Raw genomic sequence first — 144,179 nt, 5'->3', positions numbered from 1 at the left:
ACAGTGTCTGATTGTCTGTTTAGTTACCGTCTGTGTCAGTTTGCTTTGTCAAAATATTTCACCAAAAAAATGCAGACATATGGACAATCAGCAATTAACCACAAACAACCATGTACAAGCATGTTACCTGGTTCTTTGCATCGTTGCTATGGTAGCACTGGTGTTGTATGTATGCAGCTCCCAGAATTTGCAGGGTCGTGTCTGATTCAGACAGATATCTGACAGCTGTTGCCATGTCCAGACTTTGTATCCTACAAACACACACACACACACACACATACACACAATAATAGCGTCACATTCTATCAACACAATGACACACATTAATTAATTTATAAATCATCTGACTGAGCTACAAATGAAACCAGGCCAGTTGTCTTAGCTGTGTTAATGAATGGACAACATGTCTCACTCTGCCAGGGGGTCGTTGCTGTGTATTGATACTCCATCCAAGACATCCACTCCTTTCCCAACGCTCCTCACACTGTGGACCGAGGCAGTCCGTTTCAGGGGGGCTTGGTACTGCCCTGCACCCGTCACATGGTTGGTCCGGGACACATGCTGCTGCCACTGTGTTCCCCAGCCGTCCCCTGCCATGGGGACTCCCCTGCCAGACCCCAACCAGCCCTCCCTCTCAAAGGCATAGCCCTGCTGCTGGTTGTGCTGCTGCCGGTTAGTGATGCGGCTGATGGTGCGGTGGGAGGGGCCTTTGTAGGAGGACTGATGCGGCGGCTCCTCCGGCCAGTGGCGCCTTTCTTGGGCTAATATTCTACTGAGGCTTTGGCTGTGTGGGGGATCCACAGAGACTGGGAAAAAGGCAGTCTCTGGAGGAACCACCACAGTGAGAGGTACCCTCTCCTGGTCAGCCTGACACATTGACTTGGACTGCATGCTTCTGTTGTGTGCCTGCACAGTCTGGAAGTTGCTCTGTACCATGCTGCTTCCTCTGTGGCTCAACCTGGAACTCGTCTCCATAGCAGAGCGAGAAGATAAACCAGAGGAGGGAAGGGGACCTGTGGGAACCTGCAGGGTGGGGGTGTGGGGAGATATACAAGGTTAGCAGACACACTGCAGCAGAACAAGATAACTATTATTTTGTCAGAATTTTTGATATTAAAAAGATCATTTTCAAATGTATCAGTTTAGTAAAAGTTGTATAGTTATACAGAAGCTCTAACAGTACGGACAAGGAGAAAAAAATCAATAGTGTCTTGTTTTTTTGTAAGATACTGTGCTTGAGGTGAGTAAAGCTGTTCAGGGCAGCATATGTAGGCGTAAGATTTTCCGAAATCAGCAGCTCTTCCTGCTCTCATTAATTCAAGCCGCTTTACTGTAAACTGCAGGAAGCTCACTGATGCCTTTGTATTGTTAGACTGGAGAGTTAAACGCAGCAGGAGCAGGGAAATGTCCTGTTTACATTTTTGTCCGGTCACTACATTGTTCTGAATTTGGTCAGCTTCTGTTTTCCTTCCTTTGTGTGTGTGTGTAATTTTGCAATAAATTTAAACAAACTATTACTTAACAGTTAAATTCAATTATAAAAAGAAATTCAGTTTATTTAACAATAAATTAAGCTCAAACTCGAGATCCTGGTGAGGAACCTAATCTCCGTATTGTACAATGTTAATATTTCTCTAAGAAATACTGGCCCAAACTATGATGATAAGACAGAAATGTAGTAAACCAGAATAATGATTTTCACATCAATGATGAAATTTATTACTTATTCAATTGCCTGCTACAGTCCATCACAGCCGAACATTGACTGTTTGGATAGCAACCATCTCCAAACCAGATTGCCGGTGTACTATAGACTATATATTAAGATTGACGAAACGTTTTCATGTCCTGCCACTGAACGAAAATGAAGCCAAAATATCCTGGATATTGCTAATGTCAGCTTGTATTGATGACATAATTTGGAGCAAGAGTCTGAGCAGTACTGATTGTGGGATGGTGGGATAATTGAGGTCGGAACCAATACACATGCTTGACCAATCGCTAATCAGTATTCACCTTGTTTTCATTGCATGAAATGACTATTAAAAACCAAACTTTTCACAAATACAAACACTTGGACACACATCAGTTCAATAAAAATGACTTTAAATGACAAAAAAACATCTTTATTTGATGTGCACTTTGGCTTTCTTAATTTGGTCCCATTCAATAACATGGAGCAAGCAGGGCTCATGAACAACAAGATAGCCATCCACTAGGGGATTATCAGAATATTTGGGCTTCATTTTTGAGATTTGTCACGTCGTCCATGTTTCTGTATAATCTATGGTACTGTATCTTTGGACTGCAAGATAAAACTCAATTTAAGATAATCACATTAAACTTGTACTTTTCCTCCGCACAGAGCCCTGCTACATACACTCAGTATAAAACATATACTAAACAAACCAACAATTTTGCATTGGATAATGTTTAAGTTGTTGTACTCACCCTCCTTCATGTTTCTGAACTAAGCTTTAATAAACTTGTCCGAAACCTACAAAATATTTGCACCTATCTGAGACACACTGTTCTTTAAAAGGTTTTCCAGCCTGTATTATGGTGTAACATAAGCTGCTTTCAGACATGAACTGAACTCTGGAGATCCTCCAGACTTTCTCTGGAGGGGCTGTGTGTGTGAACTTAAATGTCGGACTGAGAGCCTCCCGACATACTGCAGACCTTCTCTGGCCAGTGTGCTAGTATAAAGTCAGCAGAAGGCCCAGAGGAGACGATGTGAGAAAATAGCAGGATTCACCGCGAGTGATGGGATGTTGATGGTGTTTGTAACAAGCGACAGACGCAAAAAAATGCAAAAAACAAAAGCAAAGTAAATATCCCAGAATGAAAAAGCTGTGCCATACACAAAGAGGACACCCGCGAATATTTCAAGATGGTGATTAGGACCATCGCTCCTGTTGATGTGCAACCAAGAACATGTGACCCCTTAACAGAATTCATATGTTCACTGTCTCAGATGCTGCGCGTACCCTTACATTACACTCTAGGAATTTCAGCTGTGATGTGAACGCGGCTGAGTGAGGATTTCCCGTTGTGTTGTTAAAGAGACAGACGACCTCCACAGAAATTCTCCGAAGTTCCTCCGTAGGTCATGTCTGAAAACGGCTATATGGGTGCATATTGGAGATTTTATGTTTTGGGCTTCTCACAAACATACATCTCCTTTCACATACATACATTTTCACTTGCATATGTTTTTCCCTTAAAGGTGTAAAGTATATATACATGTGAGAGTGACAATATGTGTCCTGTAAGGCTCCTAGCGGTGGTACTCACGGCCATGATGCGGCTGGGTGTGTGTGTCATGGATCTGGAGCTGAAACCAAGGGCATGTGCTAAGCTCTTTGTCTCAGGAAAGCTGTAATCTAGACAAAAAGAGAAGAAAGATAAAATATTAGTGTTTTGATCATTACAGGGTTTAAAGAAGACAGAGGCAGACTCATTGACTTCAACAGGAACAAACTGTCAGCAGCTGGTGTTAAGCTGACACAGTCTAAGAAAGATTCATATATCAGAGTCCTGCACTGAGAACTGTTCTGGTGGATCAGCTTGTTGACCCCGATGAATGAGTTTCTCCAATGAGTCTTTATTCTCTATCACTCGCTCTCTCACACATCTCCACTTTTCTTATGAATTTTGTGATTTATCAACCAGCTGTGGGCGGTGTGTGTGCCTTGTATCTACAGTTTTAGGTCATTGAGTTTCTGAAACAAGGTGTGAAAGTTTTATGAGGAAGTTATTACTGTGGGCATGTTCATTACCCTCTACCCCCAGTAGGACTCTGATCTCACCCTCACCCATCAAACACCCTGGATCTAACCTTCACACGTGGCCGCCATCAGGTCTCACTGTGCAACAATGAGACCTGATCTCACTGTGATCGCATCCCATTTCTTCACACAGTGGAAAAAAACAGTTACATCGCTCAGCTTAGGCCCCAGGACATCATGCTGTATCATACACAATGTGACCACTGCAGCTTGGAGGAAACTCACTGGCAGCCCTCGTCATTTCTCAGCCATTGTCTGAGCCCCAGGCAGTCCATCCTTTACCAATCAGCCTCTTTCAATTCATCAAAATCAATCAATCAATCAACTAGTCAACCAACCAATCAATAAACTAGTCAACCAATCCATCAATCAACCAGTTAATCAATGATTGATCAATCAATCACTCAATTAAGGAAGGGAAAACTACAATCACAGTGAATCACAGCAGCAGCAGAGGGAGGAGGACAGACACTGACTCATGCCCGTTCTCCCTTGACTTCATTTTATAACTATTTTATTGGCAGCATGTCATTTTTTTATAGTGAAACATTAGGATTTAATAGAGATCTCCCTGCTGTGGAAATTGATGCCTTGCTTCTAGAAACTGTATCAGTTGTCATGTAAGAACTTCCTGTCTTAGGAATACAATCTGATGTATTGGAAATTATTTTACTTCCTCTGATGTTTGCTTTATCTTATCATTAAGGCAGTTTCTCCTTTGTGTGAAACTAAGTGATGGTTCATTCTTAATTTCTAATTAACCTCCTCCAAAATTGTGTTTTTGCTTTGTCTGTCTATTTTAGAAGTGGGCCATTCTAGGCTCACATCCATTTTGTCAGGGCCACAAGAAGGCCAGAAGTGCTGCAGCATTGTGTGAAGTGGCCCACATCCATATGCTATCTGGGAATCTACTGCACATGTAGGGAAGGCATCTTCAGCACGGACTGCAGAGTATGATACCAACAATTTAAGCCTGTAGTGTCCACAGCTGTAAGCATTCGAATCAGCAGTGGTTTGTAACTGAGGCCAAGTGGTGACACCCAAGTGAGAGAAGGGCTCTAGAATGGGTGTGTTTACTGTGGAGCTGCAGCAGGCGTGCAGGCGGGGGCCACAGCCCTGAGCGACTGTACAACAGCAAGAGTGATGTTAGAGTGATATATGTGAAAGAGGACGTGTAAACAGCCATCAGGTAGAACTGTTGTGCATATTCACTTCAGCCTGCAGATGGACATGATGAATGGAGGTGAGCTGTTATCAGTTGAACAGAAAGAGGAATGGGGTGGGAGTGGGGTTGGGGGGGAGCCCACTCAGTCCGGCCGCACGGAAGGAAGGAGGGAGGAGATGCTGCAGGGAGGGGAGCTGTGCTGCGCTGCATGCCTCAACAGAACAATCACCAGGTCAGAGCAGAGGTCAGGGAAGGTATGCTCACACACCACCACCACAAAAAGGAAAACACATAGTATAAAACTGTATATTAGCAACAATATATTAAAGATCACTGCTGTCTCTTACCACACAACAACAGAACCAAAGAGATCATTACATGAGAGGTTTCTATTTAATAATGTAAAGTTTTAGTATTTAAAGAAAGTCTCAAAAACTACAACAGCTCTTTGCACTGCCACCTGACCTGGGGGTCAAACCCAGACCATAAAGATGCAGCACTTCTTATCTAACACCCCATTCAAGTCAGAGCAGGAACAGGCTCAGCTACGGGCCGTGTGGGGACGGACTGAAACCATCACACATCACTATGAACACTAATCAAACAATAAGGTCATGTGTGCAGACATTTGGGGTAGAAACTAGGATTTACTGTCCATGTTCATCTATTCATATAAATGTGTATATCTACTTCTATACTAGACATCTTCTATTCTGTTAGAATTCAACAACCATTTAGCCTGCTACTGTCATGCAAATTTCTGCAGGTTTGTAATGTTACAGGATTTTCTGTTGGAGCACCTGAAGTCTGGATGTGCTTGACACATTGCTGAGTAATCAAAAATGTTCACTTGTATCAGCTGTGGAAGAGCACTACATCTCTTAAGAAACACAGGGATAATAATCATCCATCAGGGAGTTCAACATTTTGATGAGTGTGCAATGGAAAGCTACATTTTGAGATGATAATTTGTAGAGATGCCTGATTCTGGGTCAGGTGTTGGAAATTCAATAATTTTTGTGTAGAGCTAAGTGAAGAGCCAATGTTTGAACTTCTCTCTCTAGTTCTTTTTCCCCCAAAACTAATTGTGACTTTGTGATAATCCAGGGCAACCAAATATATGCCTGTAATAAGAGACTGTGAACCATTCAGCATTTACATATTGAATCTTTCATTATCGATGATCGTCAGTGTTTTTTCAGTCCTGCTTTCAAATGTGGCCATTGGAAAAATAATAAACACTTCTGATTTCTGACAGGATATCAGAGGAAAAGCTTTTTACAGAAACTGTCTGATCAAGCACCACATGTTCTTTACTGTATATGTTTCTGAACTGGATGCAGGTGGATCTGTTAGTATTCCTAATATCCAGACCTCTCTATCAGGGTGTAGTCTCCATTGTACCCGCCTTACAATATGTGTATGTCTCCTCGCCGTCTCAGGGTCTGTGACTCACATATCTAGTGTATGACAGAAACACAACTGAGAAACAGAATAAATGTTATCCTGGTTGAATAAGGATTTAAGAAATACAGCTGATCACTGATAGAATATTACAATCTTATCCAACACAGTTTGACCTTGAAGAGACATTTGGACCCAAGTAGTAGACTTACACAACAAAAACCACAGAATTCCAGAATATGGGAGTGCTGCTATGCGAAGAATAAGTATGTTACCACTCTGTCACAGTTTTATGACTGTCATTAAGCCCATCTTCCAACTTGATGCTGTTTTCTCTTTGGCTTCGGCAAAAAAAGAAGCCTCACCATGATTTACGTGCAGCTCCTCTCTTTCACCATGCTCCATTATTGGGTTGTGATATCCAGCCAAGCTTTTCTCAACACTATGTTTTCTCAAGACTTTGCATTGTTGTCATAAACCCATCTTCTCATTGCTGCAGTCCTTCTCACATTATGTCCAACAAAGCAACCGCTGCTCCAACACTATCATTTCATACCCAATATCCAGAAGTCTAAAGACACTCTGCATGTTAATTACACCACACTATACAAACATGTTGGATAGAAAAAACAATATAATCTCAACACTTGAGGTTAAAATGTCTACGTATTTCCAAATTCACATGACAATCTAAAACAGCAAAAGCCACAAACCTGCTCCTCTACAGCTCATGTTTGTTAAATCCAGACAGAAGAAGACGTAGTATTATATACCTGACTCATTTTTGTTGCTACTGGTGTCTTGTTACGTTACTGGGACAATACTATGAAATCAGTGGAGACTCCAGGAGACAGACAGCCGGAGGATTATTTTACTTTTAAGTGGAGCCAGGCTTGTCATTCACCTCTGTATCCATTCTTCATGTTAATCTTAGTTAATTAGCTCTTGGTGCTTTATAATTAGTGTAAGACGAGAGTATGTTATAATCCTACTCATCTAACAGTGGGTTACAAAGTGAATACGCACTTGTCCCAAAATGTCAAACTGTTGCTTTTAGTCTTCTGACCTGCGTTGTTGAAGAAAGATTATGTCCAGAACTGAAAGAGTCCATCCTCTGGGAAGCCTGAAAACAACTCATGACAATCAACCAAACTCGTGATCTGGGTCTGCAACAAAGTTATGGGGTCCTCCCCTGAATTATATGGTATGTCCAATAACCACATAAATTTGTGGTAATCTGTTAAGTGGTTTTTGCATAAACTTGCTGACCAACAAACCAGCCAACAAATAAACGGACAGGGGTGAAAATGTAATCTTCTTGGTTGAGATCATGAAACAAAGCACTGAATCTTGCCTTTATGTAGGATTGAAAGTTTATTATTCCTGGTAGGGATGGTTGCATTCCTTGCTTGTGTCCTTATGCCCTTTGCTTCTGCTCTCTCTTAAAACTGAACATTGTTTTTTGCCACAACAGTTGTGGATCAAATGGATCTGAACATTTCAAATTTATTGCCTCAGGTGGTGGAATAAAACTTGATTTTATGTTTTTCCATAGTCACTTGGTTCCAAGAAAAAAATCAAGGGTTTGGACTTTTGAGCTATATTTTACGTCATGGGACAATAACATGTACAAATGTGGAGGGTCAGACATTCTGTAGCTGATGGGAAAGGTTGTATTGTTTGTGTAATGTATTCAGATCAAATTATCACAATTCTTAAAACCAATTGAGAACCATCAGACAGAGCCGGCCTTGCCCTACTGTCTGAAGAGCACAGCAGGCTAAAATAGTCTCTGACAGCATGTTGTGAAGAGGAGATTGGAAAGGAATGTTCTACACACAAGGTGCCCACTGCGCCCAGGGGAGGGGTCTTTAAGCACACGTCAGCTAACTCTCATTCCTCTTCCCACATGTTTTTTACATTACCATTCAAAGACTGCTGGGGACACCCCTGTTAATTCACGCCCGTCCACGCACGCATCTCCTGTGACTGTTCTCATTTCCGTCAAAGTTTGCACTGTTTTGCTTTGCTCACCCTCTCCATCTGTTTCCTTTGCTTTCATTATAATTGTGACTGCACTGAACCATGATTAGTTTGGATTTAGACAACAATGTGTGAACTTCATGCAATCATTCCTTTCCACCCAATGTCAAATGTCACACAAAAATAATTCTGCACTTATTTCACTAAATGTTATACGCCCTTTTCTCAGCAGACACTTTGACATCTCATACTAGGTGTTACTGACAACATTAGCGATGGCTCTGTTCAGTTCAAGTGTTCCAGTAACACATAAGCATGTGACAGTGAGCCATGAATACAGACACCCTAACTGAAGCAGCTAAATGGAATTCAGCCATCAATCATTTAATTATTTAGACCAGTACTGTGATTCATCAAAAATAAATATGAACTGACTTTGATGTCAGGATCGAAATTTGACTTACTTAGGCTAAAAAGAGATAAAAGCCATGCCACCATAAGCTTAACTGAAATCCTAAACTAACTTTGTCATATCAGTAGTATTCATGTGTTGGCTAATTTACAGTAAATGTCTGTTAATGTAGCATTTGAAATCACATTGAAGTATAAGGAAAAGGTTAGGTAGCATATTTTTCATCTTTTTCTTAGCAGTTTTTAGACACATTTGAGGAAGCAGCATCTCAACCTTGAACCTCAGTCTGCAGATTTCCACTAGTAGCTGTTGACTTAAGACTGAGGGCTGGCTTCACTGTAAGATGTGCTGTTAACTTCCATGAAGGGTACTAACCGGAGAACACACACTATCTAGCATTTAAATATTAATAAAGGCCCTCTTCGCCCCATGACATTAATAAAAAAATGTATTGCATAGGTGATCCGGAACACTCTACCTCCTGAGCCACAGCTGCTCAAGGGTGAAGGCACATGGTGTTATGTGTCATTGCTGCGAAGCATCATGCTGATGTCAAGAAAAGAAAGTACAAGCAGAATCTGGCACATCCAGAGAGAAGTGAAAGACAAATCACTGTGTGCTTCGATAAAGTTAATACTCTTCATGGAGTTTGGGCAGGTTGCTACAGGTACTTCATACACACACATTAAGACAAAGCTTTTGGCAGTATTAGAGGGCTTCTGACCATGGTCTTGTTGCAGTCGTCAAAACTGATGCAGAGTTTGATATGAGGGAGTAATTACTTTCTTTGCAAGCCATGTATGGCTCCACTAAAAATGGGGATTTATTTGAGCTGCTTTGAGTTGTTTGGCTAAACCAACTGTGAGTATTGTTGACATCATCATCATCGTCATCACTACCATCCGACAGCAGGTGCCTCACACCAAAGTGAGGCAGTTCCACTCATCCCATTAGAAGGTGTGATATGTGCAGTTAAAGGATGAAACAGACAATGACTGGAAAAGACTTCCCTCCCCTGGTGTAATGGAAATTGTATGATCAGTGAACAAAAATAGGAGATTAAGTCTAATGAAAAGTGATTTGTTTCGACTTGGATATGTGCAGTTAATGATCAAATTAATGTAAGAGGATTTCACACAAGCCTACGTGCATAGTGTATTCAATATCCTGACAACCTCTTCTGGGTCACACTGATCTATTGTCTTATCAGGCAGAGGCAAGGGCAGCAGTGGTAAGGGGGAGGGACTGATCCTTCCTCTCCCATACTTTCCTCTTAAAGGGATAGTTCCCCCAAAAATGAAAATCCACTCATTCTAGTGTCCATATGCCCGACATTCAAATTCGACTAAATGTCTACTGTTAACCTCCTCACGTGTGGATCACAGCGGGGCTTACACACACTTGACACCACAGGAGCAGTGTGGAGTTATTAGAGTAGATTCGGTAAATATGTTTTTTTACCCCTGAGACTCCAGAAGTGTTTTATGGACTCAAAAACTTCACCCACCTCTCCATCGGCATAGTGCTGAGTAGACAATGAGGGAATTTTCATTGTTGGCCGAACCATCCATTTAAAAAGACAGATGTGTAAGATCTGACCTTTGTAGGTTGACCAGCTACAATCATAAGCCTGCACGTCGACCATGAGGCTTTCCATGTGTCCTTGATTGTCACTTTTTAAAGAATGAATCGAAAAACTGTTTGTGTTCAAGATGTGAACACTTCTTCCCCAAAACCATCCTGACTGGAACCTGTGATGTCATGGATTACATTTTCCATAGTGAGGGGAAAACCCAGGAAGTGACCAGGAAATACCACACTTGCAGGTTCCCATGGCACCCACTTTCTTGCACTTTTGACATGTCTAAATTTGTCATTTCCGATATCAAAAACTGTAAAATGGTCATAATAAATAGTTTAACTAAGACAGCTAATGTAAGACGGAATAGAGTGACTTTCAAACATTCAGGAGAAATGACTTCATGCTGTGGCCACTGGAGTCCTGTTATATCAGCCCTCTGATCACGGAGCACATTAACAAGCAGCCGCCCATGAGAATGATGTTAATACAGCGATGCTACAGCTCTTTTATAGTGTGTTTCAGCTCTTATCAGAGCCTAAAGTTCGTTGATGACTGAGCATGATTTTCTTAAAAAAGTAGCAATGTGCTGGAATTTTTATATTCCGCATCGGTTTCCTGCACGCTGTCTGTGGAGCAGATTTCCCAAAGCCGTCCCATCTGCTGTTGTTTTGGGTTTAGAGAGCTACTCTTTGAAAAAAAGGTTGCAGTGGAATGTGCTTTCATATCAGCTTGACAATTGAATTGGTATGCAACTTACATTTGGTACACCCGAATGTAATTTTGGTTGAATTTGCTTAATTCTTTATGCTTAGGTCATATGAGCAATCAGGAGCAGAAATCAATGCAGCAGAAAGCATTTCCAATAACTACAGTGGATGGCATCTTTAGTACCTTTACCACTGGTATTAAAACCCACTAAAACCCACTAACATCTGTAACAGACATCTGCAATATCAATGGATACAATCAGCCTTCACTCCTAGGTCAAACGACTGCAGTATGTTTTTATCGGCTCATGCTCCTTTCAGCACTGATGAAAACATGACTTCTGAGTGAACGTGTTCCATTTTTCTTCTCTTCTCCTCCGTATTTTGGCGGTCTAGGCGCTGACATTGCATCTTCTCTGCGCTCAATATGATGCGGATTGAACTTTCAGGCATTGGAGCGTAAATAGCCATGAACGTTTGTGTGCTCATTTTTTTACGCCTTGGGAACAACATGCAGCCAAACTGGCAAGACAGTGAGGTGAGACAGCTCCACAGCTTCCAGCACCTATGTGATGTTGAACATGACTCACCAGGGAAAAAACTGAAACTCCTCTACTGGCAATCAACTTTTTAGCAGGTTTACCCGTATTTATAAAAAACGGTGTATACCTGCTAATTTTGGTGTGAAATAGACCCTCCATGGTTCCTAAATGCCCACCACTGTCAAACTTTGTTTTGGTCTGGGACACAGGATATCTGTTAAAAATTGTCCAGGCTGGGCTGAGATAACCCCTGGTGACATCATCATTAGTGTTTGTGTAACCCGCTCTTTAATGACCACACAACAACATTTCACTGAAGCTTTTACTGAAAAAAATCTTTGATAGCATAATTTTCCAAGTAAATGAGAAAAACATGTTGATGCAGACTTTGTGTCCCATGATAAGATAAATAAATACCATTAGGAGTTTCTCAACATTTTGCTGACAGGAATAACTTGAGGGGTTTCAGATGTGTTTTCAGCCGCTCTGCCTCTACCTCCCTGTGTTCAAACTGCCGTTCACATGAGGAAAGTGGAGTAAGACTGCAACAAACAGGAATCTGCTTCAGTCAGATAATTGTTTTCAGATTAAGAAAAACGCCTACACAGCTGAACAGGATATCTGCCTGTTGCATATTATATTTTGACTAAAGTCGCATTAACAGGATGACTTAATCGGAGTTTAATGTTTAATCAGGTGCTTGGTGAAAATATGTTTCATCCGCTTTATAAAACTCTCTCCGAGGTTTCAACATTTATTCCCCTCTTAATAGTTTTGTTTAGTAGTTTTTCCTTACTCTTGTTGAGGGTAAAGGACAAAGGATGTTGCACCTTGATAAGCCCTATGAGACAAATTGTGATTTGTGAATAAGGGCTATACAATTAAGATTTGATTGATTGATTGATTTATGAAAAACAAATCAACTTTACAACATAGGTCCAGTAAGAATGCAAACAAGAAAATAATGTAATGATATAAACTATAGAGTATGATAACACTAGAATGTACAACACTGTAAATCCTTTATTGAGCACAAAGACACTGAAGAACCAGAACTACATCTATCACTAATTGCACAAACGTCTTTCTGAAATGTGTCTCTTGCTTATTAAGCTTCAGAAATAGCCTACGTACAATGTATGAAAACATGACACCAGCTCAATAAATCATTCAAACTTATGTATAAACCACACACATGAATAATAATAAAGCAAATTAAGTTTAATTTTATTTACTATAAAATCTGTGGAAAGAACCATAATTCAATTATTATATTTCTGCAGTTCACTTCTACAGTTGCAGAAGGAAAGCTGCCACCAGCATTAACACAGGCCTAAGAGACGGACCATGGGCACTGAATTATTATTCGATTGACAGAAAATGTATGAAGTCTGATGATAGTTTCAGTCTAGCACAATATGTAACTTTTCTGCAGTAAAATGTTAAAAATGAGCCAAGAGAAATCTGTAATATTATTCAAGCTTTTTCCTTTGTTGGCCAGTCAATTTCATATCCTGTTGTGGTCAACTAATTGAATCCAGCTTTTAAATTTTCAAAACACTTGTCAGATCTTTGTGGTTTTTAACAATATATATTAACCAGATGAAAGATTTCAGTTGTCTGAAGTCTGGGGGGTTGAGTTATCAGAGAAACTGAGCAAAGGTTGGCAGCTCGGATCACAGCTCCTCAGAGACGCCATGTTAGATCTGCACAGCGTCAGAGAAACACAGATTTTTAACAAGAAACTGCATTTTTCAGGGTTTTAATCAGTGGGCCTGTTTGTTTCGGAGGAGAAGACCTATGTGGCTGAATCAGCTTCCAGTGAAAACCTCCTGAACTACTCACACTTAGGAATCCTAACTGGGAGAAGCTGAATGCAAAGATGGGGGGATGTTGGAGACAACGACTCCCATGATCCTACACTCCTTCACCATGTCACTAAACTGTCTCTGGTTGTTTTGCCTGAGCTCCGCTGGCTGAAAGTGACATATTGTGTGTTGGAATGTACAGATCTGATGGGAGTTCTGTGCAGTTGTTAGATATTACACAGATTTAATGCGGAGTCCTTGGTGCCTTTGTCTTTGGGTAAGTTTTGTTTCTCTTTGTAAAAATGAATGTCCCTCTAAAGCTGCAGTAACCCATTTTTTAACAAGTCAAGCGACTGTGTGAAATGTCCAAAAATATCTCCATAGTGATTAACCCACCAAGAATTCTCACCAAACTTCAACAAAACTATTTAACATTTCAATGTTTTCACAACAACTGCCCGTCCAGCACAAAACAGCCAGGTTTACAAGAAGCTGGTGAACAGAGCGGAGCGCTATCAGCTGAGAGGTGAGAGAGTCTCCTCAGCAGTCGGTGTGAGCTGCATGACACTGAATTTCTAACTTTAGCCATTCATCACATGGCCCATCCCAAACAGCCACCCCATTCAAATCAGTATGTGTAGACTGGAAACCATAACCACTACCTACATCCTCTAAACATCAGCACCTCAATAAAACCTCCACATTACAATCTCGTTAAAACCTTATTATGGGATTTATTGAATGAGAGTGGCATTCGTTTTAAACCAATGTATCTAATGAAGTAACTGAGTGCATACTGTATATACAGTAGTTTCACACAGCATTGCATTCTTATTTTTTTTAGGTTTTTGCTCTTCAATAAACTCAATAACTCATATAGATATATTTATTATTATTTGATATGATTAGACAATAGACTGCCACATTTGTATGTTCATCTCTCGTTTTCTTATTATCTTGTCTGCTTTCTTGTAACTGTGATGTTCAGAAACATATATAACGACAGATAAACTCAGATGTGAGCAGGGAGGTTCTAAATAGTTTACAGATAAACAGTGACACAGCAACAGGTCAGTCACCTGGCTGTAGTTTGGACTGATCCATGCAAATGCTCCTGGGTCAGATAAGAACCGTGCTGTGACTCTCACCTGTTGATGCGGCCAGAGAGTCGTCCAGTCTGGTCATGGAGGAGGACCTCTTCTCGGCCAGTCTCATCCGGACCTGCTCCTGGACCCTCCGAGCCTTGGCCACCGGGTCCGGGCACGGTCCGTCCGAGGGAATCATGTAAGCGGTGCAGGAGGAGTTGGGCTGCAGGGCGGACATAAAGCAGCCCTCCGCCACCGCGACACTCATCCTCACAAGTCAACTTCTGCACCCAGGAGAGAGGGGAAAGAAGCTCCTGCAGCGGGAGACGTTCGTCCAGCAACAGGCTCTGGTGTGTGTTCGTGTGTGTCCGCTGTGAAATGGCAGCAGCCCCGCAGTCTGGAGGCAGGAGGCAGGAGGCGGGACCTGCTGGACTGAGGAGCAGCCAGAGGCCAGCAGCTGTCTGTCAGTCTGATCACTTCATGTTACTGCTCATTAAACAGCTACCACCCCGAGGCTGGAACCACCAGTGACACAGGTCAATATATTGTTTGTGTGCAGAGCTTGTGATGAGGGAAGTTGGAGACTTTGTGTTCATCCTACCTGGTTTATCTGCAATGAAGAAAGACAACGTTTTTTAGTAAAATGATGTATAAATACGTATGAATAATTTACTGAACTGGTGTTATTTTTGTATGCATTACATTTTGGCTAGTCAGAGGTCTGTTAAACAGTCTACACAAGTTCAAAACTTTTCAAAATAACGGTCTGTAATTCAGCTCGATATATTCTGCTGAGGATCAAGGGCAGAGGATGTCGTAACTTGTTAAGCCCTATTAGACAAATTGTGATTTCGTCACATGATCTATACAAATATAACTTGTGTGATTGATTGATTTATGAAAACAAATAGTCATTACAACATAGGTCCAGTAAGAATGTTAACAAGAATAGAATGTTATGATATAAACTATAACGTATGATAACACTAGAATGCTGTAAATCACTGTAAATCCATTATAGAGCAACATAAGGGGAATGTCATACTTTTCCTGTGAAGAAAAAAATTGCCTAATAGGAAGTGATTCTTTGAATGTCGTTGCCATGATGGTGAAATCAAATGATCAAATGATCAAATGATCAAAGTGATCTGTAACTTTAATGGCGCTTTGACCCAGAAGGCACGGACTGAAGGCACACTGCCCCGCCCCCACTGACTGTTACACAATGTTGTATATTTTATCAGTATTGAACGTATCACACGTCCAAATCCAACCAATTTTGACACTACTCTTCCCTGGGGCACCAACAGTACAAATACCAAGAGTGAAGCTGATCAGATGATCGGTTCATGACATATGCGTTCCACTCTCTTTGTACTGACCAGAACAGTGTCTGATGTTCATAGGTCTACTGTTATCATTTCTCTGCTGTTATTTCAGCTGCGTGCCTTCACCTCTTGCTGTTAAATGGTAATTTGGCTCAAACAATCATTTTGTGGCATTTACTTGAACAGTGTAAAGTCAGTTGTTTGCAATATAGCCTTTTGCTAATCTGTGTTTTCTATTTTACATATATCAGTGGCAGCATGGTGATGAAGTGGATAGTGGTTCCAGCAATAAGGTTACTGGTTCAAATCCCGGGTTGACTCTTTCCTCGTGGAGTTTAAGTTCTGTCCTCGTGTTGGCGTGGGTTTTCTCTAGTTACACCAACTACATCACACATCCTGAAGACTTTCAGAATGGAATTAGGTTTATTGGAGAATCTAAATAGTTAAAGGTACCATGGTATAGATATTTAATGGATTTACATCACTAGTTTGACAGGTTATCGATTTGCCCATGATGCTGTGGTACACAAAGCCTTTTTTTCGTTCAGCACATGACAGAGCTAATTTCATGTAGTCTATCTTAGCCTAGTTCCGGCTCCTGGTTCGCTGACACTGTTTCCAGCTGCCAGTCTACCACTGTTACAGCATAACTTGTCATTTTCTTCAATTATCCTGATGACCCCTCCAGATTCCAGTTTATGCACTTATCTGAAGAAGAGGAATAGCTGCAGGAGTTGAGGCAGCAGACTCACAGATGAAACTGATGTGTAAATGACAAGGTGAACCATGGCTCACTATCACATGGTTTTGTCTGTAGCAATCGAATACAAAACAGCCATTCTTAATGTCATTAATAACATCTATTGTCTATGAGAAATAAACATGTATCTGCTGTGAAAACACATTTTGGCTTATGAGGCAGTTTAAGTAGGTCATTCAAAGTCACTAGTCCATATGAACCAACAGATATAAAAGCCATTAAAGTGTAATCAAATGAAGTAACCATCTGCTCTCATTGAACTTCATGAATATCTTTCCTGAATTGTTCAGTTCTGCTGTGGACTCAGGTGACACTGGGGCTGCCATGACACCCTGAAAGAGCACAGCATACAAATATGTGCTGTAACTGTTAAAGTAAGAGTGAATTTCACTATACACACTATTTATTATATGTATCCCACAACTAATTCAAATATAAAGTAAAATATGTGCCACCTCAATAGATGAAAATGGATGATTGTAAAACATTTAAGAAAATAAATAAAAGAGCTCATTCCTAACTCTCCCCCACACCGAGCCTGCCGGGTCAAATGCAGAATCAGAGAACCATATGACGGAGGGTTCTGTCTGATGTGGACAGTTACTTAGACTCAGATTGGATCAGTGAGCTCTGCCGTGGACACTCCCCCCCACCCCCGTCATGGTTCACAACGTATATAGAAGTAAGTAGGAGAAGGTAATTAGTACTGTTATGATGCACCTAGTCATTACTAGACTGAACGTATATAGTGACTTGTATTATTTTATGCACATGTCTGATGTCTTTTAATCAAAAGATAAATATGAGCATCTTTTCATTAGAAGACTTAATATTTGATTCTCAACAGATACTTTATGTGACAAACTTTGTTTGTTGAGCTGGGGTTAACAAGGGCCACAAAACTCATCTTTGCCCTGGGGCCACCTGGAAAGTTAAGCTGGTCCCCAACTCCATGAGTCCAATGGGCTCATGGTGAAAGCCAGGTGCTTGTGATGTGGGGGAAATTCCTTTTATTGCAGGAAATTGTCAAATGATACTTTGCTCAATAGATGAATGTTGTGTTGACTGTACTTGTGAAGACACATTCTAACATGAGTGTGTATTGTATGATGTGCCCGTGCGCCTGCAAACCATGACAACAACACAGGAAGGAGATTCTCTGCACGTCAGACAGAGGGTGCACGTAGGCTGTGAGCCTACAGACAATGTCCATGCTACAGAGACAACTAGGTCGGACAAACATGATTTAGGTAACGGTCTGTGCAGGCCTAATGCACAGCTACTGAACTCACCTGTTGAGTTCCATCACGTTTTACTGACTCACAGCTTCACTCTAGGACTCCAGTTCATTTTTATTATCCTTTTAATTTAAATTCTTGTTGCATTCAGGTGTGAAAATTACATTCAGGCCAAAATTTCAGCCAAACCTCATCAAAACTGTCGAGCCTGCCCCTATGGAGGTATGTTCTCTTGAATTCATTATGCATTTATCGTCATCGATATTAAAACACAGTGTAGGAGAACAAATAAAGCAGGAGGAAACAGATATCTCTGACCTAGCTACTAAATGCATTTGTTGTAGTAATATACTGACAAGACTGTGAAACAGAGTTTGATTGTTTGCCAACTCAAATAGAGGAAGAGATATGGAACTTTCCATTTATATGTGCTTTGAATGAATAAAGAATTTCAACAAGCTCAAGAGTTTTTGACAATACATGAAGCTGTGGATCACAGATATTCAGTAGCCATCAAACGTTACTCTCACTCAGACTGTTTACATGTTTGTTTTGACGGTGTAAATATCAATCTTCCTGAAACGCTTGTCATAGCGAATCTATCACATTTTCATTTGCTACAAGATTAAAATAAGATATTCTGCGTGATTTAAAAAAATCATGGTAATTTTAAAAGATGTCATACTTACATTGTTGTGTTCATTGTTAGCAAATCTATCTTTTGTTAAATTTCACAATCATGTCTCTATATTGTGCAAGATTTTAGAAATAATCATTCTCATGCAAAGTTAATGATGAGTGGTGCAAACAGGAAGAATTGGGAGGACAGGGTGGATGTAGAGTCAGAGGGTTCACAAGTTCAGCTCAGCTAAAAAAATGTGACGTCAACTCCAAACCTTCCCAAAGTTCACTGAGCTGAGTCCCAAGGTGAACACGAGCTAATGAGAAGAAGTGATACATGTTTCCGTGTTTACACAAATATGATAAGTGAAGTTGTGTATTGTGGGTTTTCTCCTCTGGCTCCATATCAGACTTTTCAAATGACAACAAATGATAGTAATGAGAGGATGTGGAATAAGCAGAGTTCTGTCAATGGGTTGGTTGTTTAATGGCCCAGGAATGTGGAAATTATCTCTTCACCCAAAGCTAACATGAGAATTCTTTGGGGAGGTCTGGGAAACTAATTCTGAGTGTGAGGAGTCGTAATATAAGGGAGGCTCAGGGCTCAGGGAGGGATCTTTGCAGACTAACTCAGAAACAAGAGCAGGAGGCTTTCACTGCAACATACAGAGAAACCGACTCAGTGTGGGTTTGGGTGCAATGACTGCAACTGGTCGTTTGAGTAACAACACACACACACACACAAATGTAATTTTAACTTCATACACCCAGGAATGTGTGCATCTGTACATCTGTGGTGTGAAACTGACTTTATTTTGTTTTCTTTTATTACTGAGTGTAAATCCTTATGTTTCCCTTGCTGTTTTTTAATTCAAACTTCATTTGAAACTTTGTGGAAAAGTGTTATTTCAATAAAGTGTATTATTATATTGTAAACTGTATTAATATAACAAATATAAATGTGCAAAGCAATTTTGGCTGAATCTTAAAGTCATTATCTTTACTTCTTGAGTTAATTACAGGCTATTTGAGTAGTATTTTAAAAACCAGTAGCCCACAAATTACAACTTATGTTGTTTCAGTTTTGTGAGCCCAACAAGATGTTCTGAGCAAACAGTTTAAACCATCAACCAAATGCAGTGATTTGTTTTATCTATTCTGGGTCCTCTCTGTTAGCGTTAGTAAATAAATACATAAATAAATGTGTGACAGCCAAACTGGATTAACCCTTGTTCTGATTATAGAATACAAGGTTATTTCATTATTTTTGTCTTTTTACATCCTGAAAATCTCTATTTTGCAAATTTCCTGTTTAGTTGACTTTAGTTGATGAAACTGAAACAAAAAATAAAAATGAAAAGTTATTTTCAATTTAATTATCATTGTGCTGTTTAGCAGTATATATCAGTAAGGTTTTTATTTTGCAACCAAGTTGTTTTTATTATAAATAAATAAAAAACGAGTTTATAAAATGTTGATGCTAGTTTGTCATAAATGTGAGAATAAAATATTCTTGTTTAGAAACAGGCAGTTACGGACTTCCAAAAAATTGTACTTCAACACTAGAGAGCTGAAAGTGATAGATTTAAATCTTCATTATCGGGCCACTCAGTCGATACAAATTCTTCAGGTCGAGCATCTGTTTGTTGTCAGCATTTTACGTCTGGAGCAGTAGTTGCAGAGTGAGTTGTCCATGTTGTAAAGTGAGACAGGTCAGACAGCCTGGGACCTCAATCCAGGGACACATTCCAATCTGTTGGAAGTGGCGTTAGCATCGTAGCTCTGAGGGATAACAACATTCAGAAACGTGGTTCAATGAAGAGTTACTTGAGTAAAAGGATCATTTAAATTTTTATACTGGATAGTTTTATAGTTATCTCTAACTTAGATACCTGTCGGCTCTGTGGGCCTCAGATCGACCTCCTCTCCTTCCTTTTTACTATTGGCTGATGAAACTGAGGAGATGGAGCAAATCACAGTCCATCAGGGGAATTTTAAGAGGCTCCACCTCTCTACCTCTTGGACACTTCAGCTGCCTGCTTACTCCCACTGTGCTTTGGTCTGGTGCTTTAGTCCACAGCTGTATTGTATGGTAAATGGTGGATGGACTTTAATACAGCACTTTTCTGGGCTTGTAGACCACTCAAAGCAATTCACATCACAAGCCGAATTCATCCTTTTACACAGTGCTACTATATGCTGCACTTTGTATATCACTCACCATTAGCAGGGGAAATCTGGGGTTTGGTATCTCGCCCAAGGACACTTCAGAGTGCAGAGAGGAGGAGCTGAGGATCGAATCACCGATTCCAGATCCTCTGGGTAGTGGACGACCCACTTTACCTCTTGAGCTACCGCTCCCCAGTAGGTTGATATGAAAAGTTACTGTTTCACATATTTCTTTGACTTATTGACAGGAAGCCCCACAGAAGAGAGGAACCTTTTTCACTTACACCCATTTGTTTTGTTTTTTATGCATCGATAGTGAATTTGGTTTCGGAAAGTAACTTTTCTTTTGATAGTTTACTTAACTGTCAAAAGTTGGTTTGTACTTTGACCAGAGCTCTCCATGAAGTTACATATAAGTTATAATACCTATAAGACTGTAATAATGAACACTGACTCCTCAATCATCTTGTATTTTTATGTTTCCCCTGGACACCAGCCTGAAGTCATAACAGTATATATGAGCTGGTGCAGACTGCTTTAAATTACCGATCCCCTGTCAGCCACAGCCTTGACAGGTGACGTGAACTCTGTTAGGTGAAAGCACTTGACTTGACATTTTTTTTAAGGACATCCAACATTTCTTTGAGTTATTTTTAAAACAAAAACCTCGTTTTCTTGTTTTTCTGCAGATAGAGTAGATATGGTTTACATTAGGGTAGAGGGCGGGCGTTGGAATTCAGAGCAGCCAGTACTAATTCTGTCAGCTATTAATCACACAAACTGGCACTGAGAAGTAATGTGCAGAGATAATGGGGCAGAGAATGGGGGAGGGAGAGTGTGTATCGTTGCTAACACAGGCCTTTCCAAAGAAAGGAAAATTTGTGATAAGTCATATTACTTACAACAACTCAAAGACCAAAACAATGAGCTGAAAGACATTAAAAACTGAAGTTCATGTGATGATTCTCACTATAAGTGACTCCCCTCACTTTAAAGAAAAGAATTTGATCAGTTGTTCACAAGGAAATATTGATCAGTGCAGCTTTAAATTATCAGTTTGTAACGTTTAGTTGAAAGGGATCTATTGGTAGAAATTGAATTAGAATAATATTTGTGTTTTTTTTCACCAGTGTGTTTCATCTAATTTGTACTAATTGTTGTTTTCTTTACTCTAGAATGGGCCCTTAATATCTAAATGTTTGGCATGGGAGGGTGAAGTGAGGGGTATTCGGCTTCAACATAACACTTCACCACTAGATGCCACTGAATTGTGCACACTGAACCTTTAATGCAGAAAAGTTTATTTTCTAAAGACTCTGGCCACCTTGAGCCATTTAATGGTCACACTGTACGTTACAGTGATATCAATCTATTCATTCAAATGGATATTTTTTGTTTTTAATATTTTCTATTAAAGTTTTAATTTGATATTTTCTACTTGTTTGCTTTTAAGTTATCTTCCTTATTTTTGTCTTGCCTTGTTTTGTTATGTGTTTTTTTACTGCCATGTATTTTGTAAAGGACTTTGCAACCGTGTGTAGGTGATTGCTATAGAAATAAAGTTATTGTTGTTGTTATTATTATTATTATTATTATTATTATTATTACTATTATTAAATATTACTGTATGATGCAGTATATGTTTCTGTAGAGATTTGCTCACAGTATATGATTTGCTCTTGGATAAAATGTTAAGAGTAATTAGGGTTCACTAAGTACAGTTTCTATGTCCCTGTCCACACTGCTTCATAACAGTAATTAAAGTACACTTCTCATTGGTTATTTTTAGGGCTGGGCAAGTTAACTCGTTTTAATCGAGTTAACTCAAGTGATGAGTTAACTCGATTAATTATTTTATCTCGCATTAACTCAGGTTTGATTATTTATTGTTTTATTGTGAAAGTCAGGTTTTTATTTTGTGAAAGTCTGTTGCTGACTGCTGCGGAACAGGAAAAAAGAAAATAATTGGCGAATAAACAACTATGGATAAGGGTACGGAGCTTTTACATGGCCATTTTCATTTTAAAGTTCTTCCAGACGGCGGAGTCGACAGAACCAAAGTAATTTGTAGCCACTGCCAAGGTGAATTTTCTTTCACCGGAGTACTTGCACTCTAAAATATCACCTAAATGCAAAACACACAGTTGATATCAGCAAATCACTCAACGAAACAGCGAGCGGAGCGAAGCTTCGGCAGACTACGTTAGACGCAGGGAGGAGTATACATTTTTCATAACGAAGAGGATAACATTAATGCCCTGGCAGTGGCATTGAGCTTTAATTTTGTATTTGCTTTGATAACATTGTTAAGTTAAGATTTACGCTGAATATTTTATTTAACTGCTACTGTATTAAATGCTGATGTTAAAAGTGTTTGCACAACAAATGTTATGGCACTTTCGTTCATATGGAAAACATTGAAAATAAAATTGCGCTATACACTACTTTTTAATTCATTATTGGATTTTGCGTATACAAATGCGATTAATCGTGATTAATCAGGGAAATCATGCGATTAATCGCGATTAAAACTTTTAATCGTTGCCCAGCCCTAGTTATTTTGCATCACACTCTTCTGCTCATGTATCTAAAGTCTTACCTCTGTTGAATAAAGCCTGAAGTCTGTTTGTGAGCTGAAACTTTCCATTCTGTGTTTACACAACCACACTGTAGAGGAGAGACAACAGGAGGTCACAATATGTCCGTCTTAAATCTACATTATAACTTCACACTCTGTCATGTTCAAGTGGCAGCAGCAGAAGGCAACCGTTCCCAAATCTGGAATTTTAAAGGCTCTGTGAGTCAGATTTAATGGCATCTCACAGTGAGGCTTCAGATTCCAACCAAATGAAAACCCTCCATCTCAGCCTCCCTTTCCAAGTGTGTGACCTTCAGGTAACACGCTGCTTTCAGACATGCACTGTACTCAGAAAATGGTAAATGGTAAATGGTCTATATTTATTATGGTGCTTTTCTAGTCTTGATGACCACTCTAAGCGATTTAGGATCCAGGATCCAATTCTTCAGACTTTCCCCAGAATTAATTACTGAAAGTCTCTAAACATATTTGTGTCTTGAGTCAGTGTTTGGTTTGGACCTGCTCTTCATGAAGATATAAAGGTCTCGTTATGAGGCAATGTAAACACAAAGAGTCTTATTTTCAGGTGATAATACACTGATGAAAACATGAATGAAATCATGAATGAATAGTATTATTCACTCAATTTCTGCATAAGGTTGCCTATAAAATAACAACTGGACCTTAACAACCTTGAAATTCTGTTGTAGAAAATATAATGAAAACAAATAAATAAATCAAAAGGTCAATAGAAAAGTCTGAAATATCTTATTCATTATTTGAAACCATAGTGTATATGGTTAGCACCAAGGAGGTCAAATATAGGCCTGTTTGTCTGATGTTCCTGTTGTTCTATGGAACTCCGATATAGAGATTTTTATGGATTTCCTGTTTCCTAATAAAGAGTAGGAGTCCTGCTTCAGTGCTGCTGTTTAGCAGCCAGTTCATGTAAGAAGAGAGAGATCAAACCGAAAAACTGCCCGATTTCCAATGACTAAACCATTGTTCATCCCTCCTGGTGTGGGAACATGGTTTCCCTTTCACTTTTGTTAGATTTTTTTTTATCCACAACATTTTAAATAGATGCATTCATTCATCTATTATCTTTACTGGGTCTTGGGGGAGCTGGAGCCAGTCCCAGATGACACTAAGTCAAAGGGGGTCATCCTGGACAGGTCACCACAGGACCAACATACAGAGACCAACAACCAGTCACACTCACATTTACACCTACTGTCAATTTAGAGTTTCAAAACTAACCTGATCCTGCTTAATAGATTTGAAATATATATTTAAATATGTATCTGTATAATTAGTATTCTCATATACTGTAATAGCTGACAAGGCAACAGTTCTCTGAGCAGAGTGTTAAGAACTGGGCTGACTTGTCCAAATGAGAGGGGAACTTTATCAAATGCAGATGCTTCCACTCAGGCCATGAGAGGTCAGTGGTTTGGTTTAAATGATGTGAATCATATGCATCTTAGTGTCACCAGAACTGTCACCGTCATCCAAACATCACATGAAGGAATCTCATATCTGCTGTTTGTCCCTCCAGTACAGTGACACACTTCCGGCATAACTGAAGCTGGTTTACAAGACTCATGGAGGAGCACATTTTACCAACACTATGAACTATTTTGATCTTGCACCCCCTGGTGACACTGTCCAGAATTTATTGAGCTGCTGGCTGTTGAGAGCACCAACTCCAGTTTTCTTTGATTTTCTCACATTGTGTGTGAAAACTCATCAGTGACCAGACAGGGAGCTAAACTTGGGTTAACAGAATAACTCTGTCCCACCTTAATTATTTGGAAACACTATCAAAATGAATATAAATTATATTTAAAATATTAAATCATTTACATCTTTGACAGCAGTCACCAGAGGCAGTGTAACCAACACTGAGACTGGGAATAGACAAAGTTAGTTCTTTTGTTTTTTCTCTGGTATGATCATATGAAATGATAGATTATAAGATATACAACATTATGGATCAAGCTTGCTTGTGATAGGTTGTGAAAGGGTCTCCTCTGTTGTGTTTCTTCTTATTTGTAAACAGATTGTGGAGAATCTGTTTCCTCAAGTGTCTTCTTCTATTAATACTAATGAATGACAGTTATTTTTCAGAATCAAGAAATCAGTTTAAAGTCAGTGGATGTGACAAAGACCTGATTTATTGACAGTTAGGTACTGAGACAAAGCAGTTTATGATGCTCCAAGTGACTGAAGCTGCTCAGTATGCATGTGAGGTTTGGTTTAAAGTGCCTCTAGAATCCATTTGAACCCTCCACCCGAGGACATCCACACTTTTTATCAAGGGCGACTGAACAGCACGGCAAGCTCCTGTGTGAGATGAAGCAGCAGCTTGGTGGGCACAGTGTTTTGTTGTTTTACTAATAGTAATGAAAAATGATATCCCGATGAAAAAAATATGACCAATAAAAGGATTTGAGCACAGGGGGGGAAGCAAATATTAGACATACTGGATAATAAACCTGGCGTTAACTCTTCATCTCAAATATACAAACAGTAGACTCCAACACATAGAATTACACTGACAAGTCTACACAAAATCATGAAATTCTATTGAAAGGTATATTGTGTCTGTAACACCCACAAGATGTGTGTAAAATGTATTAAATGCTGCAGTCACAGTACCGTGTCCATATCTAAAACCAGATTGATACACTTTTAAAATAGAGTGTTGAGATAAAAATGTTGTTACATGATCATTAACCAGCCTCTCTAACACTTGAGCTAAACAAGATAGTTTCGAGATTGGACGATAGTTATTGAGCTCATTGGGCCGACCCCCTTAAAGTAAGCTTATGGGGTCAAGCTTTTTTTTACAAATACCAACAATTTTCTTTCAGATTCCTTATTTAATTGTTGCACATTAAAAACACAATATTTATCAGTTATACTGTATTGTTTGAAAACCTGACATTTTTTCAAGTGTCTATATTGTTAAGGTACATACTGTACATCCTTTATGGTCAACTGAAAGATGGAAGACACCTCTCCACTACCTCCCACTATACAGAAATGATATGTTTGAGTCCACAAAACTTTTGGAGTTTCAGTAGTTAACAGCCTTGCAGCCATATCCAATACAATGGAAGTCATCGGTGACCAATTCTTTAAATGTATAAAACAGAAAAAAAAACTTCAGTCCGTAAGCCCTGACATTCATATTAGACTCAAAACAAGGTCATTTACACTGTGTTTTTTAGCCTAGTGTCTGTGCTCCCATTTTTCTGTGAACTATTCCTTTAAGGTGCGGTTTGCAGCTAGCAACCAGAGGGCAATTGAGACACTTTGGGAGCTGAATAATTCTATGCTCTGTGAACAACCAAAACCTTAAGAAGGCCTAAGAGATTTTGACTGACATTTTCAGTCTTCTAGTCACCTTATCATTATCCTGTGGCATAGCATTTCATTCATCATCCACTTTTCATGTTATGAGTGCCAAAAAAAAAAAACAAGACCAATTCAAATTTATTTGTAAAATACATTTAATCCCTTTATATTTGGGCAAACCAAAGTCTTCAAGAGTAGAGAGGGTTGAGATTTAAGTGGCAGTGAGGCCTGAGTGTGTTACCAGGTTCAAAATGCAGCAACATGGACAGACTCTGTCTTTTTTTGCTCATGATGTATTGAAGGTTTGATTTCCTCCCAGTCAGCACTGCCACTCAATCTTCCACCCTCTGTACTGACTCCTTTGACGACGTACCGGACAAAGATATCACAATACAAAGAGAGAGAAAAGGCATATATTGTCTTTTTACAGCCTTCATTATTTTCATTAGTACAATACCTCAGAGCTGTAAATATTACAAGACACTTTTTACTGCTTCTCAGTTTAAGTATGAAATGTTAACAAGACAAGTTTTTAGTTGGCAGACAAATGCTGTGATAATATGGAGGGTTACACGGGATAACAAGATGGTTCGATGTACGTGTTTATGACACATTGCGCCGCTGGGCAGTTATGCCCAAATGACAGTGGCAGATGGATCTAGAAGGAACAGACCTCAGCACCACGTATTTTTAAGCCCATGTGGTGAAAGAACACCCCATTACACTAAATAGTGTGCATGTTCAGTTGCCAGGTGGAGGCAACACTGTAGTGTTAATGTGCCTGCACTGTCTTCTACTACTACACACATCAGCACTGCTATTAGCCTGAGACTATTCAAAAAAAACACAAGAGCATAAACACTTGCAATATCAAATTTTACACAACAGCCCTGAAAAACACTGTTAATTTGTGAAACAGACAAATGTATTGACACGGGCGATGAATATGACTTGGTTACGTATTAATGATGAATTATAGTTAAGGGGAGGGATATGATGGAACTACAGCTGGGCCAGGTGAGAGTTTTTACTGGTCGACTCCAGAAGTCTCTGCACCTGGAAAAACACTTCCAGAGCACATTCTCTCTTCCCTCCAACCTTCATGCTAAACTAATCTAGTCACCCACTGGCTCTAGCTTTCAAATTTTAACCCCAAGACACGAGAGTGGTATGGACCCTCTCATCTTACATCTGATGTGGATTTGAGTCAAGACAGTGATCTGTGGGATGGGGGGAGTGCGTTTGTGTTACGTTCACTCCACATGGTGTGGTGAGGCCGATGCTAGTGGCGGACTAATAAACCATCATCTGGTTCAGTCTGGGGCAAGCTGAATTAGCAGAGTGCAGGAAGAATACAGGAGAAGAATTTACTGTAATATCCATGCTCATGCAGTCATAAAGCACTGTTAATATATATATTTATATACAGTTTATACATAACAGTGAAAAAAAAAACATCTATAAAACCAAGAATATAAGAGCATGTTCATAGGCAAGGAGGCAGTAAACAACTAACGAATCCCTAAAGGATTAAAGCACCAGGACTGGTAAGAGAAATTTATGTGTGACAGTGTGATATAATACGAATCTACTTATCAGATTAGGAGAGAACTGGTCAAATATGCAGAACAGCATCTGTGACTAACAAAACATTCGTCGACAGTGTCATGAAAATGCTCAATGGAGGGTGGTTTTTAAGTTGTCTTCTCAACCAGCTGACTAAATCCAGCAAGCAATATATATGTGAGGTTTCCTGCTTATAAAAGAAAAGATTGAATGAGACAGCGACTGCAACATCGACCTTCCTTCATTTGCACGTCTGCTGGCAGCCCCCCTGTAGCTTTAGTACACCGGGCTGTTGCGGATCCCGCAGCACAACACCATGCTGAAGATCATCTCAAAGATCTGAGAGGAGGAACATACACAGAGGTGATGGTTAAATATCCACTACAGAAAATCTACAATTTTCAGTTCCATCAAAGCAATATTCAAGTCTAAATAAGCACTACAGCAATCCAAATAAAACGTACAGCAATGGTTTGACATTCTGAGAAATATGTTTGGGTTTTTTTTTTGTATCAAAAAGACGATACTAATTATTTTTAGACTGGACTCATATGTACTGTTTATGTTGGGTCAATGCTTGACTGTGGGCGTGCCCAGCATTCCATGCCAGCACTTTTGTCATGCAACATAGCCGGCTTTCAAGCTACCGGGCCTTGTTAACCGTTAATACATACTCTAGAGGCCTAGAGGGTAATGGTTTTAGGGGAACTTACATCATGAAACGATTTATTGACAAACAACAAGACTCAAGGTCTTAGCCCTGCCCAACTGTTTGCTAAGAGACACTTGAACCACACAATTCCTTATAAAAGGAGTTGACTCTTTCACACATTCACAGGTAAAGAAAACACTCACCAAAGAGCCTAATGTATATTCATGTGCCATTGAAACCATTTACTCTTGTTTGACACTGAAATAAAACTTTTATGTCCAGGAACTAACAGCCTTCTAAAAATATGAAACTATATATCAGTGACCCCTTGAGTATGGAACCAGTTGGCCTGGGGTTAGTGACACTGACAACAGTCAAGTCAGAAAGTATTGTGGGAACTGATGGGTTTCTCTATAAACTTAAGGGTTGACTTTATTATGTTATGATTCGGCTATTAAACTGGACTGACCAAAATATATTTTATTTAGGGCTGTCAATTTTTACGCATGCCCAGAATGACCCGCTCCATGTGCCCATACACTCAGTTGCTCAGAGCGACACATACAGTGAGTTAATGTATATATCCGCCTTCTGTCATTTATCTTTCTGTTCCCACAACAATATACAGAGAAAATGGAGATTCTTCGGGCATTTAGCCATTTTTTTATCAGATTAATCACAGCTACTCTGTGATTTATCTGATTAAAAATTGTAATCGTTTGACAGCCCTAGTTTTATTACAACCAAATGTTAATTTTGCCATTGACCTTTGTTTGAAGCACTTTGTAACCTTGTTAAGATAAGGGCTATACAAATAAAGTTATTAATAATATTGAGCGACAAACGCACAGTGCCAAGGTTGATCATGTGTTCTCCAATACTTCATGTAGGGGAATATGACCATGTCAAATGTTGGAAACAAAGGCATCTGTGCCCAGGGAAGTAGATCATTACTGGCGCAGGCAGGAAATCTGTCTGTTAGTTGCTCTGGTTTACTGACATGATTTTATTTTCTGTTTAAGCGTTGGTAACATTATTTCCCAGTTTTGTGGCCATATGAAAGAACTGTTACTGTTGAAGTTAGTGTCAGTCACTGTATTGGTGTTTTAGGCTACTAATGCAGCTGAACCAGCATCAATTTTGAATGAGCTTTTTTATACATTGTACTTATAATAATTTATTCATTGCATTAATCAATGTGCAGCGTTGGCCCACACAACACTCATGTCCATGACTACGCGTCACCATGTGGTGGAGGTTAAATAAAACACGCTTAAGGTTTGACATCAGTGACGTGCTGCTTCATGTCCTCACCATAATAACTGCCACCACCAGAGCGGCGATACCGATCAGGTAAACCTTATCTGAGAACAGCTCATGGATCCTTTTGTGGCAACTCTGCAGAGGAAAAACATCAAAACATGAATTTCTGATTCAAACAACACTAAACCTTGCCTGCTCTGATTGAGGATAAAGACAAAAATAAGATCCATGTTTTAGTATTTAGGCATTATTCTACAGTCATAACTCTTTTTCAGTCAAGGCTGTAATCAGTGTATTATGCACATAAGCAGGAGTTAATAAGATAATTATTGATATCTTTTAAAACCTGTTTACAAAGACCTGCCTTATGAGATACAGTTGCTTGTTGAGATTTATGTTCTCACAAAGGACATGCGTAGTTTAACAGTGATGATGGAGGCAGATCAGTGTTTCTTTTCAGGCCCCTGACTCCGCAGACAGGTGAAACTGATCACATTTAAGTAACAGTTTGACATTGTGGGAAATATATTTATTCCCTTTCTTACCTAGAGAAGGATGAGAAGATTGAGACCATGCATGTAATGTAATGGAGCTCAGAACAGAGCAGATGAATTCAGCAGCACCGTACTCACGCTAATGAAATATTATATCTCGCTTTGATCCATACAAAACCATCAAAGTAGAACAAGTTTTGGTTTTCACAGGGAGCCATGAGCTGTAGCTGTTTCTTACTGAGACCAGCCAGGAGCAGTGACTTGACAGAATGCGGTCCAACACGTGACTCCTCCCTTAACCACAAATTGTTGTTTTTAGATTTCTGTTGTGGATGGAAATGTCCACTGAGCAAACACTGAAATTGTTAGAAGTTTGTTCTGTTGTGTATATATTTAACACACGATACGGACACATTTATTTGATTCAGAAGTGTTTACAGACCCAGGCTTCAAAACTTAACACCAAGATATATAGGCTAATAACTTCTCAGCTCCAGCTCTGCACACAACACAGATGTGTGAAAAGAATCAATCCTCTCACCTGACTCTGTTAGAATGTGAATAAGCACATTCTCTGTTGACCTGTTCCTGCATTAATTGTGTATTTTTAAGTATTGTGTTGGTTCCAAACGAATCATGTGCAAATTAATTTCAAACCAATTTAAGTTTTTATAAAGACTCTGTATGTCAGACAAATATTTCATTCCTCTCCCATCTGCAGATCAGATAACTTAAAATGTAAGTTTTGCTTACGTTCCTGCATAGTTGCTGCATGTGGTGATAAAACAGTTGAGCTTGAAGATGACACTTACATCGCTTATTTTACCGGCTGGGCAAATGGCAGTCAGGCCAACCTTGTCTGTGATGGTTGTCAAAATCGACGTCCCCATGCCTTTACCACAGCAGCTCAGCTGGAACACAAAGACAACATAGTAAGGATCCTACAAATGTGTAAAGCTCATTTCTATATGAAAATATGTAATTTTGCCTAATTTTTCATACATACTTTCATTCATGTGAAACAATATGAAAAACTAATAGCCTTATGAGATCCACACATTTTGAATTACAATCCATGGTACAGTATAAGGACATATGTCATACAGGACAACACAATTATGATCTCAGGGATATCCACTACAATCGTGGACCACAACCTCATCAGGTCACAACTGTATATTTCCTCTGATTTTATAACATATATGAGTAATAAGGATGGTATTTTTTTTCTTAGTCTTATGTTTATACTTTCATTTCCACTTGTGCAATAATTATGCATGACTCTGACGCTCAATGCTCTACTGCCATGTATTGTTCTTCAAAGTGTCCCTCTCTCTTGTCTACCTCATTCTGCAACAAGTACAGTTCCAAAGCAGGATCCATTACGTTTTTCGTATCTTATATTTCTCATGAGTTTCACATGTTTAAATTATCAAGTTTTTAGTTTTCAGAACTGTTGACCCAATTTTGGAGAAGCAGCCATAGGTCACTGACAAAAATGTATGTGGAAATGTAAAGCAAACACTTATTAGGAAATAGCAATGAATAGTAGGAGAAGCGTGAAAAGAAGGGCCTTTGGAGCCAGTAGCTTGTTAGAAAAAAAGCTATATCAAAGTCAGTGCACCGCTGTTGTTTAAATGATCGAATGTGTTTGATCATTACATAATATAATAAAATCTTATTAAAGACAAAATGCAGAATTCGAAATGTGACATTGAAACACAAAAACGGTGCTATTGTTGTCCCGATATTGTGTCAGTAGTAAACACAGCTCTGCCTTGTGGCGTGGTTTATGTATTACATTTCATATGTATCTAGGTCAGTTGCACACCTGTTGCTCCACTGAAGGGTTCCAGCCTTCACAGGGGTCTTTACTATTTATTTTTAGTTGTGCTAATTGACCTGACGACCTAAAGGAGATGGTTTTAACAAACATAACATAAATGATAGATTCTATATTTACCGTCTCATGGAACACCTTGAGCACAGAAGCCGTCTGTGAATTCTGTTCAGTGATGCTTTGATCCATGGCCTTGTCATACACAGAGTCATAGAAGTTGATCATCTCCTTCGACACCTGAAACAGAAGCAAGGATATTTTTGTGGGCTCTGACTCAAAAAGTAATAGTGTTGTTACCCGAGTTCAAGCTCAGATGTATAAAAGTCAGATTTAAGTATTAGTAAGAAATTATTTTTGTACTTGTTTGAAAAGGGACAAGATTGACATGCAACACACATCAAGGGCTTTCCAGGAACAGAGCATACATAACTGATAGTAAATCAAAAGTACAAAACGAAAAAAAATGTCATTTCCAGCAACCATCTGTTTGTATTAGGTAATACAGTCACAATGTGGGACATTGGATCTAAAAATCTTCTTCTTTTTTTTTATCCAGATGGTAAAAGGCATCTTTGAGGATTCTGGAAATGAGGTAACAACATGTATGGTAGATTAAGGTATAATTATATATATTCTTACAGGGTAATTTTAAAAAATTGCACTGAAAACCACATTGGACAGCTGAGAGATACTTTAATTTTACATGTATAAGCTCAGAGGTGTCAGTCATTTTAAAATGGGTTAAATTGGCCATTGAACCAAGACCGAGGGGCATTGGTCAGGATGGGGACCAAGAACCAAACCATGTGACTCTAACAGATGTCCTCCGCAGAGATTTAGAGAACCTCCTGGAAGGATAACCACTCTGGTCTGAACAAAAAAATTATTCGACAAAAAAATACTGAGTTAATGCCTTCTGAATACTTTTGTGAAAGAGATTTTTTTGGATTATTTTCATATTTGGATAAATTATTTTCATATTTTCAATTACTTCATTTGCTTATTGAGTGTACATTTCAGGGCAACATTGTACAAATATATTTATTTAAAATCAAATCAAGTGTATGAAAAGAATAAAGGGTCTAAATAATTTGTAAAGCAACTGTTTTTGTTGTTGTTTGGGCCTCAATGTTGAATAGCTATTTCATTTAGCATGTTTGTAGTCTTACAGTGTCTTTGTGCATGAAGCCCCAGATTCCAGCTGCAACTTCACATGCGAACAGGATGACCAGGCAGGCGAAGAACTGCAGGAGAGGACAGAAAAACACAAGATAATTGTGGAGATGTCTTGTAAAGAGTGTGTGTTATTAAGTATAATGCATTGAGCATTCTAAAGGTCTAACAAACATCAAGTGCACTTCTTCCCTGATCAAAAAAAGGAAAGCCGCTTCAGTAAAAGGTTATACATGAGGTATTGATCGCCACTAGATGTCGCACTAGCATCTGAACACAAAACAAATGCTTTGTGGCTACACTTCCCCTCCCTTCCTGTTCCAAACAGGGTGTTCCCTATACAGTCTATGGGTATTGTGAAACCCAGTGAAAACAGCCCCAAAAACACATACAACCGGAAGCACAGCTGAATAACCGCCTAAAAAAGTGTCTGAGCCTCTGTGTGAAAAACTTCCGTTTCTAAATGTGTGTTTTGAAAGTGCAGCGCTCACTCAACAGACCTGCATGATGGCTAGAGCCCAGTGCAGAAATAGGGCTAATATTGGGTGACGTGTTAATGATTTTCAGATCCTTATGAAACCACCATAGCATAATATAGTCCACTACAGTGTCTGCATACTGACACCACACTGCAGACGCAGGGAAAATGCCCCTACTCCTGTATATATTTTTGTAGATAATCTAATTTTAACCCTGTAACACAAGTTTTTAATATGATATAAGACATATAATGAGCATAAAAATCCGTCAACACCATTGCAGAGTATTTCTATCTTCTGTACTGTTTATGATGTTCCAAAAAAACTGTATCAGGGTCTCATATGTCATATTTAATAACGTAATTGCAATAACCTGCAGGGTGGGGTAATGGAAAACCTCTGATAATGCTCATTTCACAGTAGTAGTATTATGAGGGTTATCAGAGAAGTCAGTGAAGCTTAATGTCAGTATGTCAAAGACAGCCAAGGTAACGGGTGATATATTCAATACTCTCCGTTACTCCCTCTAGAATAAATACAGGAAAGTAACTCTATCGTTAAGGGGTTTAAACAATGTTAAGAGAGGAACTTATTATTACGTATTTCAAACTCAGCATTGTTTGCAGCCGTGTTCTAAAGTCAACTTGCAGTCGTCTTCTTCCCTGACTTTGTAGGTACTATCCTGCAAATCTTTATCAGTATAATATGGTAAAACCTTGGTCTGTGTGTTAAATCATCAGTGTGTCGTCATTTGTGCAAGACAAAACACCACCAGGACACACTCATTGGCAAACAATTCCATGAATCTACTAGGAGTGTAATACTCCAGAGGGAACCTTTAAAGGTGATAGATGTGATTGTGACTCACAGTTCCCAAAAGACACTGAGACTCCTGGATGGCGCCATAGCAACCAAGGAAACCGACCACCATCATCACTGCACCGACAGCGATCAGGATGTGGACACCTGGACAGACAGACAGATAGATGGACAGAAAACATTGACTGATTAGTATCCATGGCAACACACATACATGTACAGGTTTTGGAAACCTTCACATTCTGCTACTGAGAGAAGAAGTTATCAGCTATAAAAAGGATGGAAACTGCAAGGGAAGCTGTGCAAAAAAACCCCAATGAGTCATGATCCAGTTCTGCTCACAGAAAGTTGTTCTTGTTTTCTTATTCAAAGTATGCATGCTTTATAATTCAACTTCTTTCTTTTTTGTCCTTCCCTCGTGGTTATACCATCAGATGACTGCAGATTAAGATTGTGTGGCTAATGAAGGGAGTGCAGCATGGAAAGAAAGCCGTGAGAATGTACTGAAATGTCTTCAGAAACAGTCATTAGTCTTAGGTCTGTTCTTCTCAGGAGGTGTGTGGTGTAAATGTTTTCATTTAAAGCAGGATGGAAAGATACAACTGGAGAGGAGATACAAGGTATTATATAATTGCTGTTCTGTGGGTTTTTGATATAAATTCTAAGCACATATAAAATGATCTCATACAAATATTTATTCTTTCTGAATTTGTTCAGAAACCTGTATTGGAAAGCCTGTGAGAGAAAAAAACATCACAGAAAATCACTTCACTTTTCCCCCTTTGTTTTAAGACCAATCGGCTGTTTTAGCAACTTTTACTCATAAATGATGGCTCAAGATTTTCCTACATTTTTAAACAGGTTTGTCCACGCAGCAGTTTATTTTCCATTCATTGCAGTAAACATGAAAAAAACCTTCTACTAACAGAGTAGCAGAGTGCTTAAGTGAGGTCATTTATTACAGTGATTACATCTGGTTTTAATGCTTTTGAACGCGCAGACACATTTGAGAAGTCAAACTCTAATTGGTGGTGCATTCATGTGCTGGTCAAAGGCTCAGAAATGTCAGATATTCGTGTAAGCTGATGATGAGTGTTGCTTCAGCCAACAAAATAAGCAAACACGCCCATGATGAAGAGGAAAATACGAACTTAGGAGCCCTTTCAAATATAATGGCGCTGTACTAATGTAGAGGCAAGAGGCTTCCTTTAACATAACCACAATGACAAAATAAAATCATAATTGAGCTCAAGGTGTTTTCAATAATTTGAGATATTCTTAAACTCAACTAATATTCATGGTGTTTCATAATTTGATTCATGTATTTTTCATATAATTTATACCACTGTGTCTTTTTCTATTTGATTAAGATTGATAACTTTTGGGCTTAAAAAATAACAAATCACCCAACTCAATTCAATCCATCTTTATAATAATAATTTCTGGTGAACAATGAATAGCTGAAGTACTAATGTGGACGTCAGTCAGGTTGTGGATGCAGCTCTCTCTGTCGTCAGTCTCAGCATCATTACTCCTGCTTGTCAGCTCAGACAAAATTCGATTGTAAACCACTAACTGCTCCTGTACCTCGTATACATCATCTCCCATCTCTTTTCTACCCACAGAGCCACTCACATACTCAAGCTAATTTATAAATTGATATCTTGGCGTCTGACCAAGTGCTCCTTGACACAGTTGCCCTGCAAGGCTGTTTGGCGATCTCAGCCTCTCCCTCTCTTGCTACACCAACACCCTTCTATCCTTTCTGTATAATACAGTTGCTCATTCAAAATTATGCTCGCAATAATTCCATTTACTTAAATTTATTCTTCTGTCCGTCTTAATTTAATTTTCTCATGGATCCACCCTTGCTTCTATCCATAAGGACTTCTTTATCTCCCCCCTTTATTCTGAGGAGGAGCTGATTGCCATGAGATGCTGCAAACAAAGACTACATGATGTGCTATCATGGAGGAAGTGAGTAGTGATAAGAAATGGTTCTGAAAACGTTTAGCTATTGAACCTTAATCAGAATGTGCTTTTAATCTGTATAGCTCTATAAGTGTAAGTGTTGTTGAACCTAAGTGCCTCTGGGATGTCTGAAACCCCAAACTCCAACACAATTTTGAGGTTATACTTAATGGAGACAGAGGGATGTGTGTTGAGATGTGCGGTCGTGGGCCTTACATTTCATCTGCGAAAAAGGCTCAACAAAAGCAGCACATTAACTAGCAGACGCTTTAAGGTGCTGTACTGAGCCTAGGTCAAGCGTGCTTTAGAAGTAGCCAGAGCCCACTACACAAACAAACTTGATTATTGAGGAAAACAGACATGGGTAAACTTCATGCCCTGTTCATCTATCCTGAGTGATAAGATCACAGGTGGACAGCTCTAAGTACATTTATGAACATGCAGTGAGGACAAAATAGCGATCTGATCACTCAGACCAAAATTTGACGGTGGTCTGGGACGTATGTAGTCTCATTCTTTGAGATGTTTGAATCAAAATGTGTCCTGGGCAAAATTGAAGGACCAGCTACTCAGCTGACGTCTTCTGACCTGCTACAGTTTCATAATGAACAAAAAGTTTTTTTTATCAGTTCAACTGTCAGAGCAGGGAAGTGAGATCTACCCACAAATGATTACTGGTGACGGATTCTAATGCCCGGTGCGAAGTGAGATACTTGGAGCTGTCTACTTGTGATTGGATCCTCCCTGCAGAGGGCCACAGACTTGTGTGACATAAAAAAATAATAAATCCTGCTGAAAAGCTTTCTGTGTAGACATGCAGTTAGAGGGAAGATTGTGTGCCAACTAAAGTGTGCACTGTTTTGTTTGTGTAATTCATTACACCATCTTCTGGTAGATTACAGGTATTCATGGAGATTCTGAAAGGCTGGAAATGAACTAAACTCTTAAGAGTGTACAGCCATGTTTGCAGCTCTGGGAGGCTGTACTTAGGCACAGTGAGGCTTTCAGCTAAGTATGCTAACATTTACTAAACAGCACTAAACACCAATTACAGCTGAGACCAACAGGAATGTCTATGGGTTTGCAGGTATTCATAAACCAAAGTATCAGAGAACACATTTTGACTTGTTGATGGAACAAAAACAAAAGTCAATACAGGATCAATATCACAGTTTGTTCAATTGTGTAGATGAAACCTTGGCCCCTTAAAGGACAAGAGAAAGCAAACTCATTGGAAGTAATTTTTTCTGGACCATGAATGTCTGACCTCATGGCAATTCATCCAATATTTTGGAAGATATTTCACTCCGACACAAAAAATTTACAGCAACTGAACTAGTGAGTTTCTTTGGCAAAAAAAAGAAAGGCATTATTTCAAAGTCTGCTTTTAGTTCTTTTAAACATTCCACAATTTTTACCAGGGATGGAGTTTGCACTGTCGTCATGGATGAGGCAGGTCACATATGGGAAAGAAATGTATATATTACACAAAAGACTGTGTGCCAATGTATATTTGTATTTTTAGAGATTCATCAAATATTAAAAAGCTGTTTTTGTCCTTTATAACAAGCAAGAAACCACATCCACCGTTGTTTTTTAAGTCAGCCAATACAGTTGGTTTGGATCCATTAGGGAGTTTCCCTAAGGTGATGAAGCTAAAATATCAATGAAAGTCCAAATATTTTCATCCAGATGCAATTAGCTGATTTGCTGAAGTCATCTGACTATTGTTTACTATACAAAGCCTTCCTCTCTGTTGCTTCCTGTTCCCTATTACATTTTGGTAGTATATTATGTATACTGCAGTCCAACCATGTAAAGACGCCCACAATTCTGACTTGGAATTGTGGTGAATATAGCCAAGAAAAGACCTTTACGATGGTATTTTATTGAGGACACTGAAAGACTTCAGCCTGTCAACAGCAAACTCATGAACACATTACATTTACATGGTATTATACTATTTATATTATTATGACCTTCAAGTCCTCATTATGAGGACGTGACATGAGGAAAATCATTAAATAACTTTTGACAATCTCTCTTCAATGTAGGAGGAGGTAAGAGGACACATATTTGTCAGTTGTTTAAATACAGAACTGTAAGCAGAATATCTTGTATTCAAAACAAGTGTTAAATATGTTTGGTCTGACAGAAGTTACACGATTGAGGCTTTCGCATTGGTTTTCATCGCACAACTGAGTCAGGTCTGTTATCTGATTTAAACCGAAACTACCCATGGCCAAGATTAGCCATTCTTGTGACACTCGCTAACTAGGTCACAAACATGTTGGGTTTTTTCAACTGACAAATTTTAAGTTGGGCCTTTTCGGGGAACAGATTTCAGTGATACTCAGCGTAGTCAAAAGTATATGTAGCATAGGTTTAATTCTTCAGAAAAGCAAGAGGTTGGTCGCCATTTACTAATTGTGAGTGGGTAGGGGTGAGAGAAAAGAAAAGGAGATGAAGGAGTTCATATTGAAAAGTTCCTGGCAGCAAGAGACAAAGACAGGGGGAGGGGAAGGGAGGAAAATAAAGGGCCAACACAGTTAAAGGAAGGGAGGGGGAGGGAAGGACTAAAGGAAAAATGAGGAGAAGTGAGACAGCGCGACTGGAACCCTAACCACAACCAGATGGGGAAGTAATGGGCAACGAAAGTGGAAAGAAACCGAGCTGAGTGAAGGAAAGGAAAATTTCAAAAAAGGAGGGAAGAAGAGGGGTGGGGCCGGGGAGGAGGGGGTGGCTTGTGAGGAATTCTTTCCTGCACCAACTGGGCTGTTTCTCCCCTTCTTGGGAATGAGAGGGAGGCTTTATGTAATGGGTAAGATGTGATAACTGAGTCTGTTTCAGAGAAAGTCCCTTAGTTGTTCCCCCCTTTTTCACTGAAAACAGCTATGCAGCCTCAGAGTACGACAAAAACAAAGTTGCAAAACTTCCCTTGGGTCGACTGTTTGAGACGGTCCCGCACCACAGCACCGAACGTCTGCCATCGAGTGAGTCAGTCAGTGAGACAGTGTGTGAGTCACATTGGAGAGTGCTAGGAGTTTCCGCAATTTTTTTCCGTAAAGTGCACCTAGTGACAAATCTACAGTATGTCAGATCACATGTGGCGTTACAATCGTCTCCTGTAATCACTTGTAAACGGATTTCACTTCCTCGCTTTATATGCAAATAAACACAGCATTTCTGTCCCCAAAGACCAAATCATTTTGTTTCTTAGCCCGACTACGGATATTCCCAATATCAATCTGTTTGTGTACAGGCACAGCGGACATCAGCTGACCACAGTTCGAACGCCTCCAAATGTGGTTTGAGGTCTTAAACCTAGAGCTGTCCACTTATTATTGTATCTCCCAGAACAGATGCTCATTCCCGCTCTAAGCAGGTCTATTATGATTAATGTTAAAGAATGCATGCTGGTTAGGAACCTTGTTCAACTTTCGCTGGTGCTGAAGAATGTTCCAATATCACGTGACATTAAAACCTTGTAGGAGCAGGGCAGCTGTAGTTTTCTGAGTCAGGGGCTGTGGTCACTGTCCTCCTGCTGCACAGACTGGGCAGTGGGCACCACCTCTAGGACAACTGAATTTTGTCCTACTTGGCTTAAGGCTTCTCTGACACATATTGTCACATGTAGCTTGTTCTTATCAAGATCCTTGATCTCATATCTTTTCCAAAGGGGATGTCATTTATTTGATCTTCTCCCTTTTGGCAATATTTTGTTTTAGTTCAAAATGTAATGTCCTCATTTCTTTTCATCCTCCTAGTTATATCCCACTATGGTGGCCCTTATTTCTTTGTTGAAGAGTATATGGTTCTCAATAAAACATAAAAAATGAATCTTTCTACCAGTGTAGCTCCAGCAGGTTTTTCATTACCTTTCACTCACACACTTTAATCCTCTGTCCTAGATGTTTTCTAACTTTTATGTATGACCTGAAAATGTCTTCATACTTTTATGTATGACCTGAAAAGGATTTACAACAACATTTAGGGCTGTGGGGGATAAGCCATTGTTTTGAGTTAATCGATTACTACAGGAGGTAGAATGCGTCTGGCTTGACTTCATGTCCAGTCACTTTACCCTGCCAGCTCCTGAACAAAGTCTGTGTAATGTCTGAATGAGCTGATGTGTGAATAGAGCAGGTCATTATCCAGATGATGCACAGCAAGTCAGTGGGTGTGTTACAGAGTATTTCCAGTAATGCAGGACATGTCTCACGCTGAATATCTCTGATTGTGAAAAACAGGAGCTCTGGACAAGATCTAGACCTGATTTGAACACATTCCGAGTTCTATGTGAAAATGGCTGAGAAACCCATTCTGTCACTTGTAAGTTTCTTTCTACGGGATGTTCTTACATGCAAATAAAGCCAATATCTTACCACAGCTGTTGTCCTTAAATTATATGTGTAGCGAGTTTGTCAGGCGATGTGATTATAAAATCAGGATTGTGCACAGCCTGTGCGGAGCAGAAGCTTGGAAGTGACTCCTGTTGTCTTAATGGGTCGCCTCTCAGTCTCTATTTCACACTTGTTCTGTTGTCTGACTGCAGACAGTGAAAAGCATGTTCATTGGATGGGTTTTATTGTGACTTCAGCTGTATTAAATGAGTGTGTAAGTCAGCACAGGGAGTCGTAGAGAGTAGGCCAGATCACAAATGACGCCATGAAACTTCTTGTGAACTTGAGTATTGTGGTTCAACGACCAATTTAACTTCATTGACCAAACAAAGTCCAGCCATAGGATTTGGCCAAGTGTTGTTTCTGTAGCAATAGTACCAGACTTTTACCCTCATTTTGTGTAATAAAACCATCCTGCATTTTCCTTTCTTCTCCCCTTTCACTTGTCTTCTCCCTCAGAAGCAACAGGCGAACAGTAGAGAACTACCTGCTGTTGTTGAAGCCGGTTCTGAGAGTTGAATAGGGAGTTGGTAAGTTTTTTTACAGAGTCATATGATGAGCTGTGTGTCCTCTGTCAGACCCGGTCACAAGTAGCTGGTGATGTGGTTGAGGCGTGGCAGCCCCACATAATCATAATGGTTTTCACACCAGCTTAACAGTCTCGCATCCAGGTTACCAGGGGTCAGCTCTGTAAACCCTGCACTGTACGTGCATCATGAATTTAAGGTTAATGTTTAATGAGTTTATATGTCAGCGGCTGTATCAAATGTTACCAGTTGTTGTAAATGGCTTCAGATCCAAATAAGGAACATGGCTCCACATCCGTTCTGATTAAGATTAAGATACATTTATTTGTCCCAAACACATGCACAGACATGCACAAGCACACTCATGCAAGGAGGGAAATTTAACCTCTGCTTTTAACCCATCTGGTGCAGGACACACAGAGCAGTGAGCAACCATGTACGGCGCCCGGGGAGCAGATGTTAGGGGAGTAAGGTGCCTTGCTCAGGGGCACTAGACAGGGTAGGGAGAATCCTCTTGGATTTTTGGACAGATCAATCCAGGTTCGTCTTTTTGTTGTTTCTCCGTGGAGTCGAACCAGAGACGAACCAGAGACCTTTTCTGCCCATAGTCCAAGTTTCTGCCACTAGTCCACCGCCTCTCCAAAATATATGATTGACAGCCATTAGTCTAATCAGGGTTGAAAGGTGGTGACTTCAACTGCTGTGGAGTGTAAGATAGTGTAGCACCATCATGGGGGAATAGTGTAGGACTCACTGTAAGACTTATTGACAAATTATTTTTGTGTGCAGCACACACCCCACACCAAGCAGATCTGGGCACAGAGAAAAATTAGCTGGAAACTGTTTGTCAAAGCTTTTGCTGGAGCTTAAAATTGGAGAACTTGTTTTCTTCTGATTGGTCGGACAATCACTTGTGTTACTTTAGTAAGGAACAAAGGGCCACACGAACAGCCTTTAATCTGTTACCTTTGGCAGAAGGGAAAGACTATCGGTGAACTTTGCGTTTGGAAACCTAATGCACACTGTGGTCTAACTAATTTATCATTTACTCAATGTTTACTTGGTGTCAGTGTCCAGACCAACTGACATCAGGTCAAATACGTTGTTTGTTTGGCTACATTTAGTTAAAACTCATGACCAAAGAGTCAATCTTTTAATTCATTATATGCATGTATAGAATGTATGTAATTAATTCAAACTAAAGATTTTGTGTACAAAGAGTAAGTTACAACAAAGTAAATCTCTTTTCAAACATACATATAATACTATGACAGCTATTTGAAATATTTAGCAGTTCAAATAAAAAAGACGTTTAATTAATTTATAATGAATATCACAGTGAGGTTTAACAATAGAGTCTTGTAGATGAAGGATATACACTTATGTTCATTAGTTGGTAATGTAGACCTATCATTTTAACTTAAAGGAAGTGATGTACCACTAATGGTTTCAGGATACAGCTGTGTTGTTCCTATGGGAAGTTTCCTTATCGTGTGACTGCATTTCTTTACAACGACGTTCATCAATGAGGCTCCAATGAGTAATATGGTTAACACAACTATAATATAGAAGTGTGGTCTGTTGCATTGATCAGAAAATCTGTCAGGGTTAACATCAACTTTTGTTTTGAAACTTATGTTGGTGTTTTGAACACCCTAATATGAGCATACTGTATAGGCATGTATTTTTTAAATAAATAGAGTAGCCCCTTAAATATACAGCGTTTTAAGAGTTGATGCGAGAAGATAGTTCTTTGTTTTTTAAACCCATAAGGCAGTTTTCCCTCTAGATTAGTTAAATGTATACACTAAAAGCATCATTGAAATAACTAAATAAACTAGGAGAGCATTTCATTTTACTAAATCCACAGAGTAACTATGTTGACTGTGTCTGATTAGTGGACAAAGCAGTGCCTTCATGCGGAAGTAATGCAAATAAACAAAAAGCCAGAAAGACATACTTTGAACTTTGTGAGTGTTTGAGAAGAGATTCTCCATTAGAGAAAGATACAGTGGGGAGACAGACAAAGAGAAGGTATGAATTAGACACATACTGATGTAGAAGGTGCTGGGGGCCTGGGCTCCCTCAAATTTCAGCTCCAGCAGGTTGCTTGTCTTGGGGTCGTGTCTCAACCACAGGGCCACGCCCAGGATTACTCCTCCTGCAAGCTAACACATACAACACAACATGTAATTAAATTATTGTATATTTAATTCAGTTAATTGCACAACATTCTGCTAAACAGAAACATAGTTTTCCATTCTTTCATCACATTAAATACGTGAGGTTCTGTTCATATGGAAGCAAGCCAAACAAGTTGGATGTAAAAGGGATATTGAGTTACTGTTAACTTAGAGTCTGAAAGCAGACACACAACTCTGCTGCTAGATGAAGTCGTTTTGGTGTCTAGTATCCACCAGCCGGATGCACCTCTTAACATGAAGTAGCTTTATAGACAGCATTACTTATTCTCATCAGTGTGATCAAAGAAAATGACAAGAGAGCCCCAGCTCCGCTCATTCTGTGCGTTTTTTCTTCTCACTGGCTTTAGGACACACAAGCAGAGAAGAGGAGGGATAGGGATATTTTGTGACAATACTGTGGGAATTACACTTCTTTCATGGTGTTAGACAGAGCTAGAGCTGGATGGTTTAGCTAACCTGGCTTTCTCTCGTGTTATCAAAGAAAATGCAACACTGCTCAACAACACCTCCCAATTAGGCCGGACATTTATCGAAACTGATATTTATAACTCAAACCAACCTCATTTTGCTCATGTCAGTTAATATGTTAATTCCTTACCCAATGCGAGCATTCATGAACTGTCAGGTTTCCACTTCGTTCCGTGCTGCATCCCCCTGATTCATTTTTGGCAACGTTTGGCAAACCTTCTCAGTTCAGTAAACCTTTATATTTAACTCCTCCTGTCAGTTAAGTATAAGTAATGTAAATCTACACACAGGTTACAATCAAAGCAGTCAACATGAGGAACTCTTTGTTCACTTTTATCCTGACATCACCTACCAAACAGTTTCCTCAGGGAAACCTAGCACATTTTGCAATGTAACTTTGTTACTGAAATGTATTGTTCTTTAGGCCTTCCTGAGCCCATTTGTTTAGCCCAGGACAAAGAAATCCTATATATAACTAGAGTTAGCATTCACCACAACCGGCACAACCATCACTACACACAGCAGCAGTAAAATAAACCACTGTCCAGCACAACACACACCCTTCCGCGCAATATGAGTTTGGACTTTTTTAATATACATCTGATACTTGGATGTTAAATAAGATAATTTGGCCAAATAGAATAACTTAATTTACTAAAACTTTTTTTTAAAACTTTTTAAAAACTTTAAATAGCCAACGCTTGTTTCTGGGAAACGATCTGGGGAAAAAAAACAAAAAACAGGCCGAGTCATCCCGCTCCCTCCTCATACTCCTCCTCTAAGTGACGTCCATTCCAGAGCTAAGGCCAGCAGCTGCCTAGCAACCAGATAACAAAACCATAACTGGCAAGAGCATTAAAATTCAACACATGCAGTCATGCACACACATGCACACTTTAAGTGATCTCCCCACCTACCACATGACTTACCACTGAGATGAGTCACTGACGTACATGAAGGCACATGAAACTAGATTTTTTTGAGAGGTGTAAGTAACAGTATTTTATAAATCCTGACTGGAGGGAGAACCGAGGCAGGACACAACTGAAATTCATTATCTCAACAAATGTAACTAGGCTAAGGGGTAGAGTCTTGGTTCCAATTTAGTTGCAGCTTCAAGGACACCCAGAAGGGAGTGACTCACACAGACACAGATATCAATAGCCAGTAGCTTCTTTAAGAAGGAAATAAACTAGTTAATCACAAATCCATAAGATGGCCTTTGAGACGTAGTCGCGGAATAGGTCGTTTGACATCTTTAACTGTTTTGGTCTGATCTAAGGAGGTTAAATCCCTCAAAATTGAATGGAATTTGCTGGAATTAGTCAGAAGACTCATGACCCATGCTGAAAATACATGCTAACAAGACACTGTCTTTGCTGCTTTTGACTGAGTGGTCTGATAGAGCTGAAGCTGAGTGACACGGTATTTTATTGAACAGTACATTTTGATAAACTACTTGAATTAAATACATTTTTAAAGCAAATATTTCTAAATACCATGGTTACAGCTTCCTAGTCGTAAAAATGTTTAGTCGTTTATGATAATAAACTGACTACCACTGATTTTTAAACAGTAAATCTGAAGATGAATACCTGACTGAAACTAACTAGTTGGTTTCAGCCTATAATCCAATATTGTAATATTGCACAAAAGTGCATTTTGTAGCAACTATTTTTAACTGCAGATATCTTGACATATCACAGCAGGAAAAGCAGATTAAACTCATGTCATTAATAATGGCTACATTCAATTCGGGTCTTTAGCAACAGAGCCCTGGCATTGTGCATGCACTGGCTCAGCTTAGTGGGAATTTTTGTCCGTGTTGTCTGACATGAAAATTGGCTTTTGAAAAGGACTAATCTGTCAAACCTCATTCAGGCTTCATAATATAATTTATCAGATTTGAAATACATTACTCAGCCAACGACAAAGGTGTTCTCACTTATCTCTCCGTTTTTATGCTGTAACCCAAGAAGAGGTACACAACCTGATCTTAACCTCAGAAAAGACCAAATCAACCTGACTGACTGAAAACATCTATGTGTTGCATTAACAAGCTGGGAGATCACTTTTATTGTGAAGGTTGTAAGTTGTTGGTGGGGAATCTCCAGAACTCAGTTGTTCTTCAAAGCCAAAACTGCATACTGTGAACGACTACATTTGCCACATTTTCAAACTAAAACAAGGTCAGCAGCAGTGTTTTCTAACTTCTCTGCTTTAGTGGCTACAATACGCTACACTGGAGTAGTGTGGATGCATCACTATATTGTCACCTGTGCAGACTTCACATAGACCTACATTAATTTCCTAATGTCTTACTCCAAGCAGAACTACTACTTGTCTAGCCAAAAACATTACCCATTACTACACTGAACCGAATGTATGCCTTTTCTTCAATTGAGGACACAGATTTTGTCCCCAATTGACTGGATTGTAATCTGAAATTTGTCCCCAATGCAGATGGTCTGCATTTCCTGGAAGGAGATCTCGGCTAATGTGGGTTTGCAGGTCGACGAGTGTACATAGCTGTGGAGGAAGATCGGGGACAAATTTGCGTGTGGCAAAAAGACTGCCACACACAAAGAAGGCGTCTCTAAGGTCGTCTTTGACAAAAGCGTTACTCCACCTAGTGTTCTGGTGGTGAATTGCGTTGCAACACGTGCAACCTTTGGAGAACCATAAATTAGAACAAGTCCATCGACACAACTGCGTGAAAAGGCGCAGCCGCAGTTGCAGAACCATGCGCCAGCTTTACGGTTAAACCCTTTTAAAAAACAAATGTATAAAAGAATGATTGCCATTTTACTTACGGGACTTTCTAGCGTGAAATATTGCCATAGTGCTGACATTTGAGCTAGTTTCCTGCAAACGCTACACGACCGGAAACCACATCCACGACGCTGTGTTGGATCTGTACACTATCGATTACTCTGCAGTATTGGAGGCATTTTTAATCTGGTACTGGTATCGAAATATCTCTACTAACAAGGTGCAACAGTGAAATGATACTGAAACTATAAAGTTGCTTCTTAAAAAGGCAGGTGGTGTGACATCGGCATGGCCAAAGTTTCCCTGCCAGCTCTCCCTCAAGTGTCTATTTCTGCCTACCAGCCAGAGCACAGGGGTTTGTAGAATGCTGGGCATGCTGGAGGAGGGGAGTGGGGGCTGGGTGTTGTCTGCTGTTCCTATAAAACTCCTATACCACCACACAGAGGCATCCCCCTCCTATCCACCAACCCCCACTTCGACCCCATGTAGCCTCTTAACCCTCTCAGTGTCCAGTGTGATTTATGGAAACAGGAGGTCTCCCATTTAAAGAGGCAGCCTGCACTGCTGGCTGCTCAGTAACGGCACATCGGAGTCAAAGCATCTTTACAGATGGACTTGACGTGTCTGCCCTGACAGATCCTTTCACAGAGCTCTTCAGAGCAGCCAATAAAACTAAAAGCCCTAATGTGTTAAAAAGAAAGACGGACCAAAAGGGATGCTGTAATGCAACACATTAAAGTCACTTTTCGGGTGTATTACTAACACTATATCCGGGTCTATATGTTTAACGCAACAGTAGAAAGTCCATCCCCTCCATGAACCAAGCAATCACATAAACAGATTAATACCCACACTAACTGAACTTGGTGTGATGAGAATATAGCATTTAATTCAATTCAGGGGGCTGATGGCAAACCAAATAGCAAGGTTAAAAACATAGCCTAATGAAATTAAAGAAACCAAATCGCAATACTTTAACTCTAACTAAACAAAGTCAAGAAAACTTAATAAACCTGACAACCTCAGCCCTGCTGGTTGCACAGGAACAAAAGCAGTCAGCATGGCAACAGGCTACAAACCACCCTTATGAAAGGGATGATAACATACAGTGGATGGGTTGTCATACCAGCAGTCAACAAGAAAAAGCTCAAGTTTTTCACCTAGTTTAAAAGTTCCGAACTTTCTTTCATAGTGGCACTTTACTTTGAACAGAGCCGGTGCCAGGTTGTCCCTGAGCCGACTGACTTGTGATGGCGATGCTCTTGGAATGGGCAGACATAATCCGGTACATTTCGTTCGACTCTGGTCAACTCTATTCTACTTGTTTTTCTTCCAGGAGCCAGAAGGAGAGGGCACAGTGTGTGGCCTAACACAAGACTGGATGGACTGTCTGAAGATCTAGAGTCTGCAAATTCCTGTTTGCTTTCACCCTTAACTATCTAGACATGGCAGTCAGTGTTGGTACTGTAGCTTTATTATTAACGCTGTGGTCTCTTACCAGAGGCACGGTCCTGCAATGGGTAATACAGAGCCAATTGGTCATCACAGTCGCTTTTCAACAGCAGCACTTAAACTGCCATTCTTCACTGATTATGGCTGTCAGGGGGGACGCCATCGAAAGTAACAGTATTTCCTGTCAGTCTCAAACATCCTTTAGAGGCTTGTTAGGAATACTACTAATGCTTGAATTAAAAGCATATATATTTAACCAATAAGAACAAAAGTATATAATAACAATTATCCTTGGTTTACAATCAATTATAGTTTAACACAATATGCAATACACTGGGGCGAATTGACCATATAATTTAGCCTACAATAATGACTGTTGTATCTGAATATGATCTAAAACTGGCTGTATTTATATTTTTATTCATATGAAAGCATTTCTATAGACATTTTTATACAATTAGATGTAAGGAAATGTAGTTTTAGCATGTTCATTAATTGTCAAGTAGGGCTATTGAAAATACAAAACAGACAGGGAGAAGAAATTTGAAGTTTAACGAAAAATTGCAAACGATGACGAGTCAATAATAATAACTTGGTTTAGTTTACTAGTGAAGATTACTTAGTTTAGTAAGGAAATATAGCAAAAATATTCTGTGGTTGTAGTTTCTAAGTCGTTGCTGCTTCTGTTGTATATTATGGAGAATTTAATATGTTTGGGTTTTGGATTGTAGCGAACAAAAACAAGACATTTGAACAGGGGACCTTTTGCTCTCAGAACTTAAGAGTTTGTAACTATATTAAAAGAGATCAATAAATAAAAAGATCAGTCAATAATGAAAGAAGTAACTTGTTGCAATGCTAACTAAAGTGTCTACAGCTGTCTGAGTCACAATGACGCAGCAAATGTTATGCATGTGTAACAGGACATCAGGACAATGCAACAGAGATTTACTTTTAATGCACCAGAACACGGGTTGTATACAAAATCTAACATGTGTAACAACATGATGAGTACAGCCCTTTGAGACTCTCCCCACTGGCTTCCTTATTTGTTAATGAGGCTATTTCTAAACTGGGAGACCTGTTTGGAACATGTCAGCCAGTGGCACTTTTAACACTGATGTCTTGTAAAATGCCTCGACCCATTCTGCATACGATTGTCATGAGTGCAGATCAAATTGATCAAGATCGTGTCATGTTTGTGAATTGTTGCAAACAAAACACACAATTAGCTGTCTCACAGTGATGACAGTCAAAGACAGATGGTACAATATGAGCTAGAAGAGAATGAACTTTAACATGGGCAGGAGAGACGATTTTCTGTTTCTTTTCACAATTGTATTGTGGCATAATAACTTGCTCTAGGTACATTTTATGTTTTTTCTATCAACAACTTTGCTCAAGACTGAGTAATTATTTCAATTTAGATATAGGTAATTATTACATGGATCATCATGAGATGTGGTTCAGACATTCATGGCAGCAAGAATCCTACTGACTTTGCATTTGGTTAGATGTAAGAATAAAGGATTTCTATTTTTCTTAACAGCACCATAGGTTTGACTTTAAGCTTTACCTATTGGGTGGCCTGCCATGTAATTAGATACAGACATTCATGTCCCTCTGAAGATGAAGTTATAACTAAGTGAGATTTTCATCCAGAGCCATCAGTAGGTTTATCTTATTATTGGTTCTTTGGTTTATGGCTAAATGCAAAACTTATACTTTTCTGACTTAGCTTTCTTTAAAAGGGTTGAGCCTCATTGCCTCTTCCATTGCTGTCAACCTCAATGCATGTTGACCACTTCTTTTATCACTTGTTCCATTCCTGTTTTTGTCTTCCGGTTAACTCCCGGTTGCTGAATCTGCCAAATCTTTTTAGCAGTTGTGACTTAATATTTTTAAATTGTAAAAAACTGTCATGTGGTCACATGTTCCGTCCCAATGCCAGTGCTTGGAACATGACTGTGCCACATGACACACAAAACTATCACCAACATTAAATGTCCTTCCCTGAGAGTAACAAGAAAAACTAACGGTGAAGCACAGTTAATTACTATTTCTTATTTAATTGGAACTTTTTGTAGTTGTGCACATATAATAGTCAGTTAACTAAAATGAAGCATGTTAATACTGATTTGGTCATTGGTTGCTGTGGCAGTGGCCGAAGCATTAACGTTATGAAGCATTCTGCTCAGCCGTGTTTGTCACACTGGTAAAGTAATGAGTGCTCCCCTGCCTGCCCCTACTGTGAGGTTAACAGGTTGGGGCTGGGTAGGGTAGTTTTCACCGGTCTCTTCTCGGGAGTTAACAAAAAAATAACAAAAGAGAGCCCCACTTTTCTATCAAGGCTCTGACTGCTGAATTTTAAAAAGGAGTGAAAGAGAAGTGAGACGAGCAGTTGTCTGAGAACAAATTGAGCAGCAGCTCTTACATAAGGAGAGTAAAACTAAACACCCACAAACGTTTCCATGATCCATCACCAAGCACAAGGCCTTTACTCACCAAATGAAAACCACCAAGAATCCCCCCCTTTTGCACGCACGCACACACACACGCACTGGGAGGAGGATTTAGTCCAAACAAAGCTCCTCTCCGAACAAACTACCCAATGCGCCAAGAAGATTTAACTATAAACTGTTAAAGCGCGTGTTTATGTTACACACACACACACACACATTATCACACTTGTCTATAGAAATCCGTTTCGTTTAATTCTGATTTATGAACCACTCTACGTGTTGTGTCGTGTTCAGCTCGTTGGAAGCTGGCCAGTTAAAACTCGCCTTTCGGTCACTTATTTGATTTGCCTAATTTCGCCATGTTTCCCCGGAGTGGTGAAACGGGGCTGGAGCACGGGTTTTCGGGTTATGATGAATCACGGCTGTAAACCGTTTGAAGGACCTCATTAGATTCATGCCCAGATTTGTTTTTTGTCTCATCCAACGTCGTCCATTCATCCAGGGCTCGGCCGCCTAAACGAGCCCGGACCGCTGACTACAAAGAGGGGCGGCGCTGCCCTGCCCCGACACACAACGTGTGAAAAGCACCGCACAACAACACAAGAGTCCCCGGGAGCTTACCCAGAAGATGAAGTTGAAGAAGAAGAGCAGGTACTTGATACATTTGGTGCAGCCTTCGACTCCCATGGTTATTTCAGACAGATACACGCGGCACAGAGTTGACCAGACGGAGCAGTGAGGGGTTCAACGACGGGCGCTGGCGAGTCTCAAACGGGGATCCTGAGTCTGACTTCAGCTCCGACACCGAGGCAACACCCAGCTCCGACACCGAGGCAACACCCAGCTCCTCCTCCCGCCCCCACGGCCCCTGCTCCCCGCCATCGTCCAATCAGCGCGGCCGCATCTGACCGACAAGCAGCGGGCCAATCAGAGCCGCGGAGCCGCCCACGCGTCTCTCCTGATTCGCGGAAAGGTTCCTGCTGTGTTCATGTGGTCTGTCCACAGGCTGGATACAGGAGCTGATGTACCACGGATACACCGTTAAGCTCTCCCTGGTCGCAATGTGCCGCAGGACACACAATCTAACATACATGCACCAGATGCATGGACTGCTTATTACCTGAGACTGCCAGGGAAACGGTACATTCACCACACAGTCATGCAATCTGTTTTTATTTGGAACATTACTGGGATAGTTAACAGAAACACGAAAACTCACTTATTACCGACTCACCACTATGTCGAGGGAGGGGTGAGTGAAGTGTTCGAGTCCATAAAACAATTTTTGGAGTCTCAGGGGTAAACAAGGTTACAGCCAAGTCCGATCGAATCAAAGTAGCTTGGGACCACTTCTTCAAATGTAAAAAAAACAACTGAAAAAAAGCCAACTCTAAAAACGCTGTCAATGACACGCAAATACGGCTCTAAAGGGGTTATCTGAGGACATAGAGTCGAATTTGAATGACAGGGCTTTCTACGGGGTAGTGTAGAGGCATGTTATTTGTGACTCCCTTGAACTAAATTTCTTACTTAAACTTTGAACAATATGACTGACTTTGATGGCAGCTACATTATTATTATTTTTTTGTTTGAAGAATTGGTCTAGAAGAACTGCAATAGTATTTGATTTGGTTGCTACCCTGTTTACCCCTGAGACTCCAAAAGTGTTCTGTGGACTCAAACACATCACCCATCCCTCCATCGCCATACTAATGAGTAGATAATTTTTGGGTGAATTATCCCTTTCACCATCCCAACTAAATGCCTAACCTAAAGCTAATTCTAAACCTTTACCAAGGTAAAACTGTTTTTACCTTGTCTTATGCAGACATAAATATAAACATTTTGTTTTGTCATAGGCTGATTTGAGCCCTGAGGAAACTTTGGGCACTTGACTATATGCTTCTGCATCTTTGTGTCATTCTTAACATAGGTCTTTGCACAGTATTTGCAAATGTATACAGCCTTTCCTTCTACATTGGATGGGGTGAAATGTCTCCACACATGAGATAGTGCACGTGGCATTGTTCTGTAGAATAAGATGAGAAAAAAGTTTGTAAAAAAACACTAATGCAATGCCAGAGATATAAATAGTTAGCCAAACAATTGAATCCGTTGATGGATAAATGAATGGAAATAGGCTAGATGAACAGATGAACAATCCTCGATCAGCATGCTAATATATTTTCCCCAGTGATATTATCGAAACTTAGCTGACTAGTCCTGCACACTACAGCAGGCCTCAATAGCCCTGCAGTAGTGTGCAGGATGCTTGGAGTTATCTGTGCATGTGATGGAAGAATGCACAGTGGAGGGTTGAAATTCAACGTGCATCGTGTGCTGCATTCCATACATCTTAAAAATAGAGTTTTGAATTATGCTTTTATTGCTCAGCGTTTAATTTCCGTATTTTTTTTTCCAAAATTCCCAAAATTCCCGAGCTTAACTCCCCATGGAAAGTTTCCGGAAAGTTTCCGGAAATTTACCGGAAACTTTCCGCCCTAATTATCATTAGTAATCTTACACCATTACAATGTTGTAATCCAGCAGGAGATGGTTTCTGTGTCCCTTTTGTTTAGTGTCTCAGTAAAAGTAATTTTTTGAATTATTTAGAGACAGATTGTTAGTCCCCAAGTCTTCCTCAGATAAACTATTCCAAAAGGCTTGGGCCCTGACACCTTCGGTCTTCTGTCTTGACTGAGGAACATCTAACAGGGCCTTATCAGAAGATCTCAGGCTATGGTGATTACTGATTTAGAAGCTCAGCCAAGTAGCTATGTGCCAACTTATGTAGTGCCTTAAAAAACGGTAACTTTAAATTGGTTCTTAAACACACGGGCAAGGAAAGATCCTTGTCAATGTCAACTTTATTTATATATCACAGTTAAAACAACTTGGTTGACCCAAGTGCTTTACAAAGTAAAAGGTACAACAATAAATCATTATTAAAATACTAATGATAATAAAATAAAATTAAATGATTTTAGACCATGGTGTACCCGTACCATCCATTTGCAGTTATACTCACAAATCTGAGGAAGGAACATGTGCCACCTCTTGCCATGTGTTTATGCTCGGCGCAAACCAATGTTCAGTGCTGAGATTTTCTATACTGTCAAACCCACCAATTCTGTCAAATCATCCACTGAAGAGGGCAGAGCCAGACTAACCAGTACATTGTAACAGATTTAAGAAAGAAACAAGAAACCAGAGTTCATCCAGACATTTTTATCACATTATTAGCACTGAAGTCAAACCACCATTACATTTTGTCTTTATCAGCGTGAGCAATTTTGTGTCAATTGAACAATGTTACAACAACTTCATTTTCACACTGATCACTAGTTGGCAGTATGACCCTGAGGAAATATTGATACATAGAGCACTGACAGACAGTAAGGCCCTATTGAAATTGTAAGGATTATTCTTTTTATTTATTTTTTTATTTTAAATTTTAATTTATTTATATATATATATATATATATATATATATATATATATTGGGATTGCAACCCTAGCCCTAACACTTCCCAAATTGTGTTTTTCCCTTCCGAAGGTTGTAGAAGCTCAGGGATGACCTTCCTTTATCCATAACCCTAACCCTAATTGCAACCCTAACCCTAATTGCAACCCTAAGCGTTACCCTAATTGCAACCCTAAGCGTAACCCTAACCCTAATTGCAACCCTAACCCTGACCTTTCACAAATTGGGTTTTTCCCTTCCTGAAGGTCGTAGAAGATCGGGTATGGTACCAATGGATCAGGAGTTCCTGCATTAGTGGGGGTAGCGCCTACGTGCAAGTCTCTACGACCTTCCTTTATAACTAACCCTAAATTGTATTCACTTTACCGGAAAAATAAGTCTGTTAACCACATTTAATAAGGGGAGGGATACATTCTAGAAAAAAAATATGGGATCATTTTTTCAAAAGCTCAAAAGAAATGCAACTAATTTGTTACTAATGACTTATGACTTATGACTATATTATTGAGAAATTATTTTTAAATTAATCAATTTTAAGATAAATGACGGTTGCACCACATGACATTTGTAAGGCCACGGCCAATTCATCTAGATGAAAAAACACTAAAATAGAATAATTTGTATATGATCTTATGTGTACACAACATTCCCAATATCCTAATAATTATAATAAATATTCTTTTGTTTTGTATTTTAAAATTGGCCTGTTGAAAGTCCTGATACGTCATTGACCCAGGCGTCATTCTGTGTGAACGCAGCCGCAGCGTGTCTGGATCCCGTCTACGTCATATCTCGGATCCCTGAGCTGCGGCTCTTCCTCCTCCTCCTTCTCCTCCTCCAAGCTGTGGCAAAACAACTGCGGAACAAGTTACCTCGTATGATCCGAGTGTTTGCCTCACAGGGGAAAGTAACAAGGAGAACATGCCTGCGGTCTCTAAAGGGGACGGGATGCGTGGCCTGGCCGTGTTCATCTCTGACATCAGGAACTGTGAGTTTGTTGATCCCACTCGTAAGCATCTTGGTTCGGCTAGTGACCAGTTAGCTCGCAGCTCTCACCTTATGTAAACCCGGCATGTTGTTCCCACAGCGTGTCGCGGAGTGTGTCTGGTTCTCCTCCTCACAGTTCACGGGGCTTTGCAAAGTGAATTTAGTCGGAACTGCACGAGAGAGGCGCTTAGCTAGCTAGCATGCACTAACGTTACTTAGTTAGCTGTTAGCATCCAGAAGCTATCGTCGAAGGGCGTGGACCGCACCGCCAGACGAAGATAACGACGAACTGGCATTTGTGTTGGTCTGTAGCGTTTCTGCTCCGTGCAGCCACATCCAAGCTTCATAGACTGTCACACCAGAAGTGTGGACTCCACTCTGACACCATTTATAACTTGTGTATGGAGACTTTGTGCGGGATGTGTGAGGGAACGTCTGAAGGACACATCATCAACAGCTCTGTGTGTTGGTCAAGTGTCCCGCTGACCGCCTGTACTAGAGCTGCCTGTCAGTATGATACGATTTATACCTAGCGGTAACACACATATCACACAATTATTGTGTTTATGTATTGATCTGTGTTTATCCATGTTACCCTCTGCCCCATCACCTTGTACGTTCCTTACATGTGAACATATAATTGATCTGATAAAGGTACTGCCTCGATCACAGTCACTGTTTATTAATCATTTTAAAATCACTGACAATAATTGTAATACTATGTAATAACAGTGATTGACATACACATAGCACAATTATGATTTGCAATTACTTGTAGTAATACTATTAATTACATAATTATTATATAAATGTTTTGCTTTTACATGGCATGTGTCTCACAACTATGAGAACACTGACTATCTACACGTAAGACACATTAATCGTTTAAGGAACATGTTTGAACAGTTTTCATAACTTGATAAAACAGACAATACACAGAGAAGATAGTCTGGTTAAGCTGGCTTTTATTTGTAAATATGTCTGAGGTGGCAGTTGGGCTGGGTGATTAAACAATAACAACGATTATAATAATATCACTTAATCATTATCAATATAACAAAAGTCAAATCCATTAATTATTGGCTGAGTCATGGCAGTGGCCTCTTATGAATATATTTTTGGTAAGGGTGAGAATTAGGGTTACCCTAACCACCCTTTCTTTACCAGTGATGCTGCTGCTGCAGATGTGCTTGGCTGCTGTGGATTGGATCAGTGAACAATTCCCCTTTCTGTCATAAACAAAGTGAACATGTAACACAATGCATTGACAAAATGTAGTGGAGAGGAAAGTACAGATATTTTCTGATGTATGTTGTGGAGTAAAAGTGAAAAGATCATCCCACCACTTGTTGTTAATCCAATAGAGCAAGTTTTGGTTGTGTTAGAATGATATAATTGCAGCTTTAGTATGCATCCAACAAATCAGCTGCAATGTGGCACTGTTGTGTCAACACGTTCAACTTGTTAAATCCCTGCTGGGAAGATTTGATGCTGTTCTTGGAGAAGTAATCAGTGATGATGTCCCTAGTTAAGTGTCCAATCTATGTAATAGACATCTGTATAATGGAGCTCAAATGATCTATATAAAAAAACACATAGAGACAGAAACACAAGAGCCATTCTCTTGCACCGAGAAAATGTTTAAATCATGATTAACACAGCTAGTAACATATTTAGAGTACATCAAAAAGGAGCAAATACAGAGCAAACAACTGGATGGTTTGTGACTGACCACATTATTGTAACATGCAATAACATGCAACATGTCTCTATTTATTTGCAGGTAAAAGTAAGGAGGCTGAGATAAAGAGGATAAACAAGGAACTGGCCAATATCCGTTCCAAATTTAAAGGTAGGTGAACAATTCTGAGAAATCAGGCTCAACTTACAGTATTTGCCACAGAGGGCCATGAGTTGCTCTTCTCGTTCTATCCAAAGTCTGACTCATGGCACCTGATTGGAATAAAGACCTTGGCCCTCCATGAAACAAGTTCCCCTGACTCTGTTTACTGCTGCTGATTCACAAACCAATGTTGTGACCCAGTTTTGACTTCGACCCTTTTCAGTTTATTCAGCTTTGTTTAAATAACTGTTGCTACGACTGCACTGTCAACAAGTCCACACACCTCTTTGTGAATATATCTGTTTCAGTGTCCTGTTAGTGTTGTTTCTCCTGCCACCTGTTCCACGCTGCCTATAATTAGTACTCTAGAATGAAGCTCCTCTGCTTGTAGAGCCCAGAAATCTGACCTGTGTAGTTTCTACCATATTACCTATGTGCCCTCCTTCTTCTCCATTATGTCAGAGAAGATTCTCATTGATGATGATCAGTTTTTCTATGTGTTTGACTTTTTAAAATCGTAAAAAAATGTCGCACTCGCATACAATCGAACACAGGAATATATGTTGGGGGAAAGTTTATTGTCAGCAGTCCAACAAGCCCTTTTTTCCGAGCCGTTGTGTTTTAGTTGCATATGAGGAAGCTCAACAGTTCAGTGGAGCAGAACTGTCGGTCACAGTAAAAAAATTATCCCGATTCAGACTCAGTAATGTCACATCTGAGCAGTTACAAGTGGGGTCCATTGTCATCATAAAGCAACATGTTGGTAGCTACAGACATAGCATTTCTCTGGACATCAGGACACAACTATCAAATCAATATAAAACTCTATAAGGAAATAGAATGCAAAATAACAACCATGGCCAAGTCCGTCCAGGATTTAGCCTCAAACTGATCACAAGAAGTAACAGAAATTTGACCGATCTCTGCAGCATTTGTCAGTTCAGTATTCCAGCAATAAAAAAATTAACCAAACACTACTGATTTCCATATGAGAAATGATGAAATCTAGCCTCTTTTTTTCTAGTCAAAGTCAAAACACAGTAGAAAGGAAGCTTTAGTCTCATTCTCTAAATGCAGTGGACTTTAGTTTACTGTGCAGTTTGGTGAACTTTGTATCCTAACAGCTTGTCCACTTTCCTTGCTTACAAGTTTCTGTGTTGCAGGATATATCATTTAGAAAACGGACTCTTGTCTGGAAATAACCCCACTGCCAATCTGTGATGTTTCTGCACCATTGCTCTCAGCTCCAGTCCAGTGTGTTAGCAAAGTCGACTAAACTCCCTTTGAACCAAACCCTGGTTCTACCTCCTCTGCTGCCATACAGTGTGATTGGGCCTTCAGCTGACAGTGCTGTTAGCAGCATGCAAGATGCTGTGTGATATGTTAGGATCTCTCATAACTAAACTATGGCCATACTGCACAGCTTCTTCAAATCTCTTTGACTCTGTCACAGAATCCGGGCGTAGTGCAGCTGCCTTGGCAGCGCATGGTGGTGGCCATGAATAATATATTTCTTTATAGTTTTAAGCATAGTGCATTGAAGGAAAAACGTGTTAAAATCTTGATTATTTATAAAATGTATTTGTTAATCAGACATAGTATCAACCACAAGCAGGAGACAAATTAAAACATGGACATAGCCCCAACTCGGAATATTCTAAATTCTTTCATTCCACCCATGGATTATAAAATAAATCCTCCCAACCCCCACCACCCTCCTTCCTCCGTCACTCTTCTGACTGAATGTATTATTTACCTCCTATTGTATCCAGGGAAATGACAGACCTCTGCATTTGTAAGTTCATAGCCATTCATCGCTATCTTTCTGTGTGTGTTGTGTGTGTGTGTGTGTGTGTGTCTGTGTGTGTACATTTGTGCATGTGTGGATAGGAGACAAGGCTCTAGATGGCTACAGTAAGAAAAAGTACGTCTGCAAGTTGCTTTTCATCTTTCTCCTGGGACATGATATTGACTTCGGACACATGGAGGCCGTCAACCTCCTCAGCTCCAACAAGTACACAGAGAAACAAATTGTAAGTGTCTCCTTAAGTTCATAAAGTGTCGATGTCTGAGAGATCATTAATCAATGATTATGTAAATATGTTTGATTGAAATTCCCATCAGAGTAGTGCTAACGGGTGTGTAAGTAACTTTTACAAACACAGTAGAATTTACTAAAAACTGTTTTCCAAAATACTTCTCCTTTCAGGGTTACCTGTTCATCTCAGTGCTGGTGAATTCTAACAGTGACCTGATCAGTCTCATCAACAATGGCATTAAGAATGACCTGGCCAGCCGCAACCCAACCTTCATGAACCTGGCTCTGCACTGCATCGCTAATGTGGGCAGCAGAGAGATGGCGGAGGCTTTCGCTTCTGAAATTCCCAGGATCTTGGTGGCAGGGTTTGTACATAAACATTAATGCATCTATAGAGGGTTAATGTGACTCTAGGCCATTTTCAGACATTACCTGCATGGCAAATCCAGAGAATTGGCTATGGAGTTCACCTGTAGTTTGCCTTTCACACATACACAACGCAATTGGAGGTTTTCAGCCAGGTGCAGAGGCAGGAAGTAACAATTAAGTCTGTTGCGAAAATCAAGTGATTTTCTTTACAACACACAGATCTGTTGTCGGCTGTTATCACCACAAACTCTCAAGACATCTTCATCTGTGTCTTCTATGTGTATGACACCGCTTTTTCATAAGGGGAGATATTTGTTTTGATTTATTATTTTTTTTGCATCTGTTGCACGTTAGAAGGCTCATCAGCCCCCCCCCCCAGGCAGATACAGTTTGAAGAAACTGCGGAGCCTCTCACTCAGACATGATTCTGCTATAGGGTGCACATCTACGAAGCAGGATCTTGAATTTGGCTTAAGTCTGATACAAAAAGCCTGCTACTGTAGATCGTGGAAAAAACTGGTTTTCAGCAGCTTAATTTCAGACATCTTGCAAACATTGGGTTAGCATCTTACAAAATAAGAAATGTTCTGAATAAAATCAGTTATTTTCTTCAATCTTTAATCCTTAAGATTTTAATTTCGCCTGACCCTATTTCTGTTTACTCTTCATAGTTTTTTCTGCAATTGCTCTTCATTGCATTTAAAGCCTTTAATGTGGGTCTTATATAATAGATTTGAATGCAGTGGGTGCAGTCAGCCATTCCTGCCATTTCAAGATTCACAGAGGGATGTACAGGAAACAGAGCTAGCACATTCAGCATTTCAAAGCGCCTCCCTGTCTATAACAGGATGAGGCTGGGCAGGGTGGTCTGTGCTCCACAGTTTCTCAGGCTGTGCTGTAAACACACATTAATGCTGCTAATATTCTGTTGCATCTCTGACAGAGCAGCCATCCCCAGTGGTTGATGCATGTAAATTCTTGTAAACTCTGGGACCTGTTCTCTTATAATGTACTTCATAAACAAACACAGGTATCTCCAAATTAAACACGACTGAAATCTTAAGGATTATAGTGTGAAACTGTGACAATGACAATTTCACAATTTCAAACTATATTATGTTTGTATTGATAAGTTAATAATCAAGTTGTATTGTGCTTGCTCCTATCAGGGACACCATGGACAGCGTGAAGCAGAGTGCAGCACTGTGTCTGCTGCGACTCAATAGGACGTCTCCTGACCTGGTGCCCATGGGTGAATGGACAGCTCGAGTGGTGCATCTGCTTAATGACCAGCACCTGGTAAGATCCTGCCCATGTCCCAGTTCCACACTACACAGTGGTTCGAGGACGTTTTGAGTTTGTAGTATCAAAATGAAGTACACTCAGAGAAGGAGGCATGCCCACTAAATACTGTCGATGAACACTGTTCTTGCACAATGCATTGCACAAAGGAAATGGAGCTTCTCGCTGATGAAATAAACTTGGTGGTGGTGAAATGGTTTGAAGAATTATTGAGAAACGTAACAAATCTTGGGGAAAACATTTTTTTTTAAGTTCCTTTGTAAAGTGTAAATTTGATTCAGTTTGATTGAAGTTCAACATGTTGTTGAGTTTTTCTTCTACAGTAACAGTTAAAACTGTTTACTGTAATAATTTGTATATAGTATTTATTGTATAATCAATCAATCAATCAAATTCTATTTGTATAGCCAATATTCACAAATCACAATTTGTCTCATAGGGTTATATTGTGTATAGCATTAGTATATCACTCATCACTTTCTCTGTAACCAAAACACAGTTGCCCAGAGGATGAAACACTTTGTTTGCTGGTCTGAACTTTTTGTTATAAAGCTGTGTGTGTGTGTCTGTTTTCAGGGAGTGGTGACAGCAGCCACCAGCCTTATTACCACTCTGGCTCAGAAGAGTCCTGACGACTTCAAAACCTCCATCTCACTTGCTGTGGCCAGGCTCAGCAGGGTGTGTCTCTTTCTCCAGCTTCACACAATGTCTCTACCTCACTGAGGTTGGAGAGGAAATCTGACTTGGCATCTGTTGACATCTTATCTTGTTCTTTCATGTCTAGATTGTGACATCCGCATCCATCGACCTACAGGACTACACATACTACTTCGTGGCTGCACCATGGCTATCTGTCAAATTGCTGCGTCTTCTTCAGTGCTACCCTCCACCTGGTATGATACATAACATTCCTCTGTGTCTGTAGGCCAGATAAACCATAGACCTGTGTGGAAACCTACTGTTCTACCATAAAAGTAGAAATAGTGAAATTTACCATTGGTAAATGGAGAAAACCTCTGTCATTGAAAACTTTTGCACATCTATTACGATTAACAATTACATATTTTCTAATTATTTGATCCACAGCAACATATTTCACCAACTTTCAGTTGAGTTGAATTTAATAATAATAATAATAATAATGATATAGATATTTATGGTCCCCACATGAATAATTTCATTATTCCACTTTATGTATTTTATAGTATTCTCCCTCTCTGCTACTGCCTGTTCATTCTCCACAGCACCATATTTTCATTACATTTCCGATGAGTGTAACTATTGATTCTAGATCGACAGTGTTTTTGCATAATCTTTGTATCTAGCACACGTTCATAAGGTTGAAAGTGATTCTTCTCATCTTTCTCTCAGAAAGAGGGTAATTAAGCACATTTGTCAAATTATTAAATTACTATGTTCCATGCCCCATATAACTAGAATCTTTGCACCCATCTTCAAGAGGAGTGTGACTTTTACAAAAGCAGATTCAACACCAGCTGGCACCTGAGTAGAAACATTTTAATATGAAGAAAATTAGTTTCGACATATCTTCTGATACTGTAAGTTTGGACAAAGAGGTGGAAAAACATTGCCAGTGCTCACTTAGATGTTAAGAAGAAAACCAGCAATGTGGGCTGCCTATTCAAGGCCGAAATGTCTCTTATCAAGTGACATGACACAGAGTGATGTTATTCAAGTTGATATAAAAACAATGTATGATGAAGGCGTTATACTGAGAGTTGGTGGAAGCAAAGACTTGGTGAGTGTTAAGGCCGAAGGCTGTGTTGTTGCAGAGGATGCAGCGCTGCGAAGTCGTCTCACCGAGTGTCTGGAGACCATCCTCAATAAAGCCCAGGAGCCACCCAAGTCCAAGAAGGTCCAGCACTCCAACGCAAAGAACGCTGTTCTGTTTGAAGCCATCGCCCTCATCATCCACCATGACAGGTTGTTCACATTCACAATGACTACCTTTGCTCAATTCCTGGTTTATAAGGGATTAAAGCTTTAGTGTCACTGGACAGATAAATGTTAGATTTTACCTCAGGTCAAAGCTGCTGTAGCTGTCATTTGGTCACACTTTGAATGTTGAAATGTGTTATTGGATGTTCTACAGTTCTGATTTTGAGTCTCGTCCCTCAGTGAGCCCACGCTGTTGGTACGGGCCTGTAACCAGTTAGGTCAGTTCCTGCAGCACAGGGAGACCAACCTCCGTTACTTGGCCCTGGAGAGCATGTGCACGCTGGCCAGCTCAGAGTTTTCTCACGAGGCAGTAAAGACACATATAGAAACTGTGATCAATGCTCTAAAGGTGAGTCCTTCATCAGTTGTGTAATGATAAACTTTTGCATTTTAAGTTGAACAAATATGTACATCGCTTTGTTAGTTAAGTCTCCTGTGTTTCACACCTTCTGTTAATGTGTGTCTTCAATACAGACAGAGCGGGACGTGAGTGTCCGTCAGCGGGCTGTGGATCTGCTCTACGCCATGTGTGACCGCAGCAATGCCAAGCAGATTGTTGCAGAGATGCTGAGCTACCTGGAGACGGCCGACTACTCGATCAGAGAGGAGATAGTGGGTCATCAGCATAAGCCTTACCATCGTTTTATATTCATATATGTGCTTCTCTCACCCTCAGCCTCTCGCTTCTCCCTCCCTCAGGTGCTTAAGGTGGCCATCCTGGCAGAGAAGTATGCTGTGGACTACACCTGGTACGTGGATACCATCCTCAACCTCATCCGCATGGCCGGCGACCATGTCAGTGAAGAAGTGTGGTATCGGGTCATTCAGATTGTCATAAACCAAGACGATGTCCAAGGCTATGCTGCCAAGACTGTCTTTGAGGTGAGTGGTTGCCACCTAAATTAAAATTGCTTTCAAACATGCACTGATTTTCCTGAAAGTTTCTGGCGGGACTGAATTTTAGAACACAGATGTCTGACTCGTTGCTCTGGACATTTTCCTGAACCTTTCCCTCCAGCTATTCAGTTAAAAGAATGGAAAATGTCACAGCGTGAGCCCATGTGAGAATACTGCAGAAAAAAAACTAATTCCCAGCGAGTGAGATCTTTGAAGAACCTACAGGTGTTGAACAGCTGTAGACAAAATAACTTTTCTGCAGCAGAATTTATACAACTTGCCGTTCCTCCTGAATGCTCTATCCAGGCGCCACCTCTTGCCTGAATGTTGTGGAATTTTTCCTGAACGCATCTGACCCGTTTAATCCTATGCTGCGTTCTTCATATGTGAAACATTTTCAGACAGAAAACAGCTTTAGAGTAGTCTGCAGTTTATTGTTTCTTCCACGTTAATCCTAACCCAATGTTGTCATGCCTTGTGAACTCTTTTAGGCACTACAGGCACCCGCCTGCCATGAGAACCTGGTGAAGGTGGGGGGTTACATCCTTGGAGAGTTTGGCAACTTAATTGCTGGTGACTCACGCTCCAGGTAAAATAATCCACATAGTGAAATTCTATGTTCTGAAAGTCCTATAATTTTTCCGCTGATGTTTCTGCTCAGCTCTTCTCTTTGATTTGGTTGGTTTTGAAAGTTTCTATAGGAAGATATTTTCTCACTTTCCTCAGGTGTTATCTGGACTTTAGCTATAGAAGTTTTATTTGTCACAATACTGAAAAATGACATTTGAAAAGTTACGTCTTCTCTAGAAAACGTCTCTTCTCTCTCCGACCTCAGTGACTATTTTCCTGAAATAGAGTAGCTTTAATGGAACCAACCCTTAATCTGCCATGTTAAAAACCTAACATGGTTTATTGACTTTTGTAATGTGATTTTGATCTAGTTCAGAGCTGACATCAGTAGGTTTTACTGTTAATATGTTGTCTTCCTTTGTGTCTTTTTTTATTCAGCCCTCTGATCCAGTTCAACCTTCTTCACTCCAAGTTTCATCTCTGCTCTGTGCCAACTCGTGCACTGCTGCTGTCGGCTTACATCAAGTTCATTAACTTGTTTCCAGAAATAAAGGCCACGATCCAAGAAGTCCTCCGGTCGGACAGCCAGCTCCGAAACGCTGACGTTGAACTTCAGCAGAGAGCCGTCGAGTACTTGAGGCTCAGCTGCATTGCCAGCACTGATATATTGGTTTGTGAATAATTATGCAGCGAGTGGACAGAATATTTATAACACTCTCCTCTGTTACTGTTAACTGCAACTTGCTTCACATTCCTGTCTGTCTCTCCCTCTCTCCCTGTCTCTTCATAGGCCACAGTCTTAGAAGAAATGCCTCCTTTCCCAGAGAGAGAGTCGTCAATCCTTACAAAGCTGAAGAGAAAGAAGGGCCCGGGCAATCTGCCCGATATCGATGACGCCCGGCGGAATGTTAATGGCAACACTGAGCACATCGAGAAAACTGAAGCCACTAACAAGGTGACTCCACAGTAGCTCTGCAATAAATAGCTGTATAATAAGGTCAGCACAGTATTTTAAATGCGTGCCACACAGAGCACTACTTATCCCTGCATCACATAAACATTATCGCTTTCATATTCTGCATATTCTGCATATTGCTCCTTAATAGTTTATAGCCTTACCTTTCTTTTCCTTTCTTTTTAATATTTACTTGACCATCACCTTGCCATGTCTCCTTTACTCCCTGGCTTTCCTCTCCTCTTTCTTTTCCTCCATCAGTCTTCTCTTTCGCTGTTGGCAGACCTTCAAACTACCAACAGACCCCGCCCTGCCTCTTCTAGCCCCGTCATTCTCTCTGCTGGGATCATGGTATATAGATAGTTAGAAACAACACATAGCAAAGTGAATGACTGAGTGAATATTTATTACCCCTGCGAGTGACAGCTGCTCTTGTCTCGTGTGTTTTCTAATTATGTGGTTTGATTATTGCAAATGTATCTGTTTGGCCGCCATTAGTGCTTTATTATACCAAGTGATCTGAAGTTCACTGTATAGAAATGAACCAGAGCTGAAGTGTTAATAGGTCGTACAGTGTGGCGTTCTTCAGTCAGTAGCCCTTCCCAGACACTGACGGTGTGTTTTAACTCTCAGTTTACAGTCAATCAACAGTATTTGAAATGCTCAAACACACAATAGCTGGAGTTATTTTGTATTCAAGTATTCATAATACTTGCACTCAGATTTAGTTGTGCTCTGTTTGTAGATACTGTGTGTTTAAGATTATGTCTGCTGATGTTTCTCTCCCAGGACTCCACTCACTCCTTCACAGACCTGCTGAATCTTAACTCGACCCCTTCAGCAGGACCCAATCTGCTGATAGATGTCTTCTCTGACAGCTCTACCCTGGAGGCCACAGACGTGTGCGAGGAAAACTTTACCAGGTGAGACCATACTGGGGTTTTTTTTGAGGAAATTTGCTGACAAATGGAGGTTACAGCTGTTTGTAAATAGCCACATATACAGTAATCCTCATTCAATAAAATATGAAGAGGTACTCTACAGAGTTTTCTGTTGGGCTCCATGTCTGAGTGATTAAATGGAAAGTCTATCAATGTCTTGAGTAAATTGTTGACTGTGTAGTCCCACTCAACTGAACGGTAGATTTTACGCATGATCCCCAGCTTTTGGAACCAGAAGAGCTACTTTTGTAACAAATACAACAAACTCCATAGAGAATTCTTCATATTTTAAGTTTCCTCGCTGAATACTGGAGATAAATGCTGCTTTCTAATGACGTCTACGTTTTTGTTGTTTTTTAACTGATCTACAATTCGGCATTAGTCTTTGACTTGTTGTGCCTGATTCTGGCAATTGAAGCTACAGTTATCAATCAGTTCCACACTTCTCACAGGAGATTGTACCCGTTTTTTAAAGTTACCTAGAGCAAGAACAGCCGTTCAGGGTAAGGAGAATGAGTTAAGTAAAACCATTCTCTTTATTCCAGTCAGTGAACCATCAAACCAATGATGTAGCTGCAATTTAAAGTAAAGAACTTTTAATTTCTCATATGCCTCAAACTCCAGAAACACGGAATCTAGTTTTTCCCCTTATGGAGAAAGACAGTGTCTTTTATTAGACCCTATCCTCCTAGCATATCTAAGAACACAACTTTAAAAAACTCCACTGTAGCTTGTAAAAAAGTCTTTATATATTTTGCATCAGTAAACTGATGCATCTGGTCTGAACAGCCTCCTGCCTTTTTTCCATGTTTTTCCATTGTGAAAACATTTTAAACATTTCTTAAAGCAGAAGTTTTCAAAACTCTGTGTTGTAAATGTGTAATTGTGTGCTTTTAAATTCCAGATTTGTGTGTAAGAACAACGGTGTTATCTATGAGAACCAGCTTTTGCAGATTGGACTGAAGTCTGAGTACAGACAGAACCTGGGTAAGAAGCTTGATATCACAATGTCTTTATAATAGGTCAGAATGGTGCATCTTTTACTGCTGGGAAGTCACATCAGACTTTTAAATCTTAAGCTTCTTTTACACAGCCTGCTCAAGGCAGCAATGTTGTGCATTAACTCTGTCAATCCATTGTCTGCAAAAGAACAGGGAACTTGTGGTAAGGGGGGGGCTGACATGGCTGCAAAAAAACGCTGACACTGTTGTTACACATCCTGTCTCACAGGGGCAATGATATGTCAGCTTGTTTGGTTCAGTATAAACCAGCAAATGAGGGAATCTGAATGAAATTGCAGACACTTTTGTATAGTGTATGGAGTATATCATTTTACATGTAGTGGATACTGGTCAGATTTGAATTGTTCTACAGGAGGAACTGAATGATTGTTCCTGTTGTCCTCCAGGTCGCGTGCACATGTTTTATGGCAACAAGACATCTACCCAGTTCCTCAGCTTCTCCTCATCAGTGACCAGTTCTGATGCACTCCTGACTCATATCCTTTCTACTGCTCAGTGGCTTCTGGTGACACTAACGTAGCACTGGAGTTTACTTAATGCAACTAAATCAACAAGTTCTACTACTACTACTTCTCAGTCTATTGGTTTTTGAAGGTCACTCAAATTGTCTATAAAAAATAAATACTCAGTTCGCCTTCAAGCACAACAGAAAGGGTCTTGTAAATAGGTATCAATACTATTCAGTACTGATGCTGTCAGGCTTGTGTTGTTTAGTTATTGGTAGAATCCTTGACTCCTCCTCTCCACAGCTGAATGTCCAGACTAAGACAGTAGAACCCGTAGTAGAAGGTGGGGCTCAGGCCCAGCAGATCCTCAACATTGAGTGCGTGTCAGATTTCACGGATGCACTGATCCTCAACATACAGTTCAGGTTGGTGTCCGAATCCATCCTTTGTTGTTTCTGGTATCCAGTGAAATATCTGCTGATTCCTCACTTTGTATGTGAACAGGTACGGTGGAGCTCTTCAGAACATTGCAGTGAAACTTCCTGTGATGCTGAACAAGTTTTTCCAGCCCACCGAGATGATGTCCGAGGACTTCTTCCAACGCTGGAAACAGCTTGGAGCGTAAGACTCTCTCCATTTTATCAGTGCTATGCTGCTTTTTCCTGTCAGCAGTGATGTTCCTTCCTGTGTTTCATATCTCTGTCAGAAGAAAAACCAACAGTGGAACAACATCAGTTCAACTTTTTTTTTTACATTTACTGTCTCATTATTAATTGATTAATAAAATGATTTTTAAAAAATCAACAGATTAATCAGGAAGTATAACAGTTTTAGTTGCATCACTTGTTGAAGCCAGTTCTTTTTATTAAAATAAGATTATGCGAGTGCTCCAAAATCTCTTATTTTAGCAGGCTTTTTATCTTAAGCTGGCATCACATTTGCCACTTTCTTCTGAGACAAATATTATATTTGATATATCTGCTGTAACAAATTCAAATTAAGTAAAAACTCCCTGAAACCTGGCGGTGGTACTCGATCAAAGCTATTTTTTAGGTAACAACATACCTAGGGTTTCTTTGGAGTCTTAAAAGTCTAAAACTTTGATAAATGTAAGATATAATTATTATTATGAAATAATTCTATAGCAGTGCCTGTTCTCCACATGCCTGTTTGAAATGGGCTGTTTGCCTGGCCTGTGTTAATGCTCGTTGCAGCTCTCTTGCTGAAGCTGTTAAAGTGAGCAATGAGGAAACCAGATTCTAATGTTATAGTCTGGGTTTTTCATAGAATGAAACTGAGTTTGCTTTATTACCTTTCAAATTTGTTGTTTATATGTAAATTCGAATTATTAGCTTGACTGGTGGAATTTCTTTTCAATATTGCATGTATTAACTATGTCTTAAATATGTTTAGGTAGGTGCAAATACACATTATTTGGGAGGATTTATTTATTTATTTAAAGGAAGCATGTAACAACAAAAAGTTGAAACAGAAAGAGGTTGTGTATATATGAGGTTTTGTTGTTGATGTTTTTCTATAGTAACATGATGTTATTTTCCTCCTTTTGAAAATCAGTATGTACCCCCCCCCCCCCTTCTCTCTGTGTCCTCAGGCCTCAGCAAGAGGTTCAGAAAATCTTCAAAGCCCAACACCCGATGGACACAGACGTTATCAAGGCCAAGGTACCAAAACAATCCAACCTTTTTAATAGAAACTGCTCAGCTGCTGACATACACCAGCTCATTGCGAGATGCTCCTTTGTTTGCTGTGATTATACACACATCATCACAGCAAAGAGAACATCTTCATTAATGGTCTGCTCCCTTTGGTTGTTTTTGCTCCAAGTTTTCTACTGATTGTAATAGTGCTCCATTTAGCATATAAGTATATATTTAGTATCTATTTCATTTATTTTATGTCTGATTCAAAACCTATAGATCATTCTTCAGACACTACAGGTGTAACAGGCCAAATTAACCCCCGCCCAAATTAAACCCGGGTATACTTTGGCCCGGGCCAGAGTATACCCCGGGGGATAAACTGGCCTAGGCCAAACTATACCCTGGGGTGTAAAACAGCCTAGGCCATACTATACCCCTCCAGGCCAGAGTATACCCTAGGGGATACACTGTCCAAGGCAAAACTATACATGGTGGATATGTGGTTGATTTAGCTCTAAGGTCAGGTAAGCATAGTAGTTGTATTGTGCTATCAAAGAATTTGAATCTTCAAAATCTAGGCTTGATATTCTCTTATATTTTAATGATAATTTACACTGCATTAATTGGAATTGGAACCAGGGTCTCATTTGTAACAGTTGCGTACGCACAGAACGGGCCTGAAACGTGCGTACGCCACCTCTCACGCCAACGTTGGGATTTATAAAAACAAACTTGACGGGAGAATTTGCGTATTTGCACGCAAACTCTGACCCATGCGTACGAACGTTTTGGAGACGGGAAAGAGCGCAGAGAGAACCCAGTGCACAGAGCGCACTGGAGATCACTTACAACAAATTAAGAAACTTTCCAAATAATATCCCAGAGGAGGTGAGGATCCACTGATGTGAGGGAATCAGTGGAGCGGGGATCTGCTCGATGTGTGCATGTGAATGGAAGGACGAGGAGGAAGCGAGGGTTCAGTGATGTCTGATCTCACACAGTGTGTTATCCACAGCAGCAGCGGCAGAGTTTCAGTGTATTTTCTTTATTAGTGACATCACTGCTGTCCCATAAAGTCGCTCTTCACCTCCACCTCGCTAACAAACACCTCGATGTCAGTGTCAGAAAGTTTCACTTCCTCTTCACATCGCTTGATGCGCTGACTCCGTCAGGACTCACGTTGGAAACCCATTGGTCAGCAGCACCAAATAATATTCACGCCGTGCTTTGCATTGACCATTCATGGTTGAAAGTGGGCGTGTGGAGGGCGGATTTGGAGGCAGATCCACGTACGAACGCTTCCAGGTGGACTTGGATTTATAAAGCGAACAATGCGTTCAGGTGTACGTGCGCACAATTTTATAAATCAGAATTATCTTTTGCCTACGCCATTTCCGGCTTTTGTACATACGTACACTTTTAGTATGAATCCTATGCACTCTTTTATAAATGAGACCCCAGAAGCGTGCCTTTGATCACCGACACCACAGCAAAAAAGAAATTTAGAGTTTTAAGATTTAAGTTAGTTTGCTTTCTCCCTTCATTTACCTGTCAAAGCTGAACCCCCAATAAAATGTTGAAAAATTCAGTAATTATTGTGTATATGATTCAACACTACTGATATCATGGGGGTATAATCTGGCCTGAGGGGTATAAATTGGCCTAGGCCATAATATACCCGGGGTATAATCTAGCCTAGGCCACTTTAACCCCGGGTATAGACGGGCCGGGGGGTTTACTATGGCCTGTTACACCGGCATGAAGTAACATTAGAGTCCAAAACTATTTTTTTCTATTTTAATTCTTAACTACATCAGACTAAAATTCAGTGGGAAAAGAATTGGCTGTAAATGAAACTCACAGATGATGTTGATGATGTCAATGCTGATTTCAGACATGAACTGAAGTCTGGACATTTTCTTGAGATCAGAGGGAATGAATGTGAGACGGTGATCACTTGAGTGATCCCCTGTGAGAATACAGCAGGAAAATGTCCGGAGAACACACAGCCAGTGGCTGTGTATTCTCCGGACATCTCCGGACTGGGCCTGTTGATAATGTGCTTAACAAGTGAAATAGAAAAAACAAAATGAACACATAGATCTCGCGATGAAAAAGAGAGGCCATAGACACTGCGATTTCAGAGCGTTTGATGATAAGAGCAGGCACCTGTGTCGTTGTGCTTCAGTCAAAAACATGTGATTTCCACAACAGACTTAATATGTTCTGTCCTGCCTCCTGCTGCTCTCCCCAGCCGTCACTCCTCACATGAACCCTTCTAGATATTATCCAGTTGTTCTGAACGTGTCTAGCCCAGACAATCTCCTGCTGTGTTCTTCATAACTGAAAGGAAAAATTAAACTCAACATTTAACATTAACCGGAGTTCATGTCTGAAAACAGCTATGTTCTCATGTGTCTGATAAATTCCCATGTGATGGAACAGTGTATTCAGAATGAATGCAGATCATTTTATTAAGGCAACAACCTGCACCAATAATAGCAGTCTGTGATCATCACTGTTGCAGACAACGGGGAACAGAATTTAAAAAATGGATCTAGACTCAAGGTCCACGTTGTTCAGACAGACTTCAGCCCTGTGTGGAAAACATTTTGATCTCTCTTGTGTATGTTCTCATGCAGATCTTAGGTTTCGGCGTCGCTCTGTTGGAGCAGGTGGATCCCAATCCTGAAAACTTTGTCGGAGCTGGAGTCATTCACACTAAGAACACTCAGGTGGGCTGCCTGCTCAGACTGGAGCCCAACGCACCAGCCGAGGTAAACACACACGCACACACACAGACACGCACACACGCCAATCTTATACTCCTCTCTGTATTGAACCACCATCACTCAGACTGAGTAACTGTGTTTGTATTTTCTGTGCAGATGTACCGTCTGACCCTCCGGACCAGCAGGGAATCAGTGTCTCAGAGACTGTGTGACCTCCTCTCTGAACAGTTTTAGACTCAACACAGCTCCAGCATTTTTTACACCTTTACTCTCCTTTGATTGGAACTGATGTATTGTACTGTGTACATTCTCTTTTTTATTCAAGTTATTTTTCACACATATCTTTACTAATGTTTCACTGGTTTCAACCTAGATTATGTGTGTGTGATCTATGTGTTTGCACACACGCTGTGAACACCTCTGAATGATCGTATGTTCTGCAGCTCTGAACAGTTTAGTTTTTGGACATGGTCACACGTACGCAAATGCAGGCAAATGAAGGGTTGAGCTCCATGTGAAGCCACACTGGAGATTTTCTTCACCACAGGAAGTGAATGTTTTATTCGCCCTTGCTCACAAAGGTTGGAAGTGAACAGAAATCGAAGGTTCGCCAGTGTTACATTTACGTATGTGTGTCCAGGCCCTTAGTGGGTTTTAGCTGCTTGGTTACTGCCTTTCTTATTCAGATATTTTGAAGAGTCGCTGTAGAGACATGAATGAGACCGAGTCAGTTGAAAATCTCAGTAGTAGAAGAAGAAGAATTTACCAATGATCTCAACAATGAATTCAGTTGTTTCAAATAATTGTGACACAAGACTGCAAAGCTTTTCCTCGTCTCCTCACCCACTTGCACTTTTGTAAAAACACCAAAGTCATCTCAAGAGGAAAATCAAAGCTTTGTAATTTTAGTTTCATTGGGGAAGATTTTAGCTGCATTCAGCACAAATTTTACACATAGAATCCTGACATTCGGATAAAAGGTATGGATATAGAACAGCAGGTAGCAGATGGATAATCAGCTTCTCACGGTGAAGAAGTCCTTTTGTTTCCAGGTTCTCTGCTTCTCTTAAGTGCCTCTAAATCTTCTCTGTCAAGAAGAGAAAGAGTCTTCAAACAGACGAGAGTCTAAAGCACCACACTACACTTCTTCACAGAACACTGCCAAACCGGTGATATTCCCATGTCTCTATAACCAAGTGTATTTTCTCTTTTATAAAATGTACCTGTATGATCATACTTGATGCTTTGGCTCTGTCCAAAGGTGAAAAGGATATCCTGCCGTCACGTCTAAAGCAGGATTTAAAACATCAAGCTGCAGTTTGATATGTCAAAGGCCTAACCCCTGTAAAACAGCAGTTTCTATTTTTCACATGGCTGTTTTTGTACAAACAAACAAGACATGACAGGTTATTTAATTAGAGGTGTATGTAGTGGGGTATTGTTTTTCACCATTGGACTCAGCGAGTAAAGTGGCTTTCGCCTGTTTCCTGTCTGTAATGCTAAAGTAGTAGTACAGTCTGACTTAGCTTAATTTCTTTCTCAGACAGTGAAAGGAGAGTGAGATCTCACTCTGAGCATGTAAGTGAAAAGATCGTAAACTATTTCTTCCATGGTTAAACAACTCACCTATAGAAGTTACCTTATCTGGACCTGAAAAGCTTTTCTGTGACTATGCGCCTATAACGTATATATTCACTCGTGTCTTGTCAGGTGCCCCAGTGTCACTTTGTGTTTCCTGTTCAGCACAAATGTGGAAGGTCGGGGACTTCTGATGTGTAGCAATGAGTGAAATGATTAGTTTGCAATGATTAGAAGAAAGTGTAATTGCTACTGCCCACTTGACAATGTTCTTTCTAATCTGTTTCCTGTATTATAGTGCTTGTGTTTAGTGTGAAAGGTGTTGTGAGACAAACACAGAATTAGCACCTGACTGATTCTCCTCTGAAGTATTATGTTTGTTTAATTGTAATCTTTCAATTCTTTATTCTGTTTTTTTGCGACTGAACTGTTGTGGCTCCGACAGAGCGCTCTGCTCAGAGTCAGACCGCTGCCCACAACCTGCCCACCAGCACCAAATGAAACACAGTGTTTCAGTAACACAACATAGATGAGAGCAGGCCGCCAGAAACACACCTAAATAAATGCTGATCATATTCAGAGTTTGCTACATGTGTAATTAGGCTGCTTGTTATAATCTCTGAGGTGATAATTCAATGTTCTGTTTACAGCTTGTTTTCCGCACATGGCACAACAATTCAGTGAATGCATGTTCAAAGCAGCAGAACCTGTGTCTTTTCATATTTTTGTGCAGTATACTCATGTGTGGGTCAGTGTATTGTACAGACTAAACACAACATCTATTGTATATCCTCATACAATAGATGTTTTTACAAATAAACACAAGTGTAATCATATTACTTACCTTTTTATGGAAATAAACATTTAATACACTAAAATTATATAATATGGTCAATATGACTCATTTGAAACCCTTTTCTTGAAACCCATGACTTGAGTACTCAAGTTCAGGTCCTGGAGTGAGTGAGTGGAAATGTGTGTTCTGCTTTCTGATATAGACATGATTTTAAAGAAATGGCGGCACCACTTGATTTGTCTACTTCCTATCCTGTATTGATTGTTATAAAAAGATAAAACACATAAAGGGAGGTAATGATTTAATCCGATCCTTATGATTCCCTTTCCATTTAATGTTCAACCCATTACAAGGTCGCATAATTTTGATTTTTGTTATTGATTTCTATTTTAAATATATCCCCATGAGAAGTGTGTATGTGTGAGCTCTGTATAAATGTAGCAATTCCCACAACTAAATGTAAACTAACACAATATGAGCGTCATTTCAAAGAACAGCACATTTAGCTACACTTCATCTCTGTTCATTGAGGTATTGAAGGTCCACTGAATCTATTTCCTTATCTTTTCCCTAAATATTGTCACTACAGCTTTATTCAGTGCTCACTCTTCAACCTCTATCAGAGGATCCAGAACTTCAAGTAAAACTGAATATCTTCTTCTGGACTTTATGACAAAACCGGAGCACCACTTTGTTTCACATCAGACCGGTGAACAGTTGTTTAATGGGACTTCACAGTTGATTTGTTGTTGATGTCAAAGATGAAATGTAGCAACAGATGTGGAATACAAAAAATACATATTGTTGAAATAACAAATGCTTGAAATTGTGTTTTTACCCCTTCCCCACATCCCTGTGCTTTTGACTAAAAGTTTTCATCTGGAGCCTGTATAAGCAGAGACAGTAAAAAGTGGGATTCTATGTGTAAAGTAGAGTGGGTCTCTGTTGAGCGCATATCTCCACCAAGGCCCAGCAGTCACATAAAATTAAATCAAGCTGCACCAAATTTCACACACATAAAAAACAGTTCTCTCGAAAATGTCAATTTTTTTTCTTCACGAACCATGAGTAATTCTCTTGGAAACTGGTGAAAATGTTGAAATTTCTCACAGAGATTGAAGAGATCGAGCGATATCAACTTCCTGGATCTGCCCCAGAATTAAATGATTTATTATCTGACTCAAACTACATCCTTCAACCAGGTTTCATGGTAATCATTTCACTTGTTTTTGTGTTATTTTGCTTACAAACTAACAATCAGACAGGGGTGAAAACATAACCTCCTTGGAGAGATAAATATGATCCGTTGTTCATTTCCTGAGTGTGTTACAAAGGTGGAAGGTAGAAAACCAGTGACATTACAGTTTACATCCACGTCTGTCCAAATTCATGTGTATGTAGTTGGGATTTTGAAGAAATTTAACAGGTCTTTAATGTATTATTTCACAATAAGATATAACTTCTGGAGTTGGGCCAATAGTGTGTTGTGACTATTGTACATGTTTTGAGAATTGTAAATAGTCAAATTATCAGTCGAAGGCATGATAGAATCCCATGTTTATTTTATTGAAACACAAGCAATGTTTTTTAAATATAAGGCCATGATTTTTTTTTTAATGATCAATCATTTCATACAAATATATATAAAAAAATGAATCAAATCAATACTTGGTGTTTTCACCTTCTGGCTTTAGACCAGTTCTTTTTGTTAGACTTTTGCACAAGGTAGAAGGTTGTTTGTTCAAATCAACCTGGAGTCCCTTCATGTGATCTCACTCTGTCTCTGTGCAGGACCCCTCGTTTTCTGAGGACACTGGGTTCTTTAAGCCTATGGCTGAATGTTAGGGCTCGTTGACCAATCAGACACCTCCCTGATCAAGTTGTATGATGGCTGCAAATAAAAACATCTGGAGAACTATTAATCACACCCTGATACAGAGTGTGTGATTTATAACACAACATTGTAATCCAGAATAAATGATTGGACTGGGCTCAATATCTTAGAGGTTACAGAGTTGTGTGTTTCAATGACGTTTCAATGGTGACTGTCAGTTAAGGCACATTTACATGAAAATGTACAACAGCAGGAGAGCCCTGCACATGATATTGCTCAAAGTCTAGTCTCTAAACCAATGCCACACAAGAGGCTGTGCCATAGACCCTCAGACAGCCCGCTGTGAGACATGTGCAGGGCTTCCTGTGCTTCATTGAAACTGTTTTAGAGACATGTTGATTCAACTGTATGATCCGTTTGGAGGATGAACTTTACACAGAGGTGTCTCTGTTTCCCTTATTGTATGTAGAGAGGTGTTAATATTATGATGTCCACTTCGGCCTCTAAAAAGACAGTCGACTTGAATCACCAGTTCTCGAAGACAGTTCCCACATGAGGGAAAAGGGTTTCTTTGTTGTTGGGGTCAGCCCTCTGAGGATAGTGAAAGCTGACAACCTAATTTGACACAATCATGAAGGTTAAACAGCCAGAAACAAAAATACATTGTCTACATATATGTATACATTGTTCTGGCTGTTTGTCAGGTCTAACTAGAAAACCTGGGGAAGTCCATTTGTGTGAGCGACTCAGTCCTGATAACGCACATCTGCTCTGAGTTCCTTTGCAACATAGTTGAGCAGCGCAGCGGTGACCTGCTGCTGGAGAGTGGCGTTGCCCATCACAAGAGCGATGAGCTGGGCTACGTCTGTCCAGTCCAGGCTGCCCAGGACGGCCACAATGTCAGTATAGAGCTTCTGTTTCTGGTTTTGTGGCAGCTCCATCAGGATCTCAGGTAGAGGCCTGAACGTGCCGCTGGTCAGCCAGCTGCCCAAGAGACCACCAACCGCTCCGCCTGGCAGACACACAACGATGAGGAGGAAGTGGATACAGGGTCAGTTATAGGTTTAGAGCCAAACTGATCTATCAGTTGGCTAAACATATCAGTGTCCGCCCTTAACAGACGTATAAGTATCTGAGTTTATGTTTGCCAATATAGAAACGTATTATACAGAATAAACAATTCAGAAAATATATGCATTTATGTTAAGATCCTATGTGTATGTAATTCCTTACTTCAAGCTCTATAGATTTAGTTGTATTTGTGTCTTATTTGTATTTATAGTTATTCATACGTTTATGGTTAAACTAAACAAGTTTATTTTTTAGTGGAGTTTTCTCTATTCTATTCAATGAAAGTGGGTACTACTGTTAACTGTTGAAAATGAACCAGATGGGTTTTATCCAAAAATTTGATAGACTGTGTGGCCAGTGGGAAAGTTATGTAATCAAGGACTACTGTATGACAGAGATAACACTAACTACTGCAGCAACTCTATTGGGAAGTGTCTCAGTCTGACAGGAAACAGAACCATTACAAATTACTGAGCCCATGGTGACATCTTTGAATTGATTGCTCTGTATGATCAAGAATTAAAGACACAGAAGAGAGCAGGAGAATCTCCACAGGATTCACTGCGGGCTAGTGGGGGGTTGATTTAGCTTTTTACACGCGACAGATGCCAAAATCAAAACAAAACCCATTGAGAATATAACTATCTCCACATGAAACAGTGGTGCCATGCAAGTGGAAAACACTGATGCAGAAGTTACATCCTGCCTCTGCCTGCTGCTCCACCCTTCACCTGAATGCTCCTGTGATTTATGTGCATGTGAATGAGTCTGGGTGGAGAATCTCCTGCTGCATTGTGCATGTGTGAAAGGCAAAACTCTGCAGAATGTACAGACCCAGTTCTGCAGAATACCTTTTGGTGGTCCCGACTAAAAAAAAACAGCTCCAGTGTGGGCGACATGTGGACCAGCTGTTATATAATGACATTACAAATACAGTAATCAGGTCTGGTGTTTTAGTGACGGTGTCAGTTCTTACCCACAGCGATCCCAGGAGGTCCACAGAGCATCCCACCTAGGAAGGCAGTCCCTCCGGCCACCATCGCTCCTTTGGTGGAGTTTTTCACCGCGACCTTGATCTGATCATGTGCTGATATTTCACAGCACAGACGCATGACGTCATTCATGTGGGGGGGCATCTCTGTGTTGAGGCACTGGCAAGACAGGAAGGCAGAGGGTCAACTCTACTGTGGAATCTTCATTAGGAGCAAGAAGGAGCCCAGCTGTAAGCCGTGGCTCAGACGAGACCACTGACAAGACAGTGTTAGGATAAAGCATCTTCCTCACTTAGCATCATCACTAAAATAAAATCAACAGTATTAAAATATAGCTTATATAATTCAGCCTGTGACTCTACACACTGAGTGTCTTGTATAACTTCTCTACAGCTTCACTTAGTATATCACAGTCAGTAGATTTCTTCAGACAGGGACAGAAGTATAATGAGGTGAAACGTTAACAGGGAAGAATATGAATGAGAATAAAGTTACAGTGACATATTGGTGGTCATGCTAAACTTTCCTTAGCTGTTATTGTTGGTGATTGGTGAAATTCCCAAAAATAATTTGCAATGAAAGAATTATAAGAATACATTGATGTGAACCAGGTCATATAAGCAGCGGTGGTAGTTTTTTCTTTAAAAAAATCCACAGTTCTCTAACTTAGGTTTGCCCATACTGTATTTTCTAATGCAGCTGACTTCATACTGATGAGGTTGAGCTCAACTACAATTAACTACAGTCCTGTGATGAATCCTCCCAACATGAAGGTCATAGTAATACAATATGATATGATATAATTAACTGGAATGTTGTTGAACTAGGAGGAAGAAAAAAAAGGTGCAGCACACTGAAGGCTACACACGAATAAATGCTTTCACTTTTACTTCCATACAGCATAAACGAAAGTTGAATTATTTATATACACAGTGTAAACAGCTTTTAAATTTTTTTTTTTTAAATTATATTAAAGTAACGTAATGCTTGTTCGCGCCTGATGACAATTCATATTATACCACAAATACAATGTACGTGTTTGACTGCACACTAAGGCTATGACCATAGTTTTTATTATTACTAAATCCACTAGTTTCTGAATGGAGTTTGTTGGGAGAGCTTCGCAGTGTGGTTTAAACCGTGTCTGATACAGTACATGAGCTAGTGTCCAGTCCTGTCACTGACACTAGGAGCTGAAGACAGTGGTAAACAACGAGGATTTGACTCAACTTCAATATCAAGTTTCCGCTCGGTTTGAAACCGGAACCACGCGCTGAGCACATCCGCTCAAACATCCCCTCCAGTGTAGGTCTAGTACAGTTGGTGTTAAACATGAGTTTCTTACCTTCAGTCTGCTGAACTATCAAACTTCAGGTTGTATTCCACACATGGATGTGCTCCGACGATCTTGAACTTCTTCGTCCTCCCTTTCTTTACAGTCTGGCAACAACGTCCAGGTGCATTAGCGCCACCTTCTGACCAGGAGTGTGTGTGACCTGCTATATTCTATATGTAGTTGTTGTAGCAGAAGGTTAGTGCACAGCATCCTAAAGCTACAGTATTGCACAGATTACATAGCTTTATCAAACATTGTACACACACACTTAACTTTAAGTTCCTGTTAATATTAAATCTATGTCACATTATTGACACACAAAGAGTTTACAGTATAATCCTGTATGGCATTTTGGCTGCTTTATGCAATACTATTGTGTCCCCTGTGTTACCTGTCAGACTGTAATTGATATGCTTATATTATTGTTTTGGCACCCCACACATAGGCCATGGGCTGGTTCGTCTTTGTCAAGCTGGGGCCCTCAGAGGGGAGTTTGAGGTTTCTGGGCAGTATTTCATTTTTTTCTAGGACTGTGCTTTTCTGGACAGAGGCTTCACATGTTGAGCCTGGGATCTGCTGGAGCCACTCTCCTAGTTTGGGGAATACAGCCACTAATGCTCCTATTGCATACACATACACATTTAAATACCCATATCATATACTATAGCAACCATTAAATAAGTTCCACTTTGTGGAAGCTAATGGGTATCCAAAAATGATTTAAAAAATAACGTTTGAAGTTTAAAAAAACGTATATAAGTATATAATGCCAATAAAACAATAATAGTAACAATACATTACCTTGCCATCAGTTAGTTTACACATTTATTTGAATTGTTTGCTGATGATAAATGTAAAAACCAAAACATTACAGATTCATTGGTTTTGTAAACCTTGAAGATTTTTGTGTAACAATGTACATTTTAAGTTGTTGGCTTGTTGACAAATGATTCAAAGATTTGTTGGAACCATTTTGAAACAAATGGATAAGTGGACCTACAATCACTACGATGGAATGACCTGAGGTAATAGAATCATTATGTAATAATAATAATAATAACAAAAATATTGACATTGCTATTATTATAAATAATAATAGCTGTTATCCTACAGATCTGGACTCAGAGATAACTTTAAAGAGAGAGAGAGAGACTATGGGAGGAGACATATAGTTAGTGACATGTAGTAAAATAAATAAATGAATGACAGGGCAGAGAGACAGAGAGAAGGGGAGAAGTGTTCAGTGCATGATGGGAGTTCCCCCAGTAGTCTGAGCCCAAAGGCCTCACCTGATTCAGCCCTAACTAAAGGACATTTTAAGTTGAACCTTGAATGGTGAGATGGTGTCTGACTCCCAAACACAGAGTGGGAGCTGGTTCCACAGGAGAGGAGCCTGGTAGCTGAACTCTTACAGATTCTTGGAACCACAAGAGAGCCTGTGTTTTGGGAGCCAAGTGATCTATTTGGATAATATGCTTGCTTCCTGAGCCTGGTCTTCATGGGAAAGGGAGGATCGTCTTCCTCTTCCTCTTCCTCCTCTCTAGATAAGCACTGCTGATTCTCCTCCAAGCCACCTGACCCATGAGCCCGTGGAGCACAAAGACAATGTCTTGTACGATTAAAAAGTTTATATACAGTCTATATAGTTTATATACAGTCTATAGTTTTGACTGTTTTTGTTGCTAATTTAAGATATAGGGAAATATAAAGCTTGATATTCATGTAAATTATTAATTTATTTTAGGCTTTAGATTTATTACTATAGAATTCCAGGATGGTTTTTGAGAACACGGCGGCATAAATCCAAAGTGAGCCATAGACATCCATTCCTCACTGATTCTCTGATCTGACACGCTCATGCGCCACAGCGACACCCAGTGGCCATGGTCATGAAGGCAGCTTCAGTACCTGTAAGATCCATGATCATTAATTCATGATTTAAGTCTGTGGCCATGATGACATTCACACATTCACATTAGAGGAACTGCGTTACCAAATAAATTAATTAATACATTAACTGTTTTGTTTGGAATTTGGAATTTTTTTTTTTTTTTTTACAGTGGAGCTGAATTAATCATCATAACAGTTTGTAGCCTACAACTCGGAGTATGTATTGTGTTATGCTGCCTTTATGAAAAATCTTATAATGAACAACAACATTATTGTTTTCCTCCACCTCTTGGCTTTGCGCCTCCTAGCGCCAGGTGCGTGTACAGCGCTTGTATACGCTGAAGGAAAGGTACAGAAACACATCATATTCAAAAAGCTTAATAGTTTTTACACTTCCTGATTGACTAAGACATTTGACGTGTATCATGGATTAACATATCAATGTTATAAACTTATATGTCACTGAACAGAGGCTTGAAAAACGTTAGTCCACGACAGGAAATAGATTCTGTAACATTAGGTTTTGTTTATAAGCTCGATGACAGTTTTCTGACAATACTCAGCCATGTTCACACACACATGATTAAAAAAAAGTGATATTGTATAAAGTGATTGTAAATAAAGTCATATTATATAATGTTATATTATATGAAGTGTTCCGTCGCGGTCACATATTTGTCAATATGTTCCACAGCTCGGTGCGTGTGATTGGCTGACGCCTGGTGTGACGCAGTCCCAATGGGCGGTGCTCGGTGCTGACGTCACAGGACACAGGGAGGACTCCCCGACACAAACAAGTTCGAGGTCAAAACAAAGTGTGAAGAGCTGCAGTAGAGCCGCAGAGAGTCCGAACAACCCGCGGCCACACCCGAACCCAGAGGAACTCCTGCTCTACAGGTGAGTGTGAGCGGGAGAAGAAGTGGTCTTTGTGTCAGACATGGAGTCCGTCGGTCTTTGTTCTCTGTCTCCAGTCGTGTCCGCGGTGCGATCACTCCGCAGCCTCGGGTATTCTCACTGAACATACTCTGTCATGTACACTCGTCTTACTGCAGCCGTACAGTCTCCTGTTGTGATCATTGAGATTTCAAAACGCTGTTGTGTGCGCGCAGTCAGATGATCTGTGGACAGACAGGGGGAGGGGGGTCAGGCCAGCTGATGTACTTAATGTACTAATAATACCTGTAATATGTTGTGGCCATAGTAGATCGTGTTGTTTATACAGCGATACTGTACAACAGCTGAGCAAAAAGAAAGATTTGTTGTGCATATAAACATTTACCTACATTAAACCATATTTTAAATCCAGTACTGTGACTTCTCTCACTTGTTTGGTCAGTTTGACCTCTCAGTGTAAGTCCTGCACACAACAGTATGTATCAGTCATATTAAGAGACTATCCAAGATTATCCTGGAACCTGGACCAGGGACTATCAACAGACAATGTAGATTTACACCACATTTCACGTAATGCTGGAATAAAAGTTATGGGGAACCCAGTGTTGAAATCTCAGTCAGTCAGCTGCGCTCACAAATTAAAGTTAATGTTTACATGTACGACAGATAACAGATTGTATAATACGTGTTATTCCAGCCTCTTGCATCATGATGTTCTCTAAGCTTTACATTCCATTACTTGCACCCCCCCCCCCCCCCCATGCAGATATAACTCAGGCTGCTCAGGTTTCTAAGCATGCGTAATGGAAGCACTTGTTGATATAAAGTAGAGCAGGTGTCTAGACATGTCTTTGGGGTGTTTACTCAGACAGCCTAAAGGGGAGCTATTTGCACTGTTAAAGACAAAAGCTAAGAGGAGGTTAAAGGGATAGTTCACCCAAAAATGAAAATCCATTCATCATCATCAAGTGTTTGAGTCCACAAAACTTCCAAAACTTATTTCCAGTGACTTTGCTGTATAGTTGTGATTTACCTGCTTGTGTTTGGTCATTTACAGAGCGAAGCAGAGGCATCAAGATGATTGGAAAGATTCTTTCTCATCTGCTTTGGAACACATGCGAGGTCTTTGAGGCAGCAGACGACGGTTTTGAGGAGATGATGGAGTTTGAGGAGGGAGGATGGATCTTTGTTAATCTCCCAGGTGAGACTTCAAACATTCTTGGGTCAGTGAGGGCACAGCTTACAGCGGGATGAAAACTGATCTGTTTGAACCGGGATGTCCCTCACACAGAGAGCGGGTCGCTGTCAGTCCCTGAGACGGATCCACTCGAGAACCTGCTGATCGAACACCCGAGCATGTCTGTCTACCAGATGAGACCCAGGATGAGTGGGGAGGAGGAGGAGGAAGAGGAGCAAGGCTCTGACGAAGATGAAGCAGACACTCCCAGGTAACTTTCCATTCAGACACTCCAGCCCACACACACACTTGTTTTAGATCTTGAGGCCAAAATTCCTGAAACTTACTTCCATATTTCCAAGACTGAGATTCCAACATAGAAAGTCAAACATTTTAAAGATGGGATTATTATAGATTATATAGAACAATATATAAAATGAGAGGTACAGTGGTTTTCACCTGCAAAGGTTAAATATTGAGTAGACGTTAATTGTCTATTGGCTTATTGTATATGTGCAATTGAAGAAGAAATATTCTGCTCCTTTATTTAGGCCAAAATAGCAGTAACACAATGTAAAAATACTTCATTACAAGTAAAAGCTCTGCATTCAGAAGGTTAATTAAAAGTAAAGTGTTATCAATAAAGTATAATTTAAGTATTAAAGTATTATGTATACTATTGGATTAATTGTAGTGATGTTTTCATGCATGAGCTGCATTTGAATATCACGTTTACCATTTATACTCGTGCTATTTTGCCTTTTTGTGACCTTTGAAATGAAAACATGAAATTTCCCCACAGTGAATTAAATTAAGTGTCTAGTTCAGTTATAAAATCCAAGTGCACCACTGAACATACAGATAAGAAGCAGTCGGCAGTATCCTCATGAACCTGTAGCTCTCTTTCAAACCTTGCATAGTATCTCAACATAGGAAAAGCCTCATGGCATGACCAATCACAGAGCTCCTCTTCTATACAGACCAATCCTATGATTTGCGTGGGCCATCCTGTCCTTAATACTTAGTCTCAAATTTAGATATCCTGGGTAATTATTGTCAGTTTTTCAGTCTAGAAAGCTAGTTCTATGTTTTCTCTCTTCCTCCATTGGGAACTGCTGCTCATAGAGAAACAGCTGGAAGCTAGAGTAGGGATGTTGTGTCTCATCTTTGCCTGGTTACTCTCGGGTTCACCTTGGAGAACAACCCCCATTTTGCTGGACCAATGTATAATTTTGGCATAACTGGCTCAGTTGAGACAAGACTCAGGTTTACAGCCTGATGTGATGTTTTCCTACATACTTTGATGCACTGATTCGACTGATAATATGTGAGATGTCTCTGGGGCTTTGGGGGGAGCCCTGTGTTCTCCACAGTGACTGGCCTGGAAATACTCTTGCTCTGACCTCCACAGGCAGATCCTTAACCTTCCATCTGTTCAAGGTCCATTCTTTCACCAGTGCCTGGAATTTTCAGAGCTTTGGTTTGAAGGATTACTTTATCCTCACTTCCACTTTGACCACCCCACTTTGGCCCAGATCAGTAAATCTCCTAGGGGAGATGAGGCATCTTCTGAGGTCTGCTCCTAGTCTGTTGCTGCTCCAAGCCCCTATCAGGGGCGCCAGACTCTCTCTCTCTCTGCTTATGGATAAGTGTTTTGTTCAACTTCTTGGCCTCGTCTTCCAGTTGTAATGATTTTACTGCCAGGACCTTGTGGCGCCTCCATCTGCACCTTTGCTTTGTGGGTGCTTTCTCACACAATATGTGTTTCAGAGGGACTAGTTGTCCAAACAATTTGCAGCTTCGGTCTCGTTTGAGTCCCCTCAGGACAAGGTTTGTTAGAATTGGGAGAAGGTCATAGATGCTACGGGGGATGAACTCCATCCTGCTGGGCTCCATCGCCAAAATGTCAGCCCACAAATTCTTTCCCTCTCTGACTCCTTTCCAGGAAGTCCACTTGCATTGCTTTCTCATTTGGACTGCTCGGGTTTGCCTCCCCTCCGCCTCCATCTGTCAGATTTTTGTCAGAGACGGTGTCTCACAGCCAGTGTCTTGGCATCCAGTCGCTACTGGCCTGCTGAAGTTGCTGGCCACGTTACCAGCGTACAGATCTTGATTCCAGCTTCCCTGAACTTAATATCTGTGCAGTCTCACAGCACGATGACCTGGCTTTCCAGGGTCACCTGAATTTTTTAAGTTATACCTCAAAATGCCATTTGAAGATTCTGATTTGAATCACCTGGTGGCTCAGCTGTCACTGAAACTGTTATGTTGTCCATGTTGGCAGTAGGGAATAGTTTGGCACATCAGGAGATATGCTCACTGGTATTCTTACAGAGAGTTGTGAGAGGATCGATACCACTCTGTCGAGGTGGTTAAATACTGGATGTAGCTAAAGCTAGAGGACGGTTGCTAGCACAAAGACTTCAAGCTGGAGAAAGCTGCTAACGTGACAACAAAAACCTAGCAGCAAAAGTGCTACGTTTTTCTTTTTGTGCGTTTTATGCTAGAATCGCTGCACCATGTCAAGACAGGTTTGGCAAATAAACCACAAATCATAACTGGGTCGCCTCATATTCAACCATATTATATGGATAGACTAAAGAGTTTCTGATTAATATCTGCTGCATTGTAATGCTGATAAACACTATAACCTCAAGATTCACCCAAATCTGATGTCATGACAAAAGGGATCATTCAAAACCTTGACAAAATGTCATTATATTCTTGGTCTAAATCCTATATTAGTGTTGAGAAGGACAGATGATTAGAACATTCACACAGGGCTGGTTCACAGTAATATCTCTGGTGTTTATTCACCTAACATAGTATCAACACATACTTACATCCGTTCATGTGTCTGTGCAGGCCAGTGGCAGTGAGGCAGCACATTTCTTGGCGTTTGGCTGCCTGGGGAATCCCTCTGCCCTGCAACATCCGGCTGCTGGCTGTCCAGAGGGCCAGGACTCAGGCTGAGGCGAAGAAGCTGAGCCGCAGCTCCCTTCACAGGCAGAATTTAGCCAAGATGCGATTCTCCCCAGCAGAGAAGCGCTACGGCCACTTCAAGCAGCCCTTCCAGCGCCTCTGCAACTACTAACAAGCAGTAAGGAAAGTGCTTGTGAGAGGGTGTGTCTCAGGTTGCCTCCACCACAGCCCAATGAGCAGCATGATGCCTCGACTCCGAAATACTCTGGTTTCACTGCAACACTGTAAAAGTTTTTAATTTTGACTTTTAATGTTGGCAGCCCTCACTTCTGAAAAAGCTGAGAACAATGAACCTCAAACTCTTGATATCAATGAACGTCAGTCGCTCACATTGGAAAACATAAGTAACGTGTGCAGTTACTTTTAAAATATAAGCATATGTACATTTTCGATGATTTGAGTTGTGTGACTTGTTTGGATTGTTGTGGTGTGTGACATGTTTTTACTATTACAGTGTGTGATACTATTCTAAAAAGAACAATTCTATCCTGTAGAATTATTTTCTCTGACGTATGATGCAGTTGGATGCAGCCAGACTCTGAGTGGTTAGTCCATGATTGTATTCTGTGTGTATTATATTATGTGCCTTAGCTTTAGACATTTTTGTGACAAGTATATTAAAAATTACTTTCATACCATGTGTACCTGTACAGTATTCATATCATGTGAAATTATTATCTCTGAATTCCCTCAAATGAATGTTATTTGTTCAAATTGATTCTTATTAGGGTGTTATTACAAAACCACTATTAAAGTTTTGTATTAAGTGTACCGTTTTGTATTTTTCAGCTGGTACCCACTTTTTCCAATCCACACAAATTGTTTATTTTTGACTCACTTTTGTAAGTACAGTTGAAAATTATGTTTTTCTATTTTGTGTCTATTTATAAAAATGTAAAAAAAAGTCAAATAAATCTTGTTTTCTTAAGCTGGTTTCTGTTTAATATGGCAGTAAAAATGACAAACTCATTTCAAGTCCTTTTTAAAAATACAAAGAATAACATTTAAAAACAGTCAGCTATTGATATTTATATGGCATTCTTGTCAGTATATTCCAGCTGCATTAAACAACACAGCACCTAATGACATAATTAATGAATTGATGAGAGCTGGATGCATAAAACTGACCCTTGTCCTTTATGAATCACTGAGCTTCATAACTAATGTTACTTTATACAGCAGTCAGGATTTACACTACTTTGATTATTACATTTAAGACCTTTAGTATCTCTGGGGTCTTTTTGAGGTAAAGTGAAAACTTTTTAAGACTTGAAGTTAGAATTCAGCATTTTTAATAGGACCTGTCATTTTCGAAGGCGACAAATCTTTCCCATGAACCTTTTCACCTGCTCTGGGTGGACTGCATTGGCCCAGCGGCCACCCTCCTTGAAATGAGAACCAATGATCATTCCATTTGCATCAAGATAGCGCTCCATGTTGTCATAGGTCACTCCGGAACCAATCAGCACTGGGATTCTCACAGACTGGGAAACCTCTGCAAAAGCAAAGAAACAGCAAACCAGTTTTTCAAATCATTAAAAATAATCATTTCAGCAACATCACGATTTTTTTGTCATACATAAACTTTATAAAATACCTATCCCTTACCAGCTCATGTACATGGAAGCATTTGAAATTTAATCATACAAAATGTATGTGGAAATTGCATCTGAGCTCAGGTCAGTGTAGTGTAGCCCTCTGCACCTGTCCCCACTGTGTCTGTGGTACTGGTGAGAGGGTGCTTAACTGAGAGAGACTGTGATACACCAGGTGATCTTTGCACACAGCGGAGTCCAACCTCCGTTCAGAGAGTGCACGTGTGTGTGTGTTTGCTTGCTCTCATTTGCAAGTACGAAACTAAGCCTGTGTGCCTGTTAAGCTCCAAGTGTTTACTGTGTTGCATGTGGTGGTTGGAGGCTTCTTAAAATAACAGCCCTAGCTATGTGAGGGACACTGTCCAGGTTTCAGACCAACTGACCCCTGGCAGATACCGACCTGTTTTTTTTTTATCCCAGCCCACAGATTAATCCAGTGAAAATTTGTAATTATGGTGGAGCGCTACCATGGAAAAATACTCCATTAAAAGTTAAAATGCTTCATTTTACTTTGATAGTACCAGGTAGAATATAAAGGTCAGCTGCTTAGGTAACATTTGGCCCATTTTGGAATGTTATTATTATTTGATGCAAAAATAACATATAGGCAGCATATAGATCATCTATTTTATAAACTGCATCCCATTTTTAAGCTGCTAATATGTTTTGCGTGAAACAATGATTCTGCAAAGTAAAATAAAAGTAGTGAAGTAACAAATAAAAAACTTTGTCAATTGTAAGAAAAGTATTCAGATCTGTATAAGACGCAATACAACAATTTATATTCTTTAAAATTAAAAATACTTATTACTCCAAGTACAAGACTGACATCTTACTTAAGTAAAGGTACAACAGGATAAGTTGCAAAATGTAAAAACACTACGAAATCATATATTGTATGTAGACTAATTATATTTTTGGTTTACAGCAAGCTGACATATTATGTCCCTTGTCAGATTGATGTGACAAATTTGTTTGGAAACAGCTTCTTATTTTTACAAGTTAAGTAGATATGTAGATATTGACTTGTGATCCTTTTAACTCTACTTTCATATCCACCAACCTCTGAGGAATATACCAGGTTCTATTCTATTCTAAAATAAGCTCACTTAAAACAGCTGCCTGTTTAAACTGAACCAAATGTGATACCAGGTTATCACTAACCACACACATTAGAACAGTTTTATAGCTTACATCTTTAACAGGTACTTCACAATAAGGGGGTTCTTTAGTATTTCTTTTTTATTTCAGAAGCAGCTTTTGTCCACTGGGCACATTAAAACTGTGACCTTTCAACTGATAATGTTCATACCCTGAACATATTAACAAAACGTTGCCTTGTCAGTCATTGACTTGATATGGAGCAACGTTAGGATAATGTCATGTTTGTTCATTAATAATACAATATGTCCAATATTGACTCTTCTTTTAGCTTTGTTTTGGTCTCCTGAGTTTAATATCTGGCTCCTGAACTGTTCACTGGTCCTCTATGTTGACCACTTACTGACTAACTTTGTCTGTCTGCTTTGGGCTGACAAACAATGGTTAATCTGAGCTTTTACACTAAAACAGTGGAAACTTGTGGAACAAATAATGACCTATAAGGGGCCAAAGCCAGGGCAGAGGACAACAGACTAAACAAGTAATACATCTCTATGGGTTTGTTGCAATGAGCGATATCTGTTAAGCTACACATCATAAAACACAACATCTTTTTATATTGTTCTTTTCATGGAAGACACTTTGACTATGCATAGTTAAAAACAGCACAGGTGTACATGACATTGGCTGGGATCTATAAAAGTGTTCCATGAGGCCATGACAGTGAGTCAGTGTGCACAACACCAGGACCCTGAAACTGGAGCAGCGTCATGGCATTCAGCTGTTTCACTAAGTGCACCTGTTCACTTCATGCTGTGAAACTGTACAGTGGGAAATGGGTGTGTAAGTAAAAACAGGCTTATGAGTGCAGCCACGCAATTGACTTAATCACAGTGAACCACTTGAAGTGTGGTGGAGGTTTATAAAGTAGCACAACATGAAAGTACTCAGCACAAGAAAGTCTTTGCTTTGTGTCTTTCCTCCACTTGACTTTCCTTAGATCCAGTCATCATTAATGCTGGAACCACTGACGCGTGATTCATTGGTATTCTCATGAACAGTATTCATACTGTGTGTGCTTCTGCATGTGTGTAAACTAGAATAATGATCTCAACTGTTGAGCACAATCTCTTGGAAATGATCCATTTTCTTTAATTCTACGAGTAGTGGACTGAGTAATGTGTACGCTACTCAGTGTTCACTAGCAGGCTGACGACCACCATCCTCCACCTCCACCACCAAGTCAGCAACTACCTGGTGCTGAGGCTCATTTCCTGCCTGATGGAACGACTATTTATCCTCACAGAGGAAGTCAGAAATTTCAGGCTTCATATTACTTCATATCCATCAACACCTCACTGAATATTGTGTGTTTGTGTGTGTGTGTGTGTGTACTTATACTTTGTGAGGACCATTATGACCATAGAGCCTACTGATCGAGGACATTTTTGGAAAGTGATGACATTTTGACTGCTCCTTAATTGTTCAAAGGGCTGTTTTAGGGTTAAGACTTGATTTTAGGGTTTGGGTTAGAATAAGGTTTAGGTTATGGATAGGCATTTAGTTGTGATGGTTAAGTTTTGGGTAAGGGGCAGGCAAATGCATTATGCCAGTGAGTGTCGTCACTAAGATAGAAGTAGAACAATGTGTGTCTGTCTGTCTCTGTATGTGTGTGTCTGTCTGTGCGTGTGTGTGTGTGTATGTGTGTGTGTGAGAGAGAGAGACAAGGTGAGAGCTCTCCTAAATTGAGCCACAGTGCAGCTGGGCTTCACATGGCTGCCATATTGGGTGCCTTCCACCTTTGTCATGTCCTATAACCACCACTGGACACTGAACACTGCGGTCAGGAACTCTCATAGGATAATGACAACAACTGCAGGTGATTTTGCCCTCTGCTGGACAGACTGGGCAGTGACTGGTGGCACTTCTCCACTTAAGAGAAGTGCCACCAGCTATAAACTAAAGATGATTGATACAAAATATCACAGCTAACTCAATAGAATCAATGGTGAAACATCAGTTATAGCCATATGTTACTGTCCAAGTACACCAAAGTGTCAAACAGTGATTTGAAAGCTCAATGCTGGCTTGATAAACATGATTCTCCTGGTTGTGGAAGTGTGGGGATTTTGTATAAGTACCTTTGAGCTCACGCGGGTCAGCCTCTGCACCAGTGGCCACTCCTGTGATGACGAGTCCATCAGAGAGGAAGAACTCTGCAGCACGGGCCGTCTCCTCAATGCTCACGTCTGATGTCAGGGCATGGGCGCTGGGGAACAACACATACAATGACTTAGCCTAAATTAAAGTGGAGGTACTTTGTTAGAGCCAGATCTTGAGGAGCACTTGTCCTGGACTCCTTGTCAAGGACAGTCCTTCACTGATCATCACATGTATAGCCTACATTAAATATAAAAATATAGAAAAATGATTCTAGGATGTTGATATGAAACCCTCATAACACAGAAATGTAATTGAGGCATGATATTTTATAGTTTTAAACCATAAACTTTACAATACATATTTTAAAAAACACACAAAAATGCAACTACATATTAAAACTTGAATTAATTCAACAAATATTATTTTGTTTCAGGTCAAATATATAAATATTTGCACATCTCTTCTGCATTGTTAATTCTTTAAAACAAAAGTTTTCAAATTGTTAAACATAAATGCAAAATGTCTGTGAGAGGCTCATATCTACCGATATTATTGCCAACTAATATTGGTCAGGCTACTAACGAAATATGCATTAACGCTCTAGAAAACTCACTCTTTCACTAAAGGTGACGAACAATACATTTATTAAGCAGCTCTCTTTAACTTTGATTAAGTCGATAGAACATGACCTGCATTGTTCAACATTTTACAGAAAATCCTTACTTTTTTAATAAATAATGTGTTTCCTCGACAAGCCTCACAAGCCTTATTTTTACTGAGACAATTTTATTTTGTACAATTCTTCATATTTGTATTAGTCATTAATAAGTGAAGTCTCATATATAATCATAAAATATACAGACAAATAAACCAAGTTAAATAATGGCTGGCTGAGATAAAAACTCACATAAAACCTAACTGTCGCAGGGATCAAATTAAGCTGTACTTCAAATAAAGAACACCAGAAAGGAGGGAATTTACGACAATGAAGACACGTGGAAAATAGCTGCTAATAAAACTAATGCTACCTTTATTATTAGTTGCATCGCTGAAAACTGCAAATAGAGTAATGAAAAACCAAAACTACTCCTGGAGAACATAGAGGGACAGATGGCAAAGGAACAGAGCGAGACAGAGTGGGACGAAAACATTAAAGATCCCCTGCTTAGGAACAGACAAAACTATTTGTCTATCAGCCTGTACCTGGAGATCTCATTCATTTGGCATCATTATTGAACTATAAGCAATTTGGTGAACAGCTTTTATTCTTACATATGTGTGTGTGATAATACAACTGAAGGGTTTTTCATTCCAACCCTGGACTTAAGTCCAATGTTTCCCCCTGCAGCAGTTTAAAAAAATTAATTATGGCAGCCAAACTAAAGCTACTGATGAACTTAAAAATACCTTAAATCTCCCTGACTCATGTTTTATTTTAGACACGCCAAAAATATTGGTATGGATATTCATTTAGTGTTAGTAAGGGACTGGGTCAGTGGTAAGTCCTGCCATTGGTAACTATGTCAGGATTGTCAGAATAAAAGCAGTCCTACATCAACAGCTACAGTTAAATAGGTTTTCAGTTATTTGCTGTCTATCAGTGGGTTTTCTGCTTTTAACTTTCTAATCAAACAGTGCAGACGATGACCTCACCTGTGCTTCTTTTTGATGTCAGTAAAGATCTGCACATGCTCAGCTCCGACCTGTTTGCGATACCTCAGTAACTCTCCGGCACAAGCATTCAAGAGGCCCTCATCAGCCACGTGAGAAAAGACAAAACCCTCCGCCCTGATGAAATCCATTCCTGTGATCATATACAAACATTTGAATGATGTAGTTACTAACTGGTAGCCACTGCATCAAGTACAGGTGATATCGGACATACAAGTATCTGATCTTTGTTCAGCAAGAACAACACATCATTAATAAGAGTGGGTGACCACACAGTGATATCAGCTGCTGTGATGTTTGTTTGTCTATTTAAACGTTGGCAGTGATAACACATAACTGAAGATCTTTGTTCCGTTTGGTTCTGTTCTACAAGCTAAAACTGCAGATGATTTCAGCCTCGTAAGAATAAGTTAGTTGGTGTAGAGTATGAACCTGAAGCCAGAGCTACGGCCATTGCCTGCTGGTTAGCAGAAGACAGTATTTGGACTCCGAGCGGCAGGATCGGACAGACGCTTCTCACAGCAGTGCACACGGCGGTCATACAGGCACACACCTCAGGGCCCACAGAGAATGAGTAAGGGATGTCGTGCATGTTCTCGATGATCAGACCATCCTGGGAGAAGAGGTTACAACAAATGGTTTATCTGGTCACAGTTAAGATTCATACAAAATGATTACCGGTTTGCCAGGTGACAATTAGGATACATAAGGACACAATGTGAGATAACTCACAATCCCTGCATCACGGTAGATTGATGCCTCCCTGCATGCCTCCTCAACGATCTGTGACATATTCATACACCCCAGGGGCGTGCCTGAGGAAAATGAGAAACTTGTTTACATACAGTAGAATCCATCAAAAATGATAGCGCCTAGATTTACAGCACTACAATCTAAGTAAGTATATTTGAAGTACTTATATTGTCATTTCATTCCACTCTGCACTTTTACTCCTCTACAATTCAGAGACCAAAACCTCCTGTGACATATGAATGTTTCTTATATTAATGCATGGCCGGAGATAATTTAATGCTTTAATATATAATAAATACAGGATAACATTCTTATGAGGCCATTTTCATGCATTAAGTATTCTTTACACTTTAGTATATTTTGCTAGTAATACTTGTGCTCTTTTTAATTTTCAGTGCAGGACATTTGTAATGGAGCATTTTTTTTTACAGTTGTATTATTATTTCACTTCTATTATTTCCTCGACCACTGAAAACATTGCAACACATGTGATTGTGATCTTACCTGGTAATGCTTTGACATGAATCATTCCAATAACCACAGACTTTAATCGTCCAAAAAGATTCAAAAACTTCATCTTGTCGTTTCAGTGAGGCAACCAGGGAGCAGAGACCAAACAATGTGTGTGTGTGCGTTTTAAACATGGAGATCACGTGACTGACCAAAGGTCAAATATGTTATCGTCAAAATCGACCTAAAGCGTTGGTGCAGAAAAACAAGCATCCACCATTAACCAGGCTTCTAGATCAAAAACAAACTTTAAAAAAGTGTTTTTACACAGAAGGATGTGCGGGCTCGTATAAAACCCGCGCAGTGAATGGGGCGTCCCCGGCAGAAGCATCCGCAGGTTTGCATAGTTCACGTTTGACTGAATATCAGAGAGTGGCAGCGGCTGAGAAACCTCTTCTGACTCCGCATCACAACAAGCTGTGTCTACCTCTCGCTCCTCTGCCCTGTGCTGTCTGATTTCAGCTCGAATCCACAGAACCGCGCTTTTGTTTACATCTGACAGACTAGCCACGCGGTGCCCGGGCACTTCCGCTTCGCAAGCCCCGCCCCCTGCAGCTGTCACCACACGCCTCCCGTTTGTCTGCTAAAATACAAACTTGATTTCGCTGCCTTGCGAAGCCTCACAAGGAGGATGCTCGACATATAGTGTCCAAGTGTCCGCTGCGGGTGTGAGAGCTGCGGATCGGGGAGCGGGAGCTGACCCGAGAAGAGGCGCTGAGGCTGGAGGTTTAGCGCCAAGTCCGAGCTACTCCTCCCTACAAGGCGCCAGCTCAGAGGAACCAGCCCGGCCTGAGACACGGTCACACACAAAGAGCTGCTGCCAGGGTCAGTCGCAGGAGGTCCAGCACCGAGTCCACTTGCACCTGTGTGTTTCCCTCCAGACACGAGTGAACTTCAAGGGCTCAATCCTGAGGTGAGTGGCTGAAGCGACGCTTTATCGACTTAGTTCGGTTTAGCTAGTTTCAGCTGCAGCTAAAGCTCCAGTAAACCCGCTGGAAGTCAGACAGTGGATTCACAGTTAGTACAGGAGCTCGCACTGTTTCACCTCCTCCCTGGCTCATCCGGGTGTGTGTCTGTGTGTGTTTGTGTGTGTTCTAATGGGGAATTGAGGAAACTGGCGTCTCAGCTGTGCCCGGGGTCCTTTCGGCCATTATGCGCCGAGCCAGCTGTTCAAAGTTAGCAGGAGCGAATCTACCACCTTCCCATGAAAAATACACAAAACCACAGGGCCGGGTGGACAGTGTGGTGTGTGCTGTGTGTTCTGTGGGACTCTGCTGGGTGTACCTCGCTGTTTGGGCGACTTCTGGCCACTTTTAGCCCCACGTACTGTTTCCATTTCCCCGCGCCAGGCTGAGCTGGGCTTTGTCAGCGGGAGGGACAGGGAGTGGGGGTTGGGAGTGGAGCGGTGTGTGCTGTGCTTTATCTGAACCCCCCAGAGAATCAAAAGTTCTTATAAAACCCCCTCTCCTCCACAGGTGGACTCTGAAGCCGACGCCGAGCCCTCCGAGGAGAATGCGAGGAAAACGGTGAGTCCCTCTCTTTCTTCACTGCGCGCCTCTCGTCCGGCGCGTCATTCAAAGTGAGCGAGAGGAAAGTTGAGTGGATGCAGCTTTAGCCACTCGGCTAGTTAGCTTGTTGTTGTGGGAGCTGATCATTAGGAGCATGTTAGCGTGTGTGTCTGAGCTCGTTGAAGTGACTGTGCGAGTGTCTTGCTGTGTTCCAGGGAAGACACAGAAGCAGAGTCTGTCACTCCCAAGGAAACCACCGTCCGACCGAGGAAGAGGAAGGCAGACGTGGCTATAGTAAGTAGCTGTGCTGTGCTGGTGGACCTGTCACTGGCCTGTTTCTGGGCTACACCACCTTTTGTGGAGCTGGCCTGCAAATGTCGGCCTGAATTAATAACTGAGCCTGACGTCACTTCCATACATCACTGCCCCATGTGTCACTCAAGTCTTACTGACTGATACAGCAGGTGTTCTTTTGTCTATGAGTAGAATTGGATTTTCTTGTGCTTTTCATCGGTGCTAATTGCCTCTGATCTGATTCTCAGTATATACAGGATCTGGATGAGGAGGTGGCCGAGATGACGAGGAAGAAGCAGCGGGACAGTGAGGTAGGCTTGGTTTCCACGCCTGGTTGTAAAGCGTGTACCTAACCCCATGCCTCAGTTCTGTTAATGTATATGTGGCCCACTTACCCATCCCCACCACTTGATTTATTGTATCTAATGCACCACTGCTGTGTTTTATATGTAAGCCCCTCATATAGATTCATATATAGTTAATTGTGTTCTCTGAAGTAGTCTGTCTGTAGTCTCCTCTCTTGGTGTTAGCACTTTGTACTATGAACGGTGCCATACTAAATACACTTAACTTACTTAATGTTTGCAGTCAGCCTATTGGAGAGCCGTCCTTACCACATGTTTGTTTACCGTGGTCTCATCCTCCCTTTTTTTTGACTTCTTATCCCTTGTCCCCCTCTCTGTCTCGTGCAGATGACCTGGAGTCCAGGTGCTGGTCTCAAGAGTCCACACAGATGGATCCCAACACCGGATCAGGAGGAGGACCGACCAGTTACTCTTATAAATGCAGGCTTCCCTCACTACATCTTTAACAACATATTTGCAACCCCCGTGCATTGTGCCCCACTCCCTGAGCTGTGGTGAGTCTAAAGCTACATCCACACAAAGGTTTTAGTTTTATATCAGTAGTTAAAATAATCTAATAACCATTTTAGCTCCATATCAGAAATAATCTTCATAATTAAGGCTACCTCCACATTACTATGTTTCTATTGAAAATGAATCAAGTCTCATGCAGATACGCCTGATCCTCACTACTCTGGAGTAAAGAGGTGCTAAAACAGAGTCTGGAAACACTGCTGGCTCTGTTTTAGTTTGAACACTGGGGCTGCGTTTCAGGCTAGGTGGACAGAAAGGGAGATGATTGGAAATCATGACGTAGACAGACACTAAATTGCGAGTAGATTGGCTCTTTATCTGTCATAAGTAGCCTTCGCTTATTAGTCAGGCTCCTATCACATGACCCCGACAGTCGCATGAGAATTCACATACAATTGGCATGCGCTTGTCGTGATAATATATATCCGAACTTTATTGCGGACACCACAATTCCATGGTTCCTCAACACACCAGCCATGTTTTAAGTTACTGTTGTTGAGTCAGAATACAGAGCGCTAAAGTTTTTTCCTATACTAGTATTGGAACAACACCTTATTGAGATACTTCATATTGTTTTTTCTTTAAGTTGTCACCCATCTGGATGTTTTGAAATTGTATGTCTCCTTTCACTTTACTTGTCGATGAGTTATTTATTTTCTTTGACTGTTTAACACTAACTACGCAACTAGGGATACATTACAGCCATGTAGGGACTTGGCTGAAATGTTTTCACTCAGAGTTTTGTTGTTCTGGTTCATGTTTCTGTCAATGGAAAACCTTACTTTAAACACAAGTTGTTGTGTGAGCTAAATCTTTCGCATTTAATATAGAATCATCTGTTTTGTTCACCAGCTGGGCCAGTAAAGATGTGGTGTGGAAAAACATGTTGGAGAAGGATAAGACCTACACCAGGGACGTCCACCTGATGGAGAAGCATCCTCATCTGCAGCCAAAGATGAGAGCTATTCTCCTGGACTGGCTCATGGAGGTCAGTAGCACGTCTCAGTGACCAATTTAACGTCCACATATGAAGAACACAGCAGTAGCAGTCAGACAAGGGGTGGTGCATGGCAGGCGTAACTTTTAAGTTCTGCTTCAGAGATCACAGTAACACCAGCGTCGGCCCTATTCACCAAAAGCTCTTGAATCTCCCTTGTTGCGAGAATCTGAGTGTAAACTCTCCTAGCAGCCATTTTGATGTCATATGACCTTATGAGAAACTCAGCTGTTCCTGGTCACTTTAACACCAGTACTTGCACCTGTGCTTTTCCAAAAACAAAATGTCTGCCATGAAAAAAAAACCATCTCATCAGTCAACTTCCTGTGGCACAAACAGTTATACTGAAAAGTGTCTTGTTGGCAGTGGGAACAGTTCTTTGAACATTGTTGATTCAAAGTTTAATTACAGCTGCAATGACCTATGAGCTCTTCTCTCTCTGGAAGAGATCAACCAGTCTGAATAGGCCCTTATCACGTTCAGTCAAGACCCTATCAGCCTTTTGATTTGAGGTCCTCTTCATATCTATGTGTAAACCCATATGAATTATGGTGATAAGGGCTGCATGGAGGTAATGTGGAACCGCATCACAAAAGACAAGATCTGCAGTGCTTTCAGACATGCACTGAACTCCGGAGGACACGTCTGTGTGAACGCAAATGTCTGAGGGAGAGGCTCTGGAGAATCTGCCCTGCAGAAACCATAGGAGTATTAACTGCGAGTGAGTGGGCGTGTTGATGATTACATTACATTTCTTTTAGCTGATGCTTTTATCCAAAGCAACGTACAATTGCTTGAATTGCATTCAACCATGAGGGTACAGCCCTGAACAGCAAGAATCAAGAAAGTACAATTTCTTCAAAAAATTATGATGTTTCTAAAGCCCAGTTCATGCTTCTGCGGCAAAGCTTTTTAGGGAGGTGCACATCAGGGTATGTCACAGGGCTCTGTGCAGGGTACACGTCTATGTGGAGGCACGCAGAAGCATGAATCGGTTTCACTTTGCCACAAGACCAGCTCCTCCTGATAAATAGAACCTGCTAGAGCTATTTAACATCACTCACATAAACAAAAACTGTGGATGCAGTATTGAAGTCCCAGGAGGCCTCATCAGTAGGGATGGGTATCGTTTGGTTTTTATCCGATACCGGTTCCTAACCGATACTTTTAAAACGATACCGGTGCCTGAACCGATTCTTTTTTCAAAAAAGTGCACAAAACGATACTTGACTAAGAAAGGCTTTTTTATTGCCAAATATATTAACTGTATAAAGTAGATTATAAATATGAATAAATACAAAACCCTTTTGAACTTAAAACTATGAATAACATACGAACTGTTAACAAAAGTTTACACTATACTTAAATAAATAAAAATAAATACAAAACACACACACACTCTGACTCGTGACTCTGACTTCGGTGCCTGAGCCAAATGAAGACTGAGGGTCGCTTTCCCATCACTGGGAGACCCCCGTGTCTCCGCGGCTGGGGCTGTCGCAGGCAGGCTTCGGCCCGCCTTCGCCCCCCTAAAATGCGGTCGCTTTTATGAAACATTTCTCGGCGTGGTCTTCGTTCCTCCCGCCGGAGCCGGTCCCGGCGCACCGCCAAGGAGGAAATGCGCCAGGGGCGCGGCTGCCGGTGGACAGACTCCTGACAGGACAGGCTCCCGTGCAGGGGGGGGAGGATCTCCTCGTGAGACCTCTCCCCGGCGCTGGCTGCCCCCCCCCACCTGCACGGGAGCCTGTCCTGTCAGGAGTCTGTCCACCGGCAGCCGCGGCTGCGGGGGCCCGGCGGGAGCCGCCGCTTCCCGTGAAGGAAGGAGCGGAAGTGTGAGGAGGCGGGACGAGCGGAGACCTCAGTCTTCCATTGGCTCAGGCACCGAAATGAGGCACCGAAATCTCCGTTGCATTTCGGTCCGGGTAGTTACCGGTTGTATTGGAACCGGTTCCATATTGGAACCGGTTCTCGGTACCCAACCCTACTCATCAGTGCATTAACGTTCTGTTTGTGTGCATGTTTCAGGTGAGCGAGGTGTACAAACTGCACAGGGAGACATACCACCTGGCTCAGGACTACTTTGATCGCTTCATGGGCACGCAGAGAAACGTCTTTAAATCAACGCTGCAGCTCATAGGCATCACCTGTCTCTTCATCGCTGCCAAAGTAGAGGTGAGAACTGTGGGACTGCACGGGATGTGAGGTGGGATGAATGAAACCAGTGGCCTTTTCTGTGTGTCTTGTTGTGAGCTTGTTCTACCTTCACCCTCTTTGTTGCCCCTTTTTTCCAGCAACATTCTAAAATATGCGAGTTGGTATGATCGGTTATTTTATGTTCCTGTATCTCATGCTCCTGTATCTCTGCCTCCCCCAGGAAATGTATCCTCCCAAGGTCCACCAGTTTGCCTATGTTACAGATGAGGCCTGCACTGAAGATGAGATTCTCAGTATGGAAATCATTGTTATGAAGGTAAAGAACATGCATGTTACTCATACTCAAGTGTTCCCACAGAATTTGTAGCTGGGATATTGGGGGCAAGGAAATGTAGCGATGGCCAGTCCGACCCGGCCACGTCCATACTACTACTAAAGCGGCATTTTCAAACTATTACAAAACATCAAAACATCATTTTTAATCCCCCTCCATACTAACATGCCTGGAATCACATATCATATGACCACTCAAGTACAGTGAGCATGCGTGTCCTTGTGTGTACAGGAAGTATTTACTTGTTTGTTGCGGAATTGTCACAGATTGCTCGAATAATAATTAGTCTCCCGCTCATGTAAATCATTGTAAAATGCAGAATATAAATGCACAATAGCTGTTGGCAAAGACAAAATGGTCAGCTAAGCTTGTAATTGATTATCTTTGGTGCGTTCTACACTATTAGCTAAGGCTCATGTCGGGTGCTTTCATCTGGAAGGTGGTCCTGTGAGGAGTCTGAGTAATCAGTTAAAGCTACGACGTGAACAAAATGACCCGTTCAGCAAGTGGTTTTGAGTGTTTATGTCATCATTTCCTAAACATCTCAGTTTCTGCCCTGCTAGACAAAAATACTGCCCTGCAGTTTTGAAACTAGAATGGGGACAACAGCATTTCCAAACTTCTCATTTTTAGAAGCTACAAAACTTCTCAGAGCAGTGTAGATGCCAGGTCTATGTGCATTTTGAATTGAAAACGTAGTAATGGATGTAGGCCGTGAAAGAAGAGATGGTGTTTCTGTGAGAGGGAGAGGGAAAGTGACCGTGGACAAAGAGCGCTGCACAACTCACTTAAGATCTTTTGTTTTATGAAAAGTGAAAAAGTCGATTCATTATGAAACTGGCAGGACATGTAAGACAATGACGGGCGGCCACAGACTACATAAAATATAAGAAATGCTAGATCCAGGATACATCAGTATGAACTTTACTGCCTTTGTCTAGTATTTGTGGAATTTGGTTTGCTAAAATTTTGGTAAGTATTGGGCCCTGAGTTACCCATCACCTGTAGTGTAAAGCCCTCTTTCTTTTCTTTAAGAACATGATCTTAGAAAAAAGGATTAATTCTCTTGTGACAATCCTGGAAAACCTTGATTAAATTTAGGTTGAAGTTGTGTGTATTTCTGTGTGTGATGGTTGTTGGCTCTTTGTTCCTTTCCAACACAGGAGCTGAATTGGAGTTTGAGCCCACAGACTCCCATCTCCTGGCTCAACGTGTACATGCAGGTGGCTTACTTGAAAGAGACGGACGACCTGCTCATCCCCAAATACCCCCAGGCCACATTCACACACATAGCAGAGGTATATGTCTGTTTATTATATCTAGGATCAAATGCAAAAACTTCAGTAATGATTTTGCTTGGTGGAGGGATATGGCATGAGTCAAAGAAGAACTCACTAAAGTTTGATGCAGATCTACTTAAAAGTTATTTCCTTCATTAATGTTACAAAATGGGGTGTTTTTCATAAAATAATATTGGATATTTAAAACCAAAAAGCAGACACATTTAGGATTGTTGAAGTTCAGCTCTTCTCTTGTTTTTCTAGTTGTTGGACCTTTGTTTGCTCGATGTGCGTTGCCTTGAGTTTTCCAATGGCCTCCTTGCTGCGTCAGCTCTGTTTCACTTCTCCTCTCTGGAGCTGGTGGAAAACGTTTCAGGTAAAAATAAAACAAACCCACTTCATTTTAGATATGCTTGAGTTAAGTTTTATTGAAGCTCTGGCATGCCGTCTTTTTTTCTTGTTTTCCTGACTTCATCCTTTTTTCTGTACAGCTTTGAAGAGGGTGGAGGTGGAGCAGTGTGTGAGGTGGATGGTTCCTTTTGCCATGGCACTGAGGGAGATCGGCGGGTCGCCTATGAAAACTTACACAGGAATCCCAGCAGATGACATGCACAACATCCAGACCCATGTTTCGTATCTCACGTGGCTGGTAAGTGAAAATGTTGTAATGAGAAGAGGACACGCATTTTATTTAAACTTTTGATATGTTCAAAAAGCAGTGAGAGAAATAGAAACTCCTTGACAAATCTGGAGCTCATGAAAATAACTGAAACCTTTTGAGCCGAGGACCAGATACAGTGGCAGTATACAGTACAGTATTTAGACCCACTCATGTAACACATGTTATTGCCATGTGAGTTATTAGATTATTATTAATATTTTTGCTTCGCCTGTCTACTGTCAACAATGGAAATAATAACCAATAATGGAAAAGTGAATTTATGTTATTGGAACTTGTTGCTTATATATTTAAAATGAACAACTCCAATCCTTCATTTACATAGACCTTCGGACCCTTAACTCTTTTCTCTGTGAAATGTCTACAAGCTTTACACACCTGGATATGTACAGTTGGTCACATTCTCTCAAACTCCATTAGATTGGACGGGAAGTGTCTCTCCACAGATCTTTTATAGGGTTTAAGTCTGTGACACTTAAGTTGTCTTGAGCATTGTCTTGGCTCTTTGCTTTAGGTCATTGTCATTTTGGGAGGTGTCTCGGGTCACATACATGCTGACGACCTGTTGTAACCTGATCACTTTTAATTGCAGTTTAGAAAGAACATAAATGCACTGATGTATCCCCTAGTCCTAGAGCAAAACCTCAAACTCAGATTTCAGGAAAGCACAGAAGCCCCTCGCACCTCCTGTTAATCCCTGTGTATTTCTGCTGTTTACAGGACAAGGCCTACTCTTACCAGGATGTGGACTTGGAGTGTCACAGCAGCTGTTCAGTCCCTTCAGGTGTCCTGACTCCGCCCCTGAGCAGTGAGAAGACCGACGAGCTGGTCCGAGTGGATCCCGTTGTCCTGAAAATTAGACCGAGGATGAATACTGTATCTCCACCGCGACTTTCTCCAAAGTAGAGACGCAACCACTGAAGATGACGAGACTACAGCAAATCCCTTTTAGAGTTTTTACATTATGGCTGTAAGAAAGAAGCGACACCCGTGTGTTGCCTGCTTGGACGCCTCTGCAGTACCAGTGAACCTGTACAATTGGATGGATTATTGTTGGGGAAACACTGATGGAAATGGTAGTCATTTCAAAGCGATGCTGATTACTTGGATCCAGATGCTTTTGAGTGTCTGTATGGGGAACAGGCACTGATAATCAGTGAACAAATGGTTTTGAAATGCCCCTATCCCCATAGGAATCACCTACTCAACCCTCCACTTTGGATCAAAACAAAGGGCCAGTCGGGATGGAAAGGCCCAAGAGGAAACTTATTTTTTAATAGCATTGAACCCTCATCCTTGCATCAATTTCCAGCCACACCTACTTTTAATGGTTGTCATCTTTATTCTCTATGCAGAGGCCAAATTGTGTGTAATGGAGTCCGTGTTTGATTGTGAGTGTTTGTGTGTGTGTGTGTCTGTGTTTTTAATAGTGATTGTTTTATTTTTCCATTAGTGGCTTCATTTGCCCAAAAACTATTGCTAGGGTCATGTTTGGCTCTATGTGCTGCTATAAAGTGGGCTTTGCATGATGGAACAGGGGAGAGAGAGAGTGTGTGTGTTTTTATTTTTTTGTAATAAATAGGGTGTTTTTGGTTCAAGTCTTTTTCTCTTTGGACATTTTATTGGACAACACATGGCCATATTTTACTTTGGGACCAGTAGCTTGGCTACATGAACGGACAAGTGAAAACACCAAGCTTCAGAAGCTAAACTATTGATTGTATTTAACTCTTTATTTTTTTTAACCCAACCTGCAGTTTGTTTTCCCTCCACCAATATGTAAGATGTCTGTTTGACTTTTGAAATAAAATGCTGCTACATATTTTCCATTTGTTGCTGAAGACTGTTCTTACTACACAGTGTGATTGTGACCCTCCGTGTACCGACTCCTGATCACACATGCACTCATACTTTATTCCACTAGATGTCAGTGTGACTCTTTCACATTCTGCTCTCACTACGGAGGAGAGCGTGCAAAAACAACATGCATTATACAGCGATGATGTGAGAGGCAAAATTAGACTATCAGTTGTCACATTGTGAATGCAGAATGTATTTAAATGACACAGCTGAGCTGCCCAGTCCTCAATCTGAAGGGAAGTGCAAGTGGAACTATGATCCGAGACTTTTAATGTTAGGAGAGAAGTGTGGTGAAATCCATCAGGGGCTGGTTTGGAGTTTTAATGACCAGACGTTCTACAGCAACATTCAGAAAGTGGTACAACACTACTACACACCAACCAGTCAGGAGTGAAGATTTTAAACACAGATACTTACAGAGTGAAGGAAAAGAAGTAAGCACATACACAAACCATGATAATGAAGGTGAGAGAGAGAAAAAAGTTTGACGTCTAGAGGAAACGCATGAAGAGCTGCATATTTAAAACATAAGAAGAGCACAAGTAAATGATAGAATCTGATAAAGTCCCTGTGCTGAACACGCTGCAGAGCAAAATTTCTGTTTTCTATCCAACAACGCAATAATGGCAAAGGGAAAACAAAATTAGGGTTTTGGCAATTCTACTCTTACTCTTTGGATTTACAACAAGTGTCCTGCAGAAGCTTGGGGTCACACTGCCCAGTTATTTCAGACGCTCCAGAGGTCTCATGTTAGTGAGGGGAGAACAGCAGCAGCGAAACACTGACTTGATAAGAGATACAAGTCTGTCCTGTATCCTTAGACTCAAATTCAGACAAGGGTAAAGGCCACATAAGAAGCATCAGAAAGAAAAACATTCCCTGGGTTCATTCAGTACAAAATCTTTCTGTAAAGAGCTTTGAGTGGTCATCAACACTAAGTGCTATTTTAATACAGATCATTCGCCATTTACTTTGTCTCTCTCACTAATACTTCTCATCATGGGCATTTCCTGTTAAAACCAGGGGTCACTATACAAGTGTCTCTGCAATCCAGCTAATAACCTCCACAAGGAGCTCATGCTTTCATCTCTGTCCCTTTGTGTGTTTGTTGGTTGGTTACTTTGTTTGAAAGATATCACTTAAACAACTTAATGGATCACCACGGAACTCGGTGGATGGATGTGGTATTAGTCAGAGAAGAAACCATTAATGTTTGGTGTGGATCTGGATCAGGGGGCAGATCAAGTATTTCTTTTTTACTGTTTTTAAAATTCCACATTTTTTTGGGGAATCATTTTATGAATCAGGTACATTAAAGGAACTGATATATATGAGAGTGTTAATGCAGCTTGATTCAATTTGAGGGAACTGTTGGGGCCTTGGTGGATGCTCTACTGAGTGCCGTTCTCTCAAGTTTTTATGTTTTTGAATCTGACAATCTGAAAGTCTGCAGTTCTGTGACAGAGCATCTTTAACAGGCTTCAAAAGGCAGATGAAGGCCAAACAGCCAAGAATCACCGGCTTTTTGGAGCTTGTATAAAGTTCTGTGCTCTGAGGTGCAACACAAAATACAGTAACAAAAACAGAGAGAAACAGTTACATTTCACAATACACAAAAAAGTCTAGTCCATTCAATGTGAATTCACTGGTGGTAGATGAAAAAAAAGAAAAGCTTAAATAGTGTGATCCACCATCTCAATGGGTATTAAGGAGCAGAGCCTCCACTTTATCCCAGAACTCGTGGACTATGCACATTTATCTTTAAAAAGCAACAGCATTAGAAGTGAAAGGTTGAGGATGAAAAGACGGAATAAGTAACCTTATTATATTTTACAATTACAGTTAAATCATCATTTAACAGACTTGCATGTTCTTAATGGAAGAAGATATAGATCAAACATTAGATTAGATTTGATCAGATATATCTATAATACAGTGGAACACCACGGTCCTACATTCATAGAGGTTTAAAAGGTTTCACTCATCAGTACCTCTCTGTAAAATGTATGCAACGTATCTAGGTATCTGAATCCAGCAGAGATGTATTCATGGTGGCATCTTACTGCTTAGATCAGATTTCCCCTTATTTGAGCTGCTTAAACCAGAAGTAAACAGAGGTAAACAAAGTGAAAAGAGAAGCAGATGAGTTCACAGATGAGATGAGATTTTGTTAAGAAGGGATTTAAGTATGGAATCATAGACATTATGGCTTAGCCTAAGAGAAAGTTACACTTAAATAATTTTCTAATATAAAAAAAGATCACATAAAACATTGAAAGATTTCATCAAACACAAGACAGTTATATACTCAGTATATTATGTTATGGGCTGCCCCTTGCTGTAGTCTATGGTTCAGTCTTGTGCTAATACAGTCCACTTCTTAATAATGCTTCATTAAAGGTTAACATTCATCTGTAGCCTCCAGATGAGCAGTGGGATCGTGTGTTAGATGTGTTATGGTGCGCCTCTCAGGTATCGCGTACAGTTTACCAGCTCTCATTGGATCATCTGTTCCAGAAACAGAACCGACGCCATCTCAGGTACATGATGTCGACCTTGACTGGACGTTGACGTCGACAGTACAGTGTGGGTATGGGTGGAGATCCTTACTTGAGATATTCCTGAGAAATACAGACTCACAAAAACATCAACCTGAACAGAACAGGGAAGTGCAGAACAACAAGAACAAAACTAAGAAGAGCCCCTGGTCAATATTATTAAAATCTGTGTCTGTCTTTTTACAACTTAAGGCACATCGCAGAGCAAACACCTCCATCAAGGCCCAACAGTCCCCTCATGAAGCCATATTTAAATTCACTAGATCTGGATTTTATATCTGCACACACCAATAAATATCAGTCCCCTAAACATTAATGTCATCAAGATCCTTGAATTATTGTCTGAGAAATCAAGGAGAACGTTGACCCATATCACATACGTCAACCAAGTTTTATGATAATCCATTCAGTAGGTTTTGTGTAATCTTGCTAAATAAAAGACAAATAAAGGGAAAACAAATATACACAGCTGAAACCTTTTTTGAGGTAATTATAATATTATTTTCCAGTTCAAGTGTTAGGAATTTCCTGTTATGTATAATTATATGAACTGAATAGGTGGATCCCAAAGTACAACGAACCCATTGCAGCAAAACTGAACACATCTGCAAGAAATATGTGTAAATACATCTGTGATTTCCAGTTAAGGCACAAGGTTCCAAGATATCCAATGAACACCACGTCTTCAACACTACTCACCTGGATTGTGTCTAATACATATGGCTCCATATGATGAGGAACTGCCTGAACCAGTGAGAAACCAGATTGTGAAACTTCATCAAGCTGGAGAGGATAAAAGAGCATCACACAGCTACTGAAGCTAAAACCCAGCAGCAGCAGGTGGTAAGTTGGAATAGGAAGAGCCACACCACCAATAACAGAAGGGACAGTGTCCGTCCTTGAGAAATGACGCCATGCATGATTCACTATTTACGCAGCCTTGCATTGAAAAACAGACGTCTAAGTGCTTCTGACTCGGTACAAGGGTTATCTGAGGAAAATGGCGTTTCAGTCACTGATCACTTCACTGAGTGAAGGACGTCGCATGAAGCATGAAGTCAAACTCTTGGATCGAGAAACAAATGAGAAAATCTTAACTCAAGAAATCGGCACAAATCTGCAGCTTCAACTTTTCAAGTAAAGAACAAGAAATGAGGCCTGATGAATGTTTGCAGCACGTTCATTGATCAGATGAAACCTAAATACATAAACATTAGTCCGGATCTAGCGTGTCTGTGAAATAGTCAACAGCATAGAGGAGAGATATCATTTCTAGATGTTTCTGTGAATGCAAGTTTGTTTCCCCAAAATATTGAATGAAACGATGATACCCAGTCTAAAGCAGCTTGAAAGGAGAACAATTTCCCGACGCGACACTGATCTCAAACGCTGAAGAAAATCCCAAACGTGTTTATAAAGAATATAAAACAATGACCTATATGTCCTCTCACTATGATTCTAATAGAAAACATTTGAAGTGTTTTAAAGAAGAGGAAAGAGCAACAAAACCCTCCAGCAAAGAGCAGCTGACGAGACTCATCAGTTAAGTAGACTGATATCATCCACACCCAGGAGGATTAGATCTGTCATCAAAAATAATAGGTGGACACACAAAATATGAAAAATTTAAATAAAATAAAGGAATGTTACTGATGAAATGAATGAAACCTTTGTTGCAGCAGGTTGTTTAATATGAACCTTTCATTATTCAGTCGTTTAATTAGTCAAACACTTTTCTTTTCCAAACTAATTGGCTTCATTCTTCTTGGGCTTTGACTAAAAACAACTTATTAAATAGACTTGATTAGTCCTTATTCATCCTTATAGTGATGTTGACCAGGGGTGTAATCAGTCTCGTTAAGTGTCATTCATACAGATGCAGTCAACTTGACTTCACAACCTGACAGAGTGGGAAAGCTTAATGCTGAATAAATGTTTACAACTCACTGGAAGAAAAAAACAAAGTGAGATGATATGCTTGAGGAAGCTGTGGTGCTAAAAACTTGAGTCAGCTGCCTGCTGGGACTTAAAGAATGTTTCACACAGCACAAATACTGTTGTGTCAATGTTCAACTTCCTGAGATGTATAGAGAGCAGCTGTTGTGTAGTGGAGGATCAAGCACATAGGTTCATGCAAATGATTTGTTATAGATTAAATGAATTAACTATACCGCGGGTGTCAGCAATAGAACTGTTCTCAATAAACCAACACCTACAAACTTCAAATTTTTGGGATCTTAGTGCTTACCTGGTGCAAACAATGATAATAACTAAAATGTCCCTTGTGTACTTTCATCTGCAGGAAGCATTACACTATGCAAAATGCATTTAGGTGGTAGGTAACACAACACTAGTATTTGCACAGACAATGGAGTACCGAGGCTGGTTCATGTATTTTTCTCTTATCAGTCTTAGTGATGCAGTAAAGACACTCAAAATAAATTGTTATATTCTTTTCTTCCGACCATACCATTTTGTTTTTAAAGGTCCAGTGTGTAGAATCTACTGACATCTGGTGACGTTGCACTCTTCACCTCCCCCTCCCCTCCAAACATGAAAGAGTACCTGTTTAGTTGTCATAAAAACTCAAAAGGGTGTTTAGTTTGTCCAGTCTGGGCTACTGTAAAAAAAATATGGCGGCCTCCATAGAGAGGATGTGCTCCCTGTGAAAATAGAAAGTGTTTAAATATAAATGGCCCATTCTAGGTTAAAGAAAACTATTTCTTTCAACTATTCGTTGAATTTAGATCATTACACACAAGTGAAAACATCACTAGGATGATTTTAAATTCAATTTCTGCCAATAGATCCCTTTCACCTAAATCTTACACACTGGATTTGCAAAGCTTGAGTCCGGGGACAGAGTGACAGCATCACCATGAAAGGTTTGGGTTTCTCTGAAGAGATGTTGACAGTGACAGCTCTGGAGATACATGTTCATGAGGTGTAGTAGCTTTAAGAAGTAGTTACACGAGGGAGATCACGTTTGAAAGTGAAACATGTTTTTTAGACGCCATCTCTCTTGTTCCCTCTACAAAGAGCCTTGGGGCATGCATGGACAGACTGATCAAAGACCTGTCCTCCTCACTTAAACACAGCGAGCGCTCTGCTAGAAGACAGACGACTGTGGGAGCAGCTTCCTTCTGCTCACTCTCTCAAACATGTAGAATAGCAGAGGTTCCACCTTTTTGCAGCCGCTTGTAGTTCAGTTTGTCTTCTGGGATTTCCAGCCGCCTGTGAATTTCTTAAAGCCTCTCTGGTGCCTTCATGCTGAGGTGAGAGAATACTACTGTAGCTCTGTTTCTCCTGTGTGGGAAGCAGATCAGGAAGAGTCTTAAAGCACACCTTCACAAGTACATTTATAGTCATGTGCCAAACAAGAATAGTACATTCAGTCTGCAGCTGAACGATACTGGCACCATCATCTATCACTACAGAATTTTGGTAGTTACGTTGGGAGGTTTCAAGGACATGTGCTTTTATTTTACATTTACATTCATTTTTATAGGTGTGCTTTCTCCTAGTTCCGATCTTACAGTCTAGTTTAATCGTTTTACAATTTCTCACTTCTAACTTGTAAAGCACCTTGTAAATGTGTTTTCAAATGCGCTAAATAAATTATTATTAGTTTAACTTGTGCCCATAAACAAAATGGCAGAGGACATTTACAGAAAGCCTCATAGATGCCTGGTGTCCACGTGTTTGTTGTGAACACCTCTTACACATTTCATATTCCTTTCAAAACTTCTAAAACCCTCATCTTCAGTTCATCACAGAGGTTCAAGGTCCTTTACAATTATTTCCAAAAGGCTTTTTCTTTTGATGTGGTGTCTTTTGCCGCTGAGTGATCAGGTTCCAGCATTGATCAGCTGAATGCTGTGTGACCGACTGAAGTTCCATCTCTGGTCTGTGGGCCGAGTGTTGGTACTTTCCCCATTGGCCGTTACTCTTTCCAAAGGAATTGGTGCAAAGAGAGGAATTAGTTGTACAGGTCAGCAGAATCACTTTGCTGTTCAACTTTTTGTCCACGTGTTTAATACAGAGCCCCTAAAAAAAGGGTGTTAATGTAAAACACTTAATACATAATGATGATTATAGCTGCTTGTGCAAACAACCTTTTACTCCTGAAGGACAGTGCCTCATATCCAGTCACTGCAGACTTGATGGAGATAATTGGAAATAACAAATTACCTTGTGCTGGCTATTATTAGGAAAACATTCCACGACTATTAAATATTCCTCTTAATTTCTTTAAAAATAAAAGAAGGAATATTTCAGTCATACATTAACTAGTTTTCTTTCCCTCTTTTCCAGCAGTCTGACAGAACATTTTTAACTTTTTTGTGTATCTCTTGTTCATCATCACAAAAACAAAAAACTCACCCTTATACTAAAGAGACACTAGACTCATAACCTCAGCTTGATTCTGAGCATTTGGAAATTATTTATGGCATTATGCTATTTGCATTTCACCTGGTTAAATATCACCTTCACTCCCACTATCAAACATTTTCTATTGTTTCTATTATTCTATTCTTCTTCTCCTGATCCTTCTATGAGTGCAGCCACCCACTTCTTGAGATGAGCCTGGTAACTTTCACTCCTAGCTGCAACCCAGACGTGGAGACGTGACTAACTTAAATGAAACATATGATTTAAATTTCAGTTTTGGGCTAATTTAACTTTTCTAAATAATCCCATCTCTTCTGAGCCACATTTTTATGAAATACCTCTGATCTTTGTTAACTGATACACGACAACTTGCTCTTCATTTGGTCACTGGAGAATAGGACGCTTGATGAGACTGGTTCCTCAGAGTTTCTTGTAAACCACCAGCATGGATCCAGGCGTGTGTGTCTCCAGTGGTTCGTCTCTTCTCTGTATGTTGACACTGCCATTGCTGTTGTTTGCTCTCGCTGAGCAGAGTTGGAACCAGGCTAGACGTCCCTCAGGGCCTTGCCACCATCCCATGTAAACAAGTTTCTCCAGTGTATATTAGTCGACACTTTGATGTCACCAGCTGACTTAGTTTCTTCTTCTCTTACTCTTTAATATTTTATTAACTTGGGCTGATTCACCACAGTGGAGTGAGATATCGATGGTAACAAGGCCGACAACGGCTGTGTTCTAAAACTCAGAGGATGATTGTATGTTGTGGTGCGTGGGGAGACAAACATGGCAGCAGCACACTGATGAGCTCAAGTGCCAGTAGCCTGTGTGAGGGTCATGAGTGTGATGGTTCAAAAGCTCAGGGCTCTTTTAATGTCTGTCTAATGTCTGCCTCCCTCTTGTGGCTATTATCATTAACTACAGGATGAACCATGAATTCCTCACGGACGCTTCTTGCTCGGGAAGAAAAAATATTTTGCATTATTTCATGTATCTCAGAGATACTTTTAACACACTACTTACTTAACACAGTGAAATGGATCAATATGACTTTTTGACAGCCATCACGTCGTCCTGTATATTATTTCACATCAGATATTTGTACTGAGCAGAAGGAGCAGACATGTTACTACAGATAATAGAAGGTGAATCTGCTCTTATGGTGTCACATTGACTCATGTCAGTCAGACACTTACACATCTTAATAGAGTAGAGTCATTAATAATGTTCTAAATAACGCTGCTATCTGGCAAGTCCAATATCTGCTGTCTATAATGTCTGTGCTATTATATGTGTTGTGAGCTTTAATATTTACAATTCTTAATTAAAGTAATCACTATTAAATGAAACATGGACTTCTTGAAACATTTTTTTTTCTGATTTCTTGGCATCTGTTGAAGACATAAATTGAGATTTAACATTGTTGAAAAATTATTAAATTATAGCTCTATTCTCAATTCTCTTCAAATACATATCTGGAATATGATATATGAACTCATGATAATGGACAACAGGAAATTAAATAAATTTGTTTCTACGATGTTTCATTCACAATATTCTTTCATCGTCAACTCCATTTTTACATGCAGGGATCTCTTAATATTAGGCAAATTATAATTAGCATATATTTAATTTCGTTAAATAAACACTACATCCTGAACTCTGGCTCTGGTTTCCAGATTTCTCGTGCCAGTGTTTGTATGTGTTTAGCCCCACATTTGTTCTTTGGAGATAATTTTCACATCATCACACTTAGTCAAATAAATCACAACTCATTGTGGACACGTCATGTCTTCAGTATGACAGTGGTCGGTGCACCATCTTGGTCCAGAGTAAAACATTTCAACAGCTATGGAAAAGGTTGAACATTTGTTTTTCTACAAACATGAATTCTCCATCTCCTACACAAAAAGTAGGGATAATACTTATTCTTTATTGTTAACATTCACTCAGTGCAAGGAAAGATGCACATGCAGACTATGTGACATAGTTTCTGGGCTGTTAATACCTCTTGTGAACTGTGTGTGGATGTAACTGTGTGTCTGTGGCAGACCCACAACTTCTCAACATCCCTCATTCTCATGTATTGCTTGATACAAGGTTAAATCAAACTGCACTTATTACCATGTCCCCTGCAGGCAAACCAACAAGATCTAATATTTGCTTTCATTAATTTTGTTGTCCTTGCTTGAGCAAACAAATACCTTATGAAATCGTATTTAGACATTTGTTATTTGTTCAAGACATTTGTTCTTCAGTGGGTGTCGCGCTGCCAGACATTACTAAAGTATCTGTATCTTCCCTTATAATGTCGACTCAGGGGGACATATTTGGAGTAAATCTTAGAGCTGTATGGTACAATAGAGCATGTGTGGATTAGACCCAGTTAATAATACGAGCACAAAGGCACTCTGTTCTTTTAAGTCTTTATGGGATTTCATAGTGTGTGTGTGTGTGTGTGTGTGTGTGTGTGTGTGTGTGTGTGTGTGTGTGTGTGTGTGTCTGTGCGTGTGTGTGGATGTGAGTATATGTGTGCGTCACACATGAGAGGCCGTTTCCTGTCGATACTACTCCACACATCCCCGGTTCCTTTTCCATTGTAATTCCTTTAATTAAAGTGATTTTATTCACATGCACACAGCTGGCACCGGCTACTTTCCATTAGCCATCTGAGTGGACGCCTCGTTCAGTGGGAGGACCCGCACTGGGGCTGCTTCCTATGGAGCGCACAATACTATTTTCATCTCCCAGCTGAGTTTGTTGTGTGTTTTGAATTTATTAATCATTGATTTTAATGTGCTGCCTTTTGACAGTGGCAGCTACCCTCGCATTAATTAATTCCTGCTTCCCAGCCTTACAAAATGCCATTTAAAAAACAATGAGAGGTCGGCTGGTGTTTCCTCTGACCTATAAATGGAAAGCGTCAAAAAGCAAAATGTCAAAATCTGCTTTTATTTGTTCTTCTCTTGGCAGATTTTATTGCTTCCTTTTATTTGATAGAGCAAGATAGAAACAGGGTTATTTTAGGTATATTGAAATGGTGTGTAAATACAGTTGTGTCACCTTTAATATTCTGCTCGTCTTTTTGAGAGGTTGTGAAATGCAATAATGTCTCTTTTGTTGGGCATGTTTCCCTCAGTGCACCTGCTTTGCATACAGCATCTGCCAGGAGCACTCTCAAAGGAACTGTGGGTCTTAAGTTGAGGATAAAGGTGCATTGCCATCAACAATAGGTAGTCTGTGTTTATCCTTTGAGGTCTTAAACAAGTACGTGTACAAAGATTTGCCGTCTGTGAATTGGTGGAAATAGAAAACGGGAGATTAGATCTTAAATTAAGCATATGGTGCTGGAATTTGAATAGAGTTGGGATTTGAATGTATTTATGGAAGTATATTCTTTTTTTATTTATTGAGCAGACCTGAATTGTTCATCCATTTAAATGAGTGACTGGTCTCTGTGTTTGAAGAGATAAAAGCTCACTCTCATAATCCTTATTGACACTCCATGAAGACCGCTCCTGCTCAGTCCTTGCAATGCCCTGCACCATGGAAGGGGCCTCATCCCTATTCACACCAAGTTGTTGAAAGCTAAAGATTTCCTGACAGATTGCTCTCGACAGATTGATTAGCACATGTGGAAAGAGGGGAAACTTCCCAAACCGGGGTGTGTGTATGATTTGCATGTTTGTGGGTGCACGGGGGTGCTGTGTGGGGGTTGTGTAGTTGTAGAATGCTTATCACACGCTTCAAAAAGCATTCCTGCTATAATTAAAAAGAGCAAACAACCACAGTTGTAACCTGATGGCATTTAGTGGGAGCCCCGTGCGGAGCTTCGGAACAACACCACATACAGTGCTGACAGCTGCACAAGATAATACACTCACTCCTCTCCGCTCACCTCTGTCATACTTGAAACGGCTTTTATGTAGGAAGAGGTAAATAGATACTTTATGCAAACACACACTCACAAAAGTGCTTATGCTTCACAAATAGTGGAGTGAGGCTGATCCGTCTGGGTGGTAACACAAAGGCCGTCTTCGGCACCCCGATTTTTGAGCTCATGAACCATTAAAAGAACAACAAAATAAAACAGCTGTAAAATAATCAGTTGTTGGTATGATAAGGAATCTGCGACCGGCTCATCCATACTGTATCTTCCACTCTGTGTGAGTGCGGAGCTGCTCCTCTTCGGTACAGATGCGAGGCCTCTGGCTCAGCCCTGCTACAAAGTAAAAATAATCATTCTCATGCAAATGCACTGTTTGACACGTTCAATTAGACCCTTGTGAGGAAAACGATCTGCGCTTTGAAGAGAGGCAGTTCCCACTGTTAGAGCACCTATGAAGCCCTGAAGCTGTTCGGCTTTTCTCTCCCCCACTCCTCTCTCTCGCTGTCCTCCCTGTTCTTCCTGTGCCTGGCCTCTAAAGGGAGAGAGAGAGAGATCCATCGATCAGTGGTGATCATTGAGCAGCCGCCCCGCCTCCTGCCTCCTGCCTCGCATTGTTTTTATCTCATCTCACAACCCAGTTGCCATGGCACTGAAGATGGCACTTCAACCCTTGTGCTTAATGATCTCTTGGATGATAGCCTACTTGTCAGGCATTCATGCCCTGTTCTGTTAAAATGCAAGACAGAGAGGAATGAGCTGCTGCTGCTTCTGCTAGTGGACAGGAGGGGAGCTTATTTCAACATTTTGCTCTGAGCCTAACTGGTGGAGAACACGGTGTTATGGGTTATTTACCAAATGAGCTGTCTTTAACAGCTGTTTGGGTGTTTTTTGTCCTCCTCGTCGGCTGAGCCGCGTTCTCAGAGATGGACATTCAGAATGACGGCGAAGCCAATTTGCATTCATTTAGTGTCTCCTTTTGTTTTGCAGCATTACTTTAAAAGCCATCCCTCTTTTTCTGGCAGTTCAGCACTGGCTGAGGGATTACCGCTCATATAAATAGCTGCCATTGATTTGACTAAGAGAATACTTTGTGTCATTATGAAGGCAGAAAATCCTAATTTGGAAATTGGAACACACAAAAAAAAGAGCTGAGCGTTCAATTCATATCCATAATCCGCCACATTGCATGAAATCAAGGGTATCGCGTTACAATGCTTGATTTTAGTCATCACTGTGATGGAGACAAAGGTAGCGCCTGGAGCCATCATGGTGGTGCTACTGTGTCATTTTATGATGTTTTATCTGGCAACCTCTGAGTGTTTGGCTGTGTACAGCGCCTGCGCATGGAGCGCACAGGGGTGGTGATCCTGGAAGACGGGGGTTAAAGACACGGGCAATCTTTATGAATCTCTGATATTTAAATATGGATTCAGGCTTCTCACTCAGTCAGAGACATTAGAGACTGCTTATTGATTGAGATTCCTGGAAAAAAGAAGAGATATGCAGGCTTGTCATCGCTGGAGATGGAGCTGTTCAATCACAACTGACCTATTATTCTTGTGTGGCAGACTAAGTTGTTGCTTTCCTGTTGGCATGATTCTCCTCTACCTTTTTTTTCCTGTGATTTCACACTCATACTGAAATGATCCCTTTGAACGTCTTCTTGATTATCAAAACATGTCTATTACATGCTTGATAATAGAAAAGGTTTAGAACACGTCGATCCACTGATGAAAGCGCATGATAACTTCAAGGTTACACGTTTGGTGTGTCATCACTTTTAGAGCATGAAGAGAAGAAGCCCTGGTCTTAGTTTAGTCAAATCTGTTAGCTTGTGTTTAGTCTCCCGAACACAGACAGGCAGCAATGTAGAGCGACTTAATTCTCTCTCCTCCAATACAGAACAGAACACAAGGAAAAACACACTCGGTTTTTATCTGCTTTTATCTCCTTTCGTGCCGCAGAGCTTTAAAGAATCAATGTCTTTATCTCTGCCCCACTCCCTATAATGCAATAGGCTGAACGCTTCCTGTGTGTCTAAAGTAAGGTATTGAAAGGTCCAATTGAATTAAAGTAAAAGATCTGGGAAGAAAATGCGAAGTACTCTCCCTTTTTTTTCCCTCCCACTTTTGACAGTGGGAATTGCTGTAAATTGACACTGATGTGGTCTGTCTCGCCTCAGCCACCCTCCACACACGCACACAGCAGTCAGATTACGTGCATATTAACAACATCTGTACACATTCTCTAGCAGATAGCATTTCCCATCATCAGAGTGGCCAGCTTTATTTCCTCCCCTACTGATGCTTGATGCTATATTGCTGCTAAAAAAAGACCCCACATTTTGCAGCCAGAGAGGGATTGGTGGAGACCAAAAAAGAGTTAAAAGTAGGCAGAATTGAATCCAAATTAATAGGTCTGTCTGCTGGATGTGTATGCAACTGTTTGCTAACATGTTATTTTTACATGATGATAATAAGTCAATGTGGTTGTTTTCATACATATAGGTATATGTAACTACGCTTTGGTACATTTTATCAGGGTGCATAAAAAGTCTCAACGGTGAGACATCTGGACACAACTACAGCTGGTGTGTGCAGCAGCCACTGAGAGCAAGCAGTAAGAGGTAAATCCACTAGAAACATAATGGGATTTTATTTGTCTGTGATGGTGAACAAGTTGGGCAGCAAGCAACTGTGAACAGGAATGATGCATGGTGGCTACTGGGTGGGGGGAACTGGAAACGAGAGAACATTTCTAAACACGGCTCATATTCCCTCAGTAGATAGCGAAATTGTGGAGTTGAACATATGTGGGGACACAGCAGAAATGGTCCATGAGAAAAAAACGTAAATATTCACAGTTGGCAAATCTTCGTTTACCTTGTAGTTTTTTCCTTACTCTACTCAAGGGCTTAGGCCGTATGCACCTTTTTTTTAATACCTAGTTAAGCCCTTTAGGGCAAAGTGTGATTTATGAGTATGGGCTATACAAATAAAAATGTATTGATTGATTGGTAGTGGAGGTTGGATAAAGGGGTTTGCTGGCAATTCAGTCTTGTCTCTGACTGAGCAGTGAAACACATTACAGACCCTGCAGCAAGTTCTGCCTGCGGGCTGGAAGAGAGGTGTGTTACTGAGGGAAAGACTTATGTTACCTAATGTAGGGTGACCAGACGTCCTCTTTTTCCCGGACATGTCCTCTTTTCGAGACCTAAAAAATGCGTCCGGCAGGGATTCCAAAAACGTCCGGTATTTTGCCTCGTCGCAAAAAAAATATTAATAATTTTTTTTTATTTATTTTTTTTTTTGCCTAGTCGCATATTTGTGTTTCTGGGTCTTTCACATAGCCTACTAGTTATTTCGGCCTTCCAAGTTCTGGAAATGGTACCACCCTTACGTTCCACCTTCTTGCGCGAGCTGACTGTAGAGAGAGTCTGTCATTGTGCGACTGATCTCAGGGTTGCCAGAGCCACGATAATTATCCTCCAAATACGACTATTTTGAGCCTTTGGAACGTTACTTTGCCATTTCCAATCTGGCAACATTGAGCACCTTGCCGCTTCCACTCCGTGCGCTGTTTACAACAGCACATTACATCTGCAGCCATGCCTAAACGTAAATGTAAGTTCACGGACGAACTAAAAAAAAAATACCCATGTTTTCGCCTCGGCCGTGATGCTTCGGAAGCTGAGTGCATGACATGCAGAGCAGGCACTTACGTGTCAGTGGCAAATAAAGGTGGCAGCGATTTGGAAGCTGTGCACCCAGTACAATTTCAAAAACATGACCTGCAAGGACTTTCATACCTATTTGATAGGCAATCGCCAACTCCTGGGTAAGATTCAGTCTTCAGAGAAATATGGCCAACCACATGAGGAGGACTGAAAAATGTCTTAATTTTCTTATTTTAATATGTGGCCATATAAGTAATTTATTATTTGGAATATTGTATTTGTTATCATTATTGCTTTAATATATGAGGGGGACTGAAAAGTTTCTTAATTTTCTTATTTTAATATGTGGCCATATAAAGAATTTATTATTTAGAATGTTTTATTTGTTATCATTATTGACACATTTAAATGCCACAAAAAAGATTTGTTTTACATTTGCACTTTGCAATTTTGTTAAAGTTCAATAAATAGATGTTCATATAGTCATTTGTGTAATTTTTGTCATTTCATTTGTGACATTTGTATGCATTCACATGGTCATGGTGCGGCATGCTATACACTACACCTCCCCACGCCACCCCCCCCCCTCCCGGACGAAGTGTCCTCTTTTTTACAAACTCAAATCTGGTCACCCTACCTAATGACCCGCTAATTTCTGTGTAAAAAAGGTATTACACATGCTGTTTGGTCTTGTAGGTGGCTCAGTTACTGAGCTGGTTAGCTTAGAAGACTTTTAGCATGACAATTAGCATACTTATTAACTTAGAAGGCTAGATGGTAGATAGGAGTGCATGTCATTTGCAAAGATGAGGTAGATAAGTGAGAACACTTCCTCTGTGCTCATGTTCTTCCTGCCTTGTCTTTGTTCCTTTTTGTAGAGCAAAAACATTGATAAGAAGAGAGGGTAAAATAAGCCAAATGGACGAGTCATCAGAGGACAATTTACTTTCTTTTAGGGAGAAACAAGGACGCTCATTCCCACAGCTGCAGCACATTGCTAAGAGAATCTTGAGCATTGGCACAATGGATGCTATTTTATTATTGAAATGTTCATGCAGGTGTGGGTCTCTGAATTGGAGCAAGTATTTCTTTCGGGTGGGTGATGGGAGGATGAGTAGATGAGTCAAGCATACATGTGGATCAGGATGACGTCAGAACCGTTCTGCGCATCCTTATAATCCAGATACAAGGTCAGCAATGCCTCATTATCGCCACTTTGTCCAGGTCAGGACAGGAATTAAAGTACGCTTTAAAGTTGTATTAGGCCAGGGGCAATTTTGTAAAGCAATTCATGGCTTTAAGTTGTATACTGTTTAAAATGTGCTGATGTACTGGAAAGAGAAGTTTAAAACCTGGCAAAGTTCTCCCCTCCTTACTTTTGGCCGTTTGCTAAGAGATGTGAGCAAAGAAAGGAGCAATTTCCAAAATCACGGGAAGAAGAAAGAGTTTCCTCTGTGGTTTCTGACATCATTAGAGGATTCATGATGAGCAGTTTAGGTTGTGCTGACCTGAGTCACTGATGGACAAGGTTAACAGAAGGAGGTTGACAAGAGTTGAGCAAATGCAATCTGAGCTGTGTGCAGAGCTCAAGGTAATGGTATGCCTGTGAAGTTTGGCATCTTTGCTCTCCATAGGAAAATAATGTCTCACATCAATGCAAAGGGATACTGATTATCTGGTGAGAGCCTAATCACGCATTAGTGATGAAAGTTTGAGATGTTTAAGCAAAAGACGCATTCTGCACTGCACTCAAGACAGATCATTGTCATTGAACTTCCAGGTGTTTACAGCTGTTTGCAGTGTAACTTTAATGCTAAATGAGTCACGCCACACTGACTTCCACGTATAGCTGTGTAAGTAATGCTATTAGTTGCTAAAGTCTTTTGGATTGTGATTACAACACATCTTTCCATTTAGATTTTGTGCAACTCTCCGTCTTAACATTACTCTCTCTCTCTTTCTCTCATTTGGTCACTCTCTCGTCTCCCTCCTCCTCTCGTCTGAATCTCTTGTCTCATGATGTGCCACAGAGACACAATTATCCACTTCATTTGAGTCGTGGTGCTAATGGTTGAGACAGGCCTCTTGGGGAGTTGGGGAGAGGGGGGGCTGATAGGTAGCAGTAATTGTAAACGGTGTAATGACTGTGGAATGGCCACAAAGTAGAGTCCGTCATTACAGGTGACCCACTCCTTCCCTCCTCCACCCCTCAACAACAAGGGTTCAGCAGAGACAGAGGAGATATCAGCCTCACACACCATCACTTGCCCTGTTCTGTGAGAGGCAACCTCACTTCATGTTTCACTTCTCACCTAGTCTGAAATTAGTTTTTCTCTTTTAGATATACTTTTGGGTATGTTTTAATCCGTTGACAGATCAAATTAATACCACAACTGTAGACTGGTTACAGCATTTGTGCCAAAATGTTGCATTTAGCCATGACACAGTGCTCATTCACAGGATTCATGCCTCTGCCTTTTTTTCACCAATAACTCCTTATGATGTCTTACATCTATTGCATTTAGCATTGTGAAGGTCAGAATCAGTTCCCATTCTTTGATAAACAAATTTGATGGGTCCATCTGCCAACTTGTATCTATGCTGGCAGCGATGATTGAGAGAATCAGTGTCACTATGCCTGAGACCGCTGTTATAATTACAGGTCCAAAAGATCTGTGAAAATGGCTTTAAAATATATCAGTGCAAGGTTTTAAACAAAGCCATTATATGGCATTTGATACAATTAATTCATGCTCTTTAATGATGTCTGTTCAAGGCCTTTAACATGTAAGATTTCTTTCTTATTTCTAATTTGACTTTCATCTTACATCAGTTTTTAATTACTGTCTCCATACCTACCACTTTACTCATACTGAACTCACCTACAGTCTAGAGTTAGTTTTATACTAAAACCATTGGATTTCTCTTCCTGTTATGTCCACAGAGAGGTTTTACACTTTTACAGGCATGTCATGGTTTGATTGTTTTGCTTTGACAACAGTAACTGTGTTTACTACTTCAAGCAACAGTGGTCCACCATGTTTTTCATACTAAATGCAAGATGCTGACCATACACTGGCTGTGCTGATGCTCGATATGTTTAAGTAAAAAGATACGCAAACCTTTGTCTGGCCTGCTAATGTTTTCGTCACTTTCAGCTATAAAACAATATCTAATGAAAAAAACCTTTGGACGCAACACCAACAGCCTACTGCATGGAATCTCCATGGCTGCTGTACCCATAACTTGCAGTTGTGATTTTTGAGGACATGCATGTTAGCTATGGTGTAGATGAGGGGGCTAGGTACATAGGCTCTTCAGTTATGCTGTAATCCCTTTACTATAAATCTACCTTTAAATTGTGTTGTTGCAGTTCCCAGGGGGGTGCAAGATATGAGCTTACTTCAAAGTACCTCTATTAATTAAGTGGCCTATCCTCTCACCACAGCCCAACCTTTCTCCTTATTGTCAGAGGTTTCCCTGTACACGTGTCTTCAGTCTTTAATGGCACCCTGTGCAGTCATCTTGCAAACAAGCAAAAGTTGTGTTGTAGTTAGTGGTACTGATCAGAACATACAGTGTATCACTCAGTGCATTTCCTTTCTCACTAAACCTTAGAAAGCAGATTTTCTTAGCACTTTATATCCATGATTGTTCATTGTGCATCATTGTTGGTCCACAGCAGCCTTCTTCTCCTCTGCTCCTTGCAGCACATGACTGAACATTGTAAAAGTACTGGTAGAATTTTATGTTTTATCCATGTACGTCCTTCTATAAACAAAATCGGGTCCACACAAAGAAAAAACAGCTCTGTTGTGCTATAACCTTTAAAACCCCTGAACCAGTTTTTGGTTCTGTTCAACGAGCAAGTTGAGTAGTTTGACTGAGTGATGCTCGAGACACAGGCGCACCGCCCTCTCGTTCCAATTTACCTCCTTGTGGTGGTTGACATATGACCATCACTTATCAAAACTGATGTGGCTGAATAGGCTTTCTGAAATACTACATCTTTAACAACCCCAATCAAGCCAAATATTATATATTGCCGACAGCACGCATAGAGCGATCTCTTGTTGTGAGTCAGCTCAGCTAAAATGGTGCCAAACACTCCTACAGCGTCTTAAAGAATACACATGTGCATTAAGAACGGTTAAAGAAAGCATGGAAACTACTTCTAAACCGATTATATGTAATTTCTTGTCAGTTAGAACAAGACGCAGCACTGGGTTCATTTTGAGGCAAGTTTGTAGCAAAGTTAAAAGAGGAGCCAAGATCCATAAAGTTATGTGTGGGAGAAAAAATATTTGTTGTTGATCATTATCTTGTCTTCAACCGTTAGTCTATTGTCTGTGAAACACATGATAACATGAACAATTGGAAAGGATGTCAATGCTGGTGCTTGACATAAAGAGAATTCTGCACCAAAATCTGCAGATCACCTCAGCTTTACCGAGCTTAATGGGGAGTTTTCAGCTCTTTGTTCACCTGCCTCCACTGCAATCTTACTGTTTTGGTTCACTTTCACCACCATCGGAGCATTGTTTTCAACCACAGCAGGCACCTATTTGTGTGGAAAAACCCATTCACAACCTGCTGAGCAACAAACAGCAGTCACATGCCATATTACACTCCATCCCGAATGATCCGATCACGAGAGGTCAGCACAAATTACTGGTTTAAAAACAAACCCAAACGTGTCCTGAATGCAAACCAAACCAAATTCAGAGGTGTTCTGGGACGTTTGTGGCCATAATCTTGTTCACTCTTGAACATACGTGTCCTGAGCCACATATGAAGGACCCCTTTCTCAGCTGACATCCTCTGACCTGCTCTCATTTAAACATAGTTTTACGCTTCTCAGTGTCCATACGTTGATTAATATGTGTCTATCCAAAAAATATCAAATCTTTCTTCAACATTTATTCATTCAGGTCTGAACAGGACCATAGGCTGTTTTCAGACATACTCTGAATTCTCCTAGGTGTACAAGTGGATGCAAATGTCCAAGTGAGAGCCTTCAGAGTTTCTGCTTACTCTCTCGGCCTAGCCCCCTAGTATAAAGTCTGAAGAAACTCCAGAGGAGCTTATATGAGAACACAGCAGAAGATCCTCCCCAGGATTCACAGCCAGCAAGTGTGGGGTTGATGATTCCTCAAACATGCAACAGACACCAAAAGGAAAAAGGGAAACACGTAGAGAAAAAATTCTCGAGTTGAAAAAGAAGGATCCACACACGTGGAAGACACAGATGAAGATGTCAAGAGAGTTTATGTTGATAAAAGCTGACGCCGGTGTTGATGTGCTTTAAACAAAAACATGTGATCTCGGCAGCTGGATCAATACTTTACGTCCTGTCTCTGTCTGCTGCACCAGCCCTCACCTGAATGCTCCAGAGCTTTTGTTGCTGTTGTGAACATGTCAGTTCGTTTTTATGAAAAATGGTTACTCGTTTTCATTTCAACATTTTGGTCGATATACTGTATGACCAAGAAGTAAGAGATTTAGAGTCATAATCATTACTGGCCAAGTATGCACCCACATGGAAGTAGACTATGGTTATATAGTGGGAGAGCAGTGATGACGGTCTGTCTGTTAGGAAGTTGGTGATCTACAGGTGAAGGAGGACAGTTAGGTGAGTGAGTTTGAAAAGAAGATTTCTATGATGATGGTATTGAGGGATGAGCTGAAGTCCAAACACAGGATCTCTGCATATGTCTCTTAGGAGACAAGATGTTTTTTGGATTTACTGCAGTCTTGGTCGCAGCTACGTCCATTCTAACAAAATTAAAAATAATGCTTTTTAAAAAACCTAATCTGTGTATTTTTTTCGCTCTTTGTCAGAGATAATCTCATGTCTGAGAGGCCATATCGCATGACAACGTACACTGGGCATGCACGTGCCCACGGGAATTTCTGCAGATGGCTTTAATGATAGCTCGCCTCCTGTGCATGTAAGAAGTTTATAGAGTAAAATGCAGAATTCAAATGCAGGCTTGTAATTCATAATCCATGCTCCATTCACCTCTGGTAGTCAAGGCTAATACTGTTTTCCAGGAAAGGTTCACATGATAGAAGCTAGATGATCAGAGAAGAATACGTCATGAGGGATAAGACCCAATCAGGAAGTGAAAGTCTCGGTTTTTTGCTAATTTTTTAACCTAAAACCGGATCAGCAGGAAATCCCAAATGGTCCTTTTTAGGGGTTTAATGCTGGTTAATATCTGGTACTAATGTAACCTGCATCCTGCACTTGTTTTCCTCACTGAGGGCTGTGATGTCTTTCAGGTGCTTAACCACCAGTCTTTCTTAGAACTTCATTGTCCACAGACATCAGTGTGATGTGGGTGTTGTGATGGAGGGTTTCATGGTGGTCAGTGTTATTTTGCAGCTTGTAAAACTTAAAAGGTGAGGATGGGGGCAGCTGGTTTGCACAGACTGACATAGAGGAGACCATCCCCTCTGTGTGGGCCTTCCTGATCTTCTCTCTGAAAGAGCCAACAAACATCCTCTTTGCAGACGCTGGGTGCAGTTTGACGACTCGGCATCGATGCAGAGACAGAACATAATTGATTCATGTTTTCCGCTACGTTCATGTCCCGCTGCTGCATAATTATAACCACCGCTGCTTCAGGATCAGGACAGGTCGTCTCTACCGTGACCTGCGCTCACTTTACACTTTAACACAGACACTAATCCGAATTTATTAGGACCTGAACAGTTTTGACGTTTAATTTGTACTTTTTTGATTCCCTTTAGAGTTCATGAGATACATATTTAAACACTTGCACACATAGTTCATCTGCTAGACGCCACATGTGCTACAGGACATCAGGGTTAAAGTGACCTGATTCATGATCCGACACCATGGATTAATAACTTAATACATGTGATTATCAGTTTTTGTAAACAGAGACGGCCAGACCCCTCCCAAGAGCAGAGGAGCAGGATCTCTTGCTGACCAGCGGAGTGATGCACATTGATGATACCAAGGGGGGGCAGACAGGGCCACAGTTAAGGCTAAAGATGCAGCACGCAGGTCTAAACTGAATGAAAGTCAAATCCATGTGGAGCACAGGGGGCAGGCTGGAGAAAAGTCCGGAGCCTCTCACCCAGATGTTTTTGTTCTAACAAAGAGCCCCTCAGGAGAATGTCAGGAGATTATGTGGAGTTCAGTGCATGTCTGAAAGCAACTGACACTCCTTTGACTAAAATCCCCACAAGACTTTATGTTTTCGTAAAGATGGGTAAAAAATAAAACAGCAGTTCTTCTCTGTTGAAAGTAATCATGTTGAAGTTGCAAAAACAAGTGACAGCATGAGAGAGAGCTAAGAACCGAAACAGCCATCCACTGTTCCATCTAGATCAAAAACTCTGTGAAAGAACAGAAACATCCAGCACACTATTGATCATGTGTACTCACTTTATTTATGACATTTCCGTTTTCAGACCATCTGAAATTAGCTGAAATCAAAGAAACAAAAGACGGGTTTCTCATCATTATCGTATCTTGAAACGTTGTCTTGTTTGCTGTTCTGAGTTAAATCCTTAAAAATTTTTTTTGCCTGCCTGCAATATGACACACGATAAACCTGGGTCAGGTAGCACTGGTTGTTTACGGGTTTCTAGGTGAAATATGATATTGCTCAGCTGCAGTGCAGTCTGCAGTTTGCACTTCATGGGATTTTATAGGTGACAGAGCATACATCCACACAGTGTCAGAATTTAGAGGCCCAAAAACATCTTTTTTGCTCCAGGAGTCCATAGTGGGATAATCTTACCATGAGAGGTTCACTTGCCTGGCTTTTCTCATACGATACTGTACAACACCTACAGCTGTAACAAAGCAATCCAATACAGTCATTCTGCCACAGATGTAACGTCTGTTAAACAAATAATGCTCTCTTTAGTCCAGGTGGGGTTGGAGTTCTAAATGATTCAGTTGATTTGACAGATTTCATTGTATTGTGAGGTGTTCTTTTGGTACCCCTCTGTCTTTGTTACCCGGGACAGAGCATGTGGCAGTTGTTCCTTTCCTCCAGTAGGGGGTGGTATTAGCACTCGCTTCTTTGCTGGGGCCTTGAGGGACGTACAACCGAAATGCCAGAACTGCCCACAGAGTCAGAAGGATAGAGGAGGGGGTAGGGGGCTAGGGAGGAGGAGGGGTGGCCAGGGTCTAAACAAGCCAGCAAATTTCAGACATATAGTCTTAACGGAGCCGGGAGAGCTGATCGTTATTCAAAGTTCTGTGTGAAGGCTGTTAAACGAGTCAATGAGAGGGATTTGTGCTGCAGCCTACCGCTCGATCCCACACTGTACCAGCAGCTCACAGCCATCTCAATTCCCTCAACATATGTGTTTGAATGGGAAATAATTCATAGTTCATCACTGGCGCCTCAGAACACTGTCATTCACTCCTTCTCAGCATGGGTTCCGCTTTCTGCTCTGCTCTGTTTAATTATTTTCTATTCTCTATTATTCCGTCTTTAAGAGACATTTCTCTCATGCAGGCATTAAATCACCCATCCTTAACATCACTACCCTCCTTACAGCCTAATCTGGCTCTGGCCATTTGAAGAAAAAAAACAACAGCCCCCACCAATCCACAGTTAAAGAAATTGGCTTTTCCTTTTTTTTTTTATTCCAGTGGATTCAGAGTCAGTCAGGAACATTATCAGGATCAGGCTGGGCCCAGCCGAGCAGAAACATTCCATAACCCCAACCTTCCCGATGACCCCTCCCTTGCTTTTAACAACTGCCGACATAGTTTGGCTCTGTTATGTGATCATGCTTGGATGAAATCTGTCAAACAGCTCCCTGAGTTATTAGGCTGTCTGCGCCTGACCTTTCCGCAATCAAAGATATATGACTTAAGGGCTCAGATTTGCCATGGCAACGGCTCCAATTTGCCGCCGTGAGAAAAGGTCTAATTGTTGCAGAAATTTAATGATCTAGCCCCGACATCAGGGGCTGTGAGATTTTATGAACTGTTTACGCTATAATTTTCTTTTGTTAATGCATTCCGCCTTAACCCCTTCTCTGCTGGCTGCCTGCAGGGAGGGGAGAACAGTGTGTGTGTGTGTGTGTGTGTAAGTGGAGGGGGGGGGGGGGGTATCAGATGAGGGAGGGTGATGATGAGGAGGAGGAGGGAAATTTCTGCCCCCAACCTGTTAGCTTGTGTGTCTGGCGCCTCTTTAAAAAGGGCAGTTTTGTCTTTAAGAAAAGCAGCTGCCTGCCGCATTATCTGCTCTCAGCGATGTAGACATCAGTAATATATTCTACAAGGTCAAAGACAACTGAGATTAAAATGTCTAATCAGTTAATTTGTTTTATTGAGAAGGACTGCCGTGTGATTGGACACACAGAGAGATAGAGGGAGAGGGAGTTGTGGAGGAGGGGGTGGCAGAATGTGGAGAGATGGAGAGATGGAGGGGAGGAGGTGCTCAGATTTGCACATTGGTATTTTGACTGAGCTTGATGCAGGAAAATATGGCCGTGCCACTCAGTTATAGCATGTTGATGAAGCTCTGACACCCTTTGTTTTTCTCCCTCGTCTCTCCTCCCTCGCACTCCTCCCTTCCCTCTTCCCTCTTGTCTCGCCCTCTCTCACCATTCAATTTCAATCTATGGCACATTCATACAAGACTGATTTTATTAGTTGCTGAAATAGACTTATATTTTATATCTCATTAAATATTCAAAATAAATTCAGCATATTTGAGCTGTTCATACATATTCAGTTTCTGTAACTAGGATCAGAATATTTTGATTGAGCCCGTACAGCAGAGACACTTTGAATTTCTTTTTTGTGTGCAGATAATTCCATTCAGAGGAATGAGTTGAATCACAATTGATCTCATTGTTTTCTTTCCCCCCCCACACTTACAATTAAATGTGGAGGAATATATTTCTATGGAAGTGGCTACAGAAGGTGTTGGTTTGTGCAGGACAACACATTCGGCAGTTTGCCTGAACCAGAGACTATAGTGAAGAAAAATGTGTCTGTAGTGACAGAGGCATTCAAGTAACTGATGTGTATATACCTGACTTAACGCATGATATCATAAGGATTATTATAATGACTAATGACCTTTAATGCCTTATAATGAGCTATATCAGCATGGAGGTGGGGACTGTGGTGGAGAACTTTCTAATTAATTTCATGAAATAAGATCTTTTAATTGGTTATATGTTAGTGTAACGCCCTGTGCTCCTCGTCAAATGTCAGGTTTAAGTTTAACTTTAATGCAAAAGCATCGATTGCATTTTTACTTTCACCAAGGAGGTAAAGTTTTCATAATTCATTTGCTGTTTGTCAGTTATTTAGCAGGATTACACAAACATTACAGAATGGATTACAATGGAACTATGTGGAAGGATGTGGTATGGGTCAGGGAAGAACCCATTATATATTGGTACAGATCTGGATCAGGGGGCGGATCCAGGATTTTTTCCCCACTTTCTTCCATATTGAGTGAAAGGGCGTTTTTCAAGATATTAATTGATTTCTCACAGAAATATAAATGGATCTTGATTTTTTTTCATCTGGCATTTTTTGGGGACTGATATTTCCATTTTTCATAAGAGGACTGTTGTCAGCCTTGTCAAAGTAATCCTCTATACTGAGTGACACTGTAGTTTCATTTATTTCCCTCGCACCACTGATCTAAACATGGCAATAGCAGTCATGAAACAGAGTGGACGATGGCTGGTCAGTAATCATAAATAAATATGTGAAACATGGAGGTGAAATATGTTGTTGAAATTAGAAGAGAAACTCCATCTATTTGTTAATTAAAAAGGTAAATTGATCAGCAATAATTTCTATCACTTGGATTTTAATTGTGAAAATGCCAATCCATCTTTGGTTCCAGCGTCACATTAATGAGCTTTTATGTGTATTATATAATTGTAACCTGAATACTTTTGAGTTCAAGACTGTTGGTCAGACAAAACCAAAAACCTGAAACGTCAACCATGAAACTGGTCTGAGACTTTAACTTTGTGATGTAGAGCAAAACCTTTTTGTTATCACTGGCCATTTCAAATATAACAACATTATTTGACATAAATTAAAATAACTGACATGTACATCTCAATAAACTCTCTAATGCAATGATTGAAACTGCTTCTCTTGGATAATGCATCTGAAGTCAGATGGTATTGATGATGATGATGCTTCTCACAGCAGATTTTTGGCTAAAAAACGTAACCAAACCAATCCTGACCTTTGGTGGATCGATGCATGATGTGGAAAGACAGTAGTTTCTCAGTTGCATCAAACTTGGCAGTGATTCCACACAAAAGTGTCCAGTTGGGTGGACTTTATTACAACTATTGTTTCAGCACAGGCAAGAGAGAATTTCTCACTCAAATTAATAATTTGGACCAATTTAATTTGTCTGGTTACAGCTTCTCCACAGTGGAAACAAGGCTCCCTCACAAATTCTCCTTCTGAAGGAGGTTTCAGCTTCTTAGCTTCTTTTGACCCCTTGTGAATGAACATTAACTTGTTGAAGCAATCAAATGGGAAATTGGTGCAGATTTGGTCTGTGTCTCTTGGCCTGGTTCAGGTCCAGTGTTTCTCTGTTCTGCTTGGGTCTAGGTCACAGCTTTCAAATGATAGATCGGTCTTGGTCGGGTAGAACACTTCCAGATCAGATTTGGGCGTACATTTTGGAGCCACTCTATCCCACAGTCGAAAGATTGGACAGTCTACATGGACGCCACATTATGAAGCTGCCATCTGCAACCTCAGCTTAGATCCAATTCAACAGACCAGGCTATGTTCTCCAAGTCTTTAACTGCAAACTCACATTTCTGTGGTTGGCTGAGGGGAGTGGAACCTGACATGGTCTCAGCTCTTGTAGTCCATCCACCTCAAGTTTCAATGTATTGTGTATTCTGATGCTTCTCTGGTCGCCACAGTTGTAAAAAGTGGTTATGTGAGTCACTGTAGACGTCCTGTCAGTTCCAACTGATCGGGTCTTTCTCCTCTGACCTCACTCATCAACAATGAGTTTTCCATCCTTCGCACTGGACGTTTTTAGTTTGTCGCTCCATAATGATTAAAAACTCTCAAGGTTGTTGTGTGTAAAAAAAACAGGCGAGGTCAACAGTTTCAGAAACAGAAATAGAATTTGGTATGATGCCATGTCAAAGTCACTGAGATCACATTCTTCCTTCATTCTGATATTTTATGGAAACATCAACTGAACTCTCCTGACCTGTAACTGCTGCCACATGATTGGCTGATTGGAAAACTGCATGAATGAGCACATGTGTTCTTCATGAGCTGTTCTGTGAGTGTATTTACTTTTACCTGACCTACACCATTAATAACAGCTAGCAACATTAACCTTAAAAAAGATTTTCTCTTTTCAACTTTGTGCTTTAATGCAAAGACGCTCAGTCAGGACAGTATTTAGTTTTTTTCTCCAGGCGTGCGGCTGAATGTGTGTCTCTGAATGCGACCTCCATTAGGAGCAGCTGAGGAGATCCATCCAGGGGTAGTTTGTTTTCCAGAGAGGAGCAGCTATGGTGGACAGCCCTTGATTTATTAGAACCAAGAGCCAAGTGACCGTGATGAAGTGAATCTCAATTTTAAAGACTATACAGCTTCATCTGGAGAGGGAAGAAGGAAGTAAAAGAGAGAAACACGAAGGGAAAGGGCTGAAGACGAGAGTAGAGCAGACTGCTGAGGCAGGAATGAGTGGAGGACAGAAGAGACACAAGAGACACAGAGAAATGTAGATTTTTAGTAAATCAAATTTGAGAGATATTTTAAACTATAATTTAGATAGATGCACTTAAATGAGATATATTAATTTAAAATCCGTAATCCTATAGGGATGAAAATTGCTGGGGAAAAAGAACGAAGGAGTAATGGTGATGCTGAGAGAGAGGAGCGAGGAAGAAAAATATGTATTTAGAAGGGACACTGATGTTAATCCTGTGTGAAGTTGTTAACATAGATTCATGCCTCATACTTAAGCAGGAAAACATTTTGGGAGTTGCCAAACCTTGCAATCGTGCAAGGGTTGTGTCATGAAAGTAGGGCTAAATCTAAAAACATCTAAATGAAAATAAAACCGAGGGGCCGAGTACAGATTCTGTGTCCACCGCAGAGCTGCTGTTTATCCTTCAGATGAAGTGTAACAAACAGGCTCCCATCCGGAGAAGTGATGGAGTGTTTCTTAAATGAAAATACACCTGTCTTTAGGACAAATACGTGCCACTAATTACCTGTCTAACCTAAATCTCTGGGCACCAGATGTTGCTAAAACACAGCGAGACAGAGACAAATTGCGGCAGGCTGTTGTAGCCGTGCACGTAAATATAGTAGAGGCTTAAATCATCTTTTCCTTGACCCTGTTAGAGAAGTTGTTCAATGTGATTTTGGAGTGTGCCGTGCCTGCAGGAGACTAATTGTAAAGATAGGGTAAGGTATTTACAGTATCACATAATCTCCCGCTCTCTCTGTATCCGACTCTCCCCTCAACTGGACCAAGCTATAAGCAGGATTACATTTTGATCTGTATCCTTGCTTCCATTTCAGATTCTATTTCAGTTACGTTGACTCCTCACATCCTCCTCCTCCTCTGGTGCTCCTTGTCTTGAGTCGACGCAGGAAAATTACTGCCTGATGACTTGTACAAAGTGAAGAATTCCGAAGCTACATCTGTAGAGGACATTGAAAAACTTTCCAGGTCTATAAGTGAAGTACTCCTACTTGCTACCTTCTCCTCCTCACTTCTGTCTCCCTTTCATCTTCCTCACCTCTCATCCCCTGTTCTTATCTCTGTTGGCCTTCTCCACAGACCCACTATTTATATTTGGCATGCAAGGCATCATTCATCTGTCTTTTTCTGCGTCCAGCTTTCACACTCTCTGTGTGAGGAAAGGGGTTAAATAAAACACCAAACAATATATTAGTCACTTTCTAAGTAGTGGGACCATACTTTGTACACACAAGAACTTTAATCAGTGTTTTGTTTAGGGGTCGGAGTTCGAAGCAGCAGAAAGAGCCATCGAGTCCTCCCACATTTAAAACGTTTTACCATTTACTCATGCAGCTCAGGTAGGTATTTGGATTACTGAATCATTTAAGTAGGCACAGAGGGCCTAAGGGGTCAGGAGGCCCCTAATCCAGAGCCTTTCTATAAAGTAACTATGGGGAGGCCCCAATTACATTTTTTCTCCTGATCTGGATCCAAGATGCGTAGATTGAATACCAAATGGTTATAATTGGTGCAGACCCAGAGGGCATTTTATAAATGTGTGTGTTATCAATATATTTGAAAAACAATAGGTCTCATTCAAAGTAAGAATAACCTCATCTGATCCAGAAATATTAAGTATGGAGACTAATCTCAGTCATTTTTGTGGGACAGTCGATACATAGTGTCCAGTTAACTGACGTTTAAACTAGTGAAACATTTTGTATATATATATATATATATATTTATATATTTATATACATGTTGTATAAATATTATATGTTTCAGTGCTTGAAGTTGAAAAAAGTCTCAGAATTCATCTTGTTCACATGTTGGTGTGTGTTTGAGCTTGAACCAGCATATCAAATACAAAAATATACACATTTTTACATTTTGAATTTTATAGTGAATAAAATACTCTAGATGAGATTAGTGATGAAGAGCAGTTTGAGTTAAACTGGATTGAACAGTGGTGTATCTGCATTAAGCAGTGGTAGATTATCATACACCCGTCTGACCAATCGTGACTCAGTCTCAGGTGTCAACCATGACGTCTCGCCCCTTTGTGTTTGGCACAAAATAAAACCAAACTTATCAGAAACATGAATATTTGAATAAACATCTCTGTGATTAAAAATGACAGAAACTATCTTTGAGAAAAATGTGTGAAACGTGTACACTGAATTTTCTTCTTTGTCCATGTCCAATCTGCTAACACAGAAGAGGCGGGGTTTACGACCTATGATACTGCAGACAAACACCAGTTGATCGAAATGTCATCCATCATTATATACAGTTATTGCCATAACCCAGAAATCCAATCACTATCTTGACCTCTGACCTCTGACCTCACTATGGATGAAAACCGGTTTCAACATATTCTAAGAATTTGAGGCCTCCTCATAAATTGTCTGTATTGATTAGGACTTGATGACCACAAAAAGTTCTTCACAGCACAGTTTGCTAGTCACCCATTCACACACACATTCATACAGTGCATCTATGTGCAGCACTTTCTCTATCACACATCCCTCACACGCCGACATCATGGGCCATTTGAGGGTTCAGTATCTGGCCCAAGGACCCTTAGGCACATGGAATGGGGAAGTCTGGGCTCCAACCGTCAACCCTCTGGTTCAGAGGTCTTCAACAGGGGGTCCGCGGAGGTACTGCAGGGGGTCACGACATTTTTGGTTGATAAGAGAATTTGTAATATTTTTGTAATAAAAAAATAAAATAATTCAGACAAGTTTTTTGCCACAAATTTAAATGTATTTAAATACACATTAACATGAATCCAATATATTGTAGCGAACGGATAAATGGAGGCAGAAGACGTTATCTCTCAGTCAGAAAAGCACACATATAGCGTAGGGGGTCCCTGCTATATCTCTCCATTAGTTTGGGGGGGTCCTTGGCCTGAAAAACATTGAAGACCCCTGCCCTAGATAATGGACGTCCCACTCTACCTCCTTAGCCACTCCTGTATCTGTCTGCATATACTGCTTAGCTAGTGTGAGGCCTGCTGTACATCTGAGTTAATTCCACCAACACAAATCACTGCACATCCTGTTCCCTGTAGGCTACCTCTGATTCTTCCTTTAAGTCTCTTCTCTTTCTCTCTCCTTCCCCAGTTCTCTTTTCTCATCCCTCCATCCTCTCATCTCTGCTCTTCCCATGTCTCCCTCCATTTCTCGACTGTCTGAATGTGAATTAGAAGTGAAGGGGTAATCAAAGTAGGGGTACCACAAATAGCCATGTTTGGCTTTTGCTTAAAGGACAGGATAATGAGACGGAATATCTATTTGCACAGCGTAATGTGTGTGTGTCTCCAGACACGTGGACCTCTCTCTTTCACCTCTGGTGACAGGTGGGGTGGGTGCACAGTCACACAGAGCTTGGTTGTTCAGTGTGTGATTCAACTTCACCACACAGCCAGAGGATCCACTTCGAGCAGCCGCAGCAGCATTTTGGAGCAGATTCATGTGGTGATTCCTCGGGTTAGGAAGAGCACACTCATTGGTGCATCAACCTGCCAATCTTAATCACAGATAACCAATATGCAGCAAAGATAAATATGTCCATTAAAGGCCCCTGGGGGTGGGATTATAAGCAGCCAGCGGCCTATGAAATGCAGATTCCCCCATTCAGAATGCTACACACACCTCTCTCCTGTGTGATATCAGCCATGAGCGCTCATTCTAATTATTTGGGCAAATGTACTAATTAGCTATCAAGTGCCACCCCCCCACCCACCCTACCCACCATAACCCCCAATCCCCACCCCCACCCATCCACACTTATCATCCTCCCCCGACATCTTTTGTATTCAAAATAGGTTCCCTGCATGGTTGGAATTTTTCAGGCCATCAGCAAATATTTACCAGTTCCATCTCATTATGTTCCAAGCTAAAATGCTGGCTATGAATATCTTAAGGCCCCTGGTACACGCCATCTAAACTTTGCCTTGACCTTTTACTGCTGGCCGCCTGCACTGGCAATTGAGCAGCAGTTTCAATATGTAGGCACACATGCACATACCCCCCCCCACACACACATACACACACACACATACCCACACTCACAGAGTATCTGTGTCATCATGTCTCAGTGCTGTTTCGCTGTAGACTTAAGACTAAAGCAAACTGATGATTATGCATATGCACCTTCCTCTGCATGGCTAGCCTCGCCAGCCCTGCCTCCTGCTCTGATCAATCCATTCACTTACATGTTGTTGTATATATCTGGTTTAGCACGGTCAGGGGAAATGCTGACACTGCTTATTTCTTTGGTTTTGGCGATTAGCAACTTGGTTCTTGTCAATACAATAGTAATGAATGGGCGAGATAAATACGATTTGGGGGCATAATCATTTTTTGTGATTGCTAGTCTGCATTTTTGCTTAAAAAGCAAAGCGATTAATCAATAATTAATTTTGAAGCAGGGGCACTGATAGAGGCGAAACGATGAAAACATTTGCCGTAAATCTGCACTTTATTGCTGTTACTATTGAAAGGTTCGTGGCAACACCTCGTCAGTCTTGGTAAGTATGCTGTGAGCATTTTCTGTATGGTTTGCAAAATGGCTGAGAGAAAATATTCGTGTGTCTTATTTACTGCCAAGCGTCTTTTTTATGTAGGGGATATTTGTGTATTTATCAGTTTTGTTTATTTCGAAAGCTCATGGCTCCTGTGATGGTAGTCGTTCAGCCAGAGGATCAAGTGAAGTGAAGTAGCTATGGATGTTATAATATAATCCTCTTTCATCAAGGCTTTCGGGAGCATGTCCTGTATTCTTGGTGACGACTTACTGTACGAACTGGGATGAGACATTGCAGGTGCTCCACTGCATGTTTGTGGAGCATTTTCTCTTCACATTGATCCTGAATCTTAAAGGTCCCAACACACAAACTCTTGTTGAGCCTATTTTTTTTTTAAGGACTGGTTTGACATTTTGGTACATTTTCTTATATGCTTTCTTACTAGAAGATAGATGAGAAGATTAATACCACAGTCCTACCTCTGTATGTAAGAGCACCAGCAGACAGTTGGCCTAGCTTAGCATAAAGCAGCGGTGAGATTTTTCTTTCAGTTTTTGCAGCATCTTTTGTGGGCCATACTCAATGATTGAACACATATGTCACACTATCCTCTCTAATGTGATGGCTGGAACTGCTTCTCTTTGGTGAGGCGTCTGGTGTCTGATGGAAGTGAGGAAGATGCTACTTGCAACTGGTGCATCAACAGTCATTTCTCTATAATCCCACACACAATCATGGCTATTTGGTTGGTATTGGTTTTGTCTGTTTCTTTCATCACAGACTAGAGAAAAACACAGTGAAGTATATTAAGCCATCAGTTGTCTTCTCTGCAAATGATCTTCGAGACAAACTGATCCGTTGGGACAGTTTTACTTTGTCCGGTTCTAGAAGTTCAACAATGGAAACTAAAGGCCCCTTCACAATTTCTCTTAGCTATTAGCTAACTTCATAATATTATCAGTATTATGTAAATTCAGTTTATGTCAGAATGTGATGTTGTGAAAGCTGCTTGTTGAACAGAAAACTCCAACAAAGAGTCTTAACTGCAGATCCATCCAACTCATCCAGTTTCAATGCATTTAGCTGCATTGTTTTCATCTATAATGATGTTGAGATTGGCCTTTTTATTCCCGCACACCAGTGAGAGCTGGTGGCCAAATGTATATATTTCCTGGTTGTCCATCTGTTTCATTCTTGTAAACACGATATACCTGAGACATAAGAATGCCTTGAGGGATTTCTTCCAATTTGGTTGTCAAGGGTCAAAGTCACTGTATTGTTTTTAGTGCAATATCTCTGTAACACCTTGATGAAATGTCTAAATTTGTTCACTTTGACTGATATATCAGGAAAACCAATAGAGAATTGAAGTACATCTGGTACAAAGATTCACTTGGACTTTTGATTACCTGATTAGAATTTGGAGGTCAAGGTTCAAAGTCATCTAATCCTCGAGAGACTCTTTTCAATTTGGCACAAATGTTTACTTGGAATCGAAACCTAACTGACTAGATTCAGATGGTCAAAGGTCATGTCACAGTGCCCTCACAAACCATTTTTTTGCCTTTTGAAAATTACATTTAAAGCGTTTATTTAGTTAATGTCTTCAACTTTTAATCAGTTGTCACTTGAACTCAAATATGAACTGATTAGATTTCAGGGATCAAATTTGTTATGGTGACTTTATACAAGTGTGGATAAAAATGTATGTAAGCAGAAACTGCACTGGTTGGCATATAGCAGCATTCAACATGTACTTTTCTTGACAGTTGACAGTGGCCATATATGTTTCCATCAACCTGACCATGACCCTACTGGTTTACGGTCAGAGACCACATCCATGTCAGTCTACTATTTGATCTTATCACAGAAAAAAGAATAACTGCTGTCATTACATTTTTCTCCGAATAAAAATGAAAATGTAAAAATCCTTATGTTGTGGTTTTACAGGGTTTATGTGGTAGCAAACCTCTCTCCTAGCTCTGAGCTTCATATTGAATGGACAGATATGAGAGTCATTTTCTCATTTGACTCTCAGTAACAAAGTGAATATACTGTATAGATCTATCTGCCTAATGTTCAACAGCAATTTCACACCATTTGATTAAAGACAACTACACCAAGACGACAACACTTCTCTTCTCTGATATTTTACATGTGTAATATTAAATCTTCAGCAGCAGCATCCAGTTGTACAGTTTTGCCTCTGACTCAGAATCCACAATTACAAAACAATAAGGGTTTTAAGCTCAAAAATATCCGTCCACATCACCATTTTATATGTTTAGATGTGTGTGCTTGTGTGTTTAAAGGAGACAATGCTGTGAATTTAAAGACAATGCTGTGTGCTCGCCAGGCTTTGATGCTGAGCCAAGCCCCATCATTCCCAGAGGTATTTACCCCCATGTCTTCCTACCACATTGTTAAACACTACCTCTGTACGTTTTTATAACACCATTGTTAAGCTCAATAGATTTTTATTTGGCTGCTTTACCCCTCCCGCACTCGCCCATACTCTCTGGCTAGCTGTGTTTGCATTGCCCTGTCCTTTCACCTGGAAGTGTCTAGGTGTGTATTTATAGTTCCTTAGACAGCAGACATGAGAACCAAGACCAAACATCCTCTTCCCCTCTGGAAATTGCAGAGACTGGAGCAGCAAAATGTTGACCCTAATGTGTTGTGTGTCCCTTTATGTGTTTGAGTGAGAGTTTAAAAACCAATCAAAGGTTCCTCGGTGTAGCACCACATTTGTATTAGCTTTTACCATTCATCCTACATTAAATCACTGATTTGAAAAGCAATATGTGCCAATTTCTAATGTTTTTCTTTATAAAGTATAACCTGAATTCCCAGAATTTAGCTTCAACCCAATGTTACAGCTCCACTGTTCTTATGTTAAATAATCTGTTCAGAACCACACCATGTCATCAACAAACCACCACCCACTGTGTTATTCAGCCATGTACAACAACCACGACAAAAGTGGAAAGACCAAATAAAAAATTGTTAATGATATAGTAAATAATGACAGCTCCCCCTTAAATCTAGGCCCTGTCCTGCCTCTTTTTGTTTTGTTTTGATTTTTGTGCTTTTGATTTTGTATTTATTTCGAATGACAGTAAATATATCAAGTTCTGACAAAGTTCCACGATACAAACTAACTCCTCATTCATCTTCACCAGGGTGATTTGTAATATAAGTCTCGACACACATTTGCGCAGACTTGTGTGGAAACTATAGATGATTTTTTCCAGAGGAGGTGCAAGTGTGAATGCATATGTCCGAGTGAGTTTCTGTGGACTTTATCCGCCTGACCACATAGTATAAAGTCCGTAGAAATCCAGGAGAAGTTGATGTGTGAACACAGCAGGGGATCCCCGCTGGAGTCACCGCAAGCGAGTGATGGGGTTGATGATTCTTCTATCATGTGATAGACGCAAAAATGAAAAAAACAAAACAAAAAGAAAACAAATAATTCCCGGTATAAAATCGGCATTGATATTAACAGAAAACAGTTCATGACACTTAAGTACGGGCGTCAAACAGCGGACGGACAACATGAAAACATATAGTCTCTGGCTATTGGCTGTCGCTGGCGTGAAGGCACACACACACGTAACTGACTTATTGAAATTGAATAATGACGCAAAAGGAAAAACATAGGTATGAACAGGAATGGACAGGGGAGAGAGGATGAACCTGCGAGCAGAGAAGAAAGGAAAAATAGTGAATAGGAAGTTTCAGCCATCTGCTGTGTGTTCCTCAGCAGCAGCAGCAGCAGCAGCAGCAGCAGCAGAGGAAGGTGAAGTCTGTCTGCATCCATCCTCTGGCTGCACATCACAGGCCTGCCGTTTGCCCAGAGTTGAGCTCGCTGTCACTATGTGTGTGAACATATGTGTTTGTGTGCGTGTGTGTGTGTTCGTCTTGTGGCCAGTCTCGACCCCAGACACGAGCTACCCTGCTGATTTAATGAGAAGGGTTAGATTGCCATGCTCAGTGCAGACACAAACACAAACACACAAGCTCAGGCGATTCCTCACCGCTATGCCACTCCCCTCCACAGTCAGACATGCTTGTTGCAACACACAGGGAAAAATATGAAAACAGGAAAGAAAAAGTCCCATCCTTGACTTCTGGATTTTGGTGTCTTTGTGGAATTAAGGAGGGTTTGGATAGGTTGGGGCAGAAAAAAATAAAAACTCAACAAAAAATGCTAATGTGCGGGAGTAGGAGAGACTGCCTGGTCGCTCATCTGGCCAGTGTGGTGGCAGTGAGGCAGAGTTTTAATGATGCATCTGCTTGTGTCAAATGATTCTGGGCACATGGCGAAACCCAGGGCTGCTGTCGCTGTGAAGCATGCACACACACTTGAAAATACTCACACTAGCACTTCTGAATGCACCCACACACCCTTTCACACACACACACACACACACACACACACACACACACACACACACACACACACACACACACACACACACACACACACACACACACACACACACACACACTCCTATTCAGCTATGTACCGGGCAGCGGTTCACTCGGGCCCCCTCTGGTGCTGTGGTGGCTGGTTTTAATGTCCTTGCCTAATGATCTGGCACACGTCGAAAGGTAAATGATAATTTGCTTTAAGTGGAGCTTTTAGGCGGAAAAGCCTTATAAGGCTTAGCCGTCTCCCTGACATGACAGTGTTTACCACAAGCAGCTCTCGACAGATTTAATTTCAAATATGATTTCTTTATGAAAATGCACGGGACTGACACCCTGACTCTGCTGACTGTTGCGTGAACAGACATGCATCTGTATTTGTGTGTGTTTGTAATTCTGAGAGATCCTCCATGAAGGGCTCCAGGATACGACTGAAGAGGTTTCAGTTGGAGGCAGACGCCGGTGCATGGACACAGCAGCGAGAGTCACCCTCAGAAAGACAGAGGAAGAAATCACTTATTTTTCCGTGGGAATGATTGTGCGGCTGTGAAGCACATTCTGAGGAGACAGCGCAAACATCCAGCCTTGGTGTCGTGTCTCTTTGTACGATGAATCTGGGCAGTTTCTCATCATTGAAAAAGGGGGCTCATTATCACTTTTGTATGCTCTCTCTATTCACTTCTTCATTGGGCTTTGTAAGCACAAAAAGTGCTTAAACTGTATTTTTTTTGTTGCCCATTTCTCCTCACTTGTAAATCAGTCATGAGGTACTTATGTGATGAGCAAGTGTGAAAGTACTGAAAGTAAATGTCTTAACACCACAAAATGTCGAGACTGTGACAGCTTTCTGTATTTTGTGTCTTGGTGGAAACAAAATTGATAAAACATTTTGTCGGGCCAGACGCACAAAGTGTAAACTTAAAATGTAACACCACCAGTTTTCAGTATCTGGTATATACTTTTCACTCATCAACTTATTACTGAATCACCCAAAAACACTTGGTGTGAGACACGAGCGACGACACTACCCTGCCACTAAAACTTGAATTTATATGTGAAGAGATGTGGATGAACCACAATGTGGATGAACCAACCTGAGTTGAGGAGTTGTTAGACGAGAACAGAGAGACAGACGAAATCAAAGAAAGGTGAGGAAAATAGACGAAGGCAAAATAAAATAGAAGGCAGGTTAGATCAGCAGAAATGATATGAGGAGGTGAGCACCTGACAGCTGATCATAACACGCGGCTGTAGGGTGGATGTCTTGTCCCCTCACTTCGTCTGCCTCCTGCTTACTTTCATCACTTTCCCTTTTCATCCCCCTCTTCGACAAGTCCTCCTTCATCTGCGCCCTCTGAAAAATCATCTGTATCCTCTTTCCGCACCTCTTCCTCTCCCGAATCAAATACTGCGAGCTCAGAATCACCTTTCACACATCCGTGTCTTCAACCTTTCAACGCCTTCGATGTGCCAGCTCCACAGAAAAATTGTCTATTGTAACTGTCTATTGTGGAATTTAACCTATTTAGCAACTTTGTTCACTTTCCTCTAAGTAGCAGAGACACAAGATTCTGCTCGACTGAGGTCAGTAGGTCTGGTTTTAATGAACACCGCTCATGTTTACAGACCAGTGACCACTCAGTCAGCTGTCATTTCCTGTGTTCAATGTGTGTGTGTGTGTGTGCTTTTTATATATACATACTGCATATGTGTTATACAATACTGTGATACGTATATCGTTCTTTTGTATCACACAATACTGTTATACTGCACTTTTACTGCCTTTTTTGTACTTCTGGTTAGATGCTAAACTGCATTTCGTTGTACTTGTACTGTGCAATGACAATAAATTGAATCTAATCTAATCTAATCTAATCTCATGTTTTTTAACTACTGCAATATTTGATTTATTGATTTCATATTTTCGCGATCCAATTCATCTTGTTGAAGACCTTGAAAAGGTTTTAACCCCAAGGATTTTATTAAAATAAAATAAATAATAAATTGTTAGAAATAAATTATTAAAGAAATAAAACTGGGAATTTATCACTAAGATGCTAAACATTTGATACAAACGATGCTAAACCAGTTGTCCTCTGGAATATGTGATTTCTCACGCGCCTCAGATTTTGAAGGTTAGTCAAGATATATAAAACTAAATCAGAAAACACAAAATCCCCCAAACTGTTTGTATTAGGAAAGAAACTCTCTTCACTTATTGTACAAGAGCTCATGTTAACGGCAATAAGCAGATGGGGAAACATATTTCCAGGGCCTTTAAAGGCCCAAACTAATCAAGTGCTTTCTGGGTAGTCTGCAGGTGCAGCACTGTAATATCTTATTCTTTGGGGTTGACAGTTGTTCTGTGCAAATATCTGCAAATATTTAATTATCTTTGCACAATCATGCAATGTGTAATATTTGGTTTGGTGTGTGGCATCCGAAGCTGACCTGGTTGGGTACAAACTGACATTATGAGAGAGAGAGAGAGAGAGAGAGAGAGAGAGAGAGAGAGAGAGAGAGACAAAACATATAATGGGTCCTGATAGAAAGTCCACAATGTAGAACATGGTGGTTGTATAACATGGAGTACCGTGCCTCTCTAGACAGTGTTATTTCCTAGTGACCACATAAAGTTTAGTTGTGTTACTTTCCAAGTTCATTTAGTTATGAGCCTGGGTGTTGTTACTCAAAAAAACAGGGGCCATCCTAAGATATGGACTTTGTTTCAAATACATCCTAGAATTCACATTTATTTTGGATGATGATCCATCCAGATGAGGGTTAGGGTTTCACAGCGACATCTGCCAGTCGCTGTGAACAGAGAAGTGAGCCAATCCAGAGGCACTGCAGAGTAAACATGCTCCTTTCAGTCACTGAAATGTGCACAGATCTCAGGTCTGTCTGTGGAATATTTAAGGTTGAATTCAGATAGACGAGCAAACAACAACACAAACAGAGTGAGAGACAAGTGATGGTCATGTGATCACACAACCCAGTCAGCATGTCAGTCACTCACTCTGTTACTACTAAGGCAGGCTTGTCATTACTAAACTATTCTGTCAGTCACTCAATGTGTCAGCCGATGATTCTTTACCCCTCCGTTAAAACAAAACAAGGGTGGGAAAAGAGAAGAGAAGCTTGTTTATAAACTGATAGAAAGAAAGAAAGAAAAAATAGAAAAATCATGCTCTGTTTTTAGGTTAAAAAGATCATACATTCATAAATAACAGTTCACTAAGGTTAACTACAACCACAATACTGTGTGGGAAACAATAAATCACGTTTTTAAAAAATTGAAAAAACAAAAAAATTGAAATATTTTGGGATGAAAATGCGATGCTATACACCTAGAAGAAGCTG

The 144,179-nt window shown here is 40.5% G+C and overlaps 7 protein-coding genes across 7 annotated transcripts in view; 3 read left to right on the top strand and 4 right to left on the bottom strand.

Annotated features, from left to right (window-relative positions):
- The window catches only part of LOC132998992 (plakophilin-3-like), a 34,267-nt gene extending 19,327 nt beyond the window's left edge, over positions 1 to 14,940 (bottom strand). Inside the window, exons 1-4 of the mRNA XM_061068761.1 lie at positions 14,543 to 14,940; positions 3,298 to 3,386; positions 413 to 1,023; positions 128 to 251 (exon numbers count right to left, since the gene is read on the bottom strand). Of these exons, the coding sequence (XP_060924744.1) occupies positions 128 to 251; positions 413 to 1,023; positions 3,298 to 3,386; positions 14,543 to 14,747 (1,029 nt within the window). The 5' untranslated portion in view covers positions 14,748 to 14,940. The remainder of the gene's footprint in view (positions 1 to 127; positions 252 to 412; positions 1,024 to 3,297; positions 3,387 to 14,542) is intronic.
- Positions 14,941 to 26,673: 11,733 nt separating this feature from the next.
- Positions 26,674 to 51,913, bottom strand: LOC132998285 (CD81 antigen-like). Its single transcript, XM_061067838.1, has 8 exons — positions 51,703 to 51,913; positions 43,777 to 43,891; positions 34,872 to 34,969; positions 33,521 to 33,595; positions 32,475 to 32,588; positions 31,324 to 31,422; positions 30,069 to 30,152; positions 26,674 to 28,441 (listed from the first exon to the last, which is right to left on the bottom strand). Exons 1-8 carry the CDS (start codon positions 51,766 to 51,768, stop codon positions 28,379 to 28,381), a joined length of 714 nt encoding a protein of 237 aa, XP_060923821.1. The 5' UTR covers positions 51,769 to 51,913; the 3' UTR covers positions 26,674 to 28,378.
- A 3,455-nt stretch (positions 51,914 to 55,368) lies between these two features.
- Positions 55,369 to 75,478, top strand: LOC132998283 (AP-2 complex subunit alpha-2-like). Its single transcript, XM_061067836.1, has 22 exons — positions 55,369 to 55,553; positions 57,336 to 57,404; positions 59,286 to 59,428; positions 59,605 to 59,798; positions 60,972 to 61,101; positions 61,681 to 61,782; positions 61,889 to 61,997; positions 62,898 to 63,048; positions 63,244 to 63,412; positions 63,538 to 63,675; positions 63,763 to 63,945; positions 64,452 to 64,549; positions 64,969 to 65,200; positions 65,321 to 65,485; positions 66,275 to 66,408; positions 67,331 to 67,413; positions 67,835 to 67,925; positions 68,197 to 68,319; positions 68,399 to 68,515; positions 69,507 to 69,576; positions 72,198 to 72,332; positions 72,444 to 75,478. Exons 1-22 carry the CDS (start codon positions 55,487 to 55,489, stop codon positions 72,519 to 72,521), a joined length of 2,781 nt encoding a protein of 926 aa, XP_060923819.1. The 5' UTR covers positions 55,369 to 55,486; the 3' UTR covers positions 72,522 to 75,478.
- Positions 75,479 to 76,206: 728 nt separating this feature from the next.
- On the bottom strand, positions 76,207 to 79,970 carry LOC132998284 (protein C19orf12 homolog). Its single transcript, XM_061067837.1, has 3 exons — positions 79,904 to 79,970; positions 78,543 to 78,717; positions 76,207 to 77,507 (listed from the first exon to the last, which is right to left on the bottom strand). The coding sequence occupies exons 2-3, from the start codon at positions 78,700 to 78,702 to the stop codon at positions 77,242 to 77,244; spliced, it is 426 nt and encodes a 141-aa protein (XP_060923820.1). The 5' UTR covers positions 78,703 to 78,717; positions 79,904 to 79,970; the 3' UTR covers positions 76,207 to 77,241.
- A 2,599-nt stretch (positions 79,971 to 82,569) lies between these two features.
- Positions 82,570 to 87,765, top strand: si:ch211-260e23.9 (uncharacterized protein LOC555795 homolog). The gene is made up of 4 exons (XM_061067817.1): positions 82,570 to 82,681; positions 83,736 to 83,879; positions 83,970 to 84,126; positions 86,721 to 87,765. The coding sequence occupies exons 2-4, from the start codon at positions 83,756 to 83,758 to the stop codon at positions 86,947 to 86,949; spliced, it is 510 nt and encodes a 169-aa protein (XP_060923800.1). The 5' UTR covers positions 82,570 to 82,681; positions 83,736 to 83,755; the 3' UTR covers positions 86,950 to 87,765.
- A 347-nt stretch (positions 87,766 to 88,112) lies between these two features.
- Positions 88,113 to 95,122, bottom strand: zgc:162297 (uncharacterized protein LOC555865 homolog). The gene is made up of 6 exons (XM_061067816.1): positions 94,625 to 95,122; positions 94,100 to 94,182; positions 93,800 to 93,980; positions 93,350 to 93,500; positions 91,675 to 91,802; positions 88,113 to 88,332 (listed from the first exon to the last, which is right to left on the bottom strand). Exons 1-6 carry the CDS (start codon positions 94,695 to 94,697, stop codon positions 88,142 to 88,144), a joined length of 807 nt encoding a protein of 268 aa, XP_060923799.1. The 5' UTR covers positions 94,698 to 95,122; the 3' UTR covers positions 88,113 to 88,141.
- Positions 95,123 to 95,260: 138 nt separating this feature from the next.
- ccne1 (cyclin E1) lies at positions 95,261 to 104,564 on the top strand. Its single transcript, XM_061067815.1, has 12 exons — positions 95,261 to 95,543; positions 96,106 to 96,156; positions 96,354 to 96,432; positions 96,681 to 96,743; positions 97,125 to 97,291; positions 98,163 to 98,298; positions 100,333 to 100,479; positions 100,682 to 100,777; positions 101,959 to 102,093; positions 102,340 to 102,451; positions 102,567 to 102,724; positions 103,475 to 104,564. Exons 2-12 carry the CDS (start codon positions 96,143 to 96,145, stop codon positions 103,658 to 103,660), a joined length of 1,293 nt encoding a protein of 430 aa, XP_060923798.1. The 5' UTR covers positions 95,261 to 95,543; positions 96,106 to 96,142; the 3' UTR covers positions 103,661 to 104,564.
- The last annotated feature ends 39,615 nt before the right edge of the window (positions 104,565 to 144,179 follow it).

The sequence above is a fragment of the Limanda limanda genome, chromosome 3 (assembly GCF_963576545.1).
Source record: "Limanda limanda chromosome 3, fLimLim1.1, whole genome shotgun sequence".
Taxonomy (NCBI): domain Eukaryota; kingdom Metazoa; phylum Chordata; class Actinopteri; order Pleuronectiformes; family Pleuronectidae; genus Limanda; species Limanda limanda.
This window is presented reverse-complemented; position numbering and strand designations above follow the sequence as displayed.

What these genes read in the sequence shown, in the direction of transcription:
- LOC132998285 (XM_061067838.1), bottom strand. Translation starts at nt 51,768, where the DNA reads ATGGGAGTCGAAGGCTGCACCAAATGTATCAAGTACCTGCTCTTCTTC. An exon ending in TCAAGGTGTTCCATGAGACG is followed by an intron (nt 31,423 to 32,474) that starts GTAAATATAGAA and finishes TTTGTGTTCCAG; the next exon opens with CTGAGCTGCTGTGGTAAAGG. An exon ending in CAGCCGGTAAAATAAGCGAT is followed by an intron (nt 30,153 to 31,323) that starts GTAAGTGTCATC and finishes TTTCCTCTGCAG; the next exon opens with AGTTGCCACAAAAGGATCCA.
- LOC132998283 (XM_061067836.1), top strand. Translation starts at nt 55,487, where the DNA reads ATGCCTGCGGTCTCTAAAGGGGACGGGATGCGTGGCCTGGCCGTGTTC. An exon ending in CATCTCTGACATCAGGAACT is followed by an intron (nt 55,554 to 57,335) that starts GTGAGTTTGTTG and finishes ATTTATTTGCAG; the next exon opens with GTAAAAGTAAGGAGGCTGAG. An exon ending in TCAGTGCTACCCTCCACCTG is followed by an intron (nt 61,998 to 62,897) that starts GTATGATACATA and finishes GTGTTGTTGCAG; the next exon opens with AGGATGCAGCGCTGCGAAGT.
- LOC132998284 (XM_061067837.1), bottom strand. Translation starts at nt 78,702, where the DNA reads ATGCCCCCCCACATGAATGACGTCATGCGTCTGTGCTGTGAAATATCA. An exon ending in ACCTCCTGGGATCGCTGTGG is followed by an intron (nt 77,508 to 78,542) that starts GTAAGAACTGAC and finishes TGTGTCTGCCAG; the next exon opens with GCGGAGCGGTTGGTGGTCTC.
- si:ch211-260e23.9 (XM_061067817.1), top strand. Translation starts at nt 83,756, where the DNA reads ATGATTGGAAAGATTCTTTCTCATCTGCTTTGGAACACATGCGAGGTC. An exon ending in GATCTTTGTTAATCTCCCAG is followed by an intron (nt 83,880 to 83,969) that starts GTGAGACTTCAA and finishes TCCCTCACACAG; the next exon opens with AGAGCGGGTCGCTGTCAGTC. An exon ending in GATGAAGCAGACACTCCCAG is followed by an intron (nt 84,127 to 86,720) that starts GTAACTTTCCAT and finishes GTGTCTGTGCAG; the next exon opens with GCCAGTGGCAGTGAGGCAGC.
- zgc:162297 (XM_061067816.1), bottom strand. Translation starts at nt 94,697, where the DNA reads ATGAAGTTTTTGAATCTTTTTGGACGATTAAAGTCTGTGGTTATTGGA. An exon ending in GACATCAAAAAGAAGCACAG is followed by an intron (nt 91,803 to 93,349) that starts GTGAGGTCATCG and finishes GTTGTTCCCCAG; the next exon opens with CGCCCATGCCCTGACATCAG. An exon ending in TGACCCGCGTGAGCTCAAAG is followed by an intron (nt 88,333 to 91,674) that starts GTACTTATACAA and finishes TTGCTTTTGCAG; the next exon opens with AGGTTTCCCAGTCTGTGAGA.
- ccne1 (XM_061067815.1), top strand. An exon ending in CATTCACACACATAGCAGAG is followed by an intron (nt 102,094 to 102,339) that starts GTATATGTCTGT and finishes TTGTTTTTCTAG; the next exon opens with TTGTTGGACCTTTGTTTGCT. An exon ending in GCTGGTGGAAAACGTTTCAG is followed by an intron (nt 102,452 to 102,566) that starts GTAAAAATAAAA and finishes TTTTCTGTACAG; the next exon opens with CTTTGAAGAGGGTGGAGGTG.